The 121,896-nt window shown below is 45.5% G+C and overlaps 1 protein-coding gene across 2 annotated transcripts; it reads right to left on the bottom strand.

Moving 5' to 3' along the window:
• Positions 1-7,244: 7,244 nt before the first annotated feature.
• Positions 7,245-71,167, bottom strand: Plcxd2 (phosphatidylinositol specific phospholipase C X domain containing 2). 2 transcript variants are annotated; one of them, XM_045148499.1, is made up of 5 exons: positions 71,076-71,167; positions 70,468-70,740; positions 26,011-26,471; positions 18,596-18,837; positions 7,245-10,191 (listed from the first exon to the last, which is right to left on the bottom strand). In XM_045148499.1, the coding sequence occupies exons 2-5, from the start codon at positions 70,628-70,630 to the stop codon at positions 10,032-10,034; spliced, it is 1,026 nt and encodes a 341-aa protein (XP_045004434.1). In that variant the 5' UTR covers positions 70,631-70,740; positions 71,076-71,167; the 3' UTR covers positions 7,245-10,031. The 2 variants fall into 2 exon arrangements, with proteins under 2 accessions (XP_045004434.1, XP_045004436.1); XM_045148501.1 differs by lacking the exon at positions 71,076-71,167 and adding an exon at positions 70,884-71,027.
• Between the last annotated feature and the right edge of the window lie 50,729 nt (positions 71,168-121,896).

Below are 121,896 nucleotides of genomic sequence, written 5' to 3'. Positions count from 1 at the left end.
TCTTTCTTCCTTCCTTCCTTCCTTCCTTCCTTCCTTTTTTTTTTTTTTTTTTGGTGTATCATTCTGTAGCATTTCAGCTCTCTTGAGTGAGTCCACTGGCTTCTCTGATGGATGGCAAGCTAGTTCTACAAGACTATTGTCTTTTTCCTCTGTCTAAAGCAAGGTCTCCTGGTATTGGAGTGAGTGAATCCACTGAGGATCAGGTCCCCTAAGCAGCTAAGTTCTCAGGGTAAACAAAGAGTAGTTTTCAGTGGCCTCCTTATGCAATGAGAACTTGGCCTCCTGGACTTTGCTCTAAAGATGAATTCCACTCTCGAGATTTCTGGCCCCTTCCATGATAGCCACCTGGCTGCCCAATGCTTGTCTCTATCACATAGTCAGAGGCTGAGGCTCTGATACCTCGCCCCATGCCCCGTGCCGCCAAAACCACTGTCCAGCTGTGAAAACATTGCTGCCTGGAGCTTTGGTTTCACTGGCACTTGTCCAGGCCATTCTTGAAGAGGTTTGAGACACAGCCTTTGACCGCTGTTGCTGCCTTGCAGCCTCCCGCCCTCTCTGAGAATGAGGTTTCAAGTCTGAAAAATAACAACACGCCTTTGGTCATAGTGAGCGGCTTTGCAGAGGGGTAAATAAACAAAAACATACTCTTGGTCAGTAAGAATTCTTTTGGGAAAAGAAACAGAACAAATATCTAAGACACTGAGGCATCCTAACTTCAGAGAAAAGGGATCATTTTCAAAGGTGAAGAACTGGGCTTCGCTGACTGCATTCTGTGCTTAACCCAACACAGTTATCTGTGGGACAAAGCCCTTTCTTTCTCTAGTTTAACTCACGCCAAGGATAGCATGCAGATCATCTGAACATGGACATCCACAGAAAGCAGGAATAAAGTTTCTTTTTGGAAAAAAAAAAAAAGAGAGGACTTCCCATCTCAAATAGCAGTCTATTTATTTCTTTACTGGGCAAAGAATGTTTAGAAAGAGTATAGGCTGCCAGTCCAAGGCAAAAGTGTGTGATAGCACCAACCGTAATAACCCCCCCACCCCAAAAATGGGAAAGACCACAAGCTTAGATTCTCGTTTTCCTCCTTTTTTTCTCTCTAGCTTAGATTCTTCTCATTGCTTCTTCAAGGAAAAAAAAATTAGATTATATGAAAATAGCATAATGAAACCTAATTTCTTGTAAACTAATAAAAATTTAGTTAAAAAGCTTAAATCTGTTTTAAGAAGGAATCTTACACAATTATTGAAAAATGAGGGGCTATCTGATACGAAGAAAAGGTAACCACAAAATAAATAGAAACAAAATACTAAATTTTAGCCAGGCACCATTGCCTTTTCCTTTGGATAACAAACACATGGCAGAGAGGTTCCATCGCTCAAGTGACACTTCCCTTTTAGCTGACCAGAATTTACTGCATGATTAATGATGTTAATGCCATTTAAACATGCGGCCACCTTCCACCCACATCATCATACATGCCACCAGTACATAAATTATAAATCTTGTTATCTGAGCCACACGTTTGTTCCAGGAATGTCACAATTTGCTGCAAATATGTTTTAAAAATATTTTTTGTTAATTTTTATGTATTTATTTGAGAGTGACAGAGACAGAAAGAGGCGGAGAGAGAGAAAGAGAGAGAGAGAATGGGCGCGCCAGGGCCTCCAGCCACTGCAAAGGAACTCCAGATGCGTGCGCCCCTTGTGCATCTGGATAACATGGGTTCTGGGAATCAAGCCTCAAACCGGGGTCCTTAGGCTTCACAGGCAAGCGCTTAGCCACTAAGCCATCTCTCTAGCCCTGCAAATATGGTTTTTCACTGAGTCCTCCTAAGACATAACCTAAAAATTATGAATCAGGATTTCTAGTGATAAGGTATACATACACACACACACACACACACACACACACACACACAGACAGACAGACAGACAGACAGACAGATAGATAGATAGATATAGTACTTTCAGCTTGGGATGCTTCTAGAGGTGGGGGCAACAATTACATAAATCCCAGGTCATTGACTGCAGTGTCTTCCTTACAATCTGTTCATTGCCTTGCAGCGGATCACTTCACACACACCCAGAAGGAAAGAGAGAGAGAGAAAAAGAGAGAGAGAGAGAGAGAGAGAGAGAGAGAGAGAGAGAGAGAGAGAGAGAGGAGGGCCCCGAGCATGCAGCACACAGTTTTATATTCTCTTCCACTGCCTGCACTTACCTCCTTCATGTCTCATTAATCAGTTTCTTCCACATCACTCTATCACCATGGAGACTTGCGGTCAGCCATGACGAAGGTCTTGTGTGGGTGCTACTCTGAGAAGGTAGGAGCAAAGCCCCAGACCCCGGCACTAACACCTGCGGTTGACTTATTTACTGCACTCCATGACCTGCATGAAAACGCTTTCCACAAGTTTTCTTATTTGGCTAATTGCCTTTGCGGTAAGTTATGAGCCCCGTACTGCACACACCTACAGATCAGAATCTGCAGATGGCCACACAGCCAGGGTGTTCAGATAGAAGCTCAGCTCTGTGCACGTGCTAGGCGTACAGTGTCACGTGTCTGCAGTGACACGTGCTAGATAATGCAAGAGCTCCCTTGTCACAGAGGCGGTGCCCCACCACGCTGCGTGCCCAGAAGCTGAGGCAGCGTGGCACGGTCTGCAGTTATGCCATGCAAAGTACACGTGTGCAAGTATCAAAATGATACTTTTCTTTCTCTTTTTAAAAAGATTTTTAAAATTTTCTTAATTTGAGAATATGTGTGCATGCGTGTGCACGAGAGAGAGAGAGACAGAGAGAGAGAGAGAAAGAGAGAGAGAGAGAGACGGAGAGGGAGAGGGAGAGGGAGAGAGTGGGAGCTCCAGGGCCTTCAGGCACTGTTAACAAACTCCAGACACATGTGCCACCTTGGCTTACATGGGTTCTGGAGAATCAAGCTTAGGTCTTCTGGCTTCGCAGGCGAAATGCCTTAACCAATAAGCTGTCTCTCCAGCCCATAACCTATTATTTTCTATAGCTAATATGCATGAATAAAAATCAGAAAAACAACTCAAAAAAACAAAAGAGAATCACTGATCATGGTGCCCATCAAAGCCAGCTAGGGGATGTTGTGGCAGAGTTAGCAGAAAATTCTATGTTCTATAATTGCGATGGAGACTCCAACAAACCTTATTATTTGTGATCACCTGTTCAACAATGGACTGCTTTAAATGAATTGTTACTTGAAATTAGTTTATTCTCTCAAATTCATATGAAGAATTTTCAGACCAGCCCATTGCTTGTGAACAGGATAGAGGTGGAGAAAAGGATTCATTGAAATTAAGGGTCCCATGTATCTACTGAGAAACAATTCCTGGGCTGGAGAGATGGCTTAGCAGTTAAGGCACTTTCCTGGGAAGCCTAAGGACCCAGGTTTGATTCCCCAGGACCCATGTAAGCCAGATGCACAAGGTGGCGCATGTGTCTGAAGTTCGTTCACAGTGGCTGTAGGCCTTAGGGCACCCCATTCTCTCTCTCTCCCCAATAAATAAATAATACAATTACTCAGAAGACACTGAAATCTCCATTGTGTCAGAAATTTCAGCTTCCACTCTTACTCATTCTATGTACAACTGGGTCATCTCTGCTTTGCTGTATTTTCATATCCAGCAATTACTCAAATTGATGCCAGCTAAAGATGGTGACCAAGGTGCAATGTTGATGTGAGGAAACACTTGTGCTAAGGAGGCGGCATGGAGAGGCCTGGAGGAGGAGTGTGCACGCCTTCACACCTGGCTCACCTCAGGGACTGCAAGTACACACAACTGGATTTTACTGACATTGGATGTACTGCTCTTTTTTTTTATTTTAATTTTTTGTTTGTTTATTTATTTATTTGAGAGCAACCGAGAAAGAGGCAGATAGAGAGAGAGAGAGAGAGAGAGAGAGAGAGAACGGGTGCGCCAGGGCCTCCAACCAGTGCAAACGAACTCCAGACGCGTGCGCCCCCTTGTGCATCTGGCTAACGTGGGTCCTGGGAATCGAGCCTCGAACCGGGGTCCTTAGGTTTCACAGGGAAGCGCTTAACTGCTAAGCCATCTCTCCAGCCCTTTTGTTTGTTTTTATTTTGTTTTTTGAGGTAGGGTCTCACGCTAGCTCAGGCTGACCTAGAATTCTCTATGTAGTCTCACGGTGGCCTTGAACTCACGGTGATCCTCCTACCTCTGCCTCCCGAGTGCTGGGATTAAAGGCATGTGCCACCATGCCTGGCTTGAATTTGTAGCTCTTTAAAATAAAATTAGCAAGGTGCCAATAAATAAAATACTCATGTAAACACAGGAAGAGTGTCTGTCACTGTTTTATGTTTATTATTAGGTGTAAGCCCCTTTAAGTAGCTGAAATCAAATACAAGGAAACACATCACATGATCAAACCTGTTGACATTTTGTTCACAGTTAAAATGAGGTATTCTGGTTTTACAATGTTCTAGGCTGAATGAAGCAGTTTAACCAAAGTTACAGGAAAGATATATTTGAACAATCATTCCTTAGATTGAAAAATAAAAACCAAGTGAAATGTAAATGAATAAGATAACTCAGCCACAAAATATATTTCAGAGTATCAAGAAGTATATATGCACAACTTTTACCCCTACTTTAAAACGGGCACACTTTTTAAAAAATTATTTCTTAACCTTAGCAAACTGCATGCACCGGACTGTAAAACAGGTAAGAGAGGAGAAAATATAACACCCAGCAGAGCATGAATTGATCAAGACTTATTTTTACCACGACAACTTTTGCATTTTTAAAAGTACTGACTGGGTAAACTAAGTATGACTGTTCACAGAGATACAATATAAAGAATGCCTATGCAGTCTGTGTTTAATCCTTATTAATATCAGAGTATTCATTAGTAAGTGTAACAGCAGCAAGATAGCATGACTTGTAGGATATGTAATACTGTAGATTAATAACTTATTATTGGTGTTATAAGTTAATAACAGGGGGATAGTGCAAGTATGCAGAGCTATCAAAGGCCTATCTGACTGTCCAAAAGTGCTGTGCTTCTTAGTGGGCATGAAGCTTTGGGCACGCCTGTGCTAGCTGAGCCAAGTGTTGGGGGGCTGCAGAGACGGCTCGGCCGTTAAAGGCGCTTGCTTGAACTAGGTGCTACCTGGGTGCCAATCAAGCACTGTTCTAGTGACCCCGAGTCGGGGTGGGAGACAGGGGAATGCATCTGAGAAGGGAAGGTACAACCACCACTGTGTCGGAGCGTGCTGGGGCATCACGGAATGCCCACCCCTTTTGCTAGCGTCCTGTCACCAACAGGCATCAGCAGGTGCCGGGTGGAGGGAAGGAATGCCACCAGACTCCTGGCCTGCTCGCCCAGAAGTGTCCTAATCATTCTGCTCCAAAATGGAAAGTCCTAAGAATAAACTTGCTACAGTAAACGCTATAATGTCGGCTCTAACGCAGAGTGGCATGGTCTTAGAATGTTCTGGCAGGGTTGAAGATAGCATTTTTGTAGTGTATACTTCTGAGCTAGGCTACTTTAGAAATCCCATGCCATAGTGTCACTGTTCCTAGCAGGGAGCTGGGGAATCTGAAGGAAGGGGACACTAGATCTCTCGGGGCAGTAAAGAGCTGCTCAGGATAATCTGGAACGGGGGGAGGAGGGTGTTTCAGCTACACCACTTGTTATTCAGTCAGTTCACTCTTACGTGTCCCAAGGTGGACACTCTTGGATGACAAAATATGGCAGGAACCGCCAGGAACTAGCTGAGGCCGAGGGAATGGATGTACTGAAATATTAATGAAATCTGAGGGTGTCCGTGTTTCCTGATGCCACTAATAAGCTTCCTGTCTGTTTGATGCCCTCAATGACTATTTGGTTCTACGTAGATGGTACTCAGAAAGCCCGCCAACTCAGGAGTACATAAATACCCTGACAGAGTTCTTTGAGCCACATACATATAGATCACATGTAATGCTGGGTCACGTCCTGTCAGCCCAACACCACACTCCAAGGCCATGAGACCAAAAGTCATTCTCCACACACTCGCACAGAGGAGTCAATGCATCCTTATACCCCCTGAGTGCAAGGCATTTCATCTAAGCACTAGAGACCTCATACTTCGTGAGCTAGCTAACTGGGGTTTGGGGGACACTCACCACTGAAGTGGCAGATAGCATCTTGATCACAGATGAAAGGACCAAGGGACATTTAGTGCAGGATCCCTTACTCAGCTAAGGAAGGGGAGACTCATGGGTGTGGCCCATTCATTAGACAGCCTTGTCTCCCAGAACCTAACTGTCACGTACGTTACAGAGGTTCAACTGCAGTGTGAACTCCGTCTATAATGGCCTCACTCCTTAGCCCTTTTGATTCTCAGGATTAAAAAAAAAAAAAGAAGAAAAAGTAGTTTCATTTCAGTCAGTCTGAATGACTTCTGTGTATCCACCTGTAGCTTGAGTTAAACTTCTGGCTGAGATGTAAAATCATGTCTCACTGGGAGCACTTTCTACTGGTAAGATTCAAAACAACACAAGTGGAAATCCTGACACATCGAGAAAACCGCATTTCAGAACATTTTGCTACATTGTTTTGGTGGACGGAAACATAATTGTTTGCTGTAAATACATGGTTACAGAAGATCTTTGATTTTAAAGATCTATCATTACCTCTGCTAAGACTGTGTGCTTTTCTTTACATTTATATAAAACTTTGGGTTCGAATTGTGGATGAACTGTTCTAAAATATTCTTGGGCCTGGACTCAGTCATATGGAAAATGACTAAACAATGACTAATGTAGTAAAAACATTTTTTCCCCATGACCCTCCTAGATCTGCTGTGATATAAAATTGAATCTGCAACAATATATTCCCTTCTATCAAGTCCATCAGGAAATCTCCCTCCTCCCCGTCCAGTCCTAAGAATATCATCTCTGTCCCCAACACACGTGGCACTGCTGATAAGCTCCCGAGCTTTCGCCTGACAGAAAGCTTTGGTGGCCCCTATGCCACAAAGCCTTGGGACTATGACCACGTTGAACTAGTCTAGAAAGTTCATAAGAACTCGGTTACATTTCAGACTTAATGTGGCTCCAAGTTCTATGAAACCAAGTCGTCACTGATTTAATCAAGCAGCTTGTTAGCTGCCCTTGAAGTTAATGCTGAGCGATTATGAGAGCTGAGCTTTTGATCTGAAAGGTTTCCACAAACTTGCGAGAGCAAGTGGTACGGTGGGTCACTGCTCTTATCGTTGGAGGTTGCAGAGGAAGTCAGTGGCCTAAAGTCCATTTCCTTTCTGTCTCATTGGCCTGAGTCTTCCTACCTGACCCCAGTCAGGGAGCACCCTTTAGGACACAGGAAACCTTTTTCCGGGGGGGGGGGGCAGCTTTGAGTGTCTCCTGGGAAAAGTGCTCCTCTCTTTTCCCAGATTTTCAACGTGCAAGCAAAGCTAGGAAGGAAAGACTCACGCCAGAGTGGGGCTCACAGCAGTCTCGGGGTGTCGTGCGCTCGCTTCTGGGTCATGATTCATGACAGATGCTTAGCATACAAACGCAAGGCGCACTTAAGACTTGTCATCCAAGTAGAGGGTGACCATGGATTTAAAAACAACGGGAGAAAAAAAATCAAGTAAACAGTTCACGGAACAGTCGGCAGCCATCAGGTGTCACTAGCATCTGGGGCAGAGACACCTGTCTACCTGGCCTCGTAGCACCAAGCACCTGGGCAAAGGTGAGGCTCAAATAAAACAGAGCAGAGTGATTCTTCTCTGGCCTCCTTATCTCTCTGCCAAGCAACGTGGGGTTAACAGAGAGGAAATTACTGTAACTAAAAGGGGGACCAATCAGAGAAAAATAAAACTCTGAGGACAGGCCAGGTGGTTCAGAGCTTGTCATTAGGGATGAATATCAGAATCGAAGGGAAATGAGGAACATGAGGGGGCTGTCTCCTAACCAATGAGAAGACCTTGTACGGAGAAAGCTGTACTGAGTTTGACGGTATTATTCCAGGAGCCTCTTTGGGGAGGGTTTCAAGTTCAAGAACAGAGACAGTTAAAGCAGATGCTCCTAGAATTTGTGCTGTGACTTCCTTGGGCTACGGAAATGAAAAACCAGGGTTTCGCTCACAGGAAGTAGAGGCTGGAAGGCCAGTCTCTGGGGGCGTGTGTGTGCTTCCCTCCGCCCCCACCGCAGGCAACATGCAAACCCTGGCTGTGAAACCAAAGGGCATCTCTGGGAAGTCCTGGAGGAGTCTCCAGCAACCTCTCAGTGCACACGGGCACCCAGGATCGCGTGGTTGGATTCCTGTTTAAGGAGTTGGAAGCTGACATATCGTCGAGGATTCTCATGGAGGGTCGAGGGGTACCGAAGCTGTACACAGCCTGGGGTTCCCAGTTTCTTTCTGGTCCCTTTCGTTGCAAAACTGTGCAGGAGTGTCTAGGTTAAGAACTGCGAGTTCCTCGTGACCCTTTCCATCTCTCGTCCTAGTGCATGACTTGGGAATGGCTTCTTGGATCAGAGCCGCACCCACATGCATACACTGTCCTCAGCAGGACTGGGGCGGGATAGGACATCTACGGAAGACAGCAACGTCATTCATAGCCCTGAGATGCACCATTCTGTTCATGGAAGACCACAGCACTGTCTGTCCCGGGTGGGAAAAGTCCAGTAAGTTTCCATGTGAGTCTGAAGCACTGTAGATACTTACTCTATGTATAAATAAATGAATAAATACATAAATACATAAATAGAGCAAAAACACAAGAGGGCTCTTATCAGCAAAAAGCACCTCTCATCAATTAAAAAATCAAATCCCCTCTTGAGTTTCAAAGCCCTCATGCAGTAGGGACTGGAAGGGAGAACCTTCAGAAAACAGAATGGACCAAAACCAGCAGAAATGTTCCAGCATTGCTTATTTCCTGCTTGATGACATACAAGTCATCCTGAATTGTCGCCGAGGTAGTCTTGTTTCCAAGGAATGACAGATTGGCTCCAAACTCACTCGGAGCTTCTTCCTTTCATGTCATAGCACAGTCCCAAGCATCCCGTGTCAGCCTGCATGGTGTCACAGGCCAGCCGCCTTCTACTTAGCATCGTGTCTCACAGCAGACTGGGTCCTAGGCAGACAGCAATGAAATGCAATTCCGGCCTCCGTCTTGAAGACCTCTCTCCCCGGAGCAGACCTTGCTAAAATGATTCAAGTGCTTGCCTGGCGGACATTGTAGGGAAAGGGACAGAATTAAAGCAAAGAAATTGGCAGGCGATAAGCATGCACGCCTAGCTCTTGTTGGACCCTGCACGGAAAGGATTTGCCATGGTGTTCCTCTCATCTTTCAGAGGAGGCCAAAAGAAAGAGGAAGGAATCAACGCTTTCAAACCGAGAAACCATTATCAAGAATGTCAGGGGCAGTGAGCAAGTCAGGGCTTATGTGAAGGATGAAGATGGCCAATTACCAACGCAAGCCATGCAGGGATGGACAGCGTGTGTTCAAACCCTCATGGTAAAGCATACACCTCACCCTCTCAGGGAAGAACTGCCGCTCCCTGATCATCCCAGGAACCTGGTACTTGGCTCCCTTCCCTTTCATAGCTCCTCACTGATGTGAGGGACACCCCCAGAGTGCAGTCCACCCCAGACTGCACGGGCCATTCTTAATACTAGGAATGCATCTCCAGCTCAACCTTCTCACTGGCTCAGACACAAGGCCTCTGAAGACAATAAGATCTGGTCAATTAAGACGTTGCCTACCCCAGATGGAACTCGGGGACCCAAATTCCAGCCCTCTATTCACCATCATAAGCCACCAGGGGGACCATGACCTCGATCATAACACAAGGCATGCTTTCTTCCCTTGGACCTAAGGTTATAAAAGTCACATTTGGAAAAAAATGCAACGAGAAGCCCTGGAATATTCTCCAAATGGAAGGCCCCTCCTCCTCTGACTTCACCACAATTGCCTAGGGGCCATTCTAATGGGAAACCATCCAGAACTCTACCCTGGATCAGCAACCTCCACGCCAGGTTAAACTGAACAGAAAATCAGCATTTAGTCAAAGCCCTGTCCTCCAGCAAAAGGTCATTCAGCTCAATCACGGTTGTGGCAAAGTCCACCAGGTCCACGAAGTCAGAAGTGATGATGTTGACGCCCATGGCACCAGGCTTCTGTGTCTTCACCCAGTCCAGGATGGCAGGAAGGTTTCTGCATGGGGGAAGCACCGCGTGGAAACAGAACAGACAGGAGTTAGAAGGCCTCCTCCAGAAACGGACACAAAACATTTCCATTCATATATTTAAAAGAAAATGTTTGGGCTGGAGAGATGGCTTAGCCATTAAGGCCCTGGCCTGTGAAGCCTAAGGACCCCAGTTCGATTCTCCAGGTCCCACGTTAGCCAGATGCACAAGGTGGCGCATGTGTGGAGTTTGTTTGCAATGGCTAGAGGCCCTGGCATGCCCATTCTCTCCCTCCCTGTCCTTTTTTTTTTTTTTTTTTTTTTTTGAGGTAGGTTCTCAATCTGGTCCTGGAAGTCAATATGTAGTCTCAGGGTAGCCTCTTACTTCTGCCTCCTGAGTGCTGGGATTAAAGGCATGTTTTGCCACGCCCGCTTACCCACCCTCTCTCTTTCTCCCCCCCCCCCACCGTCTCTAGTAAATAAATAAATACAATGAACAAATTTAAGAAAATGTCAGTAAAACCCACACCACCAGGGCTTTGGCCACTGCAAATGCATCACTGCGTCAAGGAGCCAGTGGTCTAATGCCTGTGGAGAGGTAAAACTGTCCCGGGCTTCTCTGTGGCAAGAGATTACTAACCCCAAGCACCCAAGAGGTGACCATGTTAACAGGACTTTGACACACTGGGACCAAGAGTTTCATTATTGGTGGGATCTTAGGTTTCATTATGAAAATTTTCAAACATCTGACAAAATGGGGAGAATTTCATAGTAAATATATCCACCATTTAAACCTTTCCACTCACCTTTTACTATCATGCTTGTCACGTATCTGTTGATCTACCACTGTCTTCCCATCAATCCACCTTCCTGTTGCAAACATCTACATACATCCTCTAGGTTCATCAGCATGCACACAGCTAACTAAGGAGTTCAGTTATTTGTTTCTGATTTGCTATACTTTGAAATGAAGGTTATAGTCAATAAAACACACACCATGCAGAAAAATGGATGGATCTGGAAAGGACTATACTAAGTGAGGTAACCCAGGCCCAGAAAGCCAAGCGCCACGTGTTCTCTCTCATATGTGGATCCTAGCTACAGATGATTGGGCTTCTGCGTGAGAAGGAAAATACTTACTAGCAGAGGCCAGTAAGTTAAAAAGGAGATATAAAGGGAAGAGAAAGGAAGGGAGGAGGGTACTTAATAGGTTGGTATTGTATATATGTAAGTAAAATGGTTGAGATGGGGAGGGGATATGATGGAGAATGGAATTTCAAAGGGGCAAGTGCGGGGGGGGTATTACCATGGGATATTTTTTATAATCATGGAAAATGTTAATAAAAATTGTAAAAAGGAAAAACAAACACACACCATCCTGAGATTTTTTTGTTCTATCACAGATTAGAGTTCCCTGTTCTAGAACTCCATGCAATATATATTCTTTTGTGTGAGATCTCTGTGTATGTCCAGTATAACAGTGTTTTTCCTCTTCTTTTTTTCCTTTTTTATATTGAGACAGCTCTGACTCTGTAGCCCCGGCTCTTCTTGAAATCACAGACTCCATTCTCTTAAGTGCTGGAATTACAGGTGTGAGCCATGACACGTGGCCAGCATAATGCTTTTGAAATTCATCCATGCTGTTTTGTGAATATGTAGTTTTTCATTTTTCATTAGTACACAACATTTCTTTGTATGAATAGAACATAGCTCACTGGGCTGGAGAGATGGCTTAGTGGTTAAGGCACTTGCCTGTAAAGCCAAAGGACCCAGGTCAGGTTCCCCAGAACTCACATAAGCCAGATGCCTAAGGTGGTGAGTGCGTCTGAAGTTCATTTACAGTGGCTGGAGGCCCTGACATGCTCATTCTCTCTTTCTCAAATAGTAAATAAATAAATAAAATATTTTAAGAAAGAAAAAACCCATAGCTCATCCATAGAGGTTCCAATTTTGGATTATCATAAAGAAAACTATTATGGCCAGTCTTCTGAATCTTTTTCAATGAATATTTGTTTACTAGTCTCTTGGCTGAAGACCATGGAATAAAATTCTTGTATGATAAGGTCAATTTATATTTAGCTTGAGAAAATACTGCCAGACATTTTCCCAAAGGGCTCACTCACTCCACTGTTAACTCCACCAGCACAGCACACGGCTCTGGCTGTGCCACGTGACCCTGAAGACTCGGTTCTGTGGCTGGTGGTGTTAAGTTTAGGCATTGTCAGCAGGGCACGTTGGCTTACTCCTGAAATCTTAGCTCTTGGGAGGCTGAGGCAGGATTGCTATTTGATCAAGGTCAGTCTGGACTACATAGTAACACTATGTGTCAAAAAACAAACAAAACAACAAAAATCAACTAAACCCAAAAAAGCCCCCACAAATCCCTCAGTTCTTCCTACCTAAGAATGTTCAGTCATTCTTGGAGGTGTGAAATGCTACCTCACACATTAGGTGATGACTATCGCATTCAATAGTTTCTTGTGTACTGACTGGACACTTAAAAAAAATTTTTTTTTTATTGACAGCTTCCATAACTCTAGACAATAAACCATGGTAATTCCCCGGCACCCCCCCCCAACACACACTTTCCCTTTTGCAACTCCACTCTCTATTGCATACCCCCCATCAGTCTCTCTTTTATTTTGATGTCATGGTCTTTTCCTCCTATTATGAAGGTCTTGTGTAGGTAGTGTCAGGCACTGCGAGGTCATGGATATCCAGGCCATTTTGTGTCTGGAGGAGCACGTTGTAAGGAGTCCCACCCTTCCTTTGTCTTTCTGACACCTCTTCCACAATGGATCCTGATCCTTGGAAGGTGTGATCGAGATGTTCCAGTGCTGAGCACTCCTGTCACTTCTTCTCAGCACCATGGTGCCTTCTGAGTCATCTGACTGGACCTTTTTATGTCATCTTCTTTGCAGCATGTTCATTACTTTCATATTTTTTCCATTCTTTTAAACAATAGAACTGTATTCCATTATGGTCTGGAGCTCAGAAGTCTTAGGTCCAGTGTTGACAGGACATGTTCCCTCTGAAAGAAACCGAGGGTCCCTCCTTCCCCTGTCCTAGCTGGCAGCTACGTCACTCCAGTCTCTGTCTCTGTCATCACGTGGTGTGGCCTCACGTGTGACTTCTTATAAAGTCACATTGGATCAGGAGCCACTGTTCTTCCATGTGACCTCATTATAACGAATGGATGACACCCACAGCGACCTTATTTCCAGTGAAGGCACAGCCTGAGGGACTGGAATCGGGCCTTCCACATGTTTTGGCAGGATGACCATACAGTTTAGCTGTGACACTCATTTATGAGTCCCTACGAGTATCCCCTCAACTCCTCTTCCTGCCTTCTACTTACTCATGGACAACAGCTTGGATACATTTATTTGCAAGCAGAGAGAGAAAGAGAATGACAGACAAGGACAGAACGAGAGAGAGAAAGAGAGAGAGGGAGAAAATGGGTATGTCACGGCCTCTTGCCACTGCAAATGAAGTCTACACACATGTGCCACTTCATGCATCTGGCTTTACACAGGCACTGGGGAATTGAATCTGGATTTTCAGACCCTACAAGGAAGGGCCTGGTGGTGGTGTGATTCAGGTGTCCCCTGTAAACTCAGGTGTTCTGAATGCTAGGCTCCCAGCTGATGGAGATTTGGGAATTAACGCCTCCTGGAGGCAGTGCATTGTTGGGGATGAGCTTATGGGTGTCATAGCCACTTTCCCCACACCAGTATTTGGCACACTCTCCTACTGCTGTTGTCCACCTGCTGTTGGCCAGGGGGTGATGTCCACCCTCTGCCTATGCCATTGTTTTCCCCTGCCATCGTGGAACTTCCCCTTGAGCCAATATCTGAGGGGCTCCCTTTGTCACACGTACCACGAATTCACAGTGGGCCATGAGAAGGACCCAGGTGGTCGGGAGCTTGGTGGCACATGAAAGACTTTCCAAGAAAAAAAAAAATAGTAATAATAATAAATCCCTAGTCAGTGTTTAATGTGTGGAACGCCGGCGCCCTCTGCTGGCCATGCCGGGGAGGAGCGGCCCGCCTGGGCTGCAGCTTAGCTTGGAATGGCTCCTGGAAGAGGAGCAGAGGCTTGGGGACAGGTGAGCACCTGTGGTCTCCCTGGGGGACAAAGAGCTCTGTGTCAGCTAACGCTCCTCTGTGCTGTGCTCTCCTGGGGCAAAAGTATCAAATGGCCAGGGTTGCGTAAAGGGACCGAGGAGTGACTTCATTGCCTTAACTCTCTTGGCATTTACAAGGAAGAGATCTTTGAAATGTCTGTTCTCATAAGTTCCCTTGGGAGCCAGGCTGTGGTGGCGCACGCCTCTCATCCCAGCACTCGGGAGCAGAGGTGGGAGGATGGCTGTGAGTTCGACGCTACCCTGAGACAACACAGTGACTTCCAGGTCAGCCTGAGCTACAGCGGGACCCTACCTTGAAAAACCAAAATAAACAAATAAATACTTGCCCTTGGGGCTGGAGAGATGGTTCAGCAGCAGAGTACACTTTCAGAGCAGTCATGGGGGGGGGGGGGCAGAGTGGCCAAGATTGCCCGAGTTCACAACTCCAGACCCATGAAAACAGCGGGACACGTGCCTGTGAAGCCCACGGGAGGGGGGGGGGCGCTGGCAGAACCCCACAAGTTCCGGAATCAGTAGAGGCTGGGTCTCGGAACCATATGGCCTGGGAGAGTCACGGAGCAGAACACCAAGGTTCTGTTCTGGCCAAAGAGACCTCTGCCCCCAACTCCCCCCACACCATACACACACAAGCAAAAATAAGTAAATGAATCAAGTAAAAACTCCCTTCCCTTTGGCCTTGATGCCCATCAGAGAGCAAGGTTGGGCCACAGCGTGGCCTCGTTTCTTTACCAACAGCAATGGCACGCCTATTTTGTGCAACGCATGGTAGTTGGCACTTCCTGCTGGAGGCTGCAACCCCTTCTAGGTCTTCTGCATCCAGATGAAGTGACCCGTCCAAGGCCACACAGAATTTGGGGGAGAACACTGGTTTTCTAGGGTTCACGTGACAGTACACATGAGCTGGTTTAAAGAAATGTTCTGTTCTGTGCCAGGGCACTCAAGGTCAAAGTCAAGGTCTCCGGAGCTCTCTCTCCCTGGCTTGGAGACGGTCAATCGCCTTCTCCCATGTGCTCACAGCCCTGTTGGTACTTGGTGTCTAAATTTCCTGTTTTCTTGTTTTTAATATTTACTTAGTTAGTTTTTTGTTTTTCAAGGTAGAGTCTTGCTCTAGCCCAGGCTATTCACTATGTATTCTCAGTGTGGCCTCAAACTCATGGTGATGCTCCTACCTCTGTCTCCCGAGTGCTGGGATGAAAGGCGTGCACCACCAAGCACAGCTCTTTTTATTTATTTGACAGAGAAAGAGGGAGAGAGAGACCAAAAGAGAATGGGCACCAGGGACCCCAGCCACTGCAAACGAACTACAGACACGTGCACCCCTAGTGCATCTGGCTAATGTGGGTCCTGGGGAAATGGAACCTGGGTCCTTTGGCTTTACTGGCAAATGTACTAACGGCTAAGCCATCCCTCCAGCCCAAACTTCCTGTTCTTTTAAAGACACTAGTGAGAGCAGATTAGGACTCACCCTAACAACCCCTTTCAACTTAATTATCATTCTCAGTGGCTCTTTTTCCAGACGCATTCACACTCAGATACCGGAGTTGGGTCTCAACAAGAACTCTGGCAGGAGAATTCAGGGAACTTAGCAGGAACCACCCCTGACTTTAACCTCTGCCCATGTCTCCTTCCAGAGTCCCAACGTCTGTTTCTCTGCCCTCCATCATAGGCAAACCTCAAGTTTCTTTCAATCTATGACAGAAATTCAGTCAGAAAGCCTGTACATTAAAAATATTTTATTTTTACTTATTTATTAGAGAGAGAGGGAAAGAGAGAGAGAGAGAATGGGCACGCCAGGGCCTCTAGCACTGCAAACGAACACCAGATGCATGCACCACCTTGTGCATCAGGCTAATGTGGGATCTGGAGAATCGAACCTGGGTCCTTAGGCTTAGCTGGCAAGTGTCTTAACCACTAAGCCAGCTCTTTAGGACTGCCTACACTTTTTTTTTTTTTTTTTTTTTAGCTTCTTTGTCCTTGTTCTTTTTTGAACAAAACCTTTTTTTGAACAAAACCTTTTTTGAACAAAACCTTTTTTGAACAAAACCTCAGGTCTAAAGTTTTCCTATGTGAGTTGGGGATTAACCACTCACTGGAAAACCACTTCTTTACTTGCAGGAAAACCTGACTGGTCTTCTTTCAGTTTGAGATGACAACTCGCTACTCAGGAGCAGCTGGAAAGCACCCCAGGGTGGCTAACCAATTAGGACAGCCCCTCTGGGTCTCTGTGGAAGGACCGACTCATGCTTAGTTCACAAGCACTCACAGGCACGGGTCACACTGGTATCACGAACAAACTCTTGACCAGAGCAGTATTTCCTGTCGGCTGACAGTCTAGCCCCAGGGACGGTGATCACAGCCCTAATCGTCTTGTGACCTGCACAGTTTAAGATGCCAAAGTGTCTTCTAATCTCGGGGACATCTCGCTACCACATGGGTGAGGACTCTGTCATACTGGGAGCTCTTGGCTTTGGATTTATGCCACCGTCACTACCAACTGGAGGAAGAGGCGGGGACTCGTTGGTAGCAAGATTATAAGTATGAAATGCAAGCTGTGGCGCTATTATGGATTAAGAGCTGTAATCAGCTCTCACCAGGCCCAGGCACTGATATTACAATTACAGGCCTGTGAAGCAGAAAAGAACAGCGTGCTCATGTGAGCGCGGCAACAAGGCAGAAGCCCAGAATTTGGGCCAGACCCTGGCTCTGACGGGCTCTGTGGGGCTGAGTTTCACTGAGCACCGTCATAAATGGGGGACCAGGGATGGTGTCAACCTCTAGAATCTGGCTTGGACTTAATCAAATGAAATCATTTTCAAAAAGATACTTTTTATTCAGAATAAAGCATGCAGATATAACTTTTCCTTATGCTAAATTTTTCTTTCTTAGTATAGCTTTCTACAAAGACTTTTATTATGGTGATTTTTATACTATGTTATAGAAATATCATGTTAGCCTTTTTTTTTCTTTTGCTGACGTAGGGTCTCACTACAGCCCAGGCTGACTTGACACTCACTCTGCAGTGCCAGGCTGGTCTCAAAATCACAGCAATCCTCTTACCTCTGCCTTGTGAGTGCTGGGATTAAAGGCGTGCACCGCCACGCCCAGTATTCAGGTTAGTTTTTGCTGTGAAACTGTGAGTTCCACAAGGCAAAAACTTCGTGATTGACCTTGAATATTTGCACCTACCTTCTTCTAGGCAAGTACTGTGTGTGTGTGGGGGGGGGGGAGCTGTGTGTGACACAAAACTTTTCATTGTTAAGAAATAATGTTAATTTATAAATTTAACAAAAGCGTGAGAAAATATGGACACATGAACATACATTATGAAAAAAGAAATTCTATAATCCTTCAGAGATATCGCACTGGTTTAAGAGTTTTTTTTTTCTTTAATCCAGACATTTAGGAGGCAGAGACAGGGAGACTACAGTGAGTTGAGGCCAGCCTGAGTCACAGAGTAAGAGGCTGATATCATCTCTGGCTCCACATGCACACACATGAACTCTCACATGCGTATACACACATGCAAAATATCACAAGAGGTTTTTGTTTGTTTGTTTTTCAAGGTAGGGTCTCGCTTTAGCCCAAGGTGGCCTTGAACTCACAGTGATCTTCCTACCTCTGCCTCCCAAGATTTTTTTCTTTTAATCCTTAAATTATACTTGTACTGCTATGTATTTACAACAGACTCAAGATAAAAAAAAAAAAAAACAAAACATTCATAAACCTCATTTGAGGTTCACACCTGTAATTCCAGTACTGGAGAGGCAGTGGCGTGTGAATTGTGAGTTTAAGGCCAACATGAATGATATAATGAAACCTTGTATTTAAAAAAAAAGGTACCAACAAACCAAACTAATTTAAAAAGTCCTATAAGCTGGATAGATGGTTCTGCAGTCAAGGCGCTTGCCTGTGAAGCCATGGCCCAGGTTCAATTCCCTAGGGCCCAAGTAAGCCGAAGATGCATGCATCTGGAGTTCGTTTGCATTGGTTGGAGGCCCTGGGGCATCCACTCTTTCTCTCTGCCTCTCTCAAATAAATAAATAAATACAAATAATGCATATTAGGGGCTGGAGAGATGGCTTAGCGGTTAAGGTGCTTGCCTGCAAGGCCAAAAGACCCAGATTCGGTTCTCTAGGACCCATGGTGGCGCACACGTCTGGAGTTCGTTTGCAGTGGCTGGAGGCCCTGGTGCACCCATCCTCACACTCTCTCTCCCTCTTTCTCTGTCTTAAATAAATTAAAAAAATACATATGAAAAAGCCCTACAGTGTGACGCAAGCCCTTACCTGTGAACTAATGTGTTCTTGAGGCCGCCCACCAGGCCTCGGGCGATGGTCTTCACTCTGGGGGTCAAGATGGCCTGGGAGACGTGGAAGGCTCCGCGTGGGGCTCGCTCGCTCAGCGTGGTCTCCAGGAAGAGGATCAGTTTGCGCACACTCGTGGTGTTTGCCCAGGGTGCTGGAATTTTCTTTCCTGGCCAAAGGAAGGGGTATTGCTTGTAGAAGGGACAGTGGTAGAAAATAAGAACCTGTAATGTTCAGGACAGGAAAAAACAACAACAAAAAAAAGGTGAGTAATTCATTGAAAAGCTAAAATTTAACTCCTTGGTGCTATAATGAATAAGGAAGCAGGGGCAGATAAACGCGTGTAGAAATAACAATTGTTCGCGGGAAACAAAAAAATAAAAGTAAACAGGTAAAAAGGCACACCTGTGTGGTGACACCACACAGCAGGAATCACTGATTAGAACATGACTGGTGAGAGTTAACATTGAGGATCCAGGGGTGAATTCTCTCGGGCTACCTTGCCTGCCATTACCCAATCACTGCCCACCCCACGACTGACCTCACATTGACTACCCGGTATCACCTTTGAAATGTATTCTCCGTAGCCCGCTGGCTTCCCCCATCCCAAAGCTAAGGGCGTCATCAGAAAGCACCAAAACCTCACAGCGGAGCTCCTTCCCGCTCTATGTCTCTGCTACCTCTGGTCCCCAGCAAGCTGCTTGGTAAATGCCCTGTTTTCTTCTGTAACAAATGCAAGCTTCTGTAACTGCTTCTAGGGTAAAACATGTTATCCCAGGCAACCTGAAATCAGGGTTCCTGGGCCATGGTTTTTCATATTTTGCTCAATAATAAACACCCTTTTATTCTTTTTCAGACAAGAGCTTTTTTTTTTTAATGCGAGAGCAAGAGAGCGAGAGACAATTGGTGTGCCAGGACCCCCAGCCACTGAAATTGAACCCAGACGTGCGTGCCCCCTTGTGTGCACGTGGGACCTGAAGAGTTGAAAAGAGTCCACAGGCTTCGCAGACCAGCGTCTTAACCGCTAAGCCATCTCTCCAGGCAAGAGCTGTGTTTTGCACAGTTATATTTTACCTGACAGGGAGGTCACAGGTCCTGGAAGGTCAAGGTCACCTACTATATTTTTCTTTTTTGTTTTTAAGCTAACTGGATCTGTTGTGCCCATCAAATTGCCCTCCTACTATCCGTGTTTCATGCTTATGGGCTGCTTATTGCCGTTCTCAGCTGTGATGAAAGAAACTTCTTTTTGTAACGGGTGGTGATCACAGGGAACACTCACAAGTGCCCAAAGTGCTATGAATAAGTGACCAGCGCTCAGCGCTGAATGGGACATCTATACCACCTCCTCCAAAGGAGTGTTCCGGAAGAAGGGGCAGGAAGAACGTAAGAGCCAGGCAAGGGGATGCGAGGGCGCTGTGAATGCCTTCCTCCAGACAGGACGCGGCCCCTGCCTCCAGGACCTAACAGCAGCTGTCATCGCCTGCGCGAGACCGGGGCCAGCCTGGGCTCGCCGAGGGAGCCGTTCCGGAGCCCCACCTCTGCCACCCCCCGAGGGCTTACTGACAACTGTAGGTTGCTTGGGGGAAGGGAGACGTTTTCTTCTGTGGTGTGGGCACTGGGGAGCCGCTCGTGCTCTGGTACACAATCCCTTTACACACACACACACACACATATCAAAGTGGAAGTGGGCTAGTTGGAAGGAAGTGGGGGTCCAGCACAATGGAGGGTGAGGAACAAGAGAAGGTAATGGGAGATGAGTATGACCAAAATACGTCATATGCAGTGATAAAAACTGTCACTAAATAAAAAGCAAGGTTTTCGGAGCAGATGACGACTCTTTGGGACTGCGACACCTTTGGTAGTATAACAGAGCTACGGAGCTCCTTATCACAGCCGGGTTTTCTTGATTGATTTTTGGTTTTTCAAGGTAGGGTCGCACTGTAGCCCACGCTGACCTGGAACGCACAGGGATTAAAGGTGTGGGCCTCCGCGCCCAGCTACCACTGGGTTTCAAATAAGTCAATGAGAGAGGCAAGAGTAGAAAGGAAATCAATGCTATACCCACTCGTATAACAAACACATTTGTTACAAAGTTATTATATGTCTCAGGATAAATAAAACTAGTTTGGTATTAATATTTACATAAGTCTGCATTACGCTGAGCAGGAGTGGTGCTTGTGTTTCCAGACTTTGTAATAAATGGGATGGGACAGAGACATAACTAGGAAGAGAAGCAGTGGGGGCAACCTTTCCGCACAATCTACTGCTGGTCACGCTCATCGTTGATGAATATATGACGTTCTGGTTAAAGCTTAGTAAAAGTGAACATAACAGGGATTTCATTTTTTCCTTTTAAGCCGAACAGATTCAGCCTTGCTAGATTCCTTCCATATTATCCCTGGGAAACCTTTGGACCTGCGGCTCAAGTTCTCCACCTGGGTTGGCTCTAATAGCACAGAACTTATGTTTTCTGTGCTCCTAAAATTGACACGTAGCCCTTGGGGTTTAGATCAACACACAGCGAACTAATTTGTGAGGGAAGAGATTTCCAGTGGTGTGCACTGACTGGACGAGATCTCCCTTCCCGGGAGAGGAGAGGATTGTACCACTGGAGCAGGGAAGACTGCACACAGGCCGCCGGGGGACCGCGCAGGATGGTGGTAATTTTGAAAATAATTAGCAAGCCACATCCACAGCATTAATTAGTTTCTGGGAGGCAGCTGTGGGACAGGGAATTGCTATTTTGAATGTCCCAATTCCAAGCTTGGTCAGGGCCGGTAAGGGCATCATTGAGCTCCCCAAGGAATGCCGGGGCATGTTTACATCGCCAACAGTAATCTTCAGAGAGTTGGTCCATAGCGTAATCCCCCAGGCACCCAGGGGCCAGGCATCTGTGTGCCCTTTCCGGTGCATGAAGAAGCCTGACTGCTGGAGGGCCCATAGCCAGGAAGTGCCCGGCTGGACGCAACCAGCAGGGTAATGGTTCTCCCCACTGGTCTTAATGGTTCTGAGTCAAACTGGCCCACTGTGGTACATGCATGAGTTAATGAGGTTAATCACGGGCAGGGCTCATTGTGAACAGATTGCCAGGGAGATCTGAGGAATTCCTCTAGGCACTGTAACTGGCTCATTTGGGAGTGGGGAGAGAGGGCAGGGCTGAGCTTTACAGTCTTAGAAAAGGCGTAAACAGTACAAAGTAGAAAAGAGGGGTGGTATGCCTTTCTTGAGAACCTTCCTGAAAGGTCTGGTGTGAAGGTTTGGGGGCTGGGAGGGCGTGGGGAGGGCGGTCTTCAGGTGGTCCCCCATCCCTCCATCACTCTGAGCTCTTCTCTAACACAACCTCCCCTCCAGCTCAGCAGTTCATGTTCAGGTGTATTTCTTGAGACTTGAGATTAAAGCTTTTTGGGTTTTTTTTTTTTTTTTTGGTTTTTTTTGCCTTTAAGAATTATTCCCTGGGTTATTTCTTTTTATGCAATGGTTTCTGTCTTGGGAGCCTCGAAGATGTCAAGTTTTACCTTTAAATGAGTGCGTGACAAATCCCTTTTCTATCTGAGGCCGTCTTATCCTACAACTCCACATTATTTTGTATTTTTTAATATATTTTTAATTAATTTATTTATTTGACAGAGAAATAGGGAAAGAGAGAATGAGCGAGCGAGCAAGAGAATGAGAATGGACGTGCCTGGGCCTCCAGCCAGTGCAGACAAACTTCAGACGTATGCACCCCCTTATACATCTGGCTAACATGGGTCCTGAGGACTCGAACCTGTATCCTTTGGCTTTGCAGGCAAACGCCTTAATCGCTAAGCCATCCCTCCAGCCCTGTTTTGTATTTCTTTCTCTTTTTGAATGCAAGGTCACTCTAGCCCAGGCTGACCTAGAACTCTACAGCTCAGGACTGGCCTCGAACTCCCAACGATGCCTCTACCCCAGTTTCCTAAGTGCTGGGATTATAATGTGAGCCACTGTGCTGCCTTGTATTTTGTTTTTTTATTTATTATTTTGGAATTTAGAGACAGGTTTTGCTATGTAGCTGTGGGTGGGTGACATGGAACTTCTTATGTAGTCCAAGCTGTTCTCAAATTTACAGCTATCTTTCTACCTCTACCTCTAAAGTGCTGGGATTACGGATGGGCACCACCATGCTCAGACTGTTTGGTTGGCATTTCACATGAGTTATATGCATCTTATGTTCTCACTAAGATCCCAAATACTTCCAGTGTGTAAATGAACTCTTCTACTTCATTGCACCCTCAAAGTCCATATTTGGTAGCTTATAAACATATATCTGTGTACTGTGATATAACTGCACGTTGAGCAAATGAAGTATGACTGAATGGCACTGCGCTTCCTGATTAAACTCCAGTGCTAAAACACTGGGGGGGGGGGGTATGTGCAAGGCAGCTCACTGCATAGTGAATATTTAAAGCTTAGCCAGGAGTGTGACACAGCACCAGGAGGGGGCAGATGGCAGGTGACTCTCTCCTTTGAGAGCTCTTGTCTCTTCACAAAAGCCAGGAAATGGAATCAAGCTAAATGTCCAACCACTAGTGCCTGGAAAATGACGGTGTGGTGGTACTTGCACACAACAGACTTTTACTCAGCTGTAAAGAAAAATGAAGTCATGAAATCTGAAGGAAAATGGGTGGACTTGGGTAAAATGAGACTAATCAGAAAGTTCAAAATTGCATGGGATCCTAACTTTCCCCTATGTGGATTCTAACTTTCAATGTTTGTAGGTATGTAAATGAGGGGCTGGAAGAATGAGCATGGGTTGTGGTTTTAGACAGGAGACCACTGGAAGAGAAGAGCTGATAAAAAAGAGGGGGAAATGCAGGCAGAAGAGGAGCCCAGGCCTGCCTGGAACTCATGAAATAACCGCTCGTGTTGACTAAATCATGACAATGCACTGGATTAACTCTCCACAGCATGGTGAGATACAGACTTTGTTTCCAGATGAGGAAATTGAGGAACGGGGTAATGAAACAACTTGTCAAGGAAGCACTGTGAATGAGTGTTGTCAGGCAGGCATCCCTCCTGGGTTCTCCACACTCTGCTGTTCCCACTGCTCCTGCACCCTCCTGAGTGCTGGTCATTGCTCATGTGCCTTGATGACACCTCTTTGTGAATAAACTAATGTCAGCCTGGAGTGGTGGCGCACACCTTTAATCCCAGTACTCAGGAGGCAGAGGTAGGAAGATCGCCATGAGTTCGAGGCCACCCTGAGACTACATAGTGCATTCCAGGTCAGCCTAAGCTAGAGTGAGACCCTAACTCAAAAAATCAAAATAAATAAATTAACAAACAAACTAATCTCAAAGGGTCTTGGAGAGTTCTGAGAGTGGGTAAAAGGGACGCCATTTGAATATGGGGATTTCAAGTACTGAAAGGCCCAAGAATTCAGAAGCCCAGAAATACTGTCACGCTCCAAAGGGAGCTTAAGCGGGCCCCTGCATACCTCAAACTCCAGGCTTTACTCTCTGTTGAAAGCAAGTAAAGAATCCCTCTCCTCATTATATCAGAGCCCGCTCCTAATATAAAGCTAGGTAAAAAGGGCATGAGATAGCCCTCAAGGATGGGAAATGAGTAATAAAGTAAAGCACTTATTTGGTTTCTGTAAATAGCCTGCACCATAAGCCTTAATAGCCCACACTGTAAGCCTCAGTAGCCTGCACCATAAGCTGTAGCAGCCTGCCTCAGACCACCAAGGTCATAGGAGACTGATACCACACTCTGCTACCCCCACCCAAGGACCTGCGCAAATGCTGACCTCCAAGGTCATAAGAGACTGATACCACACTCTGCTACCCCCACCCAAGGACCTGCGCAAATGCTGACCTCCAAGGTCATAGGAGGCTGATACCACACTCTACTACTCCCACCCAAGGACCTGCGCAAATGCTGACCACCAAGGTCATAAGAGACTGATTGGTCCACGAGGGGCTTGAACAAATTAAACTAATTGGCTTAGAAACTATGGAGTGGCACAAACTGACTGGCTCGCACCCTGCAGGCTCCTGATATTAAAAAAATGATTGGTCTAATGCACAGGCTTTGTTAGAAACACTATAAAAACTGTCCCGTTCCTGCATTCGGGGCTCTGCAGTCCTCTACCCCTGTGCGGTGTACGACTGTGGGCCCCAGCGCGCTTGGAATAAAATCCTCTTGCAGTTTGCATCAAGACCGCTTCTCGTGAGTGATTTGGGGTGTTGCCATATCCGGGCAGAGCGTGGGGTCCTCGTTTTGGGGGTCTTACAGTATAATTAAATTTGTGTTCAAGGAGAATTCCATAAGTTCACACAGGTATCTATATTCTGGATGGTCAACACGTTGCACACTAAACTGATGACATCCACAGGAGTTAACTATCTTTGGGAAAAACAAACCCTGTAGATTGAAATTCTAGCAGCATGCTGGTGGTCCATGACCGTTTTAAGAATGGGCTAAGTTAACTCTGTCGTCCACTACAAACACTCCTCAAGTGAGTGTGAGAAGGACTGTGAGTGCGAAAGCATTTCTTTAAGACGTAGCAAAGGGACAGAGCCTCTTGCCTAGCATTGCATAGGGACCTGGGTTTAATTTCCCAATACACCGAAAGAAAAAAAAAAAAGAGAGAGACTGTGACTGAAGCTGGGCAGGGCGGCTCACAGGAGTCATCCCAGCACTCACGAGGCTGAGGTAAGGGTTGCCATGAGTTTGAAGTGAGCCTAATGTCATAATGTGGCGGTGATCAACTTTGAATGAAGGTATACATTTTCTCCCTTCCTTCCCTTCCCTTCCTTCCTCCCTCCCCTCCCTTCCCTGTCTCCCCCTCTCTCTCTTTCTCCCTTCCTTCCTTCCCTCCCTCCCTGCCTCCCTTTCTTTCTCTCTCTCCCTCCCTCCCTTCCTTCCTGCCTTCCTAGAACCTACCTTGGAGGCTGTGTTTCCATGGTGCTCTTTTCTGTTCTACTATCCCTTGGGATTAGCATGGAATACACCCGAGGCCCACATTCCTTTCTCGGAGCATGCCCCCGATGCACCTAGGTTTGGGAGCTGTCTCTTTTGCTGAGGGGACACGTGAGTGTTGGAACAGACCTGAGGGGAGCTTTTCCTTGGACTGGTCCTGGCGAGGCCACTTACGGTCAATTTAGATGACAGGCCGAAGACAAGCTTTCACTAGTTCTGCCAGGCGTTAGTCACAATGCCACCAGGCCAAGGGAGCCCCCATTGCAGCTCTCCCAGAGCTCAGGAACCAACAGAAGCATTTGCTTAGCACCCCACGCTGTCCATTCCTTCTTCACCCTTGACGTGGTGGGCTGAGCTATTTTACAGATGGCAATACTGGGGAAAAACAAAAACCAAACAGAACACCACCAGAAAGCGTTACGTGCCTGCCGTCCCGAGTGCGTCTCGCCTACCTGGTACTTCTTCTCCCATAGGCTCCTCAGCGTCATGCCCTCCACGCTGCACGCTGGGCACAGCTTGCTTCCAAAGGCCTCCTGGATCTTCAGCGTCAGGCGTCTGTGATGGGCTTCCTCCATGGCATAGAAGTGGTTGAAATCCAGGAAGACGATCTCCCGAGGGTGCTGGGTGAGGAAGGCGTCGATCTCCATCAACCCATCCCCGACCTTGATGCCGAAGAGGCCGTGGATGAAGTAGATCTCCTGGTCGGCGTCCTCGGGCTTGGAAGACACGCGCAGGTCGAAGTAGCGGATCCCGGCCTCCAGCTGCTCCCGGAAGGTCAGGTTCTGGGTCACGGACCACTTCTTCATCAGCCTCTTCACCAAGGAGATGCGGGCGAGGCGTTTGATGGCCGGGGTTTGGTCGGGCCCCACTGGGGACTTTTCATCTACCCAGTAGCTGAAGGAATCATGGGAGCCTGTAGAAGGAGAGGAACACGGGTGAGTCAGGAGCTGAGGCAAACCAAGCTGACTGTAAGAAAACCACAGCAACAATTCCGAACCAAGCTCGCACAGGCACGATATAGGAGAAGTTACCCAGCCCTGCTGGGAACGAAAGGAGCGTAAATAAAAGTAAAGTCGTCTTGTTAGCGCTTGTTAAGCCCGGGGTAATACTGCGGCTCTCAGACACTGCCACTGTCAGGTACATTAATAAATAATCTTTTGGAACGCTATTTAGAAATGTGCTTAGGAATTGGAGCTTTAAAATATTCATACCACTTGATCTAGTAATTTAATTTCAGGGAAGCTATTCTGAGGAAATAAACTCAAACAACTGGAAAAAAAAAATACAAAAACCAACCAAAGATGGCTGCCAGAGGACGGCGTAATAGAGTCTGGAGCTCTGCTCGTGCGCCTTATGCAATTCTTAGCTGTGGCACATTCCTCTTATGCCAGCGGAACAGAGGGTATGAAAGACATGATGACACTGGGCATTGCCAGAATACTGGGACAGGCATTTAAATGCAGAATTTAAAAAATCCCTTATTTCATGTTCTTGCAAAAAAAAAAAAAAAAGATAAGTAAATATATGTACTACTATAAAATCAGAATGAGTAGGACTGGTTTCTTGATGTATCAGATTTTGATGTATTCACCTGGGTTAGTGATAGCTTTTTTTTTAAAAAAAAAAATATTTATTTGAGAGAGATAAAGAGAAAAAACAATGGGTGCACCAGGGCCTCTAGCCACTGAAAATGAACTCCAGACACATGTGCCATCTTGTGCATCTGGTGCTGGGGAATCGAACCTGGGCCCTTAGGTTTTACAGTCAAGTGTCTTAAGCTGTATAAGCCATCTCTCCAGCCCCGAAATCCTCTTTCTGAGCTCCTGTTTCAATGGGCCGAGGCTGCTATTGTGTGCCTCTGTCTTACGGAACAGAGAGGTGTCCTCCTAGACAGTGACATCATCGTGTTAGAAAGCGTGAGGGACCACAGTGGGCACACTGTTGGGGCATATTAGGAAATCCTCAGTAGTAACTATTTGTAGGTGAAAATTATCTTTAGCAGGCATCTTTCATTATGTCACTGCTTCCTCTCTCGTGTTGACTGTTATCAAACCTGATGGGGCAAGGTGATCTGGTTAGTGCTGGGACTGGCTCTGAGGCCGGGGAAAACAGACAGGACTGTGGTCTGCCCAAAGAAGCGAGAGGCACTCCTGTCGTCTCCTCACCATCACCGCAGTCACGACTCCTGTCCCCACTGGCTCATTATCACGACTTCTCCATTTCCCTGAAATTCTGGAGTAGGCATTTCAGACATGAGATTGTGCATGGCAGTTTATTTCTACTTTCTTGAAAAGAAAGATGGGCTGGAGGGATGGCTTAGCAGATAAAGTGCTTGTCACCAAAGCCAAAGGACCCAGGTTTGACTCCCCCATTATCCATGTAAAGCTGGATACACAAGGTGCCGCGGGCGTGTGGAAGAGTTCATTTGCAGCAGCTGGAGGACCTGGTGTGTCTATTTGCGCTCCCTCTCTCTCTCCCTCTCTCTGTCTCTCTCTCTCTCTCTGCCTCTTTCGTTCTCTGTATCTCTCTCAAATGGATAAAAATATTTAGAAAAAAAATGAGAGAAAAAGAACACTGATTGGCAAATGAGGCTTTACAGTTATGTAGCATTTGGAACGTGGTTAAATACTAAGAGAAAACATATTTATTAGTCCTTAGACAAGCTGAATTTCACCGGTGAGAAAACCACCAGCATGTGTCAGGTGCAGACGAAACCTGCCACCACTCATAAGAACGTGGCGCGGGTCCCCCTGGACGCGCTGCTCCTGTCACCACGGCTAACGAGGCTCACTGGCTCTGGTAATGCTCTCCGTCCTCTGGCTACCCAGGAAGAGGGCGGTTTCATACCTTTTTATTGAGAGATGTACTGTGAACCCCTTACAGATACATGGTGAACAGCCAGTTCTCCCTTCCCATTGAGATGCGCTAACGAGCTAGCTGCTGGGTCGCGGTGGGTAACATTCTGCCAGGCCCGGAGCCCGGGGGGCACTGGGGAGCAGCCATTACCCAGGCGCGGAGGAGCCGGTCCTCCCTGGAGTGCCTTTCTGGAACTGAGCCCGGTCTCAGCTCCACAGGGAGATGGGCTAGCAACCTTCAATACTTCCCTGCATGTCTGAGCACCGTGCAGAGACGTGACAGCACGGGACCCCAGGGTCATTTCACAACACACAGGACCCACCGCACCCAGCCCGTCCTGCAGAAGAGGCAACGCCCACTCCCTGCGAGGACCCGGCTTCTCTTCACTTCTTTGTTCTCGTTTTACTGTCTTGGCCCATCTTGTCATTGCTGTGCTCACCCCTCCTCGCCCTTGCAGGAGACACAACTCAATAGCTATTCTCAATGTTTCTGCCTTTCTGCTTTTTAAAAATTTTTTCATAGAAAACATTTGGCTAATACAGAGTGAGTAAAATAACATTCAAGTGATTCTATGAACTGAGGTGTATTTCATTATTTAAGGGGGAAAAAAATGCCAAATGCCTGTCTCTCTCCTATACAGACCACATTATATACAGCACAACTGATATATATAAAATCCTTTTATTTTACAGTCCTAATTCATTATCAAAACTTCCTTCTCTTCCTACTGAAGTTATCACTCTTTAAAGACAATCTGTAATCAGGAAGTTCTGCCTTCTGGCTGGGATGTAAAATTAAAATCTATGCACTCTACTTTTAACCCCATTCTTAAAATATATATATATATTTTATATATATATATATATATTTTATATATATATATATATATATATAGAGAGAGAGAGAGAGAGAGAGGGAGGGAGGGAGGGAGGGAGGGAGGGAGGGAGGGAGACATGGTCTCATGTAGCCCACACTGGTCTCAAACTTAGTATGTAGCCAAAGATGACCTTGAACTCCTAATCCTCCTGCCTTAACCTCCAAGTTCTGGAATCACAAATATGCCCAGTTTATCTAGTGATGGGGACTGAATTCAGGGCTTCCCGCATGCTAGGCAAGCACCACACCAGCTTACTTATTACATCCCCAGCACCAACCCAGCAATCTTCTAATCAGCAAATCCAAACACTTTTACTCTTCGTGACTTCTTGGAGGGTTTGCCCATTCAACTACTTTCTGAAAGCTTCCGTTCCCTCGTGTTTGGTGACGCTGATTCCACTGCACGACTCCTGAACCGCGCCAGCCCTCTCCTTCCACCCGGTTTCTCTCTTTTTTGAGGGCTCATGTTGTAGCCCAGGCTGGTCACCAACTTGCGGCATCCTCCTGCATTAATCCCAAGTGCTGGGATTATGGGCCTGAGCCAACCGCCAGCTCCAGACTCTTCTAAATCCAAAATTTACAGTTTCGGATTCTTGCAAGGGTCTCCATGTGATGGCTGCCCACACACAACAGATGACTTCTGTGGAGGTTTGATTCAGGTGACCCCCCATAAAGTCAGGTGTTATGAATGCTAGGCTCCCAGCTGATGGAGATTTGGGAATTAAGGTCTCCTGGAGGGAGTGTATTGTTGGGGCGGGCTTATGGGTGTTATAGCCAGTTTCCCCTTGCCAGTGTTTGTCACACTCTCCTGTTGCTATTTTCCACCTTATGTTGGCCAGGGGGTGATGTTCCCCCTCTGCTCATGTCATCAGTTCCCCTGCCATCGTGGAGCTTCCCCTCGAGCCTGTAAGCCAAAATAAACCTCTTTCTTTTCTCCACATGCTGCTCTTGGTTGGGCTATTTCTACCAGCAATGCGAACCTGACTGCACCCACTTCCTTCTAAAATCTAGCTGCTCCTGTTGCTTGTCCGTGTCGCCCCCACAAAGTTCTCCTGAACTTCCACTCATAGTTCACTCAGTGACCGAGACCCGAAATTGTAGATTTGATATAAAGTCTTCCCTGCACGTCACCCCAACACCCTTTACCCATCCAGTTACCAACACTTTACGTTGATCTCCCAACACCTATTAATTAATGGCCACTCCACACTGATATATTCAGCACTGTCTGAAAGAACCTGTCGGGTCTAAAAGAACCCTATTGCTTTTACCCCACCCTCTCTCTTGCTGGTCATACTACAAAAGCCACTGAGCTTAGGACACAGGTTATGGCACTTTCCTCCCAACTCCAAAGTCAGGTTCAAAATCTGAACAAAATCTGGTGCTCCTGACGCTGACCTGGTACTCATCTCTTAGTGGATCCCTCCATGGAGCCAGGCATCTCTGGAGTACACTATACATAGAAAGATAAGTGTATTTTTGGATTCTGTTCACTCTTCTTTGCTGATTCTTTTTTTTATTATAAATTTTTAAAAGATTTTATTTTTATTTATTTATTTATTAGAGACAGAGAGAGGGGGAGAGAGAGAGAGAGAGAGAGAGTGAGTGAGAATGGGGATGTCAGAGCCTCTAACCAGTGCAAATGAACTCCAAACACACGTGCCACCGTGCATCTGGCTTATGTGGGACCTGGTGAATCAAACCTGGGTCCTTAGGCTTCACAGGCATGCGCCTTAACCACTAAGCCATCTCTCCAGCCCCTTTGCTGATTCTTTCTGTGAAATATTTCTCCATCTCAAATCTGTCAAAATCTTCCTTCTCAGCATTTACAACCCATACTGACCAAGTTGTTAACTCTATGTTTCAATTTCCTCATCTGTAAAACGGGCATGCAAGTGCCTATTGTCAGAAAATTGTGGACACTGAAATGCACGTGGCGTGCTCCCACCAACGCTGATACATGTTAAGGGCTGCAGGCAGGTTCGCATCACTGGCGGAAATCACCCAACCAAGAGCAGCTTGTGGGGAAAAGGGCTTATTTTTTGGTGTACAGGCACGAAGAGACAGTCCACAATGGCAGGAAAAATGATGGCATGAGCAGAGGGTCGAACTACCCCGTGGCCAACTTAAGGAGGACAATAGCAACGAGAGAGTGTGCCAAGCACTGGCAAGGGGACACTGGCTATAATAACTATAAGCCCATTCCCAACAACACACCACCTCCAGGAAGTGTTAATTCCCAAATCTCCATCAGCTGGGAACCTAGCATTCAGAACGCCTAAGTTTATGGGGGTCACCTGAATGAAACCACCACATTCCACCCCTGGCCCCCATAAACTGATAACCATACATGATATAAAATGCAATGTATTCATTCCATCTTTAATAGTCCAATTTTCAAAAATCAATTCCAATGATATTCATACATCCCCCCAAGATCTTTTAACTAAGTCATAATACCAAAATATCCCCCCCCCAAAAAAAAACCCATAATGGCACAGAATAAATTGCATTTACACTGCATAAGATGGTACTGGGCACAGCAAAGAAGTATTTAGCCAATACAAGATTTAAAACAACCAAGGCAAATACCAAACTCTGTAACTTCAAGTTCAACAACTGTAGCCAGTGACAAACCTCCAAGTTCCATAATTCTAATCAACAAGTTCCAATTCTGCCCCTCTAGCTAGGCTACTCACAGTCCTGGAAAACTTCATCAGGGGCCAACAGCTTTCCTTAGCAGCCATCTTGTGGTCCCGGCATCTCCGCTGGGTCTCCACTGTAACCCACAGTTCATCCTCATGGCTCCATCAGGTCTCCATGCAGGCATCCAGCAAACCTGATTCACACTGGCCATGACCATTTCCAAATCACAAGACCATGTTGCAAACTCAATAACCCTCTCTTTCCTGCATTTCTTATACTTCACAATACCAGGCTGGGTGACAATTTGTTAATCCAGGGGGGAATAAAGCAGACTTTTAGGAACAGCACCTTCCTTGAGCACTCAGTCCCCTTCAAAAGATTCTACATTCTTCCTGTTGTCCCAATGCAGTCAGCTAGCCCAATCTCAATGCTTATAATCTCTTCATTGTAGCTGAACAGGCAGCAGTTTCAGCCCAAAGATTTCATTTTTTCTGTGCCATATCCCTCTGCTCACACCAGTTCATTTCTATGCAAAGCAACCCTGTATAACTTCTCAGGACAAGGGCATAACAGCAAGCTTCTCACACAACCTGCTTCTAGCCCAGTCCAGGCACGGCTCTTCTCACCCTCATAAGCCAAACCTCACAGTCCACAGTTCTTACTGCAGTCAGGTCTTTCAACTCTGACCAGAATGGTCCATCAAGCTGTACTTAAAGCTCTGCAAGGCATCTCTTAGGCCAAGGTTTCAAATCCTTCCACATTCCTCTCGAAAATCAACTTCAAAAGGCCAAAGCCACACAGTCAGGTGTCTAGCAGCAATCCCACTCTTGATAACACTTTACTGTTGCAGTCAGGTTCACATTGCTGGCAGAAATCACCCGACCAAGAACAGCTTGTGGGGAAAGATTTTTTTTTTGGCTTACGGATTCAAGGGGATGCTCCATGATGGCATGAGCAGAGGGTGGACATCGTCCCCTGGCCAACATAAGGTGAACAATAGCAACAGGAGAGTGTGCCAAACACTGGCAAGGGGACACTGGCTATACCTATAAGCCCGCCCCCAACAATACACTGCCTCCATGAGGCGTTAATTCCCAAATCTCCATCAGCTGGGAACCTAAGTTTATGGGGGACACCAAACTACCACATTAAGTGAACTACCATCATTGCTATAATCAGCCATTCTCAGATTATCTAGAAACTAGAGGAAGAAGGGCGTATTATCTGAAGGTCCTTAAGTGCGAAGGCTCTGGAAGATTTTCTTTGCTCTTCTGCCTGACTCACTGTTCCTCTTTGTCTTACTGTCTGATGCCAGAAGAAAACTGAGAGCCTCCACTTTGTTGAACATAGCCAACTACAGTTTTGGTCACATACCAAGCTTTGTCATTCTTTTTTTTCCTGATTACAACTTACTTTTTTCCCTTGCCTCACTGCAACTGGACTTCTGCACTTTCTCCAGTCTGAGAACACAGCGCTGGTTCTACTTCAGTCTTCTCTGAGACCCACGCCTGCTCGCAGGCATTTCCACTTGCAGAACGAGTCACTGTGACTGTCTCAAAGCAACGGGGACCCCTGCGAAGGTGCATTCTCTCTCTCTGCACATGCAAGGTACATGGACAGCCCTAAGATGTGCATGAAAACCACGTGACTTCTGGACTAACAACAGTTATTTTTCAATGTTCTTATTTACAGAGCAAACCCAACCATTTTTGGGAAACAGTTGGCACCAAATTTGAGATGACTTGTCTTGGCAGTAGATGGTTTTGTCATCTCAAGACTGTTCCGCACAAGTAGTATGAAATTTGGATATAGTCAACAGTCCTTAGCACTTAGCTTGCCAGGACTAATTTTATTTATTTATTTATTTGGCAGAGAAAGAGGGAGAGAGAGAATGGGCATGCCAGGGCCTCCGGCCACTGCAAACAAATTCCAGATGTATGTGCCACCTTGCGCATCTGGCTAATGTGGGTCCTGGGGAATTGAACCTGGGTCCTTTGGCTTTGCAGGCAAGCACTTTTACCGCTCCAGCCTCCAGGACTAATTTTAACTCTTGGAAAACTGAAGATTTTTTTCCCCTCCAGTTTCTAGAAACCTAGTTGTCTGCACCATCTTTATTTTCTCAATTACTCCATTGGTTTCTTCCTGTTTTTTTTTTTTTTTTTTTTTTTTTTTTTGAGGCAGGGTCTCACTGCAGCTCAGGATGACCTAGAATTCACTATGTAGTCTCAGGGTGGCCTCAAAGTCTCAGCAATCTTCCTACCTCTGCCTCCCAAGTGCTGGGATTACAGGCATGTGCCACCACGCCCAGCCTGGTTGTTTTTTGCTTTTTTTTTTAAATACCACCAACAGGCATTAATGTTCATTTTCCTTTTTTATGCATTTAAAATCCTGGGTAATATATCTGAAAGTACTTTGTAATTGAAAGCAGTGATTCTCAGTTTTGGACACACATCAGAGTTCTCTGTGACATAGAGATAGTTACATAACATCAGTGCCACCCATGACCCTGCCCAGACACACCACAGCAGCACCCCTTTGGCACAGGGGTTAAAACACTCATATGAGTGCCCTGAGTTCCCGCTTCCACAGACGTCCCTTCATCCCCTTCTGACGCGCCTTTCGGTGTCAGGCATGTTCTCCTCAGCTTAGACTCTGCCATATGCACATGGTAGTCTATCTGCTTGATGGCCTTCCACAACCAGCACTTTTTCTTTTTTGGCCCATGTCTAGGTGGATGGCTATCATCGCACGGATCCACAATTCCCCCTTTGACCAGCTGAATACTTAGAGCGTGTTAATGGAGAAAGAGACATTAGGAGGCCTTGGTTTCTTCTGCTGTGTCTTCTAGGAGGGTGCTTAGGATTAACTGGGGCCTTTGAGATATGTGCGGGGTCAGAGTTCAGGACAAAGTGACAGGGAAGCAGAGTCACAGAGGCAGAGGATTGGAACTGGAAAGGCCAGCAAGGCCGGTGACTGCTGTTACAGGCACTCCCTCCTGGACAGCCTTGGGGAACAGGATCACCTAAGAGGACAGGGACAAGAATACAAGCCCACCTTGTGAGTTCCAGGGCTGACAAGTTTGTTCTTTTTAAAAATATATTTATTAGCCGGGCGTGGTGGTGCACGGCTTTAATCCTAGCATGCGGAAGAGGTAGGAGGATCACCATGAGTTTGAGGCCACCCTGAGACTACATAGTAAATTCCAGGTCAGCCTGGGCTAGAGTGAGACCCTACCTTGAAAAACCAATATATATATGAAACAGAGAGATAAGGAGGCAGAGAGAATGGGTGAACCAGGGCTTCCAGCCACTGCAAACAAACTCCAGACGCGTGCACCCCCTTGTGCATCTGGCTTACGTTAGTCCTGGGGAATCGAGCCTCAAACCAGGGACCTTAGGCTTCACAGGCAGGTGCTTAACCACTAAGCCATCTCTCCAGGCCCAGTTTGGTCTTTATCTAGAACACAAATGACTGCTTGTTTCTTTCTGCCGATTATTTGGGAATTAAGAGCTGAAGTGAGTACCCAGGAGTTTTTCGACAGAGCACTTCCATTACCCATTTCTTGCAAACTAGAGTAGCAGCCATTTTTTTACAAACTCACATTAAAAAGAATTTAAAGTGAATTTCTTGGGAACCTGTTTTCTAAATATACTAAAAAGAATTTAAACAACTCGTTCTATCATGAGGCACTGCATTACATCATGATGGCATTTCAGAAAACATGGCAGGGGCAAGAATGGGAGGAGTTATGAGGAGAAGCTTTTCTGTCCCAGCTCTGGGGGCGTCCGGGGAGATGGCGAAGGTGACGCTGACGCGTTCAGACGTGAGCAGGCTTCGAGGCCACTGAGGATGGGTTACTTTCTTGGGATCAGCTTCGTACCTCACTTCCCCTTTCCTTAGTAAGGGGAAGGGGGGTGGAGGTAGCAGAGCTTTGTTGAGGAAAAGCATCTCCGACCTACTTAAAAGAACAGCACCTTTGGGCTGGGGAGATGGATGGCTCAGCAGTTCAAGGTACGTTCTCGCAATGGCTGCCATCCAGGGTTCGATTCTCCAGTACCACATAAAGCTAGATGCACAAATACAGCTATATGCAGTTGGAGTTTCTTTTTTAAAAATATGTATTTATTTATTCATTCACCTGGGGACACAAACAGACGGGGGGTGGGGCGCGAGGGTGCAAATGGGCATGCCAGGGCCTCCAGCCACTGCAAACAAACTCCAGCTCCATGCACCACTTTGTGCATCTGGTTATCCCTGGGTACTGCGGAGTCAAACCCAGGTTGTTATGTTTTACAAACAAGGACCTTTACCAGCTGAGCCATCTCCCTAGCCTCAGTTGGGAGTTTCTTTGCAATCAGTAAGAGGTCTCAGTGCACCCAGACTCTGAGTTTCTGTTTCAAACAAATAAAAAATATTTTATTAACAAGGAAAAGAATTTCAATTTTACCTCTGGCTCTAGCTTGGAGATGTGAGAGTCTAAGCTCCTCAAAACATAAGCTTATGGTCCCCTCCCTTAAGAGTGAATTCAAGGATTTGGGGAGATGGCTTAGTGGTTATGGCATTTGCCTGCAAAGCCAAAGGACCCAAGTTCAACTCCCCAGGACCCACGTAAGCAAGATGCACAAGGTAGTCTGGAGTTCGTTTGCAGCTGCTGAAGGCCCCGACATACTCATTCTCTCTCTCTGAAATAAATTTAAAAAAAATAGTATTTAAAAAATAGTTAATACAAATGAGACTGTTGGTCACATGGCTGAGAGACCACCCCTCACCTAAAGACATGCTAAGGAGATGACTGGAAGACTTATTCCCTCTAGGGGATAATGTGTTTAAATCCACAGAAGCCCATCCCTCAGATCTGCCGCTTATAGACCCTCACTGCTAAGCAAGTTGGCTGCTCTGCGTTCTAACTCAGAAAGCACAGCGAACTTCCTTTTCTCTCTTTTGATTTCTTCTGTGTAGACTGGCCCCAGTCCTGAGCATATCTGTGCAGACCCTCTGGGTTTTCTCGCTGTTCCTCTCCAGATCCTCCCACAACGCAGCTGCTCGCTGAACCTGCCTGTGTTCCGGACCCTAACGCAAATGACATGCGCAGCTTTCTGTCTAGTATCCATCCCCCCCCCCCCACCTCCAGCGGCTGCCACGTCTACAGCTGGCCTTCCCTGTGGTTTTTCTCCCAAATGCGAAGACACTGTCTTTGAGCTTTCTTCTGAGTTAGTTTCTAAATTACTTTATTAACCAGACTAAGAACCCACCAAAGGGAACCGCTGTGCCCTGGTAACAGCACCATAAGAAATCCTGAACTCTTTTTCTTTTTTTTTTGGGGGGGGGGAATGTGAAGTAGGGTCTCGCTCTAGCCCAGGCTGACCTGGAATTCACTATGGAGTCTCAGGGTGGCCCTGAACTCATGGCGATCCACCTGCCTCTGCCTCCCGAGTGCCGGGATTAAAGATATTTTTAAGACAGTGTCTGGTCCACCTTCTTTGGTGAGTCCTCCCACCTTGAAACAGCAGCGGCCCAGGTGGCCCCCTGGCCCCTCTCCCTGACCTAGTTCCCTCATTTCCTGCATGGCCCAGGGCCTCTGAGCACTCATGCCACAAGAGCCGATTCTCTGAAGGAGGGGGCACTGACAAGCCACTTGCTTTTATTTATGTCCAAAGCACAGCTACACACACAAAGCACAAACAAAGATACACAGTTATCTTTAGAATAAAAATTCACAGGGAGATTGTGATCAGAATAGAAGGGTATAAAAAGACTCCTTGGAAAGTCAGTGTGAGAAATAGAGAGATGCGCTCCCCCCCACCAATCTGTCAAAGAGTTAGAGACAGAGAAACTTAATTCCAGAAGGATGCTATTCTGTGGGAAGCCCTCCTTCCTGAGTCGGCCATCCTTGGGAACAAGAGTCAGCCGAAACCATCCTTGAGAGCAATTTTTCTATTTCTGCATCTGGTAAAGGATCCCAAGTCTTCCATTTCTTTATATTTCCCCTACAAACTGTGTTGTTTTTATATTTTTGACAACCACACGCGTCTGTGAGGCCAAACGCTGACTCAGAGGTGCCCAGGTCCCTGCCTGTGTTAAGAGATTCTAAAATGTCAGCAGACTGCCCTGCTTTGGAGTTTACTGGCTTGGAGCTCTGTAAAAAGCTCTGCACCCCGCTGCAGAAGTGAACATTGCCAATGTGCTTCGGACTGTGCGGGCCTCCTTGAACCCTAGGCTCAATTCTGACAGTGACCATGAGCAAAAGGCTGAGGGACACTCCTCGAGATGGAGCCCGGATTTGTCCAGACTGCATGTCTCTTGCTTAGCTTCCCAGATCACATGAGATCGGGTGGTTCAGGATGGTATGGCCGTAGACTGGACGGCACTTCTGTCTCTGTTTTATCCCTAAGCATCAAGCATCAGGCCATCCCCTGCCCCCCAAGCAACTCTTTCCTTCTTGACACAACCACCATAAAGTGACTCCATACTGGTAGGAGGATCTCCAAGAGGCCACCCTGAGGCTGCATAGTGAATTCCAGATCAGCCTGGGCTAGAGGGAGACCCTACCTTGAAAACCAAAAAACAAAAACAAAATAAAACAAAAGGGCTGGAGAGATGGCTTAGCAGTTAAGGCACATGCCTGCAAAGCCAAAGGATGCAGGTTTGATTCCCTAGGACTCAAGTTAGCCAGATGCACAAAGTGGCCTCACGCATCTGGACTTTGTTTGCAGTGGATGGAGGCCCTGGCACACCCATTCTCTCTCTTTCTTTCTATCTGCCTCTCCCCCACCCCCACCTCTCTCTCAAAGAAATAAAATATTTTTAAAAAAACCACAATACAAGGGTCTGTTCCCAAGTTGCCAGACTTCATAGTCCTGGATTACTGCTCATTTCTTGAGTGACAGAAATGCTGTGCCTTAGTTGGTTTTCTCATCTGTAACCTGGGACAGCATCATCAATGTCAGCAGCTCACTGCACAGCCTGAGTTAACGTACGTAAGGAAGCACGAAGAGGCAGGCCCTGGCTAATGGGAGGGGCCCACACACTCCTCATTATCTGACATCTGTGTAGATGATAATATCTGGGAAACAAATAGTTAAAAATCTCAGTAAGAATTTATAGTTAAGGATCCACCACCATTATTTGAAATGGAAAAACAACAATTCCTTTTCATCTTATTAAAAAAAAAAATGGGGGCTGGAGAGATGGCTTAGCGGTTAAGTGCTTGCCTGTGAAGCCTAAGGACCCAGGTTCGAGGCTCGGCTCCCCAGGTCCCACGTTAGCCAGATGCACAAGGGGGTGCACGCGTCTGGAGTTCGTTTGCAGAGGCTGGAAGCCCTGGCACGCCCATTCTCTCTCTCTCCCTCTATCTGTCTTTCTCTCTGTGTCTGTCGCTCTCAAATAAATAAATAATTTTTTAAAAAAATGGGCTGGAGAGATGGCTTAGCAGTTAGGACACTTGCCCTAGGCTCTACTCTCCAGGTCCCACGTAAGCCAGATGCACAAAGTGGCGCATGTGTCTGGAGTTCATTTTCAGTTGCTAGAGGCCCTGGCATGCCCATTCTCTCTCTCTTCCTCTCTTGTTTTGTCCTTCTCTGTCTCTAATAAATAAATAAATAAAAATTAAAAACCCCAGTTTTGATAAGTTTTACAAAAACACCCCAGCACCCATAAGGAACCTCCTCTAATGTATTTTATACAACAGCTCTGGCAGAACTTTATTTTCAACTTACTTGTGTTGTCTTACGCATTGCAAATTATTGAGTAACTCTTATGAACCTGTGCCAGCCATATTTATTTATTACAAAGAGAGAGCTAGAGAGAAGAGGCAGGTATAGAGAGAGAATGGGCAGGCCAGGGCCTCTAGCCACTGCAAGGAACAAATTCCAGATGCATGCACCCCTTGTGCATCTGGCTTACTTGGGTCCTGGGGAACTGAACCTGGATCCTTAGGCTTTGCAGGCAAGCACCTTAACCACTATGCCATCACTCCAGCCCTTAGCTTGCCTTTTTTTTAAAAAAACATGCTTTATCACTTTCTTTTTTTTTTTTTTTTTGTATGTTTGGACTTTGGGGGGCTCTTGAGGTTTCCTACTCACGACCTTTGTGCTGTTTGAGAAGACATTTTCACTCAACAACGTGGCAAGCTGAGCGCACTAATGTGAAACATGAGCCTGTTGGGGGAAGCAGAGCTGCAGAGGCAATATGCCCTCCTGATCGTTCTAGCAACTGCAGGACTTCTGTCAGCCACTCGTGAGGTCACTGTGAGGAGGTTTTCGATTCGGACTGTGGATTCCCAGGTAAAAAATTCTTGTAGTTTGTTATAGAGACTCACAGCACAGGATATCTACAGAGGTATTTGGAACTAATGTCTTCTCAGTCTTGGAATGTTTGTGTGTAAATGCTGACTGTAAAACTGGTCAATCTGAAACAGATTCAGACAAAACAAACAAAAGCAACTCTTGGAAAAAAATGGTAAAAATTAAAATCCATTTCACTGAAATACATTTTATTAATATTACTTCAAGCCGGGTGTGGTGGCACATGCCTTTAATCCCAGCACTCGGGAGGCAGAGGTACGAGGATCACCATGAGTTCGAGGCCACCCTGAGACTCCATAGTGAATTCCAGGTTAGCCTGGGCTAGAGTGAGACCCTACCTCGAAAAAACCAAAAAAAAAAAAAAATATATATATATATATATATGTATATATATATATATATATATATATATATACATATATATATATATATTACTTCAGAGTATCTAAAAAATAGTCATAATTGCTCTCCAAGATTTTTTTTTTTTTTTGGTTTTTCAAGGAGGGGTCTCTCTCTGGCTCAGGCTGACCTGGAATTCATTATGTAGTCTCAGGGTGGCCTCGAACTCTCGGCGATCCTCCTACCTTTGCCTCCCGAGTGCTGGGATTAAAGGCGTACGCCACCATGCCCAGCAATTTTTTTTTTTTGAGGTGGGGGTTTCACTCTAGTCTAGGCTGACCTAAAATTCACAACGTAGTCTCAGAGTGGCTTCGAACTCACAGCGATGCTCCTACCTCTGCCTCCTTGAGTGCTGTGATTAAAGGCGTGCGCCACCACGCTTGGCTTCCAAGAATTCTTTTAAAGACATATTATTTGAAATTCATTTTTTTGAGAGACATTGAACTCCGTGCCAATTTGACCCTTTATCAGAACTTCATCATATCGTTTCCGTGGGAACCGAAATGGTCCGTGTTTCAGTGTGCGTTCACATGGCACATGTTCTGAGCACACGCGTGTTGTCTGTTAGGAACAGCCACAGCCTCCAGTCGGATCTGGTTCCTCACTTCGCGTATTCTTTCCTCATCTACTAGCCTGTACTTTGTCACAGGAGGCCAGACTGATGTAGGCAGCTTGTAAAACAAGAGCAGACACACACAGAAACAAACCACTGTGTGCAACCAGCCTTCCGTTTGCCCGCTGAGGCTGCATACCACTGCCTGAATGTCAAACTTGTTTTTCCTAAATTAATATAGAATAGACAAATTCCATGTCCCGGGCAACTTAATGATAGTTTAGCTGCAAGAATGCTTTCCTGTCCAAAAATAACAGAATTAGGAAACTATTAAAGATGCCCAAACAGAGAAGGCCCAAAACCTTGCTCACACTTTATCTTAGTCAAGCTAAGTCGTTCCCATGACACTGGTGCAAAACCGGGCCTGAAGACAGCGGGAGAGATGGCAGCGTGGCACTGTGAAAAGACAGCCCGTGTCTGTGCCAGAGACTGAGAAGCCCGCGTGCTCCCAGCTCAGACTCCAAGGCAACTGGCAAGCTCGGCCGGACATTAGCTCTTCCTCACGCACATGGTCCAACCTGGCGCTTCAGAGATGATGCCTGGCCCATTGGATTTCATGTTTGAATTCTAGACTTGGGGACCCTGTCCTTACAGAATTTCTACTGAGAAATCACACTGCAGGAGCATGCTTGCAATCCCAGAACATGGGAGACTAAGGCAGGACTGAGTTCACAGCCAGCTGCAGCCATTAACAAGACCCGTTGTCTAAAATGTAAGGGCCAGGATGTCGTTCCGTGGTAAAGCATTGGCATGTATAAGACTCTGAGTTTGATATAATCCCAGTATGTTTCCAGTATGGGCTAAAATATGAGGTATAGTCCGTCAACTTCTGCATCATTACACTTGTGCTTTAATGACACAATTTTTTTTTCAAATCTCTATTAACAACTTCCATGATTATAAAAAATATCCCATGGTAATACCCCCCCCCACCATTTTCCCCTTTGAAACTCCATTTTCCATCATATCCCCTCCCCCTCTCAATCAGTAATGACACAGTTTTTAAGAAATTTAAAAAATTAAGGTGAAATCATTTAAAAATGTTCCTATTCAGGAACTCACCTAACATCCATGAGGGCCTACCGTCAACTCAGCCCTGAACACACACCCAGTGTTCTTACCCAAAATATTTTGAGAGGGGGGGGGCATGCCAGGGCCTTCAGCCATTGCAAAAGAACTCCAGACACGAATGCCCCCTTGTGCACATGTGTGATGCTGCATGATTGCATCACTGTGCATCTGGCCACCTGGGATGTGGAGATTCGAACATGAGTTCTTAGGCTTCGCAGGCAAGCACCTTAACTGCTAAGCCATCTCTCCAGCCAAGATCACATTAACCTTTGTATGTGTATATGATGTGTACGTGTGTGTGACTGCGGGCATATGACAGAGGGCAACTTTGAGGGCTGGTCTTTATCTTTTGCCTTATCTGAGGTAAAGTCTCCTCTCTCATCCTCCCATCTCACCATAGGAGGGCTGGGATCACAGATACTACTGCCTCCAGTTTTACAAGGCTTCTGAAGTCAAGTTGACACATTTTTCACAGCAAGCACTTTTACCCGCTGAGCCATTTCCCCAGCCACCCAAAAAATCATGTGAAATAGAACTCTGGCTCTGTTTCTAAGGTTATGGGGAAACCACTGCCTCATTTTACACATGACTAAACAAATACATCTCAGTGTGTATATGGAGGTCATTAGCAAGGCCACGCTTCTAGAAGCATCATTCAGAAGCTGCTCACTCCCTTGGCAGGAAGCTCTAGTGTCAGACCCAGGTAGTGACAAGGACTACGCAGAGACACATCTCTGGTCATCTGGAGGTCAATGGCCCAGCTGGACTCAGGACTTTCTAATCTGGGCCCTGTCTGCCCCTGGACACTCTTGCCAGCTCCCTTCTATTGCCAGCATTGTGTTCACGACTGCACCCTGCTCTCTGGGACCACGGACTTTTAGATAAGCCCGAGTTGAGAACAACATCAGGGAAACCGTGTCAGAGGGGACCATTCTACCAAGGATGTAACGGCGCCTGTGGACACACTGTAATTCTGGGGCTGGTTGATGCAGGTTTCCACAGTGGCCTCCTACAAAATGGGCTTAGTGTTAACACACAAAAAAAGGGCTCTTTTTAAGACACACAGGAAACTCCTTATCTTGGACATAAACATGTGATAAGAAAAAGCCAGCCATTTGTGCTCCCCTTCCCCTCCAAATGCAGGGATTCTGGGAAACTCTGCTGTCTTCTGTGTGCCGTGCACAACCGCAATATTCATCTCCAGCACGAAGGGCTTTTGACATGCTTGAAGTAGTATTTATCCCTGGGTGAGGTCTGCAAGTGTGGTTGTAGATGCTTGGGAAGGCTCCATCCGCTCTGCTGAGAAGTGGAGAAAGTTCAAGCAGCTAGAAACGCAGGCAGAGTAGGCTAGGGAAGGGAACAAAGAGTGGGAAATACTCCAGAGGGCTTCAGGGTCGAGGAGAGGCTCAGTAAGGAAAGACCAAGTGGAGTTGCTGAAGGTTCAGTACAATTTCTTTCCTTCCTTCCTTTGCAAGCAGAGTGTGGCCAGGAGAGAATGGGTACACCAGGGGCCACAGCCACTGCAAACGAACTCCGGATCCATCTTGTGCATGTGGCTTCACCTGGTGTGGTGTTTTGATTCAGGTGTCCCCCATAAACTCAGGTGTTCTGAATGCTAGGTTCCCAGCTGATGGAGATTTGGGAATTAATGCCTCCTGGAGGCAGTGTATTGTTGCGGGCAGGCTTATGGGTGTTATAACCAGTCTTCCCTGGCGTGTTTGGCACACTTTCCTGTTGCTGTTGTCCACCTGATGTTGGCCAGGGGGTGATGTCCACCCTCTGCTCATGCCATCGTTTTCCCCTGCCATCAAGCAGCTTCCCTCTTGAGCCTGTAAACCAAACTCAACCCTTTCCTCCCGCACGCTGCTCTTGGTCAGGTGTTATCTGCCGGCAATGTGAACCTGACTGCAACACGTGGGTGCTGGGGAAATGAACCTATGTTACTAGGTTTTGCAGGCAAGCACCGTAACCACTGAGCCTCCACGCCTACTGTTCTTACTCAGCGAGGACAAACACTACAGCGGCCACGCAGAGGGGCGGCTCATCATTAAACTGTGCTGGTTTGAATGTAACTGTCCCCCATAGTCTCAGTTAGCTTTAAGCTTTTTTCTTAAGCTTCCAGCAGGTGGAGCTCTGCTGGGGGAGGTGGGTCACTGGGAGGCGGTTCTTGAGTCCATCCCTGTGGTGTGGTGTGTCCAGAGCGGGCTTGAGCACTGGCTCTTCTGTCTGTCTGCTGTGTGGATGGAGCCACCTTCCTCTGCTCTGCTGAAGCTTCTCCTGGAAGCTGTGATCCTCAAAGAAACCCTCTCCGCCTGCAAGCTGCTTCTAGCCGGGTGCTTGCGCGGCAAGGTGAAGGGGAATGCAGCACTCGGACTGCAAATACGTCCCAGTCCTCTTTTTGTTGCGGGGGCGCTGACCCTCTGGAAGACCTGCTGTGTGAGACGGTCCCTCGGACTCCCTTGAACCCGGGCCAGAATCTCCAGGCTGGAGCAGACTGAACCTGGGAAGTTTGTTGCTACATGATGGGGAGACTTAAGTAGAAAAGTACGAAAAGGAGAGGGAGAGGGGATATGATGGGGAGGGGATGTGTGGAGGGGAGGCGGGGGAGGGGAGGGAATTATCATGGTTTATTGACTATAATTATGGAACTTGTCCATAAGTTCTTCTAAAAAAAATCTGACACTAATACATAAGATTATCCCATGATTAAAAGTAGCCCAAATCCAACCAAAAAAAAAAAAAAAGTGCAAATAGGAGGGTTCTCTGATTGAGATGGACCCCCATTTTTTTTTTTTTTTCGAGGTAGGGTCTCACTCGGGCCCAGGCTGACCTGGATTTCACTATGGAGTCTCAGGGTGGCCTCGATCTCATGGTGATCCTCCTACCTATGCTTCCCGAGTGCTGGGATTAAAGGTGTGTGCCACCACGGCCAGCTTGGACCCCCATTTAAAAAACTCCTTTATGAACTTGATACACTGAAATTAAAATCTTACTGTAAGGGCTGGAAATAGAAATATCATAAGCCTGATACTAGATTTCAGAGCTATTGGGAAGAGAAAGACGGTGCACACTAGAAAGGTACACTATAAAGTGGGACTGGAGAGATGGTTTAGCAGTTAAGGTGCTTGCCTGTGAAGCCTAAGAGCTCAGCTTTAATTTTCCAGGACCTACGTAAGCCAGATGCACAATGTGGCATGCGTCTGGAGGTTGTTTGTAGTGGCTAGAGACCCTGGTATGCCCATTCTCTCTCCCTCTCTCTCTCAAATAAATAAAATAATATAATTAAATTTAAAAGATAAAGTAGGAAGTTAGACAAAAAAGAAAAAAGAAAAAAAAAGAGTATTTGACAAATACCACTGGAGTACCCACAATAACCAAGAGTTATTGAATAAATGTTCAGTTAATCTGCACAAATAGGAGACGATCCAATACATGGGAGGCAGGGGTAGCTTTTCAGTAGTGGAAAACAGATTTATGGGCACAGAGGGATTCCAGCTGAAGCTTGCCACCGCCTGAAGTCTACTGACTGGTACGGAAAGCAGCGTGCGCCTGCGCCCAGGACGCCGAGGGTCACAGCTGCTGAGGAACTTCTTATAAATAATAAAGGCCTCGTGGGTCGCACTTGCTGTACTGAAAGGTAACAGATTACCAGAGAGCACGAGCAAGGGGCAAGGTGTGCAACAGCAATACTGCACGCGCAGCTCCATCTCACGGTGACAGCGCTGCACAGAGCCGGAGTTCAGATGACTGATGCTGGCCTCTTCGTCCTGCCCCTTGTCCCTGGTGACACGAGCAAAAGCGAGGGCCACCCCGCCTGCCTCCCGTCACTCCCCCGCTCTGATTCCCACGCTATTGAGCCGTGATAAGCAGGGGCCAGGTTCACGCAGAAATGGCTGGACTGCACTTGGTCTGACATTTAAAGGTCAAATCTCCTCGTATCGTAAAGAACAATATTTCCTCTCACACGCACGAAGAGGACAGCTGTGTGAACAACGGGCAGAAGGAGGCACCTCTGGAAGTTCACTGGGGCAAAAATATGTTATTTACTGCAATTCTGCTGAATGTTTTAGCTGTGTGAGTTTATGACACACTTAAAGATTAAAATGACAGTATGGGTCTATTCAGACATTGTTTTTCACACATTTATTCAGATTAATATAGTTAGCCTCTCAATCAATAAAGATTTAAAAATATTATATTAGCAAGCAGATTACACACACACACACACACACACAGAGAGAGAGAGAGAGAGAGAGAGAGAGAAAGAGAGAGAGAGAGAATGGGTGTGCCAGAGCCTCTAGCCACTGCAAATGAACTCCAGATGCAGGCACCACCTTGCATATCTGGCTTACATGGGTACTGGGGAATCAAACCTTGGTCATTAGGCTTTACAGGTAAGACTTTAACTGCCATCCTCCAGTCCCTCAATAAAGATTTTTTTTTTTCTTTTCCTTTTTATTTTTTGTTTTTAGTTTTTGAGGTAGGGTCTTGCTGCAGCCCAGGCTGACCTGGAATTAGTCTCAGGCTAGCCTCAAACTCCTACCTCAGCCTCCCAAGTGATGGGATTAGAGGTATGCACCATCACACCCAGCACACACACACACACACACACACACACACACACACACACACACACACACAGAGAGAGAGAGAGGGGGGGGAGATTAGGCACACCAGGGCCTTTAGGTACACCAGGGCCTTGGGCCACTGCAAATGAACTCCAGATGTATATACCACTATGTAGCTGGCTTTATGTGGGTATTTGGTAATTGTACGTGTGTCATTAGGCCTTATGCACAAGCACATTAACCGCTGAGCCATCTCTCCAGCCCTCAATAAAAATTTTCACTTTTGTTTGAAGTAGTGTCTTGCTCTAGTCCAGGCTGACCTGGAATTCACTACATAGTAGTCTCAGGGTGGCCTGGAACTCACAGTGATCCTCTTACTTCTGGCCCTGGAGGGCTGGGATTAAAGACATGCACCACCATGCCAGACTCCTCAATAAATATTTTTTTTTAAATACATTTTACTTATTTATTTGAGAGAGAAGGAGAGAGAGAGAGAGAGTGATAGCATGCCAGGGCCTGCAGCCACTGCAAATGAACTCCAGATGCATGCGCTTCCTTGTGCATCTGGCTTACATGGGTCCTGGAGAATCAAACTGGGATCCTTTGGCCTTAACCGCTAAGCAATCTCTCCAGCCCCTCAATAAAGATTTTTAAGAGACTGGATCAATGATGCAAACAGAATCCAGTTTTCAAGTATTTTATTTCATAATAAAGGCTTGTGTTTATTGTCTTGTGGTGCCATGGAACTCAGGACCAAGGCATTCTAGGCAAATGCTTTACCACTGAGCAATATCCCCAGGCTTCTGGAGTCTGCTTGGACTTCTCAAACCTTAGTGCCAGATGCTGAGCATTTTCTCTGGAAGCTTCCATCTGTGGGAAGCCACAGGGCTTAGCACTGCTCACATTCCCATTGGAACTAGAAATTTATTCTGGAGGGTTCGTATATCTTTAGAAAGTACCTCTTCTTTTCCTTGCCCTCAGCACTCATGGAAGACTTCTCATCAGAGAACAATAAGAGGCTCTTTTTATCCCCGGTGTTTGTGCTTCAAGCTGCATCACTAACTTGCCGGTGCGCCCCTCACATGGGCTTTGCTCTGATAATAACTGCTGCAGTCAGGTCCGCATCGCTGGTAGAAATCATCCAACCAGGAGCAGCTTGTGGGAAAAAGGATTTATTTTGGCTTATAGGCTCAAGGGTGAAGCTCCGCGATGGCAGGGGAAAACGATGGCATGAGCAGAGGGTGGACATCACCCCCTGGCCAACATGAGGTGGACAATAGCAACAGGAGAGTGTGCCAAACACTGGCATGGGAAAACTGGCTATAACACCCATAAGCTCACCCCAATAATACATTGCCTCCAGGAGAAATTAATTCCCAAATCTCCATCAGCTGGGAACCTGGCATTCAGAACACCTAAGTTTATGGGGGACTCCTGAGTCAAACCACCACATTCAGCCCCTGGCCACCATAACCATCCATGATGTAAAATGCAATGCATTCCGTCCAACTTTAAAAGTCCTCATATATTTTTTAAATCAATCTCAATGATGTACATACATCCCCATAACCTTTTAACTGAGTCATAATACCAAAAAATCTATAATGGCACATAATCAACATTCACATTACAAAAGATAGCATTGGGCATAGCAAAGAAACATTTGGCCAATACAAGATTTAAAACAACCAGGGCAAACATCAAACTCTGTAACTCCAAGTCCAACAACTCTAGCGAGTAACAAATCTCCAAGTCCAGTAATTCTAAGCATCAACAAGTCTCTGGCATTCCAATTCTACCCCTCCAGCTAGGCTACTCACGGTCCTAGAAAATTTCACCCGGGCCCAGCAGCTTTCCTTAGTAGCTATCTCACGGTCCCGGTATCTCCATTGGGTCTCCACTGCAATGCACGGTTCATCCTCATGGCCCCATGGGGTCTCTGTGCAGGCAACCAGCAAACCTGCTTCACACTGCCCATGGCCATTGCCAAAACAGAAGACAATGTTGCAAACTCAATGACCCTCTTTCTTGAATTTTTCATACTCCACAATACCAGGCAGGGTACCAATTTGTTAATTCAGGGGTGAATAAAGCACACTTTGAAGAACAAGACACTTCTTGAGCACTCAGGCCCTTCCAAAAGAGTCTACATCCTACCTGTTGCCCCAGTGCAGGTCAGCTGGCCCAATCTCAATAGTTGTTATGTTTAAACAATTTGCAGGTGAACGGGCAGCAGTTTAGGCCCAAAGATTTCATTTTTCTGTGCCCTATCACTCTGCTCACACCAGTTCATTTGTATGCAAAGCAGCCCTGCACAACTTCTCAGGACATGGGCATAACAGCAAGCTTCCCACGCAAACTGCTAGTCCAGTCCAAGCAAAGCTCTTTCTCACCCTTATAAGGCAAACCTCACAGTCCATAGTTCTTAGTGCATTCAGGCCTTTCAACTCTGACCAGAATAGTCCATCAAGCTTTACTTACAGCACTGCAAGCCATCTCTTACACCAAGGTTTCAAATCCTTCCACATTCCTCTTGAAAATCAGCTCCAAAGGCCAAAGCCACAAAGTCAGGTGTCTAGCAGCAACCCCACTCCTGGTACCACTTTACTGTTGCAGTTAGGTTCGCACTGCTGGTAGAAATCACCCAACCAAGAGCAGCTTGTGAGAAAAAGAGGTTTATTTTGGCTTATAGGCTTGATGGGGAAGCTCCACAATGGCAGGGGAAAACGATGGCATGAGCAGAGGGTGGACATCACCCCCTGGCCAACACATAAGGTGGACCATAGCAACAGGAGAGTGTGCCGAACACTGGCATGGGGAAACTGGCTATAACACCCGTAAACCCGCCACCAACAATACACTGCCTCTAGGAGGCATTAATTCCCAAGTCTCCATCAGCTGGGAACCTAGCATTCAGAATACCTAAATTTATGGGGGACGCCTGAATCAAACCACCACAATAACTAAGATTTTTCAGTTTCTACTGTGCTTCCTACCAATGCAGTTGTGATGTCTCATTTTCATCACCTTATTTTAGTTATTTAATGAATTTATTTATTGTTTTGGTTTTTTGAGGTAGGGTCTCACTCTAGTTCAGGCTGACCTGGAATTCACTATGTCGTCTTACGGTGGCTTCGAACTCCTAGTGATGCTCCTACCTCTGCCTCCCAAGTCCTAGGATTAAAGGCATGCGCCACTTCAGCCAGCTTCCATCACCTAATTTGATCTTTGCCAAAATCCTGGGGAGCAGTGATTACGTAGACAGATTTCAGATGAGGAAACTGAGGCTCAGGCTGCTTTTGCCACCTGAAAAAAGATTGCAAATGGCTGTGTACAGCAGAAACCCAGAAGCCACACAATGGTATTGTAGAAGTGACATTTTTGCTTCTATGTCCTTGCTGATTAAACGTGTCTAATGTTGCTCAGTCACTTCTGGTGCCATCCCATGGCTTCTCTATAGAGCTAAATGCTTGGTCCTCGCTCCAGTGCAGGGAGACTGAGGAAGAGACAAAAGCTGTTGTAAATTTTGTGGAGACCTGAGAATTTCCACGTGGAGACACATGAGGGCGCTCTAACCTTCCCTCAGTTAAGGACACGGTTCCTTAGAAGCCCACCGCTGGGAGCCTCGATCCCAGGACTCTTCTGCTGAGTACTTGCACTCACAAATTCACCCTAGCAGCTTAGCTTTCGCAGTGTTAAACACAGGACAGTTGGAACAAGTCTTAAGACCTCGCTGGTCACTAAAAGGTTTCGGGACTCTAGTCATCATGACAAAGAAATGTTCCTTTCATGCTAACTGTATTTAAACATGAAAGGTGCTATACATCTGGCTCACTGTATTTCATGTAGCCCAGGCTGGCCTTGAACTTCTGATCTTCCTGCTTCCAGCTCCCAAGTCCTGGGATTGCAGGTGTGTAACACCATGCCTGATTGAGGCAGTGCTGGGGACTGAACTCAAGCCTTGGGGCATATTTCAAAAACTGTCCGTTCACTGAGTTTTACCCCCTGCGCCTGGAAGGCCATCATCTTCCATTGGTGACAGCCTCCTTCAACGCACAGGCCGGGGCTCCTTGGCTCAGTGGGGTCATTTCTTAAATAAAATTTATTGCTTGAGAAAAATAACAACCCTTCATAGTCATCAAGCTAGGCTGAATTTTCGCAGGTAGGGCTATTTTCAGATTTGACAAACTGAAGAATGGCTGAGATTCAGAGATGCAGCTCAGGTCCCCCCTCTGAGACAAGACAATGTCTGTTTTGTTTTTTTGTTTTTTTTTTTCCTTTCTGTAAATGGAGGACTAAGCCAGGTGCTCTGTCAGAGTAGGGGAAATCCAACAAGTGGCAGTCTAAATTACATGGGGTGATGGGATTAGAGGAACTCTGTAGTGCTGAGAGGTGCTTGCCTGCAGCACTTCATGCTGGTCTTTCTGTGCAAGACAGAAAGATTTTTTCCCTAGCTGGGTGATTACCGCAGAGACCACTTAAACCACTGGGCTGCTTTTGTTCTCAGTTAATAAAAAGCCTCCTGGATGTCTGATCTTGGGGTAAAAAAAAAAAAAAAATAAAATAAAAAAATTCAACTTGTTCAGCTGGAATAGATTTAGCACAAGGCCCTTTGAAAAATATTAAAGCTCATGGGTGCTAGGCGTTAAGAGTCCCAGCATGGAATCAGATAGTCTCAGATGTAAAGCAAGCTACCCTTTATTTCCATCAACAAGAAGAACTGAAGTTTCAACACACACTGGCTCAGTCTCCCACTGTATAAATGTTGTTCACTTAAATACAATAAAATGGATTCAGCAATTTTCACAATTCTAGCACTGGCATCAGGTAGATGTTTATTTATTTATTTTTTTGCAATCTGCTTAATCTTGTACTTCAGTTTCTTCATCTGTGAAATGGGGACAAGAATACCTACATCATGGGGGGGGGTTACAAGGATCAACTAGGGTTACAGAAGCCAAGTGAAGCAGTAAGAAACCAAGTTAATCTTATATTAGTATTATTATATTAAGTAGGCAATTCCTGTTTGTTATCATTTCTACATTTGTTCTTATATTAAAAGTCTTGGGCATCGTTAGACTTTGCGAAGCATTCACGAGCTTGTGTTTTACCCTAGGCATTGGAACTTGCATTCTGCCTGTCCTAGTTTCTCAAAAGAATTCAAAATATCTGTTCTTTATGCTGCAATTCTCTGTAGTTATTTAAGAGTCCATATCTCTGTCCTCCTCCATTTCAGCCTCCCTCCTTGCTTATTGTGAACCAGCCAGTAAGTACACTGAGCTGACCAAACACAACAAGGCTCTGTATGGAGAAAATAGGGAACAGTCCCAGTCAGGCACACTGTATCTCCCCGGTAACGGAGGTGCACCCAGAAGCCACTCTAAGTCTGTTTCACACAGGATGAGTTGTAACTGGCCAAGTAGAGTATTGGAAGGGAAGGTGTTCTGGCATAGAGAAGAGCAGACTACAGTCTTGCATCATAGAAAGAACAATGAGCCGAGCGTGGTAATGCACACCTTTAATCCCTGCACTTGGAGGGCAGAGGTAGGAGGATCACCATGAGTTCTAGGCCACCCTGAGACTCCACAGTGAATTCCAGGTCAGCCTGAGCTAGAGTGAGACCCTATATCAAAAAACCAAAAGAAAAACAAATAATAATAATAATTTTAAAAATAAAATAAAATTTAAATTTAAAAAACCCTGTATTTCCTTCAAGGGTTTCTTCAGGCCCTAACTTGCTTCCGAGTCCACACACAGGCTGCACAGTTGAGCAAGAGCTCAGTACAGTGCTGGAAGCTTCTTCATCCGATGTTTCCACTCCCTTCACCTGTCACTTCTGCATGAACTGAGTAACCACACTGTGCTCCATAAATTTTCAATTATCTTATTGTCTTGTCTGAGACAGGGTCTCACTCAGGAGACCAGCTGGTCTGAAACTCAGCTCTGCAGACCTCGCTGAAGACTGTCCTGGCTCTGCCTCCAAAGTGCCAGGATTACAAGAACATGCCGTCATACCCGGCAAGCGCAGTTTTTTTAAAACATATATTTTATTTTTATTTGGGACTGAGAGAAAAAAGCAAATGGGGTGGAGGGCGCATAGAGAGAGAATGGGCACATCAGAGCCTCCAGCTGCTGCAAAAGAATTCCAGATGCAAGCGCCACCTTGCGCATCTGGATTACATGGGTTCTGGGGAATTGAACCTGGGTTCTTTGGCTTTGCAGGCAAGTGCCTTATCTGCTGAGCCCTTTATCCAGCCCAGCAAGGACAGTTTTAAAAAAAAATCATTCTATTTATTTATTTGCAAGCAGAGAGGGGGGTGGGGTGGGGAGAGAATGGGTGCTCTAGGGCCTTCAGCCACTACAAATGCACTGTTTTGCATCTGTCTTATATGGGTACTGGGGAACTGAACCTGGGTCCTTAGGTTTTGCAGGCAAGCACCTTAACCGCTGAGCCATCTCTGCCACCCGGCCTCAGTCTCTTGAGCCCATCCATCTTTTCCATGCAGCGGGGAGCGCCCTTCCACCTTCCCTCCCCAGGCCCCTGTTCAGTCAGCCCCAGCTCCATTAATGACCATGTGTCCTCTAAGCCTGAGTTACCTGGGTCAATGAGGAAGAAGGCGTCAGGAAGCACAGAGGACAGAAATAAACCAGAAAGGATGCCTAAGAGTGGCTGCAACAGGATTCAGCATGGAGCAATGTGAAAAGTTCTGGAGCGTGGACTCTCTGACATCCATGCCCATGTGGATTATACACTAATAAGACACACCCCCCCCGGGGCCTCCCATCTCACAGAGCTATGAGGTGCTTGGAGAGAATGCAGACGGGCCAAGCGGTATTAGGATATTTGGACTTAGCCAGCACTGAGTCCAACATTCAGGGCCAGGGGAACCATTTTGTAGTTCTCCCCAACCAAGGAGAAGCATCTTGAAAGTTTATTGCCAACCCAAAGGGATGGATTTCGCCTATCAGGCTTGGTAATTCTTCACAAGCCATGTGGGAAGAGTGCAGATAATACCCATCACTGCCAGCACAATTGAGGGAGCCACGTGGCCAACTGAATTGTTAATTGGTGGCCAACTGAATTCATCATTACTCACGATGCAGTAATGCAAGGTGCAGTGGGGAAACCTGAAAGCAGCGGATGTTAACCAACGCATTCTCCTTCATGTGTGGACAAGCCAAGGGACCTCTTGCCCTCTGAGGACAGTCTCCGCCTGGGGTTCCCAGGTGCAAGGGTTAGAATTGGAGTAAAGGGAGCTTGTTTCCCGGACCCACATGATTTCCAAATGAGATGTTATGTGTAAAACACAAGCACGTTGAACAGCTTTGTTAAAGGCTTCCTTGTAGCAGAGGCCAGTCCTTCCCTGAGCTGTTGTAAGGGGCATAAATAATGCACCAACACTCTGCTACTCATGTCTCTACTGGGCACATGGGTAGTCCCATGCCCAGTCTCCATGGCAGCCCCCACTCCCTGTGGTCTATAAAGCTTGAGGGAGGTTCAATCCTCTGTATGGGAGGCATCTTAAAGCCCTCTCTCTACATATGGATGAGGACTCTCTGTCTTTCAAAAGATATTTCTGAGCCGGGTGTGGTGGCACACACCTTTAATCCTAGCACTTGGGAGGCAGAGGTAGGAGGATCATTAAGAGTTCAAGACTACCCTGAGATGACGTAGTTAATTCCAGGTCAGCCTGGACTAGAGTGAGACCCTACCTTGAAAAATCAAAAAAAAAAAGTATTTCTGGAGCTGGAGAGATGGCTTAGTGGTTAAGGCGCTTGCCTGAGAAGCCTAAGGACCCAGGTTCAGTTCCCCAGGACCCACATAAATCCAGATGCACAAGGTGGTGCATGCATCTGGAGTTTTCAGTGGCTGGAGGCCCTGGCGCACTCATTCTCTCTGTCTAATTGCCTCTCTCTCTTAAATTAACAAATAAGAGATTAAAACATATTTTTCTGTTCAAGTGTTCAAAAGATCTCAACCTCCAACACCAAATAAACATTGTGTAAATCATTCACGTGTAAGAATTCTTCTCCTACTATAATCTGCATCCTGATCAGTCTCCAAACTGAGGATGTCATCTTTAATAAGGTAAACTGATGATGTCATCTTTAATAAAGTAAGTCTCACAAGAGTGCTTGGTCTTATTCCACTCCTGGAAAGCCTTCTCAACTCTGAGGTAATCCTGTCTTGCTTACCATATTCTTTAAAAAAAATATTAATTTATTTGTAAGGAAAGAGAGAGAAGCCTGGTGTGGTGGCACACTCCTTTAATCCTAGCACTCGGGAGGCAGAGGTAGGAGGATCACTGTGAGTTCGAGGCCGCCCTGAGACTCCATAGTGAATTCCAGGTCAGCCTGGGCTAGAGTGAGACCCTACCTCGAAAAACAAAAAAAAAAAGAGAGAGAGAACGAATGAATATGATGGGTGTACCAGGGCCTCTTGCTGCTGCCAATGAACTCCAGATGCATGTGTCACTTTGTGCATCCGGCTTCATGTGGGCCTGAGGAATCAAACTCAGACTGTTAGGCTTTGCAAGGAAGTGCCTTAACTGCTAAGTCATCTCTCCAGCCCCCATGTTATTATTTATTTATTTATTTTTGGTTTTTCAAGGTAAGGTTTCACTCGAGCTCAGGCTGACCTGGAATTCACTACGTAGTCTCAGGGTGGCTGTGAACTCTCCATGATCCTCCTACCTCTGCCTCCCCAGTGCTGGGATTAAAGACATGTGCCACCACACCTGGCCCATTTTATTATTTCTTTAATATTTACTTATTTGAGAGAGAGAGAGAGATTGTGGGAACACCAGGGCCTCTAGCCACTACAAACAAACTCCAGATGCATGTGCCACCTTATGCATCTGGCTTTATGTACATACTGGGGAATTGAACCTGGGTCCTTTGGCTTTGTTGGAGAGCTCCTTAACTGCTAAGACATCTCTCCAGCACCCCACCCCATTTTATTTTATTTATTGTTACTTTTTGGTTTTTTGAAGTAGGGTCTCACTCTAGCTCAGGCTGACCTGGAATTCACTCTGTAGTCTCAGGGTGGCCTTGAACTCACAGTGATCCTCCTACCTCTGCCTCCCGAGTGCTGGGATTAAAGGAGTGCGCCACCACGCCTGGCATCCATTTTATTTTTTAACTCAAAAGGAAAAAAAAAGAATGACATTAAGGTTCAGGGGAAATCCTGAAAATGTTTAAGATAGAAGCAAAGGTCAAATTAAATATTCTATGAAGTTCTTTTGTTTTTATTGAGCCTCTCGGTGCAGCCCCGATGTCAGTGTGTGAAATAATGGTACTTGACAGTGGCAATCTGGCCGGCTGTGTGGTGCACAGAGCGGCTGGGCCCATGCTGCAGAACACAGTGGGAAAACAGTTCAACGGGAAGGGCAGAACTTATGCAGAACAGGCAAAAGATTTTTCCAAAATAATTTTATTTATTTACTTATTTACTTGCAAGCAGAGAGAGAAAGGGAGAAGAGAGATAGACAGAAAGAGAATGGGCACACCAGGGCCTTCAGCCACTGCAGACGAACTCCAGACACACGCGGCCCCTTGTGCATCTGGCTTATGTAGGTCCTGGGGAATCGAACCGAGGTCCTTTGGCTTTGGTGGCAGGCACCTTAACCACTAAGCCATCTCTCCAGCCCCAGGCAGAAGACTTATCTAGTGCATGGGAGGAGAGTGGAATGCCGTCTGAGACTCAAAATTCATGACAGATGTCCTAAACTATATAATATTGTAGTTGAAAAAAAAATCTTTAAACTATTTCATACAAAAAAAACAAGAATACCAGATTTAAACTTGAATAGTATGATATGGGTGTAACACTGATGGTCAGTGTGAGGCAGGGGCCAATTATGCAATGTGAGAGTTAGCTCGGATACCCTCGCCACTGGGCAACCCATCTCAGAATTCTGACCGTCTCCCAGGTGCCGTAAACTCAGCGGAGTCAAGACTAAACAGACTGCCACCACGCCACACAGGCCATCCCGCAGAGAATGCGCTCTGCTGCCATTGACGGAGACGGCCACACCTCTATTCCGTGCTCGTCTCTTGACAGGCCCTCCTAAATCTCTTTCCTTTTGTCCACACGATTACTCTCCTCAGGTCAGACTGCCTGCAGGACCTCAACAGTAACTTGATTTGGTCCTTGGTTATACTGCTGCTGGTCCCCATTTTTTTTTAAATCTTTTTTTTTTAATCATTTTTATTGATTTATTTGAAAGCAGCAGACAGAGAGAGAAAGAGGAAGATACAGATAGATAGAGAGAGAAGGAGAGAGAATGGGTGCGCCAGGACCTCCAGCCTCTGCAAACGAACTCCAGATGCGTGCGCCCCCTTGTGCATCTCACTAATAATGTGAGTCCTGGGGAATCAAGCCTTGAACCAGGGTCCTTAGGCTTCATGGGCAAGCGTTTAACCACTAAGCCATCTCTCCAGCCCTATACTTTTTTAAAATATTTTTTTTCCTGAGTTATTTATTGTTAGAGACAGAGAGAAGGGAAAAGAGAGAGGGGGAGAGAGTAAGAATGAGCACTCCAGGACCTCTAGCCGCTGCAAACAAACTCCAGATGCATGTGCCGCCATGTGCATCTGGCTTACATGAGACCTAGAAAATCGAACCTGGGTCCTTAGGTGTCACAGGCAAGGGCCTTAACCACTAAGCCATCTCTCCATCCTCCATACATTTTGTACTACAGCCAGGTCAATCTTTCCATAAACAAAGCTGATCTTATCACTCGCTTGCTGAAAAGCATTATTCTCCTCCGCCGCCCCCCACACCAGCCCCCCCACGCCGCCCCTCTCACTCTCTCTCTCTCTCATAGCCCAGGCTGCCCATGAGGTCACTTGGAAGCTGAGGATGACCTTAAACTCCTGATCCTCCTGTCTTCACCTCCCAAGCGCTGCCATGTACCAGTCAGTATTCCCAGCTCAAAGCTTTTCAATAAACTCTGCTCAGGCACACTCCTGTCATCCCAACACTTACAAGGTGGAGTGTCAGGTAAGCATCAGCTGTTATACGAGTTCAAGGTCAGTCTGAACTACATGAGGCCCCATCTCAACCCCTGTCCCCATGATAATAAAACAAAACAAAAATCAAATAAACTCTGTTTTCAACTGACTTGCCCTGAAATTCTTTTTGGTGTTTAGGTGAAGAATCCTGACTTCATGTGAGTAGAGGTTTCTGGAAAGAATCCCTCGGGCTGCTACAGGCGGAGGCGGATGTGTCTGTGGTCCCCAGTCCACTGCCACTGACAAGCTCTTTTCAGAAGCCCTTCCTCTAGTAATGGATGAGGCGTGCTGGCTTCCTGAGCATTATCCTATGGGTTCTTCTCCACTGTGTTTGCAGTTCAGCCTTTTCTATGATTGTACTTTCATAAACAGCAGGGGAAGAGTGTTACTTATCTCTGCAATCGCCTTATAGCACAACACCTGGTAGAAAAAAAGCAAAATAAATATCTTTTGAATTCATCGTGTTCCTTTAAATGAGTATTTGTTTCTCTCCTAAGGAAATGGAGGCCAAAAAGAAGAACTGATTCTTTAAATATTTCATTTATGTGTGTGTGTGTGTGTGTGTGTGTGTGTGTGAGAGAGAGAGAGAGAGAGAGAGAGAGAGAGAGAGAAGGAAGAGGCAGACACAGGGAGAGAATGGGTGCACCAGAGCCTCCAACCACTGCAAATGCGACCCAGACGCATGCGCCACCTTGTGCGTCTGGCTTACGTGGGTATTGGGGAATCAACCCTGGGTCCTTAGGCTTCGCAGGCAAGCGCCTTAACTGCTAAGCCATCTCTTCAGCCCAAGAACTGATTCTTTACGTCAGATTAACACAATGTGTGCACGAATGGTCCTGAGGACATCTACAAACACTCTGTCAAAGATCTGAGCTCAAACCCAGGAAGGACGGATGGGAACACCATTGTTTTATCTTCACCTGTTTCCACTGGCTTTTTTCTTTTGTTCATTTGAATTTAATTACACTTTAAGAATACTGCTTTAGGCACATGACTTTAGAGTCCTGAGTGCTGACCATTACACAATGCAACCAGCATGGCTGCATATGCAACTTCCCAAAGATATTCATCCCACTCCTTCACTGAATCTAGGTTTTGGCTCTACCAGCACTGCAGACTACTGCTCTACTTCAAAACACATCCTCTACTTCCCGTTTCTGTCATGAAGCAGCCTCTCTGTAGCCCACACTGCCTTGGAACTCTATGTAGCCCAGGCTGACCTTGAACTTGCAGCAACTCATCTACCTCAGCCTTCCAAGTGCAGGGAATACAGATGTGAGCCACCACACCTGATGCTAGTTTCTCTTTTATTTTGTTATTCTTGGATCTGCACAGAAAAATAAAAAAGTAATATTGACAGAATATTCTCTGCGAAGCTATGAATTTTTAAAAATATTTTTGCTTATTTTTATTTATTTATTTGAGAGCAACAGAGAGAGAATGAGAGAGAGAGATTGAATGGGCGTGGCAGGGCCTCCAGCCACTGCAAATGAACTCCAGATGCGTGTGACCCTGTGTGCATCTGGCTAACGTGGGTCCTGGGGAATCAAGCCTCAAACCGGGGTCTTTAGGCTTCACAGGCAAGTGCCTAACCACTAAGCCATCTCTCCAGCCTGAAGATACGACTCTTTGAGATAGCTGATAGTTCCAAAGTAAATGGAAATTACAAGCAAACAGCTATTTCCTTTGACGATTTCAGTTGCAGGGTAAACAATGTACCCAGAAGTGACAGACACTGCCTCAGACTTGACAACTTAGGTGTTCCCCTTAAAGAGCAAAGCTGCGCCCCCCATTCCCCCCCCCCCCGTCTTCTCCGGGTGTTACGCAGAGATCTGCAGTATGTTTCTCACATGTACTGTTTGAGCCTCACAGTATTCAGCACCCAAAGCCTGGTGTCTTTTCTTGCCACAAGTGAGCAGGTGGCAGGATTTCTGCTTAACTACACGCACACATACACAGATTTAGTCCCAGATCTCCCCAGCGCAAACTTGTTCCTTGATGCACATTCAAATTCCTTTCACACACTCACAAACACACCCACCTATTACAATGTCTATAAATAATCCTGTCTCCCAAGGCCTGGCTCCAAACTAATTGATGTTAGTCAGCATTTGCAAAGTGGTTTGAAATTTTTCCCTTAGGCAAAGTTACAGGGTGCTAACGCGTCTCACTGACATACGCCTTCGGAGCTCATAAGCTTCCAGAAGTTAGAGAGAGATGTGGAGGTCACATCTCGTGGCGGTCAGGTCAGACCACGTGTTAAAGAGACTAATCCTTGGCTCGAGAAGCAGGTGAGACAGACAGTCACTGGGGAAGCCACTGCAACGTCAGCGGGCCTGATGTTGCAGGTAAGCAAATCTCACCTATTAGAATTTGGTGAGGGTGAGGCCGAGTTCATAGCGAATTGTCTGCCTAAGTGCGTGGGGCCATTTGTGTCTGTGTGTCGGAGGACAATTTGGGTGACTGCAAGGACGGTGACCCCACTCCTGTGGCTGGCGGAGGAGCACTAAAATATGTATGAAGAGTCCTGTCATCTTTTCACTCCACTGCTGAAAGCAAAATGCCTTTTAGGCTAGGAGGGTAAGTAACTGGAGACATAAGAGCAGGAGAAGAATTCACCAGGTGGGAGCCTGCTATGGCACAGATAGTTCCGCATTTCCAAAGGCTTCGCATGTTACACATGACAAAGGATGAATCGCTTAAGCAGATTATTTTTTCCCTCCCAGCTCTCTTGATCAGTCCCCTTCCTGTTCAAAGTAACACCCCCTTCGTGCTTTACAGCCTGGGCAACACTTCATGTGTCTCCCCTAACTCAGGAGGGCTCTCCTAACCTGAGCAGACAGGGGAGTGCAGATTAATTGGATAGCCAGCCCCCTTCGCTAGACTGTGCCTCACTAGAGGGCGTCACTTGCACCTCAAACGTCTTTTCTCTTTGCCATGTCCTTTCTAGGCACGGGCTGTGATGATCACATTTGATTTTAAAAGACACGTAATAATTGTCTGTACTTCTTCTATGGGAGAAGGTGCACACCATATGGCTTAATTCTCACACAAAGCACATACACTGGTTCAACGACCATCTGTTTTGCAGAGGCACGGAAAAGTTAAATCACTTGCTCAAGGTCATACTGCCTGTGAAGGGGCAGATTATGATCCCGTGTGTGTGGTGCTGCGGGGGGGTGGGGGGGCTTGAACCCAGGGCCTCCGGCATGCTAGGTAAGCCCCCAGGCTGGCCTTGAACTTGAGGTCTTCCAGCCTCACTATTTCCAGCATTGGGATTACAGGTCATTATAACTCCACCCGGCCTGTGATCCTGTTTTTAATACACGTGGGTGATTCTTGAATTCTTTATTATTATTATTATTTATTTGAGAGTGACAGACAGAAAAAGAGGGAGAGACAGAGAGAATGGGCGCGCCAGGGCTTCCAGCCACTGCAAACAAACTCCAGACGCATGTGCTCCCTTGTGCATCTGGCTAATGTGGGACCTGGGGAATCCAGCCTCGAACCGGGGTCCTTAGGCTTCACAGGCAAGTGCTTCACGGCTAAGCCATCTCTCCAGCCCCTGATTCTTGAATTCTTACTGCCCTTTGTGTGGGTGTGAGAGAAGGTGCTTGGGAAGTTAAAGAGCCATGTCAGGAGAGAAGCATACTGGTGGGAACGGCGACATGGTAGCTTCTTTCTGTCCTCCACCATCGCAGCCAGTAAAATGAAGCTGGGGCCTGTGAGCACAGGTCTGCCTTTCCAGCCACTCAAGACACTGAGGCAGGAAGATTGCAAGTTCAAGGCCAGACTGGGTGACCTAGCAGGACTATCTCCAAATGAAAAGTGAAAGAACAAAAAAAGAAAAAGAAGAAGAAGGGCTGGGGAGGGTTTGATCTCTAGCAGTACAAGGAGAAAAGAAGAAAGAGGAGGAGGAAGAGAGGCAAGCAAGAAGGAAGGAAGGAAGGAAGGGAAGGAGGAAGGGAATAAAAAGGAAGTAAAAACAAAAGGAAGAAATTCCTGCTTAAGAAATGGTTTCAGTTTCATAGGACATTTCTCCTGATGGGCTCCACACGGCTAGGTTCAGCTCTGTCCTTTGCTGGTCTCCCAAGGCCTGCAGAAGGATGGACTGGTTCTATGACCACGTCACAGCTCAGGCACTCGTCAAAGTAGGGCCAGCAAGGCTGGGGTGACAACTGAGTGTTGCTGAGCATGTCTCCCTGAAGCTGCCGGGCAGGGAATGTACTTGTGATCCCAGCGCAACCTGAATGGTAAGCTACAAGCCCATGAGACCCTGTCTCAAAAAGTGGAAGGTCCCCAAGGACCAACACCACACACTGTTCTCTGGTTTCTACACATATGCACATACATGTGCATGTCCTCCTCCACCCACACAGTGCACCTGAGACTCACACACACATGTGCATATGTTAAAAACAAGTAGATCTGGGGCTGGAGGTGAAATCTGCTTGCCTGCAAAACCTGATGACCTGGGTTCGATTCTCCCAGTACCCACCAAGCCCGATGCACAATGCATTGAGTTTGTGTATATTGGTAAGAAGTCCTGGTGCACCCATGAATTCTCTCTTTCTCTGCTTGTAAATAAGTAATAAAATATATATATTAAAAAACATGTAGGTCCAACCAAAGCTTCCTGTTGCAGTCTATTTGGCACACTTTTGGAGTAAACTCCCAAATCTTTTTAGATGCACCAGAAGTGGTCTGATTTGCAGATTGAAGAGTCACAGAAATGGCCAAGTGCTCATGAGCAGTTTCCTAGGAAATGGGCAGGATCCAGCAGGGCAAGAAGGAGACCAACCCCAGTAACCAGAGAAGACACTGCCACCTGAAAGCCCAGAGCTGAGAAGGGCATGGAGGGAGGAGCTGGCCCAGGACAGGGAAGGGCAGGCTGCTACAGGCCCGTTAGTGGGAGGAAGATGACAGGGGAGGAGAAATGAGGGCAGAGGGCAGAGGGCAGGGGCAGGGCAGTAAGGGGGTGCTCCAAGCTGGCGAGGGAAGAAGGAAGAAACGAGGAGAGGAATGGAAGGAGGGAGGGGGAAAAAGGAAGGGAAGAAGGGAGGGAGGGAGGCAGGCAGACAGGATGCTGGGTGTAAACATCTCCAGTTCTCTAACTCCTCTCTCCTTCTCCCCTGGCTCAGAAGTTTCATTCCCCTGGCGCTTGAGCTGAGCCTCGTCCAGGGCTTCACAGCAACAAGGAATGGGCTGAGACGTCCTCACGTGGTTTCCCGAGGCTGTTAGTGACAGGTGAACCTCGGGCCGTCTATTGCAGTTGGCTATGACCACAGTAGAAGATGAACAGGGCTAGTAATGCCAGCAATAAGGAGACCGAGGCAGGAAAATGGCTTCATTTTTTTTGTTGTTGTTGTTTGGTTGGTTTTGGTTTTTCAAGGTAGGGTCTCGCTCTAGCCCAGGCTGACCTGGAATTCACTATGGAGTCTCAGGGTGGCCTCGAACGCACAAGGATCCTCCTAACCTCTGCCTCCTGAGTGCTGGGATTAAAGGTGTGCGCCACCACACCAGGCAGCTTCAAATTTTTGAATTGAACCTTTGGAGTTTAAAGCTAGCCTGGACTACAGTATGAAACCCTATCTCAGAGCACCAATATAAAAAGTCATAATAAATAGGAAAGTCACGCTGACTGCATGTAAGACACTCCAGTGTTTCCACTCTGCAGGGTTTTTTGTTTTTGCATTATTCATTCAGCTGTCACTAATTATGGTCACTACCATCTGACTTATTTTTCTTCCCTTCTCTCTCTCATTTGCTTGTTTTCTCTCTCTCTTACTTTCTTCCTTCCTTTCCCATCTCCTTCCTTCCTTCTTCCTCCCCTCCTTCCTGCTCGCTCTTTCCTTCCTTCCTTCCTTTCTCTCCCTCTCTTTCTTTCTCTATCTGTCCTCTTCCATTAATCTACCCTTCCTTCCTGCTTTCTGAGATGCGGTCTCCTGGTAAAGACTGGCCTTGAACTTGTAGTGTGACTGAGACTCCCCTTGCACTCCTGGTCCTCTTGCCTCTACCTCAGACATGCGGGGATGGCAGCTGTGTGCCACCATGCCTGGTCTTCTTTATTTTTATTTTCTAATTTTTTTTTTTTTTTGAGACAGGGTCTCACTTTGTAGTTGAGATGCACAAGGCTGAGATGGAAAGATGGTTCAAATCCCAAACTGACAACGCAAGCCAGATGCAAGCAGCAGCATAAGCCTCCAGTGTGCATTGGCGGGGGCAAGAGGCCCTGGCATGCCCACAAACACACACATACACACACACACACACACACACACTCATACTTGTACACACACACAAATAAATGAATAGTTGTTTTTTTTTTTTTTTTTTTTTTATGAAGTGAAGCTGGGCGTGATGGTGCGCACCTTTAATCCCAGCACTCGGGAGGCAGAGGTAGGAGGATTGTCATGAGTTCAAGGCCACCGAGACTGCATAGTGAGTTCCAGGTCAACCCGGGCTAAGAGAGCAAGAACCTACCTTAAAAATAAAGATAAAATTAAAAAAAAAAAAAAGAGGCTACCTTAGTGGCTAATGGCTCTTATTTGCAGTCCAGGCTAACTTCAAGCTCACAGAGAGGCCCCTTCCTCAGCCCCTCTCGTGCTGGATTACAGACGGGAGCCACCACGTCTGCCTTCACCACTAGAGTCTGGACCCAGAGCCACGCTCTCAACAAAGCAGCTCATCTCAGCCTGAGACGAATGTTTCCATTCCATTCTGTGTGCCTCTGTTTCACAGTATCCATGTCCGTTTGGACACAATCTGTTCTTAACCGTCTATGGTATTCCCGACGCTATATGGTGGGGCGCTCTGTGGACGTCACCAGCCTGGTGGGCTGGATGTCTGCTTCATCTTTTGGTCTCTACAGGCCTGAGCATGGAAGTTTCTTCTTTTCTATTTTGCTTTTTTTTTTTTTTTAATTTTTATTCGCATTTTCCATGATTATAAAAAAATATCCCATGGTAATTCCCTCCCTCCCCCCCCACTTTCCCCTTTGAAATTCCATTCTCCATCATATTACCTACCCATCTCAATCATTGTTTATTTTGCTTTTTCAAGGTAGGGTCTTACTTTAGCTGAGGCTGACCTGGAATTCTCTATGTGGTCTCAGGTCGGCCTCGAACTCATGGTGATCCTCCTACCTCTGCCTCCCAAAGGCTGAGATTAAAGGTGTGAGCCACCACGCCCGGCAACACAGGGGTTTCTTAAAACGCACAAGGATATGAAGAGGAGAAAACTGAATTAGGTCAAGTGTGGTGGCTCATGCCTATAATCCTAGCGCTCAGTAGGCTGAGGCAGGAGGAGTACCATGAGTTTGAGGCCAGCCTGGGCTACAGAGAGTTCCAGGTCAGCCTGGGTTAATAACACCTAGCCTCAAAAAACAATCCCCCCAACACAAAACTGACTTAGATCAACTAATGTAAAGTTTCCTTCTGGAGCCTGGAGCAGATCCCGATTCATTTTGTGCAATTGTCCTTGTTTGAACCAAGAGGCACAAAAGAAATAAACAGCCTTAGCCGGGGCGTGGTGGCGCATGCCTTTAATCCCAGCACTCGGGAGGCAGAGGTAGGAGGATTGCCATGAGTTCGAGGCCACCCTGAGACTCCATAGTGAATTCAAGGTCAGCCTGGGCTAGAGTGAGACCCTACCTCGAAAAACAAAAACAAAAACAAACAAAAAAAAAAAAGAAATAAACAGCCTTGAGACCTAAAAGCACTCACTCAGCAGCTCTTTGTACCACCTGTATGTTTGAACAAAGGGCAGGGCACCAAAACAAAAATCCCTAAATTAATCAAACGATTTTTCATCTGCAAAGGATTATACATTTCAATTAACTCAGTATCCTTTCCAGTTTGTTTGCTTTGAGACAGTCTTACCCTGTGGCCCAGGCTGTCTTAGATGTCATAGAAATCTTCCTGTCTTCCAAGCACTGGAATTACAGGGGAGTCACCACTCCCAGCTCGTAACTCGACTTAATTACAAATGAAAATACACCTTTTTCCAAGTATCACACAGCCAGGATCAAAAAGATTTTGAGACTTTAGTTCAAAACTCTTCCCAATAGACCAAATAGTTTATTTCTTTTAATTTAAATTTAATTTTTAAAATTTATTTGAGAGCGACAGAGAGGAGGAGGGGGTTAAGGAGGGAGAAAATGGGCGCGCCACCAGCCACTGCAAAGTACCTCCAGACACGTGCACCCCCCCCTTGTGCATCTGGCTAACGTGGGTCCTGGGGAATCAAGCCTCAAACCGGGGTCCTTAGGCTTCACAGGCAAGCAGTTAACCACTAAGCCATCTCTCCAGACCCCAAATAGTTTATCTTTAATAAAAGAGAAAGCATGGTTCAAAACAGAAGAGAGGAAAATAGTAACATGTAAAAAGGAAAAGAGTTAACTGAAAAAGCAGCATGCAACCAGATGAAGTTGTTCACACAGGTAATCCCAACACTTGGGGACAGAGGCCAGAGGACTGTGGGTGTGATATTGAGGCTAGCCTGGGCCACATGGTGAGTTCTAAACCAGCCAGAATAAGAGACCCTGCCTCAAAGAATAAATAAATTAAGGCAGTACATATTTGAGAAAACAAAGTCTCCCTCCGTTCACTTATCTACAGAAGACGTGTTTTCAATGACAATGTAAATTTGTGTTAAGTGTCAAGTTTAATTTAAAAATCGAATATAGCTGGGTGTGGTGGCACACTCCTTTAATCCCAGCACTTGGGAGGCAGAGGTAGGAGGATCACTGTGAGTTCAAGGCCAGCCTGAGACCACAAAGTGAATTCCAGGTCAGCCTGGGCTAGTATGAGACCCTACCTTGAAAAGAAAAAAAAAAAAAAATCTAATATATGTAATTTCTAGGTCTTTTTACCTTTCAGACATCAATTTGGCAATGTGACAACAATTAGTTGGCCATGAGACTTGTTCTGAGGTTTTTCTGTGAGATATTTCAGTGTGTTGGAGTGGCAGCGGTGATTAACAGGTGGACTAACAACGTACAGTAACCCATCACGGTCAGGCTGAGAGGTACACATTCTCACGTGTTCTCTCTCATCCAGACCGGGGTGCGCACAGCAGGTACAGGCACATCTTACACGGTTTACTCCGTCCCCGGTCTATGAGTGCCAGACCTCCTTCCTGCCTTTCCCCTGACCTTTCCCATGCTACTGCTGCTGTAACCCCCTCCTGGCAAATGTGGCCCAGCCTTACAGATGTCCCAGATAGGACACACGGGCACAAGCGGTCGTCACACTAAACCTAAATTGACATCTTTTTTATTTTAACTATATATATATAATATATATATATATATTATATATATACAGTTTTATATTATATATATATATAATTTTCTTTTAGTTATGGACATATTCAGTGTGTAAACAGTGCATGTTGGTACCATCACATCCCTGTCCCCCCTCCGAAGGGGCCCTCCTCATTGGAGATGCTGGTTATCCCCATGGGGATTGTTGGTTGTGCACTGTGGAGGTAGCCCTCAGTTATGGGGTAACCTGAAATCTTAACTGGGTTCCATTTAAACAGGCAGGCCCCCTCCCTCCCTTCCTTCCATCACATCTCTCTCTATATATATGTATGCATAGTATATATGCATCTAGCTAGCTAGGTTTCTCTTTGTACATAATCATTCAGATCCAAACCACCTAGTTTAGGCCATCAGTGGCAGCACACGCCTGTGATCTCAGCACTTGGGAAGTGGAGGCAGGAGGATCAGGAGTTTGAGGCCAGCCTGGACCCTGTCTTAGAAACACAACAGAACGAACAAAGCTCATTTAAAACACTGTTTTGGTCACTGCAGAGTGTGGCCTGGGAAGGCTGGTTTTCAATTGGGAACTAACTTGGATGCTTGGCATTTACAAAGTGCCCCTCGAGGGCACAAGGACAGTGAAGGACCTCTGTGGCTACATTACAGCTTAAACACTGTGCGAGGGTGAGAAAAATCAACTTTCTGGACAATAATTTGCCTCCTTTTTTCCCTCCTCCTTTTTTTTTTTTTCCTGGTGGTGTCTAATGCATCGGAGTGGCTTGGTCTCAAACTCACTATATGGCCAAGGATGACCTTGAACTCTCGATCCTTCCTGCCTTGCACCAGGTGCTGCAATTACAGGCGCTAGAACTTTTGTGGTGCTGGAGAATGAGCCCAGGAATCCATGCATCCTACGAAACCACTCCACCAACTGAGCACCATCCCCCAGTCCCTACTTTTCTTATTTCTTGAGATGTATCTTTTTATTTTTGATTTTGAGAATGTTGGGAATTAAAACTAGGGGCTTGTGCTGCCTACAAGGCAAACACTCTACCATTAGTCTATTATCTCTCCAGCAACTTTCTTATTTCTAAAATGAGGATGTTACCCCTATTTGGTATAGGTGTAAGGACTTGAGGTAATGTATGCCAGTGAGTGCTGCAGGGAGCTCAGAACTGAAGAGCTAAAACCAGGCATCACACACAGCAGGGGCTACAGTCCCAGCACTTGGCAGGTTAAGGCTGCAGCACCTCAAGGTTGAGGCCAGCCTGGACTACATACCAAGACATTACCTCAAAAAAATATTTTAAAAATCCCCCCTAATAAAACAAAGCAGCAAGAAAAAAGAAGAAGGAAGAAAAAGAAAGACCAGTTATCATGATGGCTGTAATAAACAGGCAGAGCAAGGGGAAGATGCTCGCTTCCACTTCCTGAGTGCCATGCATATTTCAGAATCTCTCATCGAGACCGGGTTGAACGTGACTGTGCAGCTTTCGTCTGAGGGGCACAGGAAAGGACACCAGCATGGCAGCGCTGACTATGTGATCTTATACCCACAGGTCTCTTCCTTGCATGCCCCGGGGAAACATTGCAGAGCAGCACATTCAGTATCTTTTGAGGAGTCAAAGCCACTTCTTTTTTCCTTCCTGTTTCCTTAGCAGGACTAGGCAGCAAATTCCCCAGTGCCCCACAGTGGCTTGAATACCGAGTTTCTAGCTGCAGCACTTGTTGGCCTCCCCCGGACACTCCAGGGGCTGTGAGACACCCTACTGGTCAAGAACAAACACCCCGATTCTCTCCAGAGTCACAGTCAAGACACAGCACGGCTATGGTCTGAGCTGTCCCAAGAACAAGGAAAGAGGAAGCCCGGCCTAACCCTGACGTGCCCCGAACCAGGGGGCCCTTTACAGCCTGCCTGAGATGCCATTCAGTTGGCACACACTCGCTGCCTTGCCGTCACTCAGCAGAGTAATTCCACCCCAGAGCCCGAGGCACATGACTAATGTTAAAAGTGCCCATTTCGGTGATGACTCCACGGGCGTCAATTAAACATGGCCAAGACATGTTCCAAAGCATTGGCCACCTGGCATTTCCCAAGGAGCTGGGTCGTCACAGCCAGACAGAAGGCACCACGACTCTAACAGCATTTTCTGCAGCCTTCCCCTGGCTCCAAAGCAACAAGGGCTCATGAGCTCGAAAACCTGGAAGAGGCCCAGGAGAGGTCAGCGAGGGAGAGACGACTGTCCCGCTCCTCCCTCGCGCATCGAAAGCAAAGATGGGGGTTGCGTGAGGTCATCTTTTCACGGCAAAGGCAGACGGGTCCGGGGAATGCTTGCGAGTTGGAGAGTCTAGAGGGGAGCCGCGACTGTTGTTTTCCCAAGTGACAGGCAAACTTGGCCGGAGTCCATCCTTGGCTCCTTAAGTGCTTTCCAAGTTTCAGCAACACAGGACTTTGCTCAGCTCACCAGGCCAAGTTCCCTGCGGGCTACATAGCCTTCCCAAGAAACCATGCTTTAACAACCTTTCCAGAGTGACCATCACGTTTCAGGGAACCAAACTCCGGGCCAAGAGCAGGCGTGTTCTCCAAGGCTGCAGTTCTAGACAAGCCAGGCAGACACACCTGTGCATATATAGACAGGGCTTCCAACACCATCACCCCATCACACCTAATGACTGCCTGTGAGGACATCTCACTTTCTCTATTTCTGGCTTTTCCAACAACAAAAAATATGTGTTTTCATACCCAGACCCAAGTGGGAACCTATTTTCTAAATACTTGTCTGGGTTTTCGTTTTTCTCCAACATACAAGGTCAGATCCATGGGGAAAAAAAAAAAAAGAAAGACAGAAAGAAATATTTTTCAGTTTTAATTTTGATCCAGAGCTAAGATTGATAAGGACTTTTTATTCCGGGTCCCTGATTTATCCTTTTTTTTTCCCCCTTAAGCAATTCAAGCGAGTGGACCCATCACATACCCTGGCTCCAATATAAGAAGGTCACTATTCTTAGACTGAGGTTATCTAGTATATACTATATATAAATACAATCAACAAAAACAACAGTGCAGTAATTGCATTCTCAGGAGTCCCTGTCTTGGGTGATGCCTTGTGCACACCAATCTCTTCAAAGCCACTGATTCCCTGTTAAATTGTCTTGATTGTGGAAGTAAAAGAGGTCACTGACAATTATTTTCTCAGCACAATAGAAAAACAACAACAACAACAAAAAAAAACCGGCCCAGCCCACTAACAACACTAGCATGGCAGAATTAAGCGCAAGGAGTTTCAGCACAATACCTGGGATTGCCAGATTGGAAAGCGGGACGTTGTGGAGGTGAGCGGGCAGCGAGGCCATCCAGTCGGCATTGCAGTCCTCCGACGCCGTCTTTGTCCCGCCGGGGTTGGGGGAACAGATGGTCCCCATCCTCAGTTTCCTTCTGGCCTTTCTAATGGCCAGCATCCCTCTCTCGTCCAGGAATCGATCGATCAACCCAGCACCACTCACTCAATGATTATCACTGCTCCGGGGGCTTCTCTAGACATGGCAGGGCCACCTCGGTCAACACCAGCCTTTAAAGAATAAATAAATAAATTTTTAAAAAATAAGAAATAAATAAAATAAAAATGACTTTCTGGCTGGGAGATGGGTCAAAGAGATGGTTGCCTTCCCTAGGGCTTGCAGTCCCCACCCCCCCCCCCGCACCCATACACACCCTCTCCGCCCAGCCTCCGCTCCACTCCCTTAATCGGCTTAGTCCCAGCTCCCTTAAACTTCTTAGTATCGGAGGGGAGGGAGGTAGGCCAGGCCCGGGGCGATCAAGCTCGGGAGAGGCGCCGCCCGCGACGGGCAGCCACGCCCCGGGACGGATTCACACGACAGGTGCCCGCGGGGCACGGCGACCTGCCTGGGGGCCGTGCAGGCACGTGCGCGCCGGGGCGCCGCATCCCTCGCTCGGCTCGGCCTCCAGCGCAGGCTCCCCCGATGCCGGTCCCGAAGCCAGGCCTGCCGCGCGGGCGCCCTCCGGGCTTCGGGGACCGACGCCCCCCACGCCCCCCGCCGTCCGCGGGCTTTCCCGCAAGGCTCCGGGCAGAGCTCGGCGGCTGCACTGCCGGGCGGCTCGGCCGGGCTCGGCGCGCGCTGATTGGCCGCGGGCGGGGCGCGCGCTGATTGGCCGCGGGCGGGGCGCGCGCTGATTGGCGGGCGCCGCCTGCATCTCGCTCCCACGCCTCCACCTCGGCTCCGCCCGCCCGCGCTGCCGCTGCCTCCCCTGGGTGCAGGCAGAGTGGGGTGCAGCGGGCTCACACGGGGCGGACTTGGGGTGGGGGGGGTGGGGACACTGTGGCAGGGCTTGGGCCGCTCGGGTCCTGGCGATAGATCCCTCTTTTCCAGCCGCTCACGCACAGATGTTCGACCACCACCCCGGAGGTTTCGCCCTGCGCTCCGCGCCCCCTCCGCCTCCCAGGCACTTGCGGCGACAGTTTCCCAGAAAGCACCACATTGCAGCAGCAGCAATCCAAGAGGGACGGCTGGCTCTCGTGTTTGCAGCACACCGTGAAGCTTCCTCCACACGCCTCTCCGCGCCTGTCTCTGCTAATCTCGTGTTTCTCTCCAACCCCCCCCACCGCACCCCCAGAAAGGAGCAATGGTGCTTTTATGTTTGAATTGCCCCATTTCCTCTCCACACTGCCCCCCCCCCCCACACACACATACAGGCGGGGCTGCTGGTTATGCGTCTCTTTTGTGTATAAAAGAGGACCCCTCCCCCTCCGGGGTAACACTTTTTGCAAATACCATTTTGGAATGAGGCTTTCTAGCACGGTCTGTAAGCACACAAAACCGCGTCTTCTCTGCTCTCTGTAGTGTTCCCTACGGCTTCGGCCGGTACCTACCTACGGGGCAGCAATGCATGACCTGACAGGAACCCTTTGCAAAGCAAAGCTCACAGGAACTTCTTGGCAAACAGGCAAATTTCAAAAGCCTTCATGGTAGTAGGAAGAGTCGTGGAGGACCTCAAAGATTCTCGGTGGCTCTGGAGAAGCTTGTGGGAAAAGAGAACAGCGGTCAGAACTCAGGCAAGCTGGAGGTCAGAGGCTCATATTGACATCTGTAGGTCAGTTGACATTTAATTACCAAATGACCCCACTTCACCTCCAAGCCACTTTGCAAAAGACCTGCGGCACAAAAGAATGTGAAACATCCTTTTGACATCTTATTAGAATTTCTGCTTCTACATTGTGTTTAACGTTCATTTAAACCTGCTTTATGGCATAATGTTACCGGGTTTCTTTTTGTCTCCATAGAAGAGTGTTGACAGCTAATTAAAAGAAAGCATACAATATTTATCATGTATCTTCTGATGTTTAAAGGGCACCGCAATAGGACTGTTTTTCAAGACTACCGCGAGAGGTTGGAAATATGTCACCTAGCTTGGGTCAACAAAATCCCCATGGGAAAGAAAATCCTTCTGTGAAGGAGTATCCCAAAATTTGTTCTTCAAATGTCACGTTTCTAGGCATTCCTTGAACTTTAAATGTACACCCCCCCCCACACACACACTAGAATATAGATGTTCTAATCAGTAGGGAGCAAAGTTGGAATTAATTAAGAAACAATTGGATGGGCTGGAGAGATGGCATAGCGGTTAAGCGCTTGCCTGTGAAGCCTAAGGACCCTGGTTCGAGGCTCGGTTCCCCAGGTCCCACGTTAGCCAGATGCACAAGGGGACCCACGCGTCTGGAGTTCGTTTGCAGAGGCTGGAAGCCCTGGCGCGCCCATTCTCTCTCTCTTCCTCTACCTGTCTTTCTCTCTGTGTCTGTCGCTCTCAAATAAAAAAAATAAAAAAATAAAAATTAAAAAAAAAAAAGATGTGAGCCACCATGCTTGGCATCTTCTATAAAAAAAAAAAAAAGAAACAATTGGAATGCATATTTAAATGCTGACGTTAGGGAGAGGGAGAAAGGCCGGTGTGGGGCTTACACCTGTAACCCCAGAACTCAGGAGGCTGAGGCAGATGCGAGGAGAGGAAGGAAGCAAATATTTAGCGGAAGGACAGTTGTACACACACTCAAGTTGGGTGTGTCCTTCTCAAGTGTGTCACACTTAAGCACCTTCTTTGTGACATAGGGTCTCCCTAGGTACCCCAAACTGCTCATGAACTCAGGGCAATCCATCTGCTCCGGCCACTCAGAGGCCTAAACCGCCATAGCCAGTTAGGTAGGATTTTTCTTTAGTTAATGAGATTAGGAGGTGATCTCTGAGGGTCATTGAACAGATACACAGGCTGATAAGATAAAAACTGAAAACACTCCTTTAATCCCAGTACTAGGGAAGCTGAGGTAGGAGGATCGCTATGAGTTCAAGGCCACCCTGAGACTACATAGCAAATTGCAGGTCAGCCTGGGCTACAGCAAGACCCTGCCTCATAAAAAACAAAGCAAAACAAACAAGCAAAAACCAGGCCAAAGGCTGGTGGTGGCCAGCCATTGTAGATACTTGCTTGGGAAGACTGCCAGCCTGGGTTCAATTCCCCAGTGCCCACATAAAGCCCTAGTGGAAAGGGGAAAATACATCTTTGACCTCAGTGCATCTACAGAGAGGGGGCGGGGGCCAGAGCCAGGGGAACCCATGGCTTTGTAGTATGCCAGGTCACTGGCAGAAGCAAGAGACCCTGTCTCGAAGAAAGAGGAAGACATCTCAAGTTGTCCCCTGACCTCCACACACTCCGTGATAGACGGCCCATACACCATGCACACGCAAGTAATTAATAAAGAGTAGCTTGAAGGTGAGTGTGGTGGTGCACGCCTTTAATCCCAGCACTTCGGAGGCAGAGGTAGGAGGATCACCATGAGCTCAAGGCCACCCTGAGACTACATAGTGAATTCCAGGTCAACCTGGGCCAGAGTGAGACCCTACTTTGAAAAACTAAAAACAAAACAAAACAAAGCTCAAGAAGATTGAAGTAATCTGAACTATGGAAAGGTCACAAGGAAGCCAACATATGTATTGAATGTAAAAAAAAAAGATTCTAATCTTGTTTATGAGATTTGCTTTTGAAGCAATCTTACATAGCCCAGGCTAGCCTCAAACTCACTATGCAGTTAAGGGTGGCCTAGTATTCCTCGATCTTCCGGCCTCTACTTCCCAAGTGCTAGAGTTATAGGCATGCACCTCTGCACTCAACCTGTGAGATTTTCTTGACTCTGGGTAATCAGAGGTGAGGAGCTCCTTTTTTGTCACATGTCCATTTAATTTTTCATGTCTTTTTATTCTGGAGTGAGCATTTCAAGCAGGTGTGATGATTTTGGTGCAGCGGCTCATGTAGCATTTATAGAATCCTGGGATAGTTAATACCAAAGCTAGATTCTAGCTTAGGCTACACATTAAGTTCAAGACCAGCCTGAGATGCATAGCAGACCCTGTACCTAAACAAACAAACAAACAAACAGGGCTGCAGAGCTGGCTTAGCAGTTAAAGCGCTTGCCTGCAAAGCCTACTGATCCAGATTAGATTCCCCAGTGCCCACATAAAGCCAGATGCATAAGGCAGCACATGAGTCTGGAGTTCGTTTGCAGCAGCTGGAGACCCAGGTGCACCCATTCGCCCATTCTCATTCTCTTTCTATCTGTCCTTGAAAATAAATACATAAAAATACATTTTAAAATATTTTATTCATTTTTATTTATTTATTTGAGAGAGACAGATAAAGAGGGGAAGGGAGAGAAAGAGAGAGAGAGAGAGGTGTGCCAGGGCCTCCAGCCACTGCAAACAAACTCCAGATGCGTGCGTCCCTTGTGCACCTGGCTAACTGGGTCCTGGGGAATCTAACCTCAAACTGGTCCTTAGACTTCACAGGCAAGCGCTTAACCGCTAAGCCATCTCTCCAGCCCATAAATAAAAATATTTTTAAAAAATAAACAAACAAGCAAAATTAGTAACAGCAAAGAGGAAAGCAGCGAACCTGAGAGACTTAGGCGTGCTGCAGAGAACTCGGGAGCCAGAGAAGTGGAAGGCCTCACAATGGCCCTTTGGTGCCTCTCGGAAAATGCCAACTAAACTACTGGATTTGCACCCGTAAATAGTTCAAATGAGGGCAGTGATCTCCATATATTCCGGAGCCAGCACCCTGGGAAGAATACTGCAGATAAAAACAGCATCTAGTATATAATACTTGGCACATAGCAGGTAGTCAGTGAATATTTGTTGGCAAGAAGAGGGAGACTGGGCGAAACATGCTCTGCTGGTTGGCCTGATACCCCGCGTTTCCTCCACACTTCCGGGTGACGCTTGTGCTGCTGGGTCATGCTGGAGACGGAGGAGTGGGCATGACTTCTCACGTCCAAGGTTTTCATATTCGATATCACGGTTATGCTTGTAAACAAATGAGCCTTAACAATCTGGGTTAACAATCTCTAGGAATAAGAGAAAAATTTATCTGTCCTTTTATGCAATGGAAACAAAACTTTAAAAAAAAATATTTAATTTATTTATTGGAGAGAGAGATAGAGAGATATAGAAATAAGCAAGTACAGAGAGAGAGAGAATGGATGTGCCAGGGCCTCCAGCCACTGCAAACAAACTCCAGATACATGCACTCCCTTGTGCATCTGGCTAACGTGGGACCTGGGGAGTCGAACCTGGGTCCTTTGGCTTTGTAGGCAAGCACCTTAGCTACTAGCCATCTCTCCAGCCCGAAACAAAACTTTTTTTTTTTTTTTAAGTTTTATTTATTTGAGAGAGAGGGGAGAAAGAGGCAGATATATAGAGAGAATGGGCATGCCAGGGCCTTTAGCTGCTGCAAATGAACCCCCAAGGCATGTGCCACATCATGCATCTGGCACACGTGGGTCCTGGGGAATCAAACCTGGGTCCTTTGGCTTTGCAGACAAGCACCTTAACCACTAAGCCATCTCTCTAGCCCATAAACAAAACTATTAGTGGGATTTTAAAACTATAGTACAAGCTGAACATGGTGGCTCATGTCTGTAATCCCACTACTCTGGAGGCTGAGATAGAAGGATCAAGAGTCCAATGCCAGCCTTGGCTGTCTGGTAAGCATTAGGGCCGACTAATGAGCTACACTGTGAAACTCTATCTCAAATCAACCTCGCAAAACAAAAAGAAACAAACAATAAAAACAAAACCCCTCAAATATAACTATGCAGCAAATGTTTAGGGGAAAATATTTTAAAATACAAATTAACCTTCATAATTTGAGTAAGTTAATAATTTTTTTTTAAATATTTTTTTTGTTCATTTTTTATTTATTTATTTGAGAGCAACAGACACAGAGAGAAAGACAGATAGAGGGAGAGAGAGAGAATGGGCGCGCCAGGGCTTCCAGCCACTGCAAACGAACTCCAGACACGTGCGCCCCCTTGTGCATCTGGCTAACGTGGGACCTGGGGAACCGAGCCTCGAACCGGGGTTCTTAGGCTTCACAGGCAAGCGCTTAACAGCTAAGCCATCTCTCCAGCCCAAGTTAATAATTTTTATGGTAATGGATTGCACCAAGGGAACAAAGACTAAATAGGAGAAGTGAAGCTCTATTTTATTTATTTATCTGTCTTGTGGTGTGTGGGTATTTGAATGGGCATGCCAGGGCCACTCACCACTGCAAACAAATTCCAGATGCTTGTGCCTCCTTACGTGCTATCCACTTTACTTGGGCTCTGGGGAGCTGAACATAGGCACCAGGCTTTGCAAGCAAATGTCTTTAGCCACTGAGCTCTCTCCCCAACCCCAGGAAGGAGGTTTTGAAAGTTAATCAATGTTAAAGAATAATTACAAGCAGGTGGAGTGCTTATTATGTACAAATCATTCTGACAGGTATTAGGAAAAGAAAAAGAGTCCAATGAATCTATAATCTGATAGAACAGCAACAACAACAAAAAAATCAAATATGCGCATTGCAAGTTGTGAGTTGAGAAAGCATGGAGGTACAGGGCAGATCTTTGAGGACACGACAAGGGGGTTTGGCATTTGAGAGGGTCGGGGCCAAGGGACGCATTCCCTGAGGACATGGCAGTCACACTGGAGCTGGAATTCTGAGAAGAGTCTCAGCTGATGAAAAATGAGGGTGGAGCAAGGTTGCGGCCTGTGTAGGGATGTGCAGCTCGGGGAAAACACAGCAGAGCTTCGGCTCTGAAGCGTTAGGTGTGAGACACAGAATCCCACTAACGCGGCACGTGCGATACATGGGACATAGACCACAGTTGCTTTCCATCAACTCGCTCCAGAACCCAAGTAACTGGGACCATGGCCACTCCTGGGCCTACCGGAGAGTCCCAGCCCAATCTCATAGCCAGTGAGTGGCTGAGCCACGACTCCCCATCTCCCCACTGTTAAGCCGAGGATGTCCCACTGCGAGCTGCCTGTGTCTACTGTAAACCAGGCAGATGCTGCTTATGACCACAGCATACTGAAGAAGTTGGTCTTTTTCATTCCTTCTGTAAGCAGAAGGGACCACCATAGGTTTTAGAGAAGGGGGTGTAGCAGACAGCTTCAGGTTCGCTGAGATGAAATTCCAGACCTGGCACAGTTATGGAGGAAGGGATTTATTGAAGCTTACAGATCGAGGGGAAGTTCCATAAATGGCAGAAGAAGCTGGCCTGCCCTCACAGAACCAAGCAGAGAGAGAGAAGTACAAGCCTAAAGGTCAAAAGCCACAGCACACTTCAGGAACTCCAGCTAGGCACACTTTGCATATCTTTAGATTGAAATCGGAAACCCACCACCACACCTAAAGACCCACCCAGTGACATTGCCTCCAGCCAGGCGGCTGCAGATGCAAACTACAAACAAATAAACTACTGAATATATTGGGGGCCACCTATTCTATTGAAACCACCACAGGGGGGGAAAAATTAGTTACATTGTCCTGTAGGAAAGTTACTGCCACAGGATGGAGAATGGTGGAGGAAACAAAAATCTTTCAAGTAAACTGTTCATCTAGGAAATAATATGTGGGGCAGCATGCAAGAGCTTGATAACTCTGGCTTGCCTCACTTGTTCCTCCCAAGGGACTGAGTCGGGACTGAGTCGGCGACCTGTTAACGTCTTAAGTGTTTCTTCATTTGAAACTTCATCCAAGCCTTCATCTATCTATCTATCTATCTATCTATCTATCTATCATCTATCTACCTACCTACCTATCTATCTATCATCTATCTATATCTAATCTATATATCTATATCTGTATGTATATGTATGTATGTATATAGACATACATATATGTGTGTATTCTGTTTCTATAGCTAGATCTATAAATTTTGTTTTCTGAGTTGTTTTTCTCTACTACTTGAGTAAGGCACTCACTGGATTCCTTAAAAGCTGATGTCAGTACTTGTCCCTCACCCCTGTCCCACTACAAACTACAATGTATTTTGAAGTTTCTACATCTTGAAAGTGGTGTATTTTGTCTGAACTTATATTATCAATTAAGAATGGGTTTATTGGAGCAAGTGCCTTTACCATTCAGGTAAGTCTGACTGGAGTGAAAAACTGGCCTGAATTTCACTTGATCGAAGGCACTCAAAGACCCTCAAAGGGAACAGATCATCTTACTGGTGGCGGGGCTCTATGCTGGTTGAACTGATAGGCTTTGAATCCTAATGGCAGTTTGGGAGCTGGAGGCTTGCTGGAGGAGGTGTGTTGTTGGGGGCTGGCTTAGGGGTGTCACAGCCAGCTCCCCCTTGCCAGAGTTTGGATCTCTCTCTTGCTGCTCTTCGCCACCTGCTATGGCAAGGAGGTGACACCCAGCCTCTGCGTGGCTACCTCCCCTCTGCTGTCACTGAGCCTCCCTTCAAGACTGTAAGCCGCAGGAAACAACTTTCCTCCCATCAGCTGCTCCAGGTCCGTTGTTTCACACCAGCAATGAGGAGGTAACTGCTATAAGTTCTGATGTCCAGAGCTAAGACCCTGGAGAGCCCTCGCCTCCCAGCCTGGCGCTAGACAGGAAAGGTACAGACCTCAAACACAATCAGAATCTAGGCATGCTCGGTCCAGGAACATTGTCTGGAGACAAATGCTTTGAATTCCAAAGTGGTGCCTCATTTACAGTATGAGCAACTTGTTTTTTCATGCTGGAGGTAATGGAGGTGGGGAGAGGGAAGACTGAGATAAGGAGGCAGGTTATAAAACTCAAGGTGAAGCATCAGCTATTTGGTTTACTTATCTCACAGAAGCACAAGTTGTCCCTGGTCACCTCCAACCTCCTTTCCCTAGTTTAAACCAAATTATTCATCATAACAATAAAGAATTTAAAGAAGTGTGATGAGCATCACAGGACACGTGTCTCAGCATGGGTGGTGCTGGGGACAAGCCAAAAGTAGCAATTACCTCCAGAAATTGTGTCATCATGGAGGCATCTGGGGACTTCAGGAGCATCCAAAGAATGGCGAAGTCCCCAGGCACGGTGTCTCAGGAACACAGAACGCACCGCACACATTCCTAGCCAGCAGGCCGAGTTGGGCGTTGGGCCTGGTTATTTTGTCAGGGCTCCAGCCACAGTCCGTGGCTCTGTTTGGTTATGACTCACTGACTGCACCGAGGCCATGTGTCCCAGAGAAACTGGGGGAGAGAACAGTGGCAGCTGAAGCCCGAGCAGTGATGTGGTCTTACCACGCAGCCACTGGTGTTTGTGGCCTGCCACTGAGGCAGGAGTGGGCGTGCCAGTGGCTGGCTATGTTTGGAAGGTCAATGTTCAGGGAGACCCTAAAAACCTCTGTGCCCTTCCGAAGTGTTGTACATCACGTTTTTGTTTCCATGCTTTAAAGAAAATCCCCTTCAGCAACAACACAGTGCTAATATAGAATTTTGAAATGAGCTTCTCATAACTTCATGATTGTTAGATTTGTCATATCCGTTTTGTCCTTCTACCAATCTTATCCCTGTAGCTAGTCTCACCTTGTCACTCACCCCTAAAGAAGAGGGGAGGAAGGGAAGGCTAGCTCATCTGTGTAAAGGTAAGAGCCTGGAGAGACCCTAAAACTCACTAAGCTCAATTTTCAACCTCCCTTAACGATCTGTGGTTGAGCCTCCAAGCAGTGATTTTAGATGTTAGGGCGCCACCTGCTGGTATTGAAGGCACACTTCAGAGAGACATTTCCTTTCTGTTTCAATGATGGTCACAGGTCCATGTCACCAGGAGCAGGAGCAAAGGGAGCGCATGGAAAAGATCAACTCCTGGGCCAAATGCCAACTCTACTCAGGTCCTCCGAGGGGGGAACATCGCTCTTTTCCATCCTTTACATAAGCTCCCCTGGGTCTTCCTGTGTCCCATATATGCGAGACCAAGGCTGTGAAAAGGCAAACACTTTCTCATTTGAAAAAAAAAAAAAAAAAGTAGGTTAGAATGGTAGTGCAAGCAATTGTTATCCACATTAAAAAAAAAAAGCAACTGTGCAATTACAGAACCGGCTAATGAAAGCTTCAGTGGCTGGAAAACTAGCTGCTTTGCTCTGTAACCTTCCTTCCTTCCTCCCATCATGCACCTCTCCCCACCTCCTCTTCCTTTCCTCTGGTGGGGTCTCAGGTAGGCCAGGCTGGTCTCCAATCCTCTACACAGCCAAGAGTGACCTTGAAGGTCTGATTCTCCTACCTGCATCTCCAAATGCTGAGATGCTAGGCTTGGCCCAGTATGCCCAGAATTTACCTTTTATTTTCTATGTTTTAGATACCCCACTTCAAGTTTCCTGGAATTATGAGAATTATTTCAATTGCTAGGAGACCTTGTACTTGTATGTATTCTAGCACGCACTCAAACTTTATTCGTAATTAGAAATATCTCTGCACATGCATTATCACTTAGCAAACTTGATCAGACAAAGGAATCTTTATTTTGTTTTTAAAAATATTATTTATTTATTTATGAGAGAAAGAGGGAGATAGACAGAATGAGCATTCCAGGGCCTCTAGCCACTGCAAACAAACTCTAGACACACGCACCACCTTGTGCATCTGGCTTATGTGGCTACTGGGGAATCAAACCCGGATCTTTAGGCTTTGCAGGCAAATATCTTAACAGCTAAGCCATCTCTCCATCCGTGGGGAATCTTTATTTTGGACCAACTGACTTGCATGTGGAGTTTCTGCCTTCAGTTGGAAATTGCATGAGCATACATTGTTCCAGGAATAAATATCAGAATGAGAGAGAGAGAGCGAGCGAGCACAGATATTACTGTTCTCTCCCAACTTCCTACACTATTAAACACACAAGTTTGTGCAAACAACTTTGACCAGGAAAAAATATTCCTATTTCTATTCCGTACATCTGTCTTTTATAGCTAAGTACAAGGAAGTGTGCTCCAGAAGCCAGGGCTAGGCAATCTACCACGGCACAGGAGGAAGTGAGGCCCTGTGACTGAAGCTTCACGAGGAAGGTGGTGACATCCTGGAGATGCCTAAGCTGTTGGAGGAAGAGTGAGCTCTACCTTCACTTTAGGGTCTCTCCAGCCTCCTACCTTTCACGGACAAACAAGCCTTCCCGGTCTCTCCTCTAGCCTAACAGCAGGCTGCTACCAGGGAAGTCTCGAGGTGGTTGTTTTCCAAGTCGTCAGTTTAAATTGTCTCCGTGCCTCCTCTTTGAGTATCATTTCACCTTTCAGGAATCTGATCTCCAAAATGCCCGGAGGCAGCTTTTCGAGAAAGAATCGCAAAGGGCCGAGGCAGTTTAGTGGTTGGAACAGCTTCACGTTGGGAGGCCTGGGAGTTGAACACCTGTCAGGCAGAGCGTCTCAGCCCCTCGATGGGCCGCGCTCTAACTCTGGAGAAGGCGCATGGGCACTTCCCAGAATTCCGTCAGGCCGTCACTGATCGTGGGACTTCTTTCGAGTTGCACGGTCTTGTTTATAGAAATCCGTTCAAATTTTGTGAGCACATACATAAAACTTGTGTATCTGGCTTGTGTGCATCCTGGGGATTCATACCTGGGTCCTTTGGCTTCAGAGTCAAATGCAGTAACCGCTCAGCCACTTCCCAGTTCCCACCATACATAAAACTTGAATGAAAGCATGTTCTACTTGGTTGTGATTGTTTTATGCCTTTTGTTCCCTCCTGACATACACTCATATCCTTGGCTATTTATTTATTTAATCTATTTTATATCCTTGGCTATTTATATCCCCTAGAACTTCCCATGTCTGAAAGAATGATGTGATGAAATCAGGCATAAGAAAGGTCTCTTGGGGCTGGAGAGATGGCTTAGTGGTTAAGCGCTTGCCTGTGAAGCCTAAGGACCCTGGTTCGAGGCTCAATTCCCCAGGTCCCACGTTAGCCAGATGCACAAGGGGGCGCACGCGTCTGGAGTTCGTTTGCAGAGGCTGGAAGCCCTGGCGCGCCCATTCCCTCTCTCTCCCTCTATCTGTCTTTCTCTCTGTGTCTGTCACTCTCAAATAAATAAATAAAAAATAAACAAAAAATATTAATAAAGAAAAAAAAAGGTCTCTTGGTTTACTCGTGTTCCAACCCAGTTCAGCGCAGGAGAAGACTACAGGTGGACTTGAGAATGAAACCTGAAATCTGTGGTATGGGCCACATTTCTCTTGCCATCACAGACATGATTTCTAGAGGGGAACAGAAAGTAGAGGATCTACCAATTTGTTCTTGGATTGATCAGGAGCAAGTTTACCCACAGGGCTCAGCCAGTACTTGTACCAAACAGTGTGAGAGCCGGGTCAGTTTGATAGAACGGAGGTAGACACGAGGGGTCTCAGACCAGGTTTACAGCTCTCAGGGCTCTGGTGCAGCCTGATAAGGTGCTGTTAGCATTTCAGACCACAATTTCTTTCTTTCTTTTTTTAATTTAATTTATTTGAGAACGACAGACAGAGAAAGACAGAGAGAGAGAGAGAGGGAATGGGCATGCCAGGGCCTCCAGCTACTGCAAACGAACTCCAGACGCGTGCGCCCCCTTGTGCATCTGGCTAACGTGGGACCTAGGGAATTGAGCCTTGAACCGGGTCCTTAGGCTTCACAGGCAAGCACTTAACTGCTAAGCCATCTCTCCAGCCCTCAGACCACAGTGTCTTGCTGTGACCTGTCTACTTATTTCAGATGGTGGTGACTCCTTGGATGTACTTTTCTCTCTCTCTCTCTCTCTCTCTCTCTCTCTCTTTCTTTTTGTTTTTTGGTTTTCAAGGTAGGGTCTCGCTCTAGCCCTGGCTGACCTGGAATTCACTATGTAGTCTCAAGGTGGCCTTGAACTCACGGCGATCCTACCTCTGCCTGCCTAGTGCTTGGATTAAAAGTGTGCGCCATCATGCCTGCCTTCTCTTCTCTTCTCTTCTCTTCTCTTCTCTTCTCTTCTCTTCTCTTCTCTTCTCTTCTCTTCTCTTCTCTTCTCTTCTCTTCTCTCCTCTCCTCTCCTCTCCTCTCCTCTCCTCTCCTCTCCTCTCCTCTCCTCTCCTCTCCCCTCCCCTCCCCTCCCCTCCCCTCCCCTCCCCTCCCCTCCCCTCCCCTCCCCTCCCCTCCCCTCCCCTCCCCTCCCCTCCCCTCCCCTCCCCTCCCCTCCCCTCCCCTCCCCTCCCCTCCCCTCCCCTCCCCTCCCCTCCCCTCCCCTCCCCTCCCCTCCCCTTCCCTTCCCTTCCCTTCCCTTCCCTTCTCTCTTTTTTCCCCTGAGGCAGGTCCAACAGACTGGCCTGTTTTAATGTGTGAGAGTGAAAGTGAGAGCGTGAGAGTATGGGGGGAGGAATTGGCACCCCAGGGCCTCCAGCCCCTGTAGTTGAACTCCAGATGCTTGCCCCACCTTGTGCATATGTGCCCCACCTTGTGCATATGTGCACCCTCACACACTTGTGTCGCCTTTGTGCATCTGGCTTATGTGGAACCTGGAGAGTCGAACATGGGTCCTTAGGCTTTGCAGGCAAGTGCCTTAACTATTAAGCCATCTCTCCAGCCCAGATACACTTTGTTTTTTCTTTGCACTTGTAGATATCTGCCAGATTCAACCCATCTTGGCTAAAACATAATGGAGCTAGTGACCTGCCCAATCTAAGGCATCTGTCAAGCCCCTCCAAGTGAGGTCTTGGTTTCTCCAACCCTGACTGACCTGCCCTCAGAGCATTGAGCAGAATGCTGACTTCAAGTGCATGCTCTGGTCTGGGACAGACAGGAGTGAACATGGACAGCGCACTACGTTACAGATGGAGAGAATGTCACCTGTTTTTTTAATCAGCTATTTAAAAAATAATTTAAAAATATTTATTTTAGTTTTATTTATTTTATTTATTTGAGAGAGACAGAAAGAGTCAGATAGAGAGAGAATGGTCATGCCAGGGCCTTCAGCCATTGCAAATGAATTCCAGGTGCATGTGCCACCTTGTGCATCTGGCTTACGTGGGTCCTGGGGAATCGAACCTAGGTTGTTTGGCTTTGCAGGCAAGTGCTTTATCTGCTAAGCCATCTCTCTAGCCACTAAAACATATTTTTTTATTTGCAAGCATGGAGAGAGGGGTGGGTGGAGAGAGAAGAGAGAGAGAATGGGCACACCAGGGCCTCCAGCCAATGCAAAAGAACTCCAGATGCATGTGCTACTCTGTGCCTCTGGCTTTCTGTGGGTACTGGGGAATGAAACCCAGGTCATTAGCCTTTGCAGGGGAGTGCCTTAACTGCTGAGCCAGCTCTCCAGCCCCACTGGTCATTTTTCTGTGTCATCAGCACTTTTCCCACTATTCAATACTTCTCCCTCATCCCCTCACTCACACAGTACTCGACTGAATGGTTACTTGTCCAGGCCGCAACCTCGTGCTGGGCATGCTGGGATGTGCCAGGCAGCCGTCTTCAGTAGAGAAAGGCTGAGTTCAGCCCAGAGAAATTCACAGCCTGTGCTTCCTCATCTAGAACGACACTGCAAGTTTATGTTCAATATTTTATTATATTTATTTATTACAGAGAGAGAGAGGGGGTTTACCAGGACGTCTAGCCACTGCAGTTGAACTACAGACGCATGCGCCACCTTGTACATCTGGCTTATGTGGGTCCTGGGGAAATGAACCTGGGCCCTTAGGCTTCACAGGCCTGCGCCTTAACCCCTAAGCCATCTCTTTGCCTGCAAGCTTTGATTTAAGCATTTGATTCGCAGCTGCAAATAAGATGTTTCATCTTATTAGAATATATAGCATCTGCAAGTTAATATTGAATAATTAATATTGGTCACATGTGTACCAAACTATGGTGAGGGGGTGATAGAGAAATGTCTCTAGGAGAGGGCAGTGTGCAGAGCCTGTGACCCAAGCTTCCACTTGGGGCCTGCATTGGAATGCTGGGGGCTGTAGAACTCCAGTGAGCTGCTGTGTGTGGAACTCCTGTAAATTGTGCACCGTTACCATAGCTCTCATGAAGATGGCAACAAAATAGATTGCCCCAGGGTTTGCAGGAGGAAACCTTCTCTGGAGGGAGAGTCTGGGAAGACACAATTTAGCCTCCTTTGATAGGAAATGGTTTAGTGGGGAGAGAGTAAATTTGCCCTGGAGTTCTGGGAAAAAAAATCAAAGGGCTCTATTCATTTCCTTGAGAAAGAAAAATTGATTGAAGCTTTGGTGGCTTCTTGGCAGTACCTAAAGGCAGAACAAGACGCAGAAAGGAGAGAAAAGCAGGATGGCACCTCATTCATTTTCTTCTGAACTTTAAGGTTGAGCCATGCTCAGAGAAGAGGAGGCGGAACTCAGCTAAAAGAAACAGCTCTTTGCATTTGGTCTTACTGAGAATGTCAGTGCTCTAAAAGTAGGCTTTAAAATTTTATTTATTTGTGAACACACACACACACAGAGAGAGAAAGAGAGAGAGAGAGAGAGAGAGAGAGAGAGAGAGAGAGAGGCCAAAGGGACCCCAGATGCACACATCATCTTTGCTTTGCAAGTGAGCACCTTTAACTCCTGAGCCATCTCTTAAAGCCAGTAGACAGCTTTTGCATCATATTAAGCCTCTTTTTTTTTTTTTCAGGTCCTTGGTTAGGTCCTTTTTTTTTTTTTAATATTTTTTATTTATTTATTTGAGAGCGACAGACACAGAGAGAAAGACAGATAGAGGGAGAGAGAGAGAACGGGCGCGCCAGGGCTTCCAGCCTCTGCAAACAAACTCCAGACGCGTGCGCCCCCTTGTGCATCTGGCTAACGTGGGACCTGGGGAACCAAGCCTCGAACCGGGGTGCTTAGGTCCTTTTTACCTGAACATCTCCCTCTCTTTTTTTTTTTTTTTTTGATTTTTGAGGTAGGGTCTCACTCTAGCCCAGGCTGACCTGGAATTAACTATGTAGTCTCAGGGTGGCCTTGAACTCACTGCAATCCTCCTACCTCTGCCTCCCGAGTGCTGGGACCTCTCTCTCTCTCTTTTTTTTTTTTTTTGACCTTATGTTATGCAATTCTTGCATAGGTAGCGACAGCCCCTGGGTGGTCATGGACGCACTGGTCACTGTGTGCGTGGAAGACAGCATCTCAAAACGCTCCTCCCGTTCTTCTGCTCTTGCATTCTTTCTGCCACCTCTTCCACAGCGATCTTTGCATCTTGGTGGGGGGTTGATAGAGATGACTTACACAGTGCTGAACACCCCGCGGTCACTGCTTTTTAAGCATGCTGATGAGTTGTGAGTCTCCCCCCTAGTTTGTGGTTGTTCCTTATGTAAGGCCTTCAGCTGGTGGAATTGGAAGATGTGCTGAGCTTGGGTAAATTAGGATACCACCATTGCACTCCACAGCCCTGCCATGTCCCATTTCTGACTGTACAGCTGGGCTGTTCGGCTTAATTTGTAAACCACCCAGGAGATGCCTTTCTGGGCTTCTCCTTGATGTTACAACTTAGTACTCTGTCACCCAAGTGCTGGGACTGGAAGTGTGTGCTGCCACACCCTGATGACACTGACACACTTGTATCAGATGAAATTACGGGGAGAGGCATGCAGAGGGGACCTCCTGTGTCACCTCCGTTTTTATCTTTAACCTTGGCATAACGAGCTCCACTCCTCGGTTGAGTGTTCCTATGAGGTTTCTAAGGAGGCATATGTATGCAATTTATGATGGTTACCTCCCAACAAATATGTTGTGTAAGTGGAAAATATTGCAAATTTTTAAATTATTGTGCGCACTACTCCTAAGCTCTTCAGGGTGGTTTAAGTCTCACAGAACCTTGTAGATCATCCATTGCCACGAGTAACCTGGGCACTGTACCTCACTGCATCTGACCAGCATCCAAGAACAGTACATTCACTATTTCTAGTCCAGGAAAGGGTCAAAATTCAACACCCAAAATATGGTTCCTACTGAGTACATATTGTTTTCTTGCTAGCATATGGTATTGAAAAGCCATACCCTTGTAAAATGATAAATCTTAAGTTGAACCATCATAAGTAGGGCCCATTTGTACATTATTTTTTAAAAAATTTTCCTTCATTATTACATAATCATAACATCTAATATGCTCTTTATAGTTAATATTATCCCCTGGAACTAACTCTATTAATTCGATAGATAATTTGTTAACTATGTGGTGCTGTTGAGAGTTGAATATTATCTCTCTTCTACAGATAAAACTTAGGTTTAGAGGGTTTAAAGGCACTTACCTAGAGAGCCAACTCCAGCTGCTGACGGCTTATAACCAGACCTCATAATTTCCCTGGCAACTCCCATAATAGATGGAGTTTTTCCATTAACATCAGTTAAAAATACTCCTCCAGAGGCCGAAACATAAGATCGTGGTTTTAAGACTGAAGTTTCTTCTTGAACAACCCTGAACCAAATGTACCCCTGGCCTGTATGCACACACTGCTGGGTATGGTGAAGGCCTCACGGAGGAAGGAAACGCAATGCCTTGAAATCCCCGACGTGGGTGCTGAAAACCACCTGGAACCTCTGTGTTTGAATGAGTGAATGCTCTTGAAGTTGGCTTCTTACAAACTGCTATTCCGTTTTAGCACATTTCATCTCTGCTGGATACGCATCAAGCATCCAGGTTAGTGTGGGGTTTCACTGTGTAAATGCTCACGATATCTTGATTACAGGAAACGGACATACCGATGGATATTTCTATTCCCTTGACTCAAATATCCTCCATGCACTGCAATCTATAGCATCTCAATTTTGAGGGAAGAGGATGGAGGAAGGGGGGGAGAGAGAGGGAGAGAGATTCTCACCTCTATATAATAGACATTTGAACAGAGACCAACCAACCATTTGCTCCTTTTTATATGAGAATTCCCAATTCTTTTTAAAATTTTTATTTATTCATTTATTTGAGAGAAAGAGAGAGGGAGAGAATGAGAATGGGTATGCCAAGGCCTTTAGCCACTGCAAATGAACTCCATACGCATGTGTCCCCTTGTGCATCTGGCTTATGTGGGTCCTGAGGAATGGAACCTGCGTCCTGTGGTTTTACAAGCAAATGCCTTAACTGCTAAGCCATCTCTCCATCCCCTAGTTCTTGTTAGTTGGCTTCTTGATGAGTTAATGGAGGCTTAAGAAACAAAGGTAAACACATTTCTAAGTCACTTGGACTTTTACTTTTCCAGAAAATATTTTAATTTCTTGGGTTCATATATTGTCTAAGACATAGTCCTTGGATAAAAATATAAGCAGAATTTATAAGTATTGGTTTAGTATTTAATTCCCCATGAAAGACTTGCTGCACATGATTACAGGATCTGCAAGGATTCTCTGGGAACAATAAGATCTGTTGTGCAATGGTGATTGCTGTAAAAGTAATAAACGAAGGATTGAGCGAAGAATCCCTTCAATAGCGAGGAGCACTGGGATGGATTTCTTCCTTTTGCGGGAAGAGGTTTATTACAGGAGGTTTAGTACACCATGTAAAAGCATGGTGGGGTCCTTAGTTTCCAAGGAAACGAGGGAAGTTCTTGCTTTTATAACGTTTCTGGGAATGGGGAAACTTTAAAGTCCACATAACTCAGTTTATGTATTAGGGGCCATGGAGGCACTAGGTGGGACCCGGGGGCTCAGCGGCCCAGCTTTCCCTGGCTACAGGTGTTTCTGCAGCAGTGGGGTGGGGGGCGTGAGTGAGGAAGAAGGGTGCATAGATAAGACAGTAAGCTAAACTTCAAGTTTGCCCTAGCTGGGACAGCAGAAGCGCTCTCAAGTGACTGCATGGATGTGTTTAATCGTCACAGGAAGCGTGGGGAGAGCTGATCTCTTTGGATGATGGGCTCTCTTGTCATCATGATTTGAATCCAGACCCATCTAGGATAGGTGAGTCAGACAAGGGCGGTTTAACATCAAATGACACTGTGTCATTTGATGCTGTGTGAAGAGATTAGGGAAATGTTTCAGAAAGACAAAAAAAAAAAAAAAAAAAAAAAGGGCAAAGGAAATCCAAGCAACTTTATTAGTCCTTGTGGGAAAAAGGAAAAGGATAGTCAATGCCATTCTGCTGAAAAGCAGCTGGAAGTCTCTAAAAATTACCTTTCTCACTCAATTTCACACTTGACTATCTGGGGACCCAGCTGAGCCCAGTTGGTTCAAAGGTGCATGAAAATGAAAAAAAAAAAAATATATATATATCTATATATAGGGAAGATTAAAAGAAACATCAGTTTCAGCTTTGAGGAGAGGTGAGGTTCCGTTTTCATTTCATGCCCACTGACTTGTTCACTGGGATGCGAGGTGCGGCCGAGCAGAGGGGACGCAGGGGGTCAGGAGCACGCTGGGGGCACTCTGGCCTCTCCGGAATTCTGGGGTGTTGCTCGCTCATTCAGCTATGAGACCAATCCAGGAATTATGTGCGGCAGTATGCAAATATGTCACAGTGAAAATGATCACTGCCCACGTCTTGGCGTGTACTCTCATTGCTTTTTGGCACCGGCACCATCTCCTCATGCTCCGAACGGTGCTGTTGGGAAGAGCCAGGCTGCTGCAGTCATAGGCCAGGGCGGCCCGTCTCTGGGCTCATTAGCCACAACGCTTGCTACGAGCCCAGAGAGAAGTGAGCTTTTGTGCCAAACTTTGGCATTTTGAACAAGAAAAAAAAAAAAAAATAGGATTACTGTATCCGAGGGGTAGACAGCTTTCTTAGTGTACACTAAGGGGTCATGTGTTGAACTTCTGGATTCACAAGATAAAAACAAAATATTGTTTCTCCTGATGGAGACATGTTTTCTTCAAGGACTATGAGATGTTCATTAACTGTGATCATGCTCTGTGAACATGCTTAATAGTTAAGTACCTCATCTGTGATTTTTATGGCTAAATAAGCATATATGATATTTATATACTTCATGAGTGCATATCATTCTTAAAAATTCATTTATTTATTTATGAGAGAGAGTGAAAGAAAGAGACAGAGAACGGGTGTACCAGGGCCTCTAGCCACTGCAAAAAAAAAAAAAACAACAACAACAACAACAACAACAAAAAAACAAACAACAAAAAACAAACAAAAAAAAACTAGAAGAATGCACCACTTTGTGCATCTGGCTTGAGCCCGGGTCCTTAGGCTTTGCAGGCAAGTGCCTTAACCACTTCAGACCCAGAGTGTATATTCTTTACATTACAAACAGAGGCATACTTACACACTATTTTATTTCAGGCCTCTTTCATAGAACACATTCTTAGAATCTGCTCCATGACAGTAGATGGCAGATTTATCTCATTCTGCTAAATGAGTGGTCAATTCTCTAATGGCTATAACCCATTTTAATTCATCTTTTGATGTTAGATGGTTATTTCAAGCTTTTCTTACTTCTAACAATACTACAATGAAATTTCTTCTAATACACTGCAGATTTATATTTAAATTATTTTTGCAGTACTGGAGAACAAACCCAGGGCCTTTGACATTCTAGGCAAACATTCTATCACTGAGCTGTAAGTCCAAGACATTTTTAAATATTTACTTTATATACACTGCTTAGGTTAAAATTATCCAGATTGATGCTTTAATTGTTTGAACTAGTTGGCAAATTGCTTTTAAATGAAGTTAAAGTTTGTCTTCTTTTTATTACCTAGTTTTTATTAATGCTCTTCATATAGCAAAATCTCAAAAAAAAAAAAATACAAGGCAAAGGAATGGCAAGGTATTAATTACAAAGGGCCAGCAGCTCAGAGATAGAGCACTTGTTGAGTATTCATGAAGCCTTGAGTTCAATCCCATCACTGAAAATATTTATAAAAATCTTTCATGATCCGGGCGTAGTGGTGCACGCCTTTGATCCCAGCACTTGGGAGGCAGAGGTAGGAGGATCGCCAATAGTTCAAGGCCACCCTGAGACTACATAGTGAATTCCAGGTCAGCTTCTGCCAGAGTGAGACCCTACCTCAAAAAACCAAACACCAAACCAAACTAAACCAAAACAGAACAACAACAACAAAAACTTTCATATGGTTGACATAGTTTTAACTTCAGCAAAGTGATATCATTGTGTATCACTGACCATGTCTGAAGGTTGTCCTTCATGCACGTGGTCTCTCCCTGATAAGCCCCTCCCCCCCACTTACTGCAACTCATGAATTGACTGAATCATGTCCACTAAAAACTCAAGCAGCATGCTGGGCGTGGTGGTGCACACCTTAAATCCCAGCACTCGGGAGGCAGAGGTAGGAGGATTGCTGAGAGTTCGAGGCCACTCTTGAGACTACATAGTGAATTCCAGGTCAGCCTGAGCCACACTGAGACCCTACCATAAAAACAAAACAAAACAACTTCAAGCAGCATTACAAAATGCCATGAGTGTTGAGGCACTGGTATGGAGCCCATGCTCCTGTACATAATCCCTTACCCCAGACTTTGTCAGCAGCCAGATGAAATAAAGCAGATCACCATGGGGGGGGGGAACAGCCATGAAGGTAGGGGGTAACAAGTTGGAAGGAGGAATGCGGGCTGTGAGGGTGGGAGGGAAACGAGAGAGTAATGGGTGATGAATATAATAAACACATATACGTGTATGCAAATGTCATAGGAAGATAAGTCCTGGGCTGGAGAGATGGCTTAGCCATTAAGGCACTTGTCTGTGAAGCCTAATGACCCATGTTGGACTCTCCAGATCCTATGTAAGCCAGACACACAAAGGTGAGGCAGATGCAAGGTCGCACATGCCCACTAGGTGGTGCAAGCGTCTGGAGTTTGATTCCAGTGGTTGAGGTCCTGGCGTGCCAATTTTCTGTCTCTTTCTCCATCTCTAAAATAAAAAGAAAATTAAAAAATAAAAATAAATAAGTAGGGCCTGGAGAGATGGCTTAGCAGCCTAAGGACCCCAGTTCGAGGCTCAGTTCTCCAGGACCCCATGTTAGCCAGATGCACAAGGTGGAACATGCATCTGGAGTTCGTTTGCAGTGGCTAGAGGCCCTGGCATGCCCATCCTGTCTCTCTCTTTGCCTCTTTCTCTCTTTGTCTGTTGCTGTCAAATAAATAAATAAAAATAAACAAACAAAAAAAAGTAAAAGAAAGATAAATCCCTACCAGTATTCTTCCAGGGCAACAAGGATTCAACTGAAGAGATGTGTAGCTGGTTATAGTGCTAAGAATAATGACTGCTGAGTGCTCAGCCTTAAGCCAACCATCTATATCATTCCTTCAAGGCTCAAAGAACACTGGGAACGATAGGGAAGAAAGGATGTAAGAGCCAGAGGATGGGGAGGCGTGCTTTGGAATGCTGTCTTTTGGACACTACACTACACTACACTCATGAACTCACAACAGCAGTCGTTTCCTGCGTAAGTTGAGCCCAACAACATTCCATCATAGATGGTGTGTGTGGGTGGGTGGGGGCATGGCTCAAAAGATTCTAATCTTCCCAGAAGAGCTATTGGCAATTAATGGTTTCCGTGAGAGGGGGAGTCATGTTCTTTAGTGGGATAGCCATTGCTAAGTTGCCCATATTCCAGTAAATAACTCCAACTTAACTCAGGGAGTCACAAAAAGACAAAGCAAGAAAACCTCACGAATGTAGGATGAGGTTTAATTGGAAAGAGAAACGGGTTCAACATGAGCGGGTTGGGGATCCAAGAGTATGGGGGTGGATATGATCAAAATACACATATAGATGTACCAAATTGTCAAAAATAAAATAAAAATAAAAATAAAAGTTCAGCTGTCCATGTATTGATTCAACACCTCAATGTGCTGTGGGGTCACCAAAGAGTCCTTTCCAACAAATAAATCCATGTTGGCTTTATCGTTTCATGTCTAGTGGAAAGTCAAAAATTGAAAGGCATTCTTTATGGGTACAACTAGCTCAAAATGTTATGGCATTCATTTCATTTTGAGAAGGATGATAAAACATCTAAGGCTCTGGCTATCTTCTTCAAGGGACTTCTGTGGTTTCATTTTCTGTCAAACATACAACACAACTTCAGGAGATGCTGAGGCTGGTAGCACAATCCATAAAAATTGTAAAAATAGCAATACTTAAAATGATGCCAAGTATTTGACTATTTCATAAGCATTCTTTTTAGCTGTTGACAACCTTTCTCAGAGTAAACTAATTCTTCAATATAATGTGTAATGCAATTAAAATAAAAAAAATCTACTTTAGAAAAGTAGCAAGTTTATTAATTTTTTTGCTTTGCTTTTGAGATAGGGTCTCACAATGAGAATGTGACATAAGATTTGAAGGGTAAGTGTGGTGGTTTGATTCAGGTGTCCCCCCATAAACTTAATTGTTCTGGATGCTAGGTTCCCAGCTGATGGAGATTTGGGAATTAATTTTTCCTGGAGTATTGTTGGGGGTGGGCTTATGGGTGTTATAGCCAGTGTTCCCTTGCCAGTGTTTGGCACACTCTCCTGTTCCTGTTGTCCACCTGATGTTAGCTAGGGGGTGATTTCCACCCTCTGCTCATGCCATCATTTTCCCCTGCCATCGTGAAGCTTCCCCTCAAGCCTGTAAGCCAAAATAAACCTCTTTTTTTCCCCCCACAAGCTGCTCTTGGTTGAGTGATTTCTACAAGCAATGCGAACCTGTCCATAAGTAATATCTAGTCAAAGAATAGAATATAGTTTCTTGTTGAAGTCAATAATAGGCACTGTGAGGCCTATAATTCTCTCTCACGCTCTGTGTGTGTGTGTGTGTTATGGTGAGCTTGAACTTGCTGACTTTAGTAAAGAAGGTGAGTTATAGGCATAAGAGCCTGTGGCGACCCCCAGTGCTTCTCTTTTCTTTCTTTTTTATCATTATTTTATTCATCTTTATTTATTTATTTGAGAGCAACAGACAGAGAAAGAGGCAGAGAGAGAGAGAGAGAGAGAGAGAGAGAGAGAGAGAGAGAGAGAGAATGGGTGCGCCAGGGCCTCTAGCCACTGCAAACGAACTCCAGAAGCATACGCCCCCTTGTGCATCTGGCTAATGTGGGTCCAGGGGAATCAAGCTTCGAACAGCTGTCCTCAGGCTTCACAGACCAGCGCTTAACCGCTAAGCCATCTCTCCAGCCCCCACAGTGCTTTTCTGCTGATTGGTTTCAATGTGGCTTTAAGCTTCACTGGACCACATGGATAGCAAGAGAAACCAGGAAGAGTAAAAGTAATTAAGATTTAATTTTCTACTCCACAGTCTGCTCCCCTGAGCATGGGGATCAAAACGTGTTCCAAGATGCCATTAACCTCGCACGTGTTGGTATTAAGGTGGTCAAACTGAGTATTCCCATTTCATAGGTACTTGAAGCAAAATCTGCATTTCTGTTCCAGATTGCAGGAGACTTGGAAGCAGAACTAGATTTCAATATTCTTGAATCCCAGCCTGGTTACCCTCAAGTTAAATAAACCAAACGGCAGCGAAGGAATATATCAAAACACCTTCTCAATGGAGATGAAAGAAATGTGCACAGCAGGACAGTGGCATGTAAATGATCACATTCAACCCACGCAATGAGCACATGCTGACAGACAGCAATGGCTAGAAACACCAAGGTGGGTTCATTTCATTAGAAACCCACCCATTATCATCCTTTCTCTGCTTCTGAACACTCCATAAATCTATTGGAATAAGCCTACTGAGAGGAAAAAAAAAAAAAAAAACCCTCATTATCAATGCCTGTCCTGAATTTTGCCAAATATTATCCAATATAGGATGTCACATTGCAGCCCTATGCGAGGCATGAAAGCATGTTTCAAACAGTTTGGGAGTGAACAATTAATTTTCTCGTGTGATATCTTAATGTATTTCTGTGAATGATTATAAATAGAGCAACTGCAGGGTTTTGTTTTTTTTTTCCCCCTCTTCTAAGCTTATAGATAAAATAAGCTTTTCTTGTTCTCACACTAATAAGAATGCTGGTCTCCCCTGCCTGGGGGACACCTGGGCTGGGCTTGGGAGCTCTTTCTTGATCTCACCATTTTTCAAAGGCCATTTTTTATTTTATGATCCAAATGATAAAGAGATGTACAAAGACAAATGAGGTTTTCAAATAGGGATGAACAGAAGATGTGAAGGATCACAGTAGCTCATTTCATTATGAAATTTATTAAAAAGACTAAGAATATACTTATAAATTATAAAGCAAGAATTTTAAGCAACATTTTTTCCCCCCAGTTTTCTAGTTTCTGGGACTGAAACTACCTTAGGTGACTTTGTATCTCATCTCATAGTGATATATGGTGCTGCAAGAATTTCTTCTCCCTATCTCTCCCCTTATAGTTTTATTTATTTATTCACTTATTTATTTTTGTGACAAGGTCTCACATAGCCCAAGCTGGCTTTGAACTGAAGATGACCTTGAACTTTGGACCGTCCCACTTCTACCTCCCAAGTGCTGATACCCAGAACTTTATGCATGCTAGGCAAGTACTCTTCCAATGAAACTTCCCCAGCCCCTCTTTCTTTCCTTCTTTTTTCCCCACATTTACTTTCAATTCCTTCCCTCCTTTCTCTCTATTTCTTTCTCCCTCTTTCTTTCTTCTCCTAATGACCTAATACAGTGTAAATCAAGAAAATAAGTTAACCTGGGTGTGGTGAAGCATTTTTTTACTCCCAGCACTTGGGAGGCAGAGGTAGGAGGATCGCCATGAGTTCGAGGCCAGCCTGAGACTACATAGTGAATTCCAGGTCAGCCTGGGCTAGAGTGAGACCCTACCTCAAAAAAACAAAACAACACAACACAACACAACACAACACAAAACAAAACAAAACAAAACAAAACAAAAAAGAAAGAAATTAAAAGTTCAAACATGTCTATGAAATAAATTCTGTTGTTTTACTGTGTCTCCCTAGGTGTGTATTGCAATGCTTTTTTTCTGTATTTTTGTCTATATGCAACCATTCCTCCACTCCTTCACCAAATGTATGTGGAATACTGACTGTGTCTGTCATTGTTATCCATATTAGGATACCAGCGAACAAGAGATAAAGGGTTTAGATACCTGTTCTTGCTTGTCCTACTTTCTAGTATAAATTACATATATGTTAAATGTACATATATGACAGAAACAGAGGAAATATTACACATTAAAAATCATGCTGGGCTGGAGAGATGGCTTAGCAGTTAAGAACTTGCCTGTGAAGCCTAAGGACCCCGGTTCAAGGCTCGATTCCTCAGGACCCATGTTAGCCAGATGCACAAGGGGGCACATGTATCTGGAGTTCGTTTGCAGTGGCTGGAAGCCCTGGTGTGCCCACTCTCCTCTCTCTGTGCCTCTTTCTCTCTCTGTCTGTTGCTCTCAAATAAGTAAATAAAAACAAACAAAAAAGATTTAAAAAAATCATGCTGAAAAAGCATGAGAAGCTTACAATCATAATATAAATTTAATTTGAAATCCAGTCTTTACCAGAAACATTGTTCAACAATCTTCTTCCACTGCTACAAAATTTACAACATATATAATAAATATTAATTCATCAATCTACATACCTATCTTTTAAAAATATTTATAAGAGGCCATGAGAAAACACCAGGGATTGTTGACACTTTGTATATGTGGGTGGCAGAGAATTGAACCTGGGATGTCAGGCTTTGCAAGCAAGCACCTTTAACCCCTGAGCCATCTCCCCAGCTCTGTTTGTATCTTGAGCTGGTGTTGAGCACTACCTTTGTGTCAAGTATTGTTTTAGGGTCTAAGATCTCCATAGTCTCAAGAGCAAAGGGTGACAAGCAAGCAACTAATGTAGGTAAAGAGCTTTAGCACAGGTTAGCACAAATGACTCCATTTTTGAATATGTGTATGTGCATATGTGTACATGGCCATGTGCTTGGCACAGCATGTGCATGGAGGTCAGAGAACAAACTCAGGGTCTTTGTACTCTCTTTCTACCTAAACAGCTACATGGTGTGTTAACACCACATACCATAAGTAGAGAATTTTTTTCTCTGCCACTATTGTTTCCATTGTTAATTTGTAACTGATTTGTATAAACTTTCGAAGTCTTATCTTTGCCTATGTAAGATATATTGGTTACCTTAGTACATCATGGCTAGTTTTGGAGTGAATTTTTAATATTTTGCCCTACTCAATCTTCTTTTATTATTGGTGATGTTTTTCTTAATATTCCCCATATCCATACACATAGATTTTGTGTTATTACAAATAACACTATAAATGTCATCTACCTGTCCTATCTCTTATTATCTCCATCAAAAGTGGACACTGGTGCTGGAGAGATGGCTTAGCGGTTAGGGCGCTTTGCCTGTGAAGCCCAAGAACACATGCTCAAATCTCCAGGTCTCATGTGGCCAGACCCACAGTGACGCAAGCATGCAATATTGCACATACTCACGAGGGGGCACATGTGTCCGGAGTTGTTCACAACAACTGAAAGGCCCTGGTGCATCCATTCTCTCTCTCCCTTTGTGCCTCTTTCTCTCTCTCAAAAACAAAACAAAACCTGAATACTGTCCTTTATATAGTTTATCACATATTGTGACTGATCCATGTTTGGTTAACATGCTTTTCTGAGGCAGGGTCTTACTAAATAGCCCAGGCTGGCTTCAAACTAGTGACAATTCTCCTACCTCAGCTTCCTAAATGCTGGAAGTACAAGTTTATACCACCACATCTATATTTTATTTAAAAAAAATCAAGAAAAGTGTCCCATGGAATTTTCTTGTTTAAGCAATATTTGTATTTGTGGAGAGGGAGACAGAGACAGAGAGGCAGAGGAAGGGTGCACATGGGCGTGCCGGGGCTGCCGCTGCAAACAACCTCCAGATGCAGGTGCCACTTTTTGCATTTGCCTTTACATGGGTACTGAGGAATTGAACCCAGGCCATTGGGCTTTGAAAGCAAGTGAGCCATCTCTCAGTCCACATTTATTTGCTCTTTAGAAATGTTTTTTATTTATTTTTATTTATTTATTATTTGAGAGCAACAGACAGAGAAATAGGGAGAGAGAGAGAGAATGGGCGCACCAGGGCCTCCAGCCACTGCTAATGAACTCCAGATGCATGCGTCCCCTTGTGCATCTGGCTAACGTGGGTCCTGGGGAATCAAGCCTCGAACCGGGGTCCTTAGGCTTCACAGGCAAGCGTTAACCACTAAGCAATCTCTCCAGCCCTATTTGCTTTTTTTTTTAAATGAAAAACTATTTTATTTTTATTTATTTATTACAGAAGGCAGAGAGAGAGAGAGAATGGGTGTGCCAGGGCCACTATCCACTGCAAAGGAACTCCAGATGCATGTGCCACTGTGTGCAACTGGCTTACATGGGTTCTAGGGAATTGAACTTGGGTCCTTAGGCTTCACAGGCAAAGTATCTTAACTGCTAAGCCGTCTCTCCAGCCCCACATTTACCTTTTTGACGGAACATGGCGTTACTAAGATGTATTCATGTGGTTTCAATTGGCTGCTGCTCACACATTCTTGTGCCTCGATTACATTTTGTTTTATGAGTATCCACAGACTTATTAAGCCTGTTGTCCTGACGAAGGCTATTTACGTTATTTATAGTTTTCGCTACATGAGTAGTGTTTCCTGCCTACCAGTTTCCACCTAACATCACGGCAAAGTTGTGGGAAGTGATGGTCCCAGACACCATGTGCAAGAGAACAAGGATAACACACAGTGGGCAGTACGCAGGTGCAGGATCTTTCTTTGAGGTCAGCATTTCCATTGTGTTTAACAGGTTTTCTGTGTTCACGTAGGTGTGTGCACGGGGGCACGCGCGCTGTACATGTGCCACTTTCATCCAGCGTGATGTGAGTGCGTGGGGACTCGAACCGGAGCTGACGAGTTTGAAAGCAAGTGCCTTTAATCGGAGAGTCACCTCCGTAGCACCTAGTCTTTTGTTGTTTTTTTCTTGAGGCAGGGTTTCACTCTAGCTCAGGCTGACTTGGAATTCACTATGGAGTCTCAGGGCGGCCACGAACTCACAGTGATCCTCCTACCTCTGCCTCCCGAGTGCTGGGACTAAAGGTGTGCACCACCCTACCCGGCTCCTAGCACCTAGTCCTTACATTTCTTGATTACTAGAGAAGTTGAACAAGTCCTTAAGTCCTTACACATGTCTGATCATGTGTGCTTCACGTTTTATGGTTCACAATTTTATTCGTTTTCTATTTTCTTTTGTATTTTTGCTATCGAGTTGTAGGTATTCCTTACATACTCTTTAAAAAATATTTCATTTATATAGCCAAGTGTGGTGGCGCACGCCTTTAATCCCAGCACTCGGGAGGCAGAGGTAGGAGGATTGCTGAGAGTTCAAGCCCACCCTGAGACTACAGAGTGAATTTCAGGTCAGCCTGAGCCAGAGTGAGACCCTACCTTGAAAAACCAAAAAAAAAAAATTCATTTATTTATTCATGTGTGTGTGTGTGTGTGAGAGAGAGAGAGAGAAAGAGAGAGAGAGAGAGAGAGAGAATGAGAGAGAGAGAGGCACATAGAAAGAGAACAGGTATGCCAGGTCTTCTAGCCACTGCAAACAAATTCCAGATATATGTGCCACCTTGTGCATCTAGCTTATGCGGGTACTCTGGAATAGAACTTGGGTCCTTAGGCTTCACAGGCAAGTGCCTTAACCACTAAGAAATCTGTCATGCCCTTCTTACACACTCTTGACATAAAGCTATGTTTCTTTTTCAATTGTGTGAGATGTGTGGTGAATATCTTCTATGGTAGAGCTTACTTAAAAAAATATTTTATTTGAGAAAGAAAGAGAGAAACGACCAGGGAGTGAGTATGGGCCCATCAGGGCATCCTGCTGCTACAAACTTCAGACATATGCACCACTTTGAGTATCTGGTTTTGAGTATCTGGTTTTATGTGATACTGGGGATGAGAACTAAGGCTATCAGGCTTTGCAAACAAATGCCTTGAACTGCTGAGCCATCTCCAGCCCAGAGCTCACTTTTTAAAAGCATCGTAAAAGAGGTTTTTTGGTGAAACAGGTTTCTTGGTTCTACTATAATTTTTCTATCCTTTTAAACAATTTCATTAAGCCTTTCCCTGCTCCAGAGTCAAGAAGAAGAACACTTATGTTTGATATGATGGAAGCTCTTATTTTATCTATCTATTTACTTTTCAGTTTTATTATTTTAAGGCTATATCACATACCATCTCCCTCTCTCCCACTCCCCCGAGGGCCATCCTTAGTGGCCTTATTGGTATTCACAGTGGGGTCATGAAGGCCTCAGTCAGTCTCTGTGATGGGGTGGGGACTGTGCCTCAGGCTAATCCTATGCACCCTGAAGCTCTTATAATCTTTCTACCACCTCTTCTACAATGTTTCCTGAGTCATGGCAGGCCTGTTAGTGTGCAGTTCTCTGTAGTCTTGGGATATCTGTTTTGATAAGTTTTGATTGATCACAGTGTCTGTCGCCATCTCTCTGGAGCTGGTTGTCAGGCTAACAGTGAGAGCAATACTGACGCTGCTTCCTCTACAATATCTCCAGGGCCCTGGCAGATGTGGTAGAGACAACATGTCTCATAGTAGGCAGTCAGCCATCTTTTCTTTTATTGATGGATCTTGGATCTCTCTAGTATCCTCTGCCATCTGTAAAATAAAGCAGATTCTCCAACCACAAGTGAGAGCAGTTTGGATAAAAGGGGATAAGCACAGTTGTTTGAGAGACTTTTTTGATGTATATGATTCTAACTTGATTCCCAATACCAACTATGAGCTCTCTCCCACTGAGCAGGCCACATGTGTAATCCAAGAACAGTTAGTTACCCACAAAGGCAGTGTATCACTATTTCACAGGTGTGTGCTTCTTGCCCAGCTGATTGATTTTGTAGCTTGCAGGGTCCTCTGCTTATTCACACTGTTGGTGAACACTAACCAGGTGGGAACTGGATTCCCTCTCAGTTCCAGTGTGATCTTTCAATGTCCTGTGACCACAGCCTGTGCAGTATCTTCAACAATAGGGTCTTACCTTTTAGCTCTGGCAAGTAACCAAGCAGAAGCACATTTTTATTATGTTTTAACATTTTTTTGACATATGATATTAAAGTATATGCAGTTTGTTTCTGTGTAATGTAGGATAGGGGAATGTTTTAGTGATTTTTTCTTATAAATAATCAATATTTGAGGTCCATTTGCTGAAACATTCCTTCTCTTCATTGTGATCTGCTATACCACCTTTGCTACAGGTGTAAACTCCATTTATCTTTGAATCTCTCTACCCCCTCTGAGCACTGTCCTTTCAGTTCTCATACTGGGCACTGAGCTTAGAAGCATCTATTGTATTCTTAATATATTCATTAAAAGAAATGTGCTAAATTATGGAGGGTAATATATTAGCTAATGATGAAAGAGCATCATGAATTAAAGATTATGATTAATCCACATCTGAAGTTCAACAAAGAGATAAGATAATGCTACAGAGAGCTGTACTATATTTTTCCTCTTCTCTCTATATTTCAAGGACACATTTCTAATGGTGGAATGACCAAACTAGGGAGCATACAAGAGTTTCAAGGTTCTAGATGTCCAACTTAAATGCTTTCCAAAAGAATCGATCCATTTGCTCTTTGTGGATAAGGTTCCTAGCAGTATCCTCAGAGTTCTGCACCAAAGGCACACAGTGTCCCCTATTCCTGCTGCCTTCCACGCCACTGCCTCACACTGTGTCTCTTCTCAGTCTTCCGCCACCAAGAGACAGGGTATTTCCTCTCTGCACCATCTCACTTGCTCAGGCAGTTCTGCCAGACCTGCTGTAGTGACCAGGCTCAAGGTTACAATAGTGCCTTGTCATTACTGAGGACTGGGCTTTCCTTTGTATTAGTGATATGCATATCCCGGTTAGTTTGATCCCCTTCCCCCATTCACTCAGGCTTGCTATGATAGCTTCCTTGGTTGTAGTTTTGCTTGGGTATTTCTTTCTTTTCTTTTCTTTTCTTCCTTCCTTCTCTCCTCCTTTCTTTCTTTCTTTCTTTCTTTCTTTCTTTCTTTCTTTCTTTCTTTCTTTCTTCCTTCCTTTCTTTCTTTCTTTCTTCCTTTCTTTCTCTTTTCCCTTCCTCCCTCCCTCCTTTTTTCCCTCCCTCCCTCCCTCCCTTCCTTTCTTTTTGGAGAGAAGGCCTCATGTGACTCCTTGATCTAAATGGTCTCAAACTAGCTATGCACCAAGGATATCTTAAATTAACTAGGCAGTTGAGGATAATCTTGATACTGATTCTTTTGCATCCAACTCCCAAGTGCTGTGATCACAGGTGTTATCAGCATGCTGACCATCAAGGCAGTCTTTCATGGAACATGGCCGTCCACCCCCACCTTTGATTCCCTCCGTGTGCCTTCACTGCATTGCCTTCCCCATATTACTGGTCACCAATGGCAGTCTTTTTTCATTTTTAAATTTTATTTTATTTATTTATTTGAGAGAGTGACCGAGAGAAAGAGACAGGGGGGACAGAGAGAGAGAAAGAGAGAGAGAGAGAGAAGGAGGTATGGAGAGAGAGAGAGAGAGAGAAAGGGTGCACCAGGGCTTCCAGCCAGTGCAAACTAACTTCAGACATATGTGCTACCTCATGCATCTGGCTCCTGGGGCTCCTGGGGAATCAAACTGAGGCCCTTTTGCTTTGTAGGCAAATGCCTTAGCCACTAAGCCATGTCTCCAGCCCCTTAACATATTGCTTTATTTTTAAATTTTATTTTTATGTGTCTTTAAGTGGAGAATTTGGAGTGTGGATCTGCCTTGTCCACAGCTGCATTTTCAGCACCTATGAAAGTACTTTAAACATGGTACATGCATTGTCTTTGTGAATATGGCCTGGAAAGCAGCCCGTAATGGTTGCTCAGTGTCAGGGTTGGGTAGTGAATGAGGCCTGATGTGCTCTGTGAGGGCCACGGTTTTACTCAACAAAGTCACAAAGGAGATGCTGGCTGAGGGACAAAACTATTTTCAGAATCCAGCTTTCTTACAAAGCTATAATTTAACTTTGCTTGATGTGCCGAGTTTTTAATCTATGCGACTTCGGGGAAATCTGAAATTGAAAATGCGCTGCTTTATGCAGAAACATGAGCTGGTGGGAAGCAGAGGTTCTGTGTTTTATGTTTCATGTCAACCTGTTACTGTTTTCCCTTCTGTTTTCGGTTTTGTCACCAACTCAGCTCACGGGGGATAGTGTGAAGATTACTTTAATATTACCTTAGGATACCTTGACAGGGGCTGGAGAGATGGCTCAGCCATTAAGGTGTTTGCCTGTGAAGGTGAAGCTGAAGGATCCAGGTTTGATTCCCCAGGGCCCATGTAAGCCAGATGCAAGAAGGAGGCACACGCATCTGGAGTTCATTTACAATGGCTGGAGGCCCTGGTGCGCCCATTCTCTCTCTACCTACTTCTTTCTCTGTTTCTGTCTGTCTCTCAAATAAATAAATAAAATAAAAATTAAAAAAAAAAACTTGTATGTTTGATCTGATGCACAGAATGAAAGCCCTCCTGTAGTCACTTGGATGGGTGGCCTGTGGTAGTAATTTATAACTATAAGGATCATTGAAGATGTAATTGGATATTCTATCTTGAAAACAAAATTTTCATATTGCTATAGGTATTTACAATCATACAGCTGTTTAACAATTCACTATATTTAACATGAGCATGAGATATTAGGAGTTGGAAAGAGAGCTAGAGAGATGGCTCAGCAGTTAAGGTGCTTGCTTTCAAAGCATAATGACCCTGTGTGATGGTTTGATTCAGGTGTCCCCCATAAACTTAGGTGTTCTGAATGCTAGATTCCCAGCTGATGGAGATTTGGGACTTAATGAATCTTGGAGGAAGTGTATTGTTAGGGGCGGGCTTATGTGTGTTACAGCCAGTTTCCACATGCCAGTGTTTGGCACACTCTCCTGTTGCTATGGTCCACATTATGTTGGCCAGGGGGTGATGTCCATCCTCTGCTCATGCCATTGATTTCCCCTGCCATCGTGGAGCTTCCCCTTGAGTCGGTAAGCCAAAATAAACCTCTTTTTTTCCCCCTAGAATCTGCTCTTGGTTGGGTGATTTATACCAGCAATGCAAACTGGACTGCAACACCCTGCTTCTATTCACTAGTGCCCATGCAAAGTCAGATACACTAAGTGGCTGCATCTGGAGTTCCTTTGCAAAGGCCAGAGGCCCTGGTGTGCCCATTCTCTCTCTCTCTGTCCTTGAAAATAAGTAAATAAAAATATATTAAAAAAGAGTAGGGAATAATCTTAGTGGATACACAGTTTAATTGCCTCATTTTGTGTATGAAATAATTAAATAGCATATAGGTGGTTATGCAACTAATATTTCATTACTATTAGCCCAGTTTCCCTAAGTACCTATTTATTATATTCACACTTTGAAAATATTTATTATTTATTATCTCTTGCATGTCAGACTCTATGCTACCTGCTGGGAATGTGTTAATAAATAATGAATTTTCTGTCTTTGTGGAATTTACCTTAGGGTGAATTTTCATAAGAATACATAACATTTTTACATAGTAAATATGGTTTAATATCTACTAATTCCTAGCTTGCATAGTCATCTCCATATTTATCATGCATCATTTTTCACTCTTCCTTTCTGTCTCTCCTCCTGTGAAATAATGCTTCAAATTAACTTAAAAAGATCTCTGAAGGCAAAGCAAGATAGATTAAAGAAGAAAAATACCCAGCCTCATTCTATTGCAATCATATTTGTGTCTCTTTGAGGGATACTTTTTTTGTTTTGTTTTGTTTTGGTTTTTTGAGGTAGGGTTTCACTGAAGCTCAGGCTGACCTGGAATTCACTATGTAGCCTCAGGGTGGCCTCAGACTCACAATGATCCTCCTACCTCTGCCTCCCAAGTGCTGGGATTAAAGGTATGTGCCACCACACCTGGCTGAAAGACACATTTTAATATGCTTTATTTGTACATATTTTCCTTTGTTTTCAAACATATGTAAGGTGGTTTACAAAAATATTGATATAAGAAATAGAAAGACGGAGGGCTGGAGAAATTGCTCAGTGTGTTAAGGTGCTTGCCTGCAAAACCTAACAACCTGGGCTTGATCCCAGTACCCACATACAGCCAGATGCACAAAGTGGCACACGCATCTGGAGTTTGTTTGCAGCAGCTGGAGGCCCTGGAACACCCATTCTCTGTCTCTATCTCTCTTCTCGCTATCTCTGCTTGCAAATAAATAAATAAATATTTTTAAAAGAAATAAAAAGAAGATCAAGGAGGAAAATAAGAAGGAAAGTAGAAGAAATCAAGTAGAATCTTGTTAAAATCTGAGTTGGGATAACATACATTATACATTGCTTGATGTCTGGTCATCTTAGCACATTGGTCCCATAATTAGTCTGAACTTCCTAGTGGCAAGTATTGTGAGAGAAGTGATACATGTTACATGGTTGATTTGCATCCTGAGATAAAATAAGTCAATTTTAAGGGGAGTTTTTTTTTTTAATCCTAATTGAAAAGAAAGTTAAGTCATTTTAAAATAAATGCTTATTGCTGAAGACTCCACATGCTTGGGCTACAAGGTCCCTGAGAAATGAAGCTGGAGTTGAGCTGAGAACCTCCTCCCTATAGACCAGCTGACAGAAAGCTGGAAAAAGCTATGCTGCATGCAGCTCTATGGGGGAGCGAAGTCATCAGTGGAGATAAACAGCAGTGGACACTGTAAGCCTTAAGTTTGGCCAGCCAGGCCAAATGAGCCAATGGGTGCAATAGTGGCATGTCTGCTATGGGAAAAACCATCCGCTCACTAATTGGACTGGAGGCCTGCTCCACGGAGGGAAAACATGCCTGATACTGACAACCTATGACAGGGGAGGTCATGAGCCCCAGGGGTGTAACACCTTCTGGTGTCTCACAAAATTCATATATTATACTCTCTAAACTTCCCAGTAAGCACTTCTCTTAATGTTCATATTCATATATTAATGCTTCTCTCACTTTTGGTTAGAGAACCTTCTCTTTTCAGATGGCAGTGACCTTGGGATGACTCAGAAGGCACCATGGTGCTGAGAAGAAGTGACAGAGGAGCGCTCAGCACTGAAACATCTCTATCATACCTTTCAAGGCTCAGGGTCTATTGCAGAAGAGGTGGTGGAAAGAATGCCAGAGCCAAAGGAAGGACAGGACTCTTCACAATGTGTTCCTCCAGACACAAAATGGCCTGAAAATCAATGACTTCACAGTGCCTGACACTACCTACATAAGAACATCATAATAGGAAAAGATGATGACATCAAAATAAAAAGAGACTGATTGAGAGGGAGAAGGGATATGATGCAGAGTGGAGTTGTGAAAAGGAAAGTGGGATAAGGGAATTATCATGATTTGTTGCCTATAATTATAGAAATTGTCAACAAAAATGTAAAAAATGCTACATAAGGTATACAACATCTTTAATAATACCACTACAGTATGATATCTAGGAAAATAATGTGTCCTTAACCATAGTAGTGACAGGCATCCCAACTTCCCAAGTGCCTCAGTTTTAGGAAATTTTACACATTATGTAGAGAGAACATGGATCAAAAAAATCTTTGATAGAACATATGTATGGTAAATAAGTTGATCTGCAGTTTGTACATTTACAAACATTTTCCACTCAGAGAGGATCCATTATAATCCTTTCTGCAATGGAGCCTGACAGTGAAATCCAAAGACATGTTATTTCATGGCCCCACACTTGGAGTAGTTGAGAGCATGCAGGCAGGAGGTAGAGTTAGAGGACGAAATCCTGGGATAGAATAGTGAGGAAGACCTCTATATTAGTGGTTGGCAGAAAACGGAGAGTGAAAACAGGGAGCCGGGGCAGGGAGGCAGCCAGGAGTGCATGATGCAAGAGAATTGAAGGCCACTGATTGTGTCCACATGCAGGAGAAGCCAGCCAATGCAACAAGGATTTGTCAGTGAACACTGAGTGCTAGGAGCTGGGTTAGAGGAGTCAAGTGCTGTCAAGAATAGCTCTGGGAATAGCCAGGAAGCCATTGCATTAGACCCACCAACCTGCACACATCCAACAACATGCAAAGAAGACAGAATTGCTAAGCATCTGACTATGGTTTTTCAAAAGCTTGTGTCCCAGGCAGACTCCCTGCATTCAATTTGGGATTGGTGAGTCCATCTCTATCCCTTTTTACAGAAATTTCTTTAATTATGCTTTTAAAGTATGTATTAATACCTATCTACTTATCTATCTATATGTTTAGATAGCCTATATCCATTCTGAAATAAGACACAGTAAAAATAAAGAAAATAGGGCTGGAGGAATGGCTTAGCACTTAAGGTGTTTGCCTGCAAGGGCAAAGGACCCAGGTTTGATTCCCCAGGACCCACGTTAGCCAGCTGCACAAGGGGGCACACACATCTGTAGTTTATTTGCAGTGGCTGGAGATCCTGGCATGCCCATTCTCTCCCTCCCACTTTCTCTATCAAAAAATAAATAATAATAAAATTTTAAAAAATTAAAGAAAATAAAGGACTTGATAGAAGTTAAGCATTGGACACTGTGAATTACTGAGAATCATGAGTGTATTCTTTCTCATAAAGGAAGATAGTTATTTCTCCTTCCTTTTATTCCTCTTTCTCTTCCTCCAAGAACTAACTAACAAGAATATTTGTTTAGAGACAAAGTAAGTGAACGTAAATGAATGACTATTAGTGGTGACATGATCACAACGGTCATAATGATGATAAAGAATCCAGAAACAAGCATCAGAGTGCTTTGCACTTGTTTATAAACTCTACCACAATTTCTAGAAATCTCCATCTAATATGTCATGGCTAGCAGCCTTCTCACCTCTATTTTACTGACATTCTGCCCCAGCCCCTTTGCCCATTCTGGGTGCTGGCATTGGCTAGTGCCACGTGATTTAATTCCAGTAGGAACCTTGAGGAAGTCCAACCTGACTGGAAATTTTATCTGTGTCCAAATGAAATGATTATGGAGATCAGTAAATCTATTCTAATGATCTCAAACTTTACTCTCATGGTAGGCTTCATTAATTTAATTCCATCTAATGGATTTCTTAGGCACCTTGCTGCAATAAAACAGAGTTCACATACATGTACTACCTCAAGCTAATTTGTCTGCCCACACTCAGACAGCTGGGCCTCTTTAGCCTTCATTTTCGTGGAAAGACTGGAATTTGCTGAAGGCTTGGAACATGCCAGAAAAAAAAGGATCCAGGGTACATGGGCTCTATCACTAGTGAATGTGGCATTGTTTTGGGTATACTGGTCTTCTGCTGAATTTGTTTTGGGTTTTGGACTGAGGATTTATACTACTTTGTATATTTATTCAAAGAATAGTCTCTGAATTAGTAATGAAGCCCCATTCCTAATGTAGAAATCAGAGTTAAATCTTTAGGAAACTATCTAGTTCCTAAATTAAATGTACTCTTCTTCTGTTACCTTCTTATGGCTGGGACAAAACACCCAACCAGAATAGCTAATGGGAGGAAAGACTTTATTTATGGTTTATAGTTTGTAAATTTTTAAAATTTTTATTTATTTGAGAGCAACAGACAGGGAGAAAGAGACTGAAAAAGAGAGATAGAATGGGTGCACCTGGGCCTCTAGCCACTGCAAACGAACTCCATATGCGTGCGCCCCCTTGTGCATCTGGCTAACGTGGGTCCTGGGGAATCGAGCCTCAAACCGGGGTCCTCAGGCTTCACAGGCAAGTGCTTAACTGCTAAGCCATCTCTCCAGCCCTGTGGTTTATAGTTTTGAGGGGAAGTTTCATTCCTGGGGGAAGCATCCCTGAGCAGACAGCTAGCCTGACATCACACCTCCATAGCAACAGGAAGGAAGTAATCCAATTTACTGGACTTGGAGCTGGGTTAAATTACCCCAAAGTCCACTCTCAATGACACACCTCCTCCAGCAGCGCTCTGCCCTTCAAAAGTCCCACAATTTTTCCAAACTGTCACCATCTGGGGACCAAGCATTCAAAACACATGAACCTCTGGAGACATTTTGTTCAAACCATCAGACCTTCCTTCTACTTTACACCATGGCTCAATGTTCAAAGTCAGGCAAAAATAAGTCACCTTCCAGGGCCTCATCTCTAACAACACGGACCTGATCATCTGTTGCTACTCCCTGAAAATATTCTTTTCATTTGTTCAACTAGTATTTGGGAGCCTGTCTCCTCAAGTTTGGCACATGGCACTGGGAATATTGGTTCCCACAGTTTAAATTCATGGAGGAGATGGACAATCTTAAGATAGAGGAATACACACATGACAATATGTGAGTCTCTGTGGACTAGGAATGTCGTGGGAGAAAATTGTGCCAGGGAAAAAGAAGTAGGAATTTTCTAGCAGAGGAAACAAGTGTAAAAGCCCTGGGTGTGGTGTTCACTGTGGGTTAGGAAGTGTGTGCCACTTGTCCATCCCGGGACTGGCCCTTCAGAAGCCTCCAGGCGTGTTTTTTAGAGCTGATCTGGGTAGAAGACAGTGGGTACTGCCAGGCACAGGCTGGCGCCTTCAGGAGAGGGGCCTGAGCTTCCAGGCATGGCTAAGGACCTCGGGGCCACAGGAGGCCACACCCTCTCCAAGCCCTGCACACCTGAACTTAAGCTTTGCCCTAAGTGACCTTTGGCCAGTTGCCTGGGAAAGTCCTTCTCAGCCACACAGTCCTGTGACCCTCCGTAGATCATGTGACTCTCTCCCTAGTGCTGCGCCTGACTCCCTGGCGCTGGAAGAACGTCCCTAGGTGTAGGCTAGCAGCATTCAAACCCACCAATCCCCGTAGGACACTTTCCCCCACCCTCAGATGCTTATAAACCCATTTCCCTAACAATAAACTGAGAGAGCTGTTCAACTATCTCCTGGGAGTGATTCTTTCTCTCATCACACGCTCACCCACCCCAATTGTCTGGGCACCTTTGGGGGGGGGTCTGTGGCCAGCCCCCGGAGCAAGGACCCAGGAACCCACAGGGTCTTGCCTGTCAGGACACTTCTCTTCCTCAGCAGCAGTGGGATATCAGGGCTGAAATGGTGGTGTACTGGAGGTAGCAACTTGGCTTCTTTCTCAGGGCTTTGACTTTGATTTTCTTAAAGAATCCCTTCTGGGGACCGGAACAGAAGATTCTGTAACTATCAGAGATTATGTCTGAATGTTGCTCGATGTTCAGCGGAGCCATTTAAAAAGATTTGTATTTGTGTCCCTTTTCATTACATTTTTCAAACGTTCATTATTGATCACACTTCTCAGAAGGTAAATGGGACAGCTTGTTTTGTGTTCTGTTTCCAGACTTAGTCTATTGTCTCACAACACAGCAAGGCCTTTTTTGTACCCAATACCTGGGATTCTGCATTATGAGATGATGACATGCTATACGTGCAAACAACATGTCAAGCCCAGTGGCAGATGTGAGTGGAGAGAGACCAGCACACGGGAAGAGGAGCACACCCTTCAAACAGGAGGTCGGAGCGTGTATTTTCCCTGGCAGAAATAAGACTCCATGAGAAGAGGAATCTCATCTGGGAAGAATCCCTGAGAAACAAGGTTCCCAAGAGGGGGTGTAAGGGGGAACAGGACTTCAAAGGCCTCAGTAGGGGAAGAGCATAAGGCAGGAAGAGAGGCATCACCCGTACCGGGAAGGCGGCAGGCTTTATTTAGAGTGGTGAAAGTCAAGGGTTTCTGAGAAGTCACCCCGTGACAGCGCCGTTCTGTTCCCCCCGTGCAGTCACTTAAGTAGGATTGTGGGTAGCCTGTGAAGGGAGGCCTCGAATCCCCTGCCCTTCCCTTCTTCTTGTTACCAAAAGATTCGAGCCAGCCCAGGGAATCACAGAGATGTCTTCCCGTCTGTTCTACAGACATAGCGCACATGGCCAATGCACACCAGCTTCCTGAGGCTGAGGCTGACCCATGCTTGGGAGAGAGAAGCTCTGGACTGAGTTAACCTTCATTAAGTTTTTGACATTATACTTGACAAGGCTTTTTAATTATTGACATGAATCTGCTCTTGTGGCTGAAATGGACCAGACGACATTTATTATATGAAAATTACCCCAACAAAAGCCAAATCATTTGTCTTAAGTTTCTTTCAGAGTCCAAGAAGAAATTATTCCCCAGAACTCGTTTGAACAGAGAATGATGGAGAAAAAAAAAAAATAAAGTTGTTATGTTTTTGCTACCTGGTCCATTATGTAATCAATCAAGCATGAGGATAAATGTGACATATAAGTTCAACATGAATGACCTTGATAGTTGAGCTCACTTAGCCTAGACTTTGCATTTTCTTATATACACTGAGCAGCACATTTGACTGATTATGTTTTTACCCCCAGATAATAATGTTTTCACGCAGCCTTCCAATCTATCACCAAAGCATCTACCAGATGGATTTAGACCCATCTGCCTTGTTTCCCGGACATATGTGGACTTCCTCTCCATCCTTCCCCTTGCATAAAGCACTTTTAAAAGCAGTTGTGCCCTTAACTGGAGGAAAATACTTTAATAGCATCTGGGCCATCAGCTCCATGTAAACACCTTCAAATCAGCCACAGAGGCTGACTGATGGCCAGGGTGGTCAGGGTGTGTTAGGAACCAACCACCCTGTTGACTAGGACAGGATAGCATGAAGGAGTCATGTGACAAGAGGTCCCAGTCTCATCAGAAGGCTCGTGTCACAGGGAGGCAAACTGCTTGGGGCAGATGCTGATTAGCTGAGCCAGTATTACCTTCTAAAACCCAGTGTACAGACACCCGGCATGAAACTCGGCATGTGTGTACATCAGGTAGCTCTCTACCACGGGATCCCTTCCCTAACCCTTTGGGCTAGCACTCTACCATGGACTCCCTTCCCTAACCCTTGGGGGTAGCTCTCTACCACGGGATCCCATCCCTAACCCTCGGGGGTAGCTCTCTACCATGGAATCTTGTCCCTAAGCCTCAGGGGTAGCTCTCTACCATGGAATCTCACCCCTAACCCTCGAGGGTAGCTGTCTACCACAGAATCCCTTTCCTAACCCTCGGGGGTAGCTCTCTACCATGGAATCCCATCCCTAACCCTCGGGGATAGCTCTCTACCACAGAATCCCATCCCTAACCCTCGAGGGTAGCTCTCTACCATGGAATCTTGTCCCTAACCCTCGGGGATAGCTCTCTACCACAGAATCCCGTCCCTAACCCTCGAGGGTAGCTCTCTACCATGGAATCTGATCCCTAATCCTTGGGGATAGCTCTCTGCCACAGAATCTCTTCCCTAACCCTCAGGGGTAGCTCTCTACCATGGAATCTTGCCCCTAACCCTCGGGGGTAGCTCTCTACCACGGAATCTCATCCCTAACCCTTGGGGGTAGCTCTCTACCACTGATTCTCTTCCCTAACCCTCTCAGGCTTTTCTACTTTTCCATGCCCACTTATGTCTGATGAAGGCAGAAACTACTGAAGGACAATGGATAAGACCTGCTAGCACTACAAGACAGGCGTGACATTTTGGACACATGGCTAAGAAGTTGCCATCACAAACAAATTATCACCTTTCCTCATATCCTTGCCAGCTCTCCCTAGGCCACCCCCCCCTTAGGTTTAGTATCCCATATCTCGACCTTCTCAGGCTCTTCCTGTCTGCTTCCTCCTAATTTCATCCAATGACCCATCTTCTAGGCCTGTTCCCCACCCATTTCTGGCGTGCTTATCTATTTGTAAGCCAATAGTTTTGTTGCATCCCCAAGGACACCGTTTCTTCTCCACTCCGCACTACCTTCCATATGAGATCATCCACTTGTCGAAAGTCAGTAGTGCCCATCTGGGGAGTAGGCTAAGGACTTGTGTCAGAATGGAAACAGTCACACTGAAAGGACCAGCTAAACCATCAAAGAAGGTTCTATATCAAAGCCAGCACCATCAGATCAGAGGGTCAAGCTGCAGACGTAATCATAGGCAGAGCCAAAGGGCCTGTGGCCCGAGCCAAAGAAATAAGAAACAAGGAGAGAACCTCTCAGGATTGTAACCTCCGTACAATAGGGGTGCCACCTGAATCCGTCATCGCCATACGGCCCCACCTCAAAATCCCTAATACATTGCAGGCACTCAGTGCTTCTTTGTGTGGGTTGAATAAATATCTTGAGTGATATTTGAGATAGCCTGGATGGGTGCTTCCGTGGCCTGTTGTGTTAGACAAAATAACTATTGGCCAATTGCCGCCCAATGAATTAAAAGGCACAGTGCTCTTTCGGGCTAGTAGGAAAAGTGCCAGACTTCCGCCACTGTCCCTGCCCTGGTTGCCAGGTGTCTTGCCTTGCTCCATGTGGCTTGTCTCGAGCAGCACTCCCCTGTTAGCCTCCCGTCCTGTCCATGAACAGGCGGAGGATGCAGCTGCGACTCAGCAAGTGCTAATTGGCCCTGGTTGAGTTGAACAAGGCTTCTCTGGGTAACTCTTGCTGCTGGTTCAAACTTCAAAATTCTCCTTCCAGAGTTAAAACATCTTGCTCCCATTGCTTTCTGCATTCGTTTTAAAAATATGCTTTCATGGTCTGTAAAAAAAAATATAATAAGAGTTTTATGCTTGTAGGTGGATATGTTGCTGTGTAATTCTGACTAAATTACTTATAGTTCATTGCATCTGAAATTGTGGAATGGAGCCATGATTTCCACAACGTGCCCCATCTGGCCTCCTTTCTTATAAGAACCTGCAAAGGTGGAGGGATTGTACCAGGTCCTGAGTGAGCCGGTCACCATGGGACTTCATAATTACTTCCTAGGTTGCCAAGAGTAAATAAGGATTTTTTTTTAGTAGTAATTCAGTGATTATGCCAAGAAAAAGAAAGTTTTATTTAGATACATTTGTTAGTTACTAATTTAATAAGGGTTCTTTGACATATAAAAATCAGACAGAAAATTGTTTCAAGCATACTCTGTAGTTCCCATCTGGACCAGATCCCCAGTGGATTTTGTGAAGTCAAGGGTAACTTCTCCGCTTATGCCTCAGTCCTGATAGCAAAGTAGGCATTTCAGTCTTGGCATTGGTAGTGCCCTGTTACAAGCCCTGTTTTGTCCTGTCCTGTCCTTTCCTGTCCTGTGCCATGTTTAGTAGCAGCATTGGCCTCTATCCACCGGCTGTCAGCAGCACCGTTCCATTCTCTTTGTGACAGGCAAAATGTCTCTAGATACTGCCTAATGTCCCTTGGTTGCTGGGCAAAATTATCATGATTAACAACTACTAACTTAAAAAAAAAATTCATTTGCTTATTTGAGACAGGCAGATAGAGAGAGAATAGGCATGCCAGGACCTCTAGACCATGCAAAAGAACTTCAGATGCCTGTGCCACGTTGTGCATCGGGCTTATGTGGGTACTTGGGAATTGAACCTGGGTTCTTAGGCTTTGCAGGCAGGCAGGCACCTCAACCACTAAGCAACCTCTCCAGCCCAGTAGTACAACTTATTTAATGAGGTGTTTGCTTCTCTAGAAAACTTCCCAGTTATATTACCTTATGTGACAGTAAATCTGGTAGCTTTTTTCTCTGTTGTTTATAAATAGGTTTACTGTTCCTTCTATATTTAATTCTAGGCTATTTAAGCATGATTGTACTTTCTCTGCTCTGGATTTCTTCACAGGAGTAAGGGAGGCATTTAGTCCAATGTACCATTGGCTAACATATTGGCTAACTTCACAGAAAATTCAACTCAAAGGAGTATCTGATTTCAAGTACCAGAATGCAAGTGTCATGGGTTCATTTAAAAAAAAGTTTTACTAATTGCTTTCTTCACAACACCTAGAATAGTACTTGATACATAGTAGCTACCAGGTCAGTTTTTGATGACTGAATTGTCACTTTCTGAAAACACACGGTTAATGAGGTGCTGCCCTGTTTCATAGAGGACATTTGGAGTCATGGTTCTTCTTGGACATTTTCATGCCACCTTTCACCTTATGGATTTGACTTAGTAGGGTCATACATATATATCATCTCTGCCATGTAAGGCTACAAAACTTGAAGAATAAAAACTATCTTTTTTGAATGTCAAAGGATGTATTAAATGAAACTTACATAATAAACACTATTTTTAATCAAATATCTTATTCACTGAATTATTCTACTACTATTTATTTATTTTTATTTTAGAGAGAGAGAAATGGAGAGAGAGAGAATTGGCACACTAGGGCCTTAGCCATTACAATCAAACTCCAGATGCTTGCACCACCTAGTGGGCAGGTGTGACCTTGCTCTTGCCTCACCTTTTGTGCGTCTGGTTTACGAGGGATCTGCGGTGTAGAATATGGGTCCTTAGGCTTTGCAGACAAGTGTCTTCACTGCTAAGCCATCTCTCCAGCCTTCAACTGCTACTTTTGATTGCCTATTTTGTGCTATGTGTGTTAGAAGGCAAAGCAAAAATGGTAAAATGCTCCCTAATTTTGTTAACTGTTTAGACTGATTGGAAGAGCAAATGTTGTAAGTACTCAATTTAGAGCCTTTGGTATGTCCCTACTGATAGTTGATCATTTCAGCTCTTAGTGTCTCATCCTGAAAGTGGAAGTGAATACTTGCTCTGTCCACTATTCAAAGAAGGTCAAACAAAAAGCCACAAAATGGCTTTTATTTGTCCCCAAGTTTTTTTTTTTCCTGCTCTTTGCTTTAAGAGATAGAGTCCAGGTAAGTTGGACGTGGTGACTTGCTTCTAGTGAGCAAAATCAGGCAGAAGGGATGCGTGTGGCATGGGGGAGTGAGACATAAAGTGGCTCTTTATCTTAGTCACACTGTTTCTTGAGGGGAAGCCAAATGCCATATTGGATGCCGTCATACTGAGAGGCCCATGCGGTGAGACCTGAGGCATTCCGCCAACATGCTCTGGCTCAGATGCAAGTGCCTCTGCTTGAGCTAAGCCTTCGGATGACTGGAGCCCTGGCCAATGGCTTGACTTCACTGCACGAAGATCGTTAGGATTATCTAGCTAAGCGACTTCTGGGCTCCAGACCTCCAAGAACTATGTAAAACATGTTTTATCAATTAGTGCTAAAGACTTTTTTTCATATAGAAATGAACAAATCATACATTGAATTGTACAGAGAATTAGGGCTTTATTATTACAGAATCTGCTAATATTTGCTGAAAGAATAATGTCACAGTCTACTGAAATTTTATGGGTTGACAGTGGTAGAAGTTTCAAACAGAAAGAGCAGGCTATGAGCAGCCGTTGGAGAATAATTATAAAACACTCAGAACCAGAGAAGTCAGATGGGTCTAAACTTTTGATGGGTGATTTGCACTCATTTCTCACCTGCTATCTCCTTCATTTTCTGGAAGGTAGCTACTTGTGACAGTGACTGGAGGCTATTTGCAAAAGGCTACCAGCTAAAGGAATTGTTCATTCTGATGGACTGATTTTATTTTATTTCATTTTCCTTTCTCATTTTTTTAGCTAAAATTAATAGTTTTAATTAGATAAGAAATGAAAGCCATATTTCTACTCCACGTACTTTCTTATTACTAGAGGAAGTCACTGTGGTTCTCTGTAAGGCACAAAAGCTACCGGCGTGGCAACGGTGATCTGTTTGCATCAGTGCTCACCTTGGCACGTCTGTGCCACTGCTTTGCTGTAGCAGCACTGACCTAGTGGGCTTCAGATGCCACAGATGAGAGGGTGGAGGCACAGCCTTTTCTTGCGATCTTAGTACATTGATCTGAACCAAAACAAATTTAGATGCACTAACCACCCTTAGTCCACAGTACCCTATTTGTGACCATTTTTTAATGCCCCAACTGAGAGCAGAGTTGGAGAGGACTATCAATTTATCAACCTATTTAATAATGCATAAAGAATTTAAATCCCTCGCTGAATATTAACTGACTTAATTTTCCCAAGGCTTCAAGTGTCAACTCTTTGAAGCCATGAAAACAATACTTAACACATTTATTTCAAATGTTGTCACTAAGGGAAGGAAAGCAACCATGCAGGTTTGATGAATTTTATTATTGTTATTATTATTATTATTATTAACAACCTATTTCACATGGATACATCAGGTGTTGGTACCCTCTTTTCCCTCCAGGAATATTTTTCCTCTAACCACCTGCTTGGTTAAAGCATCAACAGCTTATGGAGATTAAAAGCAGTGTGAAAACATGCTTCCTTGTAGGAAACATGCTGCTTTCTGGAGAAGGTTGGATGCCTGGGGTTGATTCTGTTGCATTGGGTGGAGTGTCCGCTGGGGCATTCACGGAACCTGAAAGTACCAGGCAGATATTTAGAATAGATAAAGGGACAAGAGATAAAGTATTGACTTATTTCTAAAAATATTTTCTTTCTTTATTTATGATCTAACAAATCAATATTGAGGGCCTGTCACTGGCAAGGCAGTGAGCGATGCTGGTGCTTGAGAAAGGCATGGGCTGTCCTTAAAAAGTGTACAGCGTCAAAGAAAGGCAGCCCCTGAAAGGCAGTAAAGTACAGAGGCCACAGGTGCAAGGAAGGACAACGAAATCCCTCCACGTTGAAAACAGTAAAACAACAACAACAAAACAACAACGACATAAACCACCAGCTTTTTTTTTTAAAATTATTTATTTATTTATTTGAGAGCGACAGACACAGAGAGAAAGACAGATAGAGGGAGAGAGAGAGAATGGGCGCGCCAGGGCTTCCAGCCTCTGCAAATGAACTCCAGACGCGTGCGCCCCCTTGTGCATCTGGCTAACGTGGGACCTGGGGAACCGAGCCTCGAACCGGGGTCCTTAGGCTTCACAGGCAAGCGCTTAACCGCTAAGCCATCTCTCCAGCCCACCATCTTTTTTTTAAAACTACCATTTGTGCATGGCTAAAGACCGTGGGGATTTAAATTATTTATTTATTTATTTATTTGCAAGGAGAGAGAAAGAGACAGAGAGAATGGGCACGCCAGGGCCTCTAGCCACTGCAAACAAACTCCAGATGCATATGCCTCTTGTGCATCTGGCTTACATGGGCCTAGAGAATTGAACCTGGGGCCTTAGGTTTCACAGGCAAGTGCCTTAACTGCTAAGCCATCTCTCCAGGCCCCCCCCCCATGCTTTTTGGTCACTGTTTTCTGTATGTCAACCTTCACCATCAGAGGATCTGCAGGGATAACCCCCACATAGAGAGCTCCATCCAAGTGGCTTCTTTGGAGTCCCTGTGCTCTGTAAGCAAGCCCTCACCTTGAGACTGAGGGAAGAATCATCAAGGGGGTCATTCATCGCAGCATAGGGACTGTCATCAAGTGGTTTCTCTGGAGTCCCCATGGTCTGGGAGTGAGTGACTCAATGCATCCAAAGTTGGAAGAAGGACCGATTCGAACTTCATGTCTGACTGCTAGTTTACACAAGTAGCATCCTCTTCTAACACTGCCTTCAGAAAAGGGGTGTGATCCCGGATGATCAATGTTCCTTTGTGAGTGGAGTTTATTTATTTATTATATTTACATGGAGAGACAGAGGGTGAGAGCAAGCGAGAGAAAGAGAGAGTGAGAGGGAGAGAGAGAGAGAGAGAGAAAGAGAGAGAGAGGGAATGAATAGGTAAGCCAGGGCTTCTTGCCACTATAAATGAATTCCAGACACATTGCCATTTTTGTGCATCTGGCCTTAATGTAGGTACCTGGAAATTGAACCTGGGATGTTAGGCTTCGCAAGCAAGTGCCTTTAACTGCTGAGCCATCTCTCCAGCCCCCATGTGGAAGAATTTTAACCCAGGTTGATAAACTATGGCCCACATTCACATCCTTCCACTTCGTATGTTTCTACTAAAGTTTTATGGAGAAATAGCTATATTCGCCCATTTACATATTATTCATGGCTGCTTTTGTGTTGTAGTGATAGAGTTGGGTAATGATTATTGAGACACTATCCAGAAAACCTAAAATATTCACCACCTGACTCTTTATAGAAAAAAAATGCCGAAATCCCTTGAGTGGAAGATGCTGATAGACCATGCTCGATCCTTCTCTTTCACAGTGGGCAATGCTTATTTTTGGTTGATGGCACATTTCTGTTTTAAACACTGTCCTGCTATCTCACATTAACAAACACTGTTAGGTGTCAGGGGCTCAGCTGCACAGCCGGAATACTTCACTACAAGGTTTGCACATCGAAAAGAGCACTGCCCCAAGATGCGAATGGTTCCATAACTGAGGTCAGAAAACATCCATCTGGTTTCAAATTAAAACTGAAGGAACGTAAAAATGAGTAGTTATAACCTAACAGGGACAAGTGATTTCCCAAAACCTAAGTCCAGAATTGAACACGGGCAAATAACTCACTTGTAGATCCTTGCAGTTTCACAGTGTTTGAAGAGCCATTCCCTCCCGAGACGGGTCAGTCCCCTCCTAGAACTGGCCAGCCAGGGCTCTCAGAATCTGTCAGAGACAGCAGCAGCCGTGGGTCTGTCCCACAAAGACAGCTGTCACTGAAAAGGCCTCAGCCCTGACCTGGCCCACCTACAAAATGAACCAAAGCCTGGGGCATGTTAGATCCTACCTTCCCACAGTATAGTCCATGTAAGAGCAGGAAAGGCTGGTGTCAGGGTCTTGTTAGGAAATGTAGACTCTCAGCTCCAACTCCAGACTTACTAAATTAGAATCTGCATTTTAACAAGCTCTCCTCTCCGGGTGCTATGCATGCATATTAAAGTTCTCTATTTATACTTTGGAACTCTAGAAGTCTGAGGCCAGCACACTGCGGGAAGTCTTGAGACAAGAAGCACTTGTCTTGCATCTTCCATCTAGTTATTTAGGGTTCCCCTTTCCCAGTTACAGGCGCAGACTTTGTTACAACTGTCTCCACTATCCCCAAATGCATACGCACACTTATACGTGTCTGAACACTTGCGCACACACAGTCGATCAACCCTTAACCCTTTGTCAAGAGGTTCTGACCTCAAGAGTTACACAGTTGGAAATATAGTTAATAAACAAATCCTGACCATGGCTGATGAGAGCTAAGATATTTTCAACTCTTAAGGGAGTTGAATTCAACTTTTGGATTAAAACAAAAACAAAACTTTCACCTTCTCCTCAAAATAGCAACAACAAAAAGCAGAAACAAAAGCAAAACCCACTCCCTGTCTCCCTGCCCCACCCAGATTGTATTGCTACCTGACAAGTTTCAGGTAGGATGCTAGTGGAAAGGACTTTGTTTTGTTTTGTTTGTGGTTACTATTGACTTACTGGGGTTTTTCCTTCTTGGCAGAGTCACGGGTTACCCTCACTTGGACGTGTCCCATTTCTGAGCTCCCTAAAGCAAGCATCACTGACGCTTGACCTGGGCTGTGGATCACGCAAGGAGTATGTGGGAGGCATGTGACCTCTTACCTGCAACGTTAGGCTTCTTGTCAAAGGTCAGCTAGGAGAAAGCTCCTCTCCTCAGTCTCTTCTCGGTAACAGTCCTGTAAATGCTTTTCTTGCTTTCCTGCACTAGTATCCTGGGAGACGATAGATTTTCGTCTCAGTCTCTCGTCCGCAGTCACTGCTTGGTAAGGCTGTGCCCCGTAGCAGGCATCAGAAGTGGACCAGAGAGTTCGTAAAGCGGGGAGTAGGCTTGTAAGGAAGTGCCTAAGAACCAGTTTCGCGTGGGGGGAACACGATCCAGAGATGGCCTTGCTGTGCAGAGCCTCCATCACCTCCCCAACCCCATTCCTAGTGATGGGGGTCAGAGTGGGACCGGAAAACTGAAATCTTCCAGGTTGAGTATGTCATGTCTGAGCACAATGACCTACCTGCTCAGAACCTAAAATTCCACTAGACCAAGGCCTGCCCTTAGAGTTTTGAGCATCAGAATTCATTTTCTTCCTTATTACCTTAAAGATTCATTAGCTGCTGATCTTCAAGTCAAGCATACTTTTAATATCAGAAAACACTTTTTTCAAGCAAGGGACTAGGGAGATCTTTAGAAGTTTGAGGTCTTAAGGTCATTTGGCTCATGTCTTTAGTTTCTGCCATAGTTACTTTATTTTATTTATTTATTTATTTTTATTTATTTGAGAGCAACAGACAGAGAGAGAAAGAGGGAGACAGAGAGAGAGAAAGAGAGACAGTTTGGGCGTGCCAGGGCTTCCAGTCACTGCAAACGAACTCCAGATGTGTGCACCCCCTTATGCATCTCGATAACATGGGTCCTGGCGAATTGAGCCTCGAACCAGCGTCCTTACGCTTCATAGTCAGGCGCTTAACCGCTAAACAATCTCTTCAGTCCCCCATAGTTACTTTAAATCTGCGTGAGAAATTGATAACATATTGTGCCCCATCGCCCCACCCCTGCCCAGTCTCGTGGGAAAGAGGAGTCCTTGCTCTCAAAGGAAGTGAGGGAAGGCCAGGCTGTGTTTCTATGTCTTCCCCACAGGTCAGCATGTTTATATTTAAATGTGGAAAAACAAATGACAGGGTTCTAGGAATGATGGCATTGACGTAGCATGGGAATGGCACCTGCTTTTGGGCAGGGGGTGGCTTTATGTCACAGTATATACTCATTCACACAAGGATCCAGTGAGGGGGCTGGACAAGGGCCCA

Source organism: Jaculus jaculus, chromosome 4, assembly GCF_020740685.1.
Source record: "Jaculus jaculus isolate mJacJac1 chromosome 4, mJacJac1.mat.Y.cur, whole genome shotgun sequence".
NCBI lineage: Eukaryota > Metazoa > Chordata > Mammalia > Rodentia > Dipodidae > Jaculus > Jaculus jaculus.
This window is presented reverse-complemented; position numbering and strand designations above follow the sequence as displayed.

Excerpts from the sequence above, each read along its gene's own strand:
- Plcxd2 (XM_045148499.1), bottom strand. The coding sequence starts at position 70,630 with ATGCTGGCCATTAGAAAGGCCAGAAGGAAACTGAGGATGGGGACCATC. Across the intron at positions 18,838-26,010 it reads TATGGGAGAAGAAGTACCAG|GTTCTTATTTTCTACCACTG; the intron begins GTAGGCGAGACG and ends TGAACATTACAG. Across the intron at positions 10,192-18,595 it reads AAGAACACATTAGTTCACAG|AAACCTTCCTGCCATCCTGG; the intron begins GTAAGGGCTTGC and ends TCCCCCATGCAG.